Raw genomic sequence first — 144,179 nt, 5'->3', positions numbered from 1 at the left:
ATTGCAGAGTAAGTTGTTCAAGGCTCGGAACAAGCCAACATGGACTCAAATCGAGCTGAGAATCCAAGTACAACAGAGCAAGCCAGTAGCAGTAGCAGAACATGCACAACTGCAACAGAGAAAATTTTACAGCTTTATGGCTACAATGGCTCGATAAAGTCTTCTATATAGATTCAGAAGGCCATAGATACTTGATGAGCAGTAAAAGCAACACAGGACCAAAGATCCTATTGATAAGAATGAAGCCAGATTCAAAGAGCTCCCAGATGTTCACTGACTTTAGTGGAGCCAGGTATTGCAAGCTTAAAGATGAAGTGCAGATAGAAGTTCAAAAAGTCAACCCAAGTGTAAATCCAAAAATCTGCACAAGTCCGCAAAGCATCCATTTAGTGCATATGCAATCAGGGTCATCAATGGTCAGATCTACAATCGCAAGCCAGAATTGCAAGATCCAACAGATCAACCAATAAAAGCCAGTTTAATTGGAGAACCAAGCCAAAGACGGTACAAAGGTCAAGATGGAGCAATCTACGGCTTGATGCTCAGTGTTCTGAAAGAAGATGCCGACAACTTGACAAGCATAGAAGAAGAAACTTCTCTGCAAGAACTTGACATGACAAAACCAATTGAAATACCACCAGTCATGGTGTATTTCTTAGATTGTGGACGAAAAGGTGGACATTTCTCTGAAGATTGTCCAAGAAATCCAGACAACAGGGATACATCAACTGCCAAGCAAGGTACAGAGAAAATTAGAAATGCGAATCTCGATGTAAGTGCATCTAACTTGTCACTTTTGATGCAATCGAATGATTCTGCCTTACCGTTAGAAGCACAATTTAGAACACTACAAATTCAAAATCAGCATAAAGATACACAGGCACCTGAAAAGCTTAAAATTGATTCTTTGAACAATAAATTCTTGCATGAATTTAGTCAAGGTATCGAGATATCACCAAAGGTTGAAAAGATTGTTAAATTTTCAAATGATTTTGCATCCACTGACACAAGTGTGCAATCATTCACAAGTCTAAGGGACATATCAAACAGAATGATGTTAACATTGTATGGTACACATAATTCGTATGCACACTATGTAAACCAAAAAGGACAACTGTACAAAAAGGATCAACCAGTGTTTGAACAGGCCACATACCAGCTCATAGAAGTGCGTCAAGTGATAGATCAGAAACCATGGTTCACTTCCAAGGAAAGAATCTAATGTAGCCCATCCTCTCTAGAGCTGAAGGATGCTACCCAAGTGAACCCAAAAATATTTTCAGAGCCAAACTCTCCTCCATCGGAAATAAAACTTTGACATTGTGATCAAACGAACATATACTTTGACCAATAAAGTCGTAGATATAGATAAGAGCCTAGCATCTATGATGCATTGGGTCCTGAAACCACAGAAGATCATATCATAGGAGACCCGTGGGATAGATAATATCAGGGAAAAGATAAATCTATCTACAGCTTAACTTGGGGAATAATTTGTCATGTTTCAAGGAGATACATAGGAAACTATGCAGAAGGTTTACAGATGCCAAATGCCAACAATGCTACCCAAAGTGTACCTTCACAGTCCCGAAAGGTGAACCTAAATCAGAGCCAAACAATTTTGAGCTCCTACAATGAAGCAGGTTATAGTGATCACCCTAGGAAGGGGGGAGTTGCAAATCCATCAAGCTCAGCTTATGTGCCAGGAAATGCTACACCAGTTAGAAGCCCTAGAGCCTTTAACCAACATACCCCTTCAAGGCAGAAACCACTGAAAGATCATATGGTTGTTGGAAGTTTCCAGTTGACCCAGATTCCCTCAAAATCTGTAGACAAATGCCTCTATGAAGATCATCAAGGATAAAATTTTCAGCTGCTCTCCACAAGTCAAAGCCAAAAGCCAACAAATCCAATAGTGTTCAAACAGTTACATGTGATCAAGCTCACATATGCATATCAAGATGCACATGGTAACGAATACCAGCAAGATCATGACCTAGTACAAACCCCTATGGATGGCCCGACTGAAATCAAAGACTATCTGAAGATGATACAAAGCCTCAAGCTGCCAAAATAGGTGATAAAAAAGTCAGAATCCATGAAAGCTAAAGTCCAGAAAGCTACACAAAGGTCACCACCAAAATCTCCTCCAAAGAGACAGATTCTGCCAGAAAGTACAGTGGATCTTCTAAGATCAAAGTTTACTCAAATGCAGGAGGACAATGCTCAACAATTGCAAAAAGGTGCAATATTATAGCCAATGGAGCCAACATTGATTCAAGCAGGTGGTCAAAGCAAAGAAAATGCAGAAAAAGCTCAACCCAAGGACACTGCCACAACAGGATCAATCAATACAAAAAGAAATCCTGAGAATATCAAGTGCAACATCACCAGTGAAAACGAAGAAAAGCTATCAAGTGAAGTAAAGCTAGATTTTCAATTAGACAAGAACCTCATGTCCTTTCGCACTTGGAAAAGATGTGGTCAACCACAGCTGGAAGATGCTCCTAAATTTGTGAGCATATCTAGAAACAAACAAGCAAAATGTTGGGGAATCATTTCCACCACTATTGAAGTAAGTTCACAGATCAGCATAGCTCAATTTCATGTGATCACAACAAAGGATATGCCAGACGACATCATAATGGAAATGCCAATGGCCCAGAAGATGTTAGAGATACAAAATGCAAACAGGATGCAGTCAGCAAAGACAACAAAGAATGAAGACCAAGACTGGTCACCCGCGGACGACGGCACAAAGTCCTCAAGCATGGTTAAAATGGAGACCAGATGCCAAAGCAAAGCTTATTGAAGGTGAATTATCTCCATCAAACAGAACTTCAGAAGAGCTTAAAGCAAATCGGGCAATAGCAAGTGCAGATCAAATAGAACAAAAAGCAACCACGGAAGCTATTGTGCAGAGAATGCCACCAAAGCCAAAAGTTAAGAAGAACGGGGTTGCAGACAACCAAGAAGCAACAAGAAGTCCAAAGATCAATGATTCATGGCCAGCTAAATCAGCTGATGTAAATCAGATTGGAAAACAAAGTCTCAAGTCACCCTTCATAGAGATACAGTTAGATCAAGATGAGACCATGGAAAAAGCATGATAGAAATCTTCAATAGAGACAACAATGAGAATAGTTGTAATTCTCAGCAGTACAAAAGGAGCAAGTGTCAGATTCAATGCTGTACTAGATAAAGAAGCAAAGTGCAATATGGTTGCAGACAACATCCATAGCATTCTATAGATTACTCCATGCAAGCATGATAGCAAAACAATGCTAGATATGCATACAAGTCAAGAAGAAATGTTTGCTACCCTTAGCATCCAAAATCATGAAGAGCAGGTAAAGTTTCAGGTGAAGCCTTCAAAAGAAATTCTTGCAGATGTCATCCTTGGATATCAACACAAGGCCTACAAAGAAGATACAATGCTAATACTCTCTTTTCCAAGAGGTAGCCAGCAACATTTACAAGTACCGTTAATGCTAGATTCAGAGTTGCAGAAGTCACAAGAATCAAAGAAAAATCTTGCAGACAAAGGTAGAGCTAAAGTGGAACCTCCACCGACTAGCAAAGAAGTTGTGACAGCATATGCCTCTACATCAAAGAACCCTCATGGATCAGCTTCTTCAAGCAAGTCAGGCTTTCAAAACTTCAAGTCAATTGTTGACCAACTAAAACCTCTAAGGAGACACCCCAAAAAGCAAAGGTATATCAGCCAAAGTACTCGAGAAAGAAAAGGAAAGTAAAGCAAGTGTTTGTTCCGAGCAGTTTAGTCAAAGTCAATGATCCAGTTTGGATTAAAGACAAGAAATCAACACAGCAAGACAAACACATGGGATGGATAGCATCACAATGGAGCTTAAAAGAACATGAGTACTATGGAGGTAACACACAAATATGGGTGCCAAAATTGCAGGTTAGAGCATATGAAGTAGCTTCAATTCCCTCCCAAAAAAGAAGGCCCACAAGGTATCACCCTCGACAATATTCTAGAATGCCTAAGAAGCAGGTATACAACAAAGCAACATTGAAAGATGGTAAAGTCAACCACAACTCTCAAGAGGATTCAAAAAAAAGACGGATCTCAAAGAATTTTCCTCTTAGACAAGGATTTTACACAAGTTATACAAAGATTTGGCTACCAGTCAACCACAAACCAACTGCAACTACACCATACCTGCATGAAGATCTCAAGAACTCAACAAAACCTAGAGCTCAATAAAGTCAACAAAGGAAATTCAAAGGTCATCAAGAGATTTGAATTCCTCGGTCTTCCAATTCTCCTAGTCAAAAGCCAAATGCCAATAGCCAACAAAGGCCTATAACAACATCAAAGACTCCTATCAACAGGCCTACTTGGAGAATCAAAAAGATAATGGAGTCTTCACACTCAAAGAAGGACAACCCAATCAACATGAATGCACATTCGAAGATGGTAAAACAGGTATGGCAAAAGAAACCTTCAATTCCAACTTGGTCCTTCAGTAATCCTCTTTTTGAGGATTCAAGATTACTTTTACCTGAAGAAATGTTTGTAGTAAGCACAAGAATGTAGTCGCCAGGGTGCAAAAAACACTCTTTGGCATAGTCAGAGTCGGGTTGTTGAGCCATAAAATGAGCAAAGCATTAGTCCCAAAGCTTCAAGTCATATTAAACTATGTGCTAAGAGTCGTAGTTATTAGGCTTACGCTGAAGCTAGAAGAGTTGAGTATATCTAAATTGTGTCTCTCATGCTAGATGAGATGAGCATAAGAGTTGAAGTCTATTAACTTACAATTGGTGGAGTGTCGTAGAGTCCAATACTCTCTCTCTCTCTCTCTCTCTCTCTCTCTCTCTCTCTCTCTCTCTCTCTCTCTCTCTCTCTCTCTCTCTTTCCTACACACACACACACGATGTAGAGAGAGAGAGAGAGAGGGGTTGGGGGGGCCATAATACCTGCGCAGCAGGTGGAGGCCAAGATTTGAGCCGAGCGCAGGCGAAAATGGCCCCTGCTGCTCACGGATTTTGCTTTTTTCCCCAAAAATTTTTGCGTCGCTATACGCGTGGGAAATAAAGCCTTTCCACGTGTATATCGACGCACATTGTGGCACATATATCGACGCGTATATCGACGCCCGCTAATTTCGTCGATATACGCGTGTCGATATCTCCATGTAGTGTTGTAGTGAGGTCAGCAGGTGCGTCAGATGGCATCTAGTGGCGTCAGGAGGGCGAACGAGGTCAATATTTGCACGCGGATGAGGACCGACACAACGTGGGTGTTTTCTGGTGAGAGTTATGCAGAAAGGTCATCATTAGGACCACCTTTTGGGGCCACTTCACGTGGTGGCGAGATGCATTATTGGAAAAAAGTTGAGTGCCAGGTGTGCGAATGATGCAAAAAGGTGACAACTATGCACTGCGAGGTCAGTTTTTGGCCTGTTCGGGGTCCGTTTGAGGTCATCTAAAAGGCCAAGGGTGCCCAAGTAATAAAGCTAAGTGTGGGAACTGAAAAAACTGAGAGAAGACCAGAAAAAACGTGGAGAAGAGAGGAGGAACAGCCGTAGCTGTGTTTTTGCTCATTTTGGAGCCTGTTTTGGCCGTAAACTGCTCATCCGAGGTCGGATTTGAGCACTTTGACATTGTAGACTGGGGTTTTGGGCCGTTCCGGACGCGATGGCGCTGTCCATTTTGCCAAATTACTCACTCTTTTCCTGCTATTTTTCTGTGTAAGTTTCTCCTATGAGCGAAGTTTCTTCTCCAATTTGTGATTGTATCTGGTATCTTTTACCCATATTGTGTGAGCTATTTGCCCCATTGGTGTTGGCCCAAGCTCATTTGTATCTAAACATCAGAAGTTCTCCTCTTTTGAACTGAGTTTTTGTGTGTGTGTGTGTGTGTGTGTGTGTGTCTCTGTGTGGAGTGGGCAAGTGGATAGTCTCTCTCCTCTCACTCCAGAGGTGTGTTCCCTGTCTCGGCCAGGTGTGTTGTCTAAGCCGAGTGGTGCCCCATAGTGTGTGTGTGTATCTTCCCAAGAGTGTGTGATGGGTCGTTATAGAGGCGCTGTGTGTGTTTTCATCCCTCTCACATTCTTTTGGTGCCCCCACGGAGGATCTTCTTCGAGTACCTTCTGCTTCGAGCTTCGAGCTTCGGGATTACAGGTTGCAGGTTGCAGATTACAGGTTACAGGTTACAGGTTACAGGGTACAGGTACAGGTATAGGTGATTCACACAGGTACAGGTAGCTAGAGTACAGTGTTATACTAGCATTGGTGTCACTTGCAGTTGTTGTGGGTATGCATCACTTGGCACCTATTTGAGTGCATTGTCTGTTGGATTGTACGTTACTTGTGGAAACTGCCATTGTACGCATTTGTGGAGCCATACTTGGTTGTATTTGGCAGTCCCAGCCATTTCTGAGACTTGGTCTGGAAGATAGTCATTTCTGAGACTTGACTATATGCGATTTGCATTAGCCTTCATGTGAGGGTCGATAGCGTGAGGTTTTTATTGAGCTGGGGGATTCTCAAATGTAGAGATCCTTTCGGTGATACAGGTAGCTGGAGCACCCTTTTTGTGACCTCGCCATAGGCTATGTACTAGTGAGTCCTACTTGATGCTCGGGTTCTATTGTTGACAGTTTATGCATACATAGACAGTCTATATTTTGGGTTCACACTGCTCTACTTCTGGGGAAACTCTGCCGAAATTTTCCCAAGTTATGATGGCTCGTTTTTTGGTATTTTGAGCCATTTATGCTGTTATGCTGCTGAAATTTTGGCAAAATCAGAGGTTGAGTCAGGTGTGCCTTCTTGGGAGCTTCATGGTTGGCTTTAATGGATGATCAAAATGGCCCTCAATTCACTCCTTTTCATTTAACTCAAAGAATTCAGATTCATGTTCATGTGTCCAGGAAGATCTTTTTCCAACAGCGCATAGTATTTATGTTTGGGCCAAGAAGATTGAGAGAGATCCTGGAATGTCCTTTGCCTGTTGTAATTCCGATGATCAACTATGAAAACTCATTTGATGTGCATGTGTTTGTCCTTATCTAAAGCTGAGCTCCATTGAAGTTTATGGGGATTGGGTAGTCAAAAGTCTTGGGTTCTAGCACGTGTGTTCAAAGGGGTTCTCAAAGCATTGTAACTTGGGTAGCCATGGCTTTCTCTTATCCCGAGTTTCATGGAAGAAGTGATGAAGATGTGGAAGAATTTTTGGAAAAGATGGAGGTTGCCTGCATTAGCAACCAGATTCATGACCCTGCGCATATGTTACGCCTTCTCCAAATTTGTTTGAAGAGTGATGCACGAGTTTGGTCTAAAGCATTTGAAGAGGAGTTGCGTGTGGCTGATCCCCCTGTAAGGTTGAGTTGGGAAAATCTAAGGCATGGATTGGAAGTGGAGTTTGTAAAGATAGAAGATCCTGACAAAGTGTGGCAAGAAGTACAGGCTTTGGTGCAAAAGGAAGGTGAGCCAGTAGATGCGTATATACGTAAGTTTTCATTGGCATGGGAGCGAATGTGCAAGGCCTTAGCACCACAGGTACCCCCGCCTGACATGATGAAGAAGGACAGGTTCTTGGCTGGTCTTTGGGAGAATATACGTTGGAGAGTGGAGCTAAAGAAGCCTAGGACATATGAGGATGCACTAGAGGTAGCAAGGAACAAAGAGTGGAAGCTGAGGAAAATGAGCCAGTTAGGGGTGGAGTCTTTGCCAATGAGGTCTGAATTTCATCCTATGGACTCTTTACAAGGTCGTATGTCAGGGGTTCATCATGAACCAGTGGTTCCTGTTACTACTCAGGTTATGCCAGCAGTGGTCACTACAGCAGTGCAAGATGATGGCCTAAGGCAAGACATGAGGCAAGTGGTTGATTTGATGAAGAATCTCAGCCTAAACATGCTAGGTCAAGTGGGAAATAATCGAGGTCGAGGGCGGTTTGCAAATCAGCCAGGAGGTGAAGAAAGGCCTAGGGATGGTGTTGGACAAAGCAATGGTAGGTTTTGGAGGTAGACGCCCACATGTTATAATTGTGGAGAGTTGGGCCACATCAGCCCGCAATGTGATAAGCCACCAAGGATGGGGGAGACATGTATCCATTGCCAAAACAGGTGCTAACTAGGTCGCATGATTATGGCATTGAAATTAAGGGAGACGAAGGAACCAGTGGACTGACCCAGGAGGAAAAGGGAAAGACAAAAGTGCTAAGTGTAGTCACCTTGGAGAAGGCATCAAAGCTAGAGGATACCTTAGTGATGCCTATTGGGAAGAGGACCACAGAGGATAAGGAAGGAAGAAGTGCCCCAGGTCCTAGTAAGAAGAAAGGAAAGAGCCATGAAGGCGAGGATGTCAAGGCCAAGAGGAAAAGGAGAGCTCGTCGAAAGTTTCATGTTTCAGATTTTCCACTAGGGGATGGGCAATTAAGCTATGACTTGAAGGAGGATCTGACGAGCAGGAACGCAGATGTTACTTTTGGGCAGCTTATAGAGATGGTGCCTAAGCTAAAGCGACAGTGGAAGAGGATGGTTAACCCAATGGAGAAAGAGCCAGAGAGAGGTTCAGTGAAGGTGTTGGCAATGGACGAGCTACCAGACATTTGTCCAATAGTAGATGTGTGGCATAAAAGGAAAAATTTGGGACAAGGTTATGTGGATGGCGGAGCCCAAATATGCGTCATAACACACTCCTGCGTTGAGAAGATGGGTCTCACAGTGGCTGGGGTGTCAGGTTTTCGGATCAGATTGGCAAACCATCAAAAAGTAAAATGCTTGGGTGTTGTAAAGAGCTTAGAAGTGGAGGCATATGATGCAAAGGCAGTGGTTGATTTTCATGTGATGCCAGCAGGGTTGGGAGCATATCCTATTATACTGGGCAGACCATGGTTACGTGCAGTGGGAGCTGTTCAAGATTGGCGACATGGTACGATTAGCCTCTATGGAAAGACAGGTACCATGAAGCTTTATAATATGGACACAAGGAAACGATTAGAGGAGCTTTATGAAGATGAGGATGAGTCTAGTGATGAAGACTCTTCCACGGTGACAGATGAGGACAGTGATAGCACTACCAGCAGTGACGAGGATGCTGATGTTGCATTTCTTTTGATGGACAAAGAAATCCAGGAGATTGGTTTAGTTGCATTTGCGAATGAGGTTGAAGATGAAAGTGAAGGGCCTTATGAAGTGATTGAAGGGCTGATGCAAACCAAGGTTGAGTTGTCAAAGAAGCAGGAATTAATGACACAAATGATTAGTGGAGACCTCTCAGCTATGGAGAAGGATATATTTTTGCATATGCTGGCTAGTTTTCCTGATTTGTTCATTACTTCATATGAAGAGATCAGAGGGTTCAAGGGTGAAGAGATGCATATAGAGCTGAAAGAAGGTGCTAAGCCAGTGCGGCAAAGGCTAAGAAGGATGGGTCAAGAGCAAATGGAAGCCTTGCGAGAAGAGGTGGACAAGTTATTGAAGGCAGGGTTCATAGTCCTTGTGGAGACCACAGAATGGGTGAGTCCAGTAGTAGTCAGTCCAAAGAAGGATGGGAAGTGGAGGATTTGTGTAGATTTTAAACCCTTAAACGCAGCCACTAAGAAGAACCCATATCCTCTTCCATTCATCGATCAGATCTTGGATTCAGTGGCAAGTTATGAGAGGTACAGTGTGTGTGATGGTTTTTCAGGCTATTTTCAATTGAAGATTGCTCTTAAAGACCGCACAAAGACCACTTTTACTACGCCATGGGGCTGCTATTGCTACACAGTATTGCCATTTGGGTTGTCAAATGGACCTTCCTTCTATCAAGAGAGAGCGAATTGGGTGTTGGAACCATTCATTGGTAGTTGTGTTAAAGCTTTTATGGATGACTTCTGTGTTTATAGCAGTAGGGCTGAACACCATGAGAAGCTGCAGATGGTATTGGCTCGATATGATGAATGTGGAGGACAACTAAATCCAAAGAAATGTCATCTAGCACAGCCAAGGGTGAAGTTATTGGGCCACATGGTGTCAGAAAATGGCATTGAGGCTGATCCAGACAAGGTTAAGTCTATTATTCTTCTTCCATCACCTACGAGTACGAAGCAATTGGAAACCTTTATACACAAAGTGAAGTACATGGCAAGGTTTATTCCATTGTCGTCTCAGATTCTTTATCCATTACAACAAGTGGCAAAGCATGAGCCATTGCAATGGGATGACAAGTGTGAAGAAGTGTTTCAAGAGGTGAAAGAGGTGTTAGGGGGTTTGTCAGCCATGCAGGCTCCTGATTGGGAAAAAGTTTTTTATGTAAATCCCTCAGTAGGGGATGATGCAATTGGAGCCATGCTATTGCAAAAGGGGAAGGGCAGCCATTATATGAGGCCAGTGTATTGTGCAAGCCGAGTGAAGTTGGTAGCGGAGAGAAAGTTATCGGAAGTAGAGCTAGTGATGGCCAGTGTAATATTTGCTTGTCGACGATTTCGTCATTACTTGCTACCACAGCCTTTTGTTTTCTTGACGAGTTATGCCTTTTTGCCACAGTTAATTAATGGTATTAACATGTCAAATGTGGTGAAGAAATGGGTAATTGAGCTGCAAGAGTTTGAGTTCTCTTTTCTAGTGGAAGATAGTACAAGGGCTACCCTAGCTGATTTGTTGACCTACAAGGAGAATCCCCTTATTGTTAAGGAAGAGGTGGTGAGAAAGGTAGTTGAAGAAGTGCCACAGATCAGCAATGCACATGTGTTGTTCTTTGATGGTTCGTACAGAAAGAGCCATGATGCAGCTTCAGGGGGTATAGCACTTTATGATCCAGAGGGGAAGCTAGTATGCAAGAGAGGGTTCAAATTGGATGCTCATAGTAACAATGAGGCTGAATATGCTACATTGGAAGCCGGATTACACATTTGTTTGAAGCATGGGGTTCGAAGGTTGAGCATAAAAGGTGATGCCTTGTTAGTGGTGAAGCAAGTGCTGGGTGTGTGGAAGAGCAAGAACACCTCATTGAAGGAAATGTGCTTCAGAATTAAAGGCCTGTTTAAAAAGTTTGAAGCATGGAGCATCAGACACATTGAACGTGCTCTAAATGGAGAGGCACATGAAGCAGCTCAAGGCATGATTGGGGAGCTATTTGTGTTGAGGACCAATTTACCTCTTTATCATGGCCGGGAAAGTTTGGCTCAAGAAGAGGATTTTTTGCTAACAGGAATCATTCCAAAGGAGATTTAGAAGTCTAAGAAGTATGGCTTTGTGCGTAGAGCATACAGGTACAAATTGATTGGTGATGTCTTATACATGAAAGGGGCTGATCTCATGTTGAGACGTGTACCTTGGCGGGAGGAGCTTTACAGAGTGTTGGAAGAGAATCATGAAGGCGCATGTGGTGGCCATTTTGCTCTAAAGATCACCTTGCATAAGATTTTGCAAGAGGGGTATGTATGGCCTAGTTTGCACAAGGATGTTCACCATTGGTGTAGGTCTTGCAATAGATGTCAAGCATTTGGGAAGAGAGTGTTGAAGCCAGAGCTACGAAAAACCATTATGGCGTTTGATGTGTTTGAAAAGTGGGGGATTGATGCAATAGGCCCGTTACCTATCACAAGCAGGGGCAAAAGCTATATCTTGACGGCAGTGGACTATCTCTCTAGATGGGCAGAGGCTATAGCAGTAAAACAGATCACTGCAAAGGATGTGGCAAAATTTGTGTATGATGAAATATGTTGCAAGTTGTGGGTGCCATTAGAGCTACTTTCAGATAAGGGGCCAGGATTTAGAGCTAAACTGCTAGACTTCTTATGCACAAAGATGAAGATTAGGCACCAGCATACCACTCCTTATTACCCGCAGTGTAATGGCTTAAATGAAAGATTCAATGGTGAGTTGGTACAAATTCTTTCTAAAGTGACAGAGCACCAAGGAAAGAATTGGGATTTGGAATTGCCTAGTGCATTATGGGCTTACCGTACTTCGGTGAAGACAGGTACAGGGTTTACTCCATTTCATTTGGTGTATGGAAAGGAAGCACTATTGCCTGTGGAGGTAGAGTTGCTTGCGGTCAAGATGTTAGAGAAGTTGCTTGGGTCGCCTAGTGATGCATTCAAAGAGAGGCTCTTGCAGTTACAAGAGGTCCAGTTGGATAGGATGAGCGCATTGGAGCATTATGGGCAGATGCAAGATAAGGCTTTGGCAAAGATAAATGAAAAGGTCAAAAGTAAGGGTATCAAGAAGCATGACTTGGTTTTGCGCTACAACAGCAAACTGGACAACACCTTCCAAAACAAGTTTCAAATTAAGTGGGAAGGCCCTTTCAAGGTAGTGGAGTGTTTCCCGAATGGTACATATCAGTTGGCTAACCTGGATGGGATTTTACATACGTCAAGGGTAAATGGATTGCGTCTTAAGTTGTATCATGCCAGGTTGATGATGGTGGAGCAAGATGAGTTTTCTGAAGAGTGAGTGATGTCTGTGAAGGATGAGGAGACCTGTGATGCGGCGAGTCTCATATCTCTCTTTGCTGCTGCTGATCATGAATGATCTAGCAGGCTAGGGGATGGGCAAATTATGTCAGGAGTTTTTTTGAGCAAGGGATTGCGCATATGTACATATACATGCATGGTGCATCAAATGAAGAATTGCCCATTTTCCAGAGCCAGGTGGTTACGTGGGGCCCACATGTGTACAGGTAGGACAGCATGTACATAGTGCATCGATTTTCACCGATACTAGTACCAGTGTGTTTTTTCTACAATAAAGTGAAGTTGGTAGCGCGTAAAACTTCTCGAGGAAGCTATCCGCGAGCCGACGACGTGAGGTCAGCAAGTGCGTCAGATGGCATCTAGTGGCGTCAGGAGGGCGAACGAGGTCAATATTTGCACGCGGATGAGGACCGACACAACGTGGGTGTTTTCTGGTGAGAGTTATGCAGAAAGGTCATCATTAGGACCACTTTTTGGGGCCACTTCACGTGGTGGTGAGATGCATTATTGGAAAAAAGCTGAGTGCCAGGTGTGCGAATGATGCAAAAAGGTGACAACTATGCACTGCGAGGTCAGTTTTTGGCCTGTTCGGGGTCCGTTTGAGGTCATCTAAAAGGCCAAGGGTGCCCAAGTAATAAAGCTAAGTGTGGGAACTGAAAAAACTGAGAGAAGACCAGAAAAAACGTGGAGAAGAGAGGAGGAACAGCCGCAGCTGTGTTTTTGCTCATTTTGGAGCCTGTTTTGGCCGTAAACTGCTCATCCGAGGTCGGATTTGAGCACTTTGACATTGTAGACTGGGGTTTTGGGCCGTTCCGGACGCGATGGCGCTGTCCATTTTGCCAAATTCCTCACTCTTTTCCTGCTGTTTTTCTGTGTAAGTTTCTCCTATGAGCGAAGTTTCTTCTCCAATTTGTGATTGTATCTGGTATCTTTTACCCATATTGTGTGAGCTATTTGCCCCATTGGTGTTGGCCCAAGCTCATTTGTATCTAAACATCAGAAGTTCTCCTCTTTTGAGCTGAGTTTGTGTGTGTGTGTGTGTGTGTGTGTGTGTGTGTGTGTGTGTGTCTCTGTGTGGAGTGGGCAAGTGGATAGTCTCTCTCCTCTCACTCCAGAGGTGTGTTCCCTGTCTCGGCCAGGTGTGTTGTCTAAGCCGAGTGGTGCCCCATAGTGTGTGTGTGTGTATCTTCCCAAGAGTGTGTGACGGGTCGTTATAGAGGCGCTGTGTGTGTTTTCATCCCGCTCACTACGTCAACCAAATGAGGAGCCTCAACCTATTCCCCAAAGATCCACAAGAGTAAGTAGACCTCCAGAAAGGTTTGTTCCTTCCTTCAACCATCTCTTGGTCTCAAATTTTCGAGAGCCGAAATCATACGAAGAAGCTATGCAACACAAATCCAATGAAGAATGGATGAAGAGCATGCAAGTGGACATGGACTTATTACATTACAACCAAACATGGGAGTTGGTTGAGTTGCCTAAAGGTAAGTGGAAACTGTAGAACAAACGGGTGTATAAATTGAAGGAAGAAGAAGATGGCAAGAAAAGTTACAAGTACAGGTTGTGGTAAAAGGTTTTTCATAAAAGAAAGGTATTGACTTCAATAAAATATTTTCTCTTGTTATAAAAATGAACTTAATTAGGCTTTTCTTAAGCCTTGTGGCTTCTCATGATTTAAATCTTGAGCAAATGGGTGTAAATACGGAATTTTCTCACTGTGACTTAGAGAAGGAAATCTACATGCTTCAACCAAATGGATATGAAGTAAAAGGTAAGGAGAAAATGATTTGCATATTAAAGAAGAGCTTGTATGGTTTAAAGCAAGCATCAAGATAGTGGTACTTGAAGTTTGATCGATGGATGTTGGATCACGGATCTAGAAGATACAACTCAGATCACTGCATCTACACAAAGAATTTGAGAGATGAGAAGTTCATCATCCTAATGGTATATGTTGATGACGTGCTACACAGAGGATACTCGGTATGAAGATATAAAGGGATAGGACGAAGAAGACAATAAATCTATCTCAAGAGGATCACATCAAGAAGGTACTAGAAAGGTTTGCAATGCAAGATGCAAAATTGGTTTCTACACCTTTGGCTAGTCACTTTAAACTAACCAAGGATATGTGTCCAAAGACACAAGAGGAGATAGCCTATATGTCTAAAGTTCCATATGTTGTAGCGTTAGGCTCTCTGATGTATGCTATGGTTTGGAGAAGTCTATATATTGCACATGCAGTGGGAGTTGTGAGTAGGTTCATGGATAATCCACGTAAAGAGCATTGGCAAGCTGTGAAGCGGATACTTAGGTATCTAAAGGGGACAACCACAAATGCTTTGTATTTTGGACGCATTGATATTTTCTTGCAAGGATATGCTGATGCAGATATGGCAAGTGACAAAGACACTCGAAGGAGCACTACTGGCTACGTCTTTACAATCAGAGGCACAGCAGTAAGTTGGGCTTCAAAGCTGCAGAAAGTGGACTCACTTTCTACCATGGAAGCAAAATATGCAGCAATGACGGAGGCAAGCAAAGAGATTTTGTGGCTTCACAGATTCTTGGAGGAGCTTGGATACAAGCAAGACAATTGTGTCTTGTACAGTGGCAGTCAAAGAGACATTCATCTTGCAAAAAATTCAGCCATTCACTTAAGGACAAAGCACATTGAAGTGAGATATCACTTCATACGTACTCTTTTGGAAGAGGGACAGCTAAAGCTAGGAAAGATGTACACAAGTGAAAATCCTGCATACATGCTTATAAAAGTAGTCAACAAGGAGAAGTTGAGCTTTAGCTCATCTTCAATTGGCATTCAAGGATAAGAAAGCCAGGATGGATAGCAGTTCACAGGTTTCGTGTGAGATCAGTCTCCAAGTGGGAGATTGTTAAGTATGGAGTCTGATTTACCCCTTGTACTTTTTTGTCCTAAAAACGCACATTTGTAAGCCCCCCATTATGAGCAGACATTAGGAAAATTTTGAACTCATTTTTGGGCCTTTTAAGAGTGCCACATCATCAAAGTTGTACAAAAGAAAGCAACCCGGTAGACCCCTCTAAATATTGCTTAGAACCCCATGATATGACCTATCATTGGAAAGTTCTTGAAAAATGGATTCTAAAGAGCCAAGGTCCGAAAAGTTTGGATGACTTCTATGAAAGTTATGCCATTTTTTTTCAATCAGCCAGGCTTTTTTACCGTTACGGTAATCTAAAATCACCTTTTTCTAGATCTACATGAAGGCAATGTCCGATACATGCATGCTATATATCAATAGATAGCATTTGAAGAGTAGATTCTAAATATCCAACCTCCGACAAGTTTGTATCTTATTTGCAAAAAATTTACCGATCCCCACTTTTTGAAAGCTATGCCACATCAACAATTCTTACAAGGCCCATTTTTTAGTCCAAACTTTTCCTAATGATCCATTGTGCGTGAAGAAAAATCACTCGGCAAAAAACCAAAAATGCACGGCCAGTCTCAAGCTTTGTTGTCGGTGGCCAAATTCAATGGCCAATGGCCAAATTCAAGATGGACTTGTCTTCTCAAGGACGGCCACACATGGGCGCATTGGAGAGTCCAACTTAAACTTGTCTACACAAGGGCAGCTACACACGGTGGCCTCTCATGAGAGAGGGCAATCCTTTTGGCTTATAAAAGGAGGCCTCTTCTACACACAAAATGTATTGTGGTGCATTGTAAAGTTTATGCAACAAGGTGGCTGTGAGGTGGTGAGAGTGAAGCAAGACAGGAGCTCTATTAAGGGTATAATCCCTTTGTAGCCTACTTCTTGTTTGAAGTACTAAAGTCATTGCGTGGCTGCTTTCTCGTGGATGTAGCCCACATTTGGTGAACCACGTATATTGTTCTCTCTCTCTCTCTCTCTCTCTCTCTCTCTCTCTCTCTCTCTCTCTCTCTCTCTCTCTCTCTCTCTCTCTCTCTCTCTCAGCCGTTTTTTGACCTAGTAGACAGCAGTTCACTCTTTTGACCATAACTTGCTCATCCGAACTCCGATTTAGGTGATCTATAGCCTCAATCAAAGAGCACAAAGCCCTCTACATATTGATGTAAAGACAGAATTTTTATGTGTAATGGAAGGCTTTGCTATAATAGCATCTTAGAAGTGAAAAAACTATCAAAACTTTTCGTTTTTGTTGTCGGCTTGAAGGCAATGTCAGACAAAACTCGCAAGGGTGGAAAAGCCGCACTCGCTATGGAGAATGATGCAAAATCTCCAAGGAATTTGGATGCTAATCCAACCACATCGTCTACAACAACGGAAGCAATGATCATGCCTTACTTGATCTCGTTACAAGAAACCGTCAACAAGCAAGGTAAAGAGTTGCGCACACTTGCAATGGAGAATGGCACTTTAAGAGTTCTCGTTGTGGAGAATGATCACCTCAAGAAGGTTCTTGAAATGCAAACAACACGCTTGATGCATCTTGAGAATGAAGTTCAAGAATGTAAACGCTCTCTTGTTGACATGAATGTATTGAAAGAGCGCTTGAGCAAAGTTGAGAGTGATCATGTATTGAAAGAGGAAACGATAGATACAATAAGACATGATGTATGTGAGATGACAAATGCATCCAAATCATGGGCTAATATATGTAAGGATAATGTGGTTTCTCATCTCCTATCACACAAGCCGTTGTCCAAGCAAAGAATGTAGAGAATGTGGACACTCAAGAATTGCAAGACGACAAAAACGCTCAAAGAACATCGTCATTCGTGGAATCAAGGAGGAAAGCATGGAAACACCCCAATCTCTTGCGGTTGCTATTGAAGAGTTTTTTGCTGCACACTTTGGCATGTCAGGAATCATGGCTTATGGTGCACATCGAGTTGGAAAACAAGGAGTCCCTCGCTCAGGAGAAAGACCTATTGTATGTACCATGGCTGATGAGGTAAAGAGAAAGATCATCCTTGACAATGGTTGGATCTACCTCAAAGGAACGGGTTGTAATGTATATGAGGATCGCGCTAGTATGCAACAAAATGTACATCGCAAAGCATATGAGGAAAGAACCAAGAAGGTTAAGGTATCATCTCAAGAAGAAAAGCCACTTGAGGAGGATGCAAGTCCGCCCAACAAATAGGGACACATGATCTATGAGACCAACTCACGCTTGTGAATAAGCTTTTGGAATTGTAACGGGTATCCATGGAATGCGGGAATTGGCATTAATGAGCTTACCAATGAGTCCGATGTGATACTTCTTGTCAAAACATGGGAGCATGATGCGCAACGAATTCTTGGATTTGACAAATACGATGTGCATTCTTTGATGTGGGCCAAAAATGCAAAGCAACGAAGAGGCCAAGGAGGCGTAGCATGTATGACCAAAAAGGGTTTGAAAGATGTTTCCATTGTCAAAGAAGATAAATATAAACGCTACTTATGGCTGAAAATCAGTCCACCAAATGGTCAAGTCATGTTTGTGGCTGGTTGCTACATTCCTCACTATATGACTCCAACTTTTATACTCGCTTGAATATGGATAGAGATCAGCCCTTTGTTGAACTAGAGGAATACATTGCTCATTACAAGGATCAAGGTGAAGTCATTGTTTTTGGAGACATGAATGCTCGCACAAATATGTTACAACATGACACACAACAAGTCGACATGCCGCATGTCTCAAGAAGAATGGATAACTCATACATGTATAATCGAAGTTCTAATGATGCAAAAGAACTGGATCACTATGGAAAGTCACTTCTACATATATGCAATAGTACCGGAATTCTCATTGCAAATGGTGTATCTCTATGGCAAGGCACCAATGACTTTACATGTAGAAAGCACAATGGTGATAGCGTGATTGAGTGTATGTTGTTCTCGGAAGCCGCTCTAGAATGCATACAAAGATTTACACTTGGTGAATGGAATCCGGAATCGGATCATAGGATGTTATGTATTGACCTCAAGTGTGGTAAACGGCCCGAGCATGTAGCCTCCAATCATGATGTGAATCATTTGTACCTATGTCTAGACTTCAAACAAGCACTTATATATGCTTATATGGTGGACCAAATGTTAAGCATGATAGAGCATCAAGAGAGCCCAACATTAGAATGCAAGTGGAAAGTTTTCAAAGAAGTAATTTTCTCTTGTGCGAAGGAATGCTTTTCGGTGAAACACATGTCTTGCAAAAGGTCTAAGAAGGGTAGCACCAAGAAGAAATGGTTTGACATGGAATGTAGTCAAGCCTGAAAACACTTGCTAACATTGGATGCAATCAAAGACAAGGAAGTTTACTTGGAATGTTCACACACATACAAAGCACTTGTTCAAAAGAAGAGGAGAAGGTGGGAAGTCAAAAAATAACTTCTTTTAGTGCAAGAGAAAGCACATGCATGTGGCAAGTTTGTGATTTGACTCTTGAGGATATGTATATGCATTGCAAGAACTTCTATGAGCAACCCAATGTTGATAAGATGGAGTGTTGTAGCTCCCTTCCATTTATGTCTCCCTTCTTTACCATTGAATATGTATGCCACGCGCTTGAGAAACTTGCCACTCGCAAGGCAGGTGACCTTCAAGGTGTCAAGGCTGAAATGACTAAATGGACAAGCAAGAAAACACGATATTGGATATGCGATATGTTTAACCTTGCACTGCAGTATGGCATGCCTCTTGATTGGAGTGCAAATTGGATCAAACCTTTGCACAAAAGAGGAGATGTAAACAATGTGAACAACTATCGTACTATAATGGTTGGTTCTTTGATGGCAAAGGTATTTGGATGTATCATGGAGATGAAGATAAGTAAATGGGCTAAAAAGAATGGCAAATGTATGCTTGGCCAAGCAGGTTTTCGAAAGCATCATAGCACTATTGATCACCTTGTCACTCTTCGAGTTCTTATGGAAGCGTCTCGGCTGAAAGGAAAAAAGTTGTATTGTTGCTTTGTGGATCTCAAGAAAGCTTTTGACATGGTACCACGAGGAAATATTTGGAGACGTATGCAAAGCCTTCAAGTGCCGAGAGAATTTATGCATGCAGTCTTTCACATCTACCAAAAAGTGATATATCGATTACGTATGGGAGATGGAATTTCAGAATTGTTTGCAAGCACCATTGGTGTCAAACAAGGATGCCCACTTTCCCCAACCCTCTTTGGGCTACTCATTGATGAATTGGAATGCATGGTTCTTGATTTTATCCAGCAAGAAGGCATAGAAGAGGTTAAGATCGGAAATGCGGTGATCATGCTTTTGCTTTATGCCGATGATGTAATGCTCTTGGCACATAACTTAGAAGATGCACAAAAGCTATGAGTGTCTTGGAACGCTTTTGCCTACATAGCGGGCTGATCGTGAATGGATCCAAAACCAAGGTTATGCTTGTAAAGACCCTCAATGATGAAAATCCATGCATTGTATACAACAATGAGCAACTTGAAGTGGTAGATCACTTCAAGTACCTTGGCCTTGAGGTTCCATCCAATCATAAATAGAAGGATTGTGCAATGGGTCGCTTGGAAGCCGGAAAGAGGGCTTATAATGCATTTGAGAACATGTGCAATGCTGGAGAGATCAAGTGTTGGGCTCTCAAAAAGTACCTCTTTGACACATTGGTGACACCGGTGCTTCTTTATGGAGTGGAGGTGTGGGGTGGAAGCATCGGGAAGTCTACTTGGAAAGAGTTTGAGAATGTCCAAAATTTTCTCACCAACTTTCTCCAAGTCAAGACACAAACACCCTACATGCTCTTACTTCTTGAGTCCGGATTGCTTCCCATTGAGGTCTTGGGCATGCAAAGGGTTGTGGAGTACATGCGTAAGACACAACGTAGCCCTTTGCATCGACTTCCTAGAATCACATATGAAGCAAGTCAAAAGGTTCAAAAGACATGCAAGAGCAAAATACTAAGTTCGGGGTGGATGCTTGACATCAAGAAATGGTTTGGAAGATGGGATGCATGTCAATTGGTCAAGAATGCGTCGATCGACTCCCAAGTTAATGAGGCCTTCTTACAATGTCAATGTATCGCGGCTTGGGAGAAATCCGGAGGTTCTCACTTCAGCCATTACACCACACACGTTGCTCCAAACTACAAATCTCTCTTCTCCGAATGAACGAGGTAACCGAACCCATCCCTACATCCTTGAGCCCATCCCGTGAGTGCGATCTGCACCATTGCCTCCATTCATCTTAGCTCCCATTCTCTACGCTGCGAGACAGGACGTTGGGGCACTGGCGAGGAGTGTCATCGACTTTGCACCTTATGCCCTCGTCAAGTGCAAGAGAGTGAGTACCACACACTACTTGAGTGCTCAGCTTTTGACCACATTAGGTCCTCTTTTCCCCATATATTCAGCCATGAGCTCTCCCTACATACCTTCCTCTCCCAACCACGATGTGGACTCTCTATTGCGACGCTCATTTCAGCCATTTTTGAGCATCGAGAGTCACTTATGACCTCCACTCACACCATGTGACATGTTCATTTGGTCCCATAGGTCATATTTGACCTCCTAGGACGATAATAGAACTCTCTCTCTCTCTCTCTCTCTCTCTCTCTCTCTCTCTCTCTCTCTCTCTCTCTCTCTCTAATCTCTCATGTGTGAAAATTTGTCTCTCTCCATTAAGTAAGCTACTCTACTATCTATTTAGCTACATCCTATTTCCTAACAAATACAATGCACAAGGGAGAAAAAACCTTCTAGTGATGAAAAAAATGCTCCGATGGTTCTAAGTGTGTTCACACACATCACGACCACATGTATATGGTAACATTCATCAACAGACCCTTCAAGGTCAACCAGCACATCTGCCTTGACAACTTCATCTGCTTGCTCTTCAACTTCATTTCTTGCCAAAGAAGATAGAGAATCATCCTCTATTGCATTTCCCTTGTCTTCCTCCATAGCCAAGATTGCTTTAACTTTCATGGAAAAACTATGTACATGCTGCACCATTGTAGCACATTCCACCACAACTTTCACAAGCACAACCATCAACATCATCTTCACGTGCATGTACACTTATGTAGATCTGGTTCCTCCATTTGGTTTTTATATTCCAGCACATCGTTTTGCACTTCTTCCTGCTCCTCAAATACATCTTTATCCACATGCAAAAGATCAAATTTCTCATACCTCGAGCGAGAAAAATTTATTTTTCAAGTTGTATCTACATCCAAGAGCTGCTATCATCTGCTCCCACCTCTTCTTCTATCTCAAGATTGGGTATTTCTTCTACCTTCTTTGCTTCAACCTCATCTCCAAACCTCACTTTCTGATCTCTAGCACCCACTAGTGGAGCTTGAACAACCAAACTTGAGTTTGCCAACGCATCTTCTATCCTATTCAAAATTGCTTGCACTTCTTCCACAGCTAGAGCTTCCCTAATTGGCATCTTGGGCATAGAAACCACCCCATCTCTTTGCTACCATAGAACTCTCAATTTTTCTTGCATTGGCACATCCCTTTGCACCAATTTGGCTTCACTTCCATCACATGGACCTGCCTAGGCACCACCACATTTGACAAGCCCTGCCTAGCTTGCCGCTTCTTCAAAATCTTCTTGGTGCGGCCTCTTGCAAAATTTACCGCTTCAGTATACATCACTAGCCCATCCACTTTAACTTTATCTCAAACATCCTCATGTAGGGAATACATGAGCTTGATCAAGTTCAAAAAATCAACATTTTGTGCAGCAGTTAACTTCATAAGTTATCTCCAAAGGGCTTCAAATTCCCACTCAAATGCCTGAAAATCCCCATCTAGGCTTTGCTTTAGACCATCTAACTTCCGTGTTACTTCATGGAGCTGCCCATTTGGCACAAATTGGCATCAAAAAGCCGCTTCCAAAGTTATCGAATCCGCCTTTTCTTCATGTTGCAATTTGTCGTACCATCTTTTTGATTTATCACGAACCAAGAGCAAAAAATCTTCAGACGCGCCTTCTTTTCTTGACAATCTGCTCCCTAGCACAAATAGACCATAATCTGTTGTTGGGTTTTGGCATCTTCCACCCCAATGAAAATAGGAAAACTCCACCAAGCCATCTTTTTCAGCACCTGCTCTTCAAAACTCCACTTTAGTAGCTCCAAAACCCCAAATTCACCTTCAAATAGGAGCAATCTACTCCTCAGTGGGCGGACCAAAAGATGGAGAGGGGAAATGGGAACACACTTGGAAACACACATCGATGCCTCTCTTTAGCCCAAGGGACTCACAACACTCCCATCCACTAGAAACCCCCATCAAAACTGCACACTTCTACAATAAAATCATTGTTTGTACGCATCAGCAATGCAAACACGCTTTGCATAATCGGCAGATAGCAATCACCCCAATTTTGCCTGCTTCTAGCACTTCCACAACATGACACCTGTCTCTCTTTCTCTGACACACAAAAAAATGGATGGGGGACACACCGGCACCATACACGCTTGAATAGAGCAAAGAAAAGGGGGAAAAGGGGAATGATTTGCTCCTTCTTCACAAACCCCAGTACAATCATCGTACAACCAGCTACAGCTTGGCTCCGTCAGCACGGCCTTGATGAGCACAAAACCTTTGATAGCCCTCGTTTGTTTCTACCTTGTTGAGCCCTCCTCATTGAGAGCTCGCAAAAAGATCCCCCAAAATAACAAAAAAATTTCCATTATAGGGCGTGGCCATTTTTTAGCCGCTTTTTTTGTTTTTACCAAACAGCCTCTTTTTTTAGCATCACTGCATGAGAACCACCCCTTTTTGGCTAACTTGCATGCCAAGGGATGCGTGTGAGCCCATTCTCTTCCAGAAAAGTGACGGCACCATCGTTGCTCTAAGGGAGGGTTTCTTTTCCCTCAACAAAAGTATTTGGGTCCGAAGGGCACCGTGGGAACCCGGTCCTTTTGGACTACCACATCATCACCTTCTCACAGCCCGTTGTTGTGATGCTCCGCATTTATTGGGAGAAAAACACAAAAAGAGAAGTATTTTTTAGGTTTTCTTACAAAAGAGCTATCACTTTTTGTAGTATTGGTGATTGCAGACAAATAAGTCAAATACGGTTCAAGATTTGAGGACTTAATGCTGATATAGATCTATTTGGTGTATATTGCTTGGGATTCTTTGGTAGATATGTATGCTACTTGGCATTGCCTTGGTCAATATGAAAACCAAATGATGTGCTTGGAAATGCTTTGATTCATATATATGTCATAAAATGTGACCAACATGCTTTCATTTATAGGCGATGGCTAATAACATGGAGGCAGGTAGGATGCTATTGACCGCTGGGTCCACAACACAACATAACTCAAGTTTTGTACCAAAGTCGTATCTTTTGCGAGTTATGAAATGCTGCGGATTATGGCTATAAATGTCATTTGTAATGAGTAGTTATTCTAGTTTCAGAAGCCGGGGTGCAATGGCACTTCCAAATTGTAAATACAAAGCCATTTGACCCTTTCAACCCCATTTTTGGTTAAACCTAAGGTAGCCTTAGTATATAAGGTACCTAGGTCATTTTGTAAAGAAGACTTTTATCATAATCAAACTTGAGCGCTGCCGTCTACTGTGTGTGAGAGAGAAAGAGAGTGAGTGTGAGCTTCATCCTCTCGCTACGCCCCGCTCGCTCAACACATTGGAGATCCGACTGCACCATTGTTGTAGGCTCGAGGAGAGCTACGCGACAACGCCAAGCATTCCATGCGAGACGAAGCGCACACGCCGACGCATCTACGAGCTATTTGTGGCCGTAAGTGTATCAAACGATGTCTGTTTTCTGCATGCTAGTAGTTTATAGAATCGTGGCGACATAAGCTACGCATAGGTACTCATAAATTTCAGTTTCGGGCACTTTCAAAATTCTGCTCTGTCATCCTACGCGTTTTCCGCATACGGGTTTAGAGTGAGGGTTTTGAGTGTAGAATCTTAGGGACAGGTGTATCCTAGTGAGGGGATGGTGTTCCTTAAGTTTCGTATGAATCTAGCATGATTAGGTGAGTTACCTTCGGTATGTGTGTATGTGGCTAGGTGGTGTAGTTGAGAGCAGTGAGGATCTGGATTGTGGTTTAGTTGGCCTTCCAGAGTGTTGTATGTGTAGGATGGTCTCAGCTTGACAAGCTAAAGAGATTTCCTCCGTGTGCCTATCGTGTCATCTGTGTCCTCGATTGACATTATGTTGATCTAGGTAGTGTTTGCATGCACTTCATGGGTGTGTGAGACTTCCCGTCCAACATTGGCGCCGCTGTCGGGGACACAAGGACCTAAGTAGGTTTCCTACTAACACTCGTGTGATGGTTGCTTGATTTAGTTTCGGCTAAAGAAAGCATTTTTCTTAAGTGGATCCGGAAGAGGATATTCTGTAATCAAGTGGATAGCCAGGAAGCGTGTGTCTTGCCGAGGGTCTGCGACTAGATATGTTTAGTTAGGATCTGTGGATTAGAGTAGTTGTTGGTGGTTGAGTGATTTGTGAGGTGATAAAAGCGTTTACTAGTCCGTGTGTGACAGTGAAGTGTTTTTCTACTCATAGATTGAAAACCCCATATGATTTGTAGGAGTAGCTTTAGGTAAGTGATCCGATTCTGATCTAGAGCTATTCATCACTGAATTATTTGCTAAAGTACTTGATTGCATTTGAAATCACGGAAAAGTGTGCTTTTGAGGGTAAAAATGCATTAAACAAGCTTTTGTGGATATTTTTGTATGACTGGCTGATGTTGTGTATATAAAAGAGCATATGCAAGGGTTCTGTGAAGAAAACTTGCAATTCTGTAAACATAGACATCCTACGCGTAGGATGTCTCAAGGGGGTTCTGGAGACCAAATTTGAAAATTTTGACTACACTAGTGTGTTCAGAGGGTAGGTTTTACCCTAGTAACATATTGACTTGAGTGTTTTTCCCTATTTTTGTTGACCAAAAGCCAAAAGGCGGAGTCAGAAAACGTAAAATTTCAGAAAAGGCTTAAATTGAGTGACAGTTGCATGTTTTTGCAATTGTGAAGCATACTTGCACTTGCTGAGAGCATAAGGAAGCATCAAGGACACTTCAGTCTGAAAAAATTAGCAGTAAACATCCTACGCGTAGGATGTCTACAGGGTGATCTGGGCATTTTTTTGAAATTCTGAGTTGACCAGTGTGTTCAGAAGGTAGGTTTTACCCTATTTTCACCTGGAAAGGGGAACTTGATCATATCTTGACAGGATAAGGCCAGATAGACTGAAATTGCCATACATGCTACCCAAATTGTGCCAAGGCATTATTCCAAGACCAAAACCATAGCATGGCTGCAGGAGCATGATCTAAATGTTGTATTGAGTGCATGTGATAAATTTCATCTCATTTGGGTTCGTGAAAGGAAGATTGAACAGACTCTAGCACTTTTGACTGAAAAAGCAAGGATAGCTAGTTTTGGGGTCTTTTGACATCCAAATTCAAATCTGAGCATACCACTGGGTTGCTAACATCAAGGGGAAGCTTTGGGTCAAGTCTGGGGTCAAACAGGCCAAAAAGACATCCTACGCGTAGGATGTCATATGTGTGATTTTGCACTCCAAACTTAATTTTGAGCATACCATAGTGATCAACACCTTAAGGAGAGTCTGTAGTTCAAATTTGGGTTCATTCTGAGCAAAAAGACATCCTACACGTAGGATGTCTCCTGCATGATTTTGAGACCAAAATTCTACTTTGACCATACCATGCTGTCATATAGCCTTAGGCAAGCCTCCTAGTCAATTTTGGTCCAATTTGGAGTTGAGTTGACTTGGGAATTCATCAGAACAGACATCAGGATTTTGGAACAGGTTCTTGATCATTTGACCAACCTATAGGTGTCAGAATCAAAAAGTAAAAATATCTGTGAGTTTAACACATCAAGGGGAAGCTACAGTGCAAGTTTGAGCTGAAACAGAGTAAAAAGACATCCTACGCGTAGGATGTCTCAAGCTTGACTTAGGACTCCAAACCAACCTATGAGCACACCACTGTAATCAGCACATCAAGGAGAAGCTGGGGTGAAAATTTCAAGTCATTCTGAGCAAAAAGACATCCTACGCGTAGGATGTCTCAAGGCCATTTTTAGGTCCAATTGAAATTCTGAGCATATCATTGTGTTGTTGGACTCAAGGGGAGTCTCTGGACCAAATTTTGTTAAATTCTGAGCATATAGACATCCTACGCGTAACTTTCACAAACGGTATCGGATCGGAAAAGTTTTTATATCAAAACGTAGCCTGAGAGCGGCTCTACAGATCTTAGAGCAAAACTTGAACTAAATGCATGCCATAGCAACCATTTAGTTCAACTTTGAAAAAAACATCGTTTAAGGCCTCAAAATTCATCCGCAAGTTAGGGGTGTCTAAAAGCGAGAATTGTGACGAAACGGTTGCGGTTTTGGACATAGTTTCGACTTTTCCCTAACCAAAGCACTTGAACACAGTGGACTAAGTCTACTTGAACCAAGCAAAAGCTCTTAAGCCCAGAAATCATGTCTACCCTAGATTCAAACGCAGCTTACACAAGCTTGGAGATCCCGACGATAGAGGAATATCCTCCCACAATGGATCTTCCAAACTTGCAATTGATAAAGACCCATCTTGTTGAGAGAGTTTGGATGATTGGTCATGAGAGTGAAGGACTATATAGATACATTGACGACAATGAGGTCAATCTTTATAGGTGCTCAGATCCATACCTAGAAGAGATAACGGATTACAAGCTCTTATATGTCTACACATATGGAGTCGACTGTCAGACCATCCCAAGTCCAGAAATGGGTAAACAGAAAATACTCCGAAGATAAAGATCCGAGAGATCACGTAGCGGCTTTTAGAAGAGTGATTAGAGCAGAGGGAGTTTCAGATTTTGCGACACAGTTTGCGGGATTTGGATTGACTCTAGAAGATGATGCAGCTACATGGTTCGATTCGGTGGAAAAATGGGATTTTGAGACCCTAGATGAGCTGTTTGAGGAGTTTATTGAAGAATTCTTGCCAAAAGGCGTTGCTCACAACACGGTCTCACAAATCCATAGATTCAAACAGAAAGAGGATGAACCAATACGCAAAGCATCATTACGGCTCAAGAGATATGTTAAGCTCTGTCCGAGAGCGGAATTACCTACGCAAGCACGATTGATGCTGATCTTTATCCAGGGAATGAGACATGCGGGCCTTCAAAAGGATCTACATATGATAAGGAGGATGACGCTAAACGAGTTGATCAAAGAAGCTCTTTATCTAGTGGATAACTGTGAGGCATACAAAGAAAAGGACTTAAAGAGTCAAGGAGATGACACATCCTCTCAGCACAGTGTTTCACAGATAAGTGAGTCCATTGCCAAGCCAACGGCACCTATTGATCAAGAAAAGCTTATCGACGACTTGGTCGAGATGTTGATTCCTCTTGTAAGGTCTGATTCGGGAGAGCCGAAGTGGTGTGAAATTGAGAGAAAATGGACGAACCATACGGGGGAAGAGTGCTATTATAGCATGGAAAATGCTAGGGAGAGGTATGTACAACCTGTTCCAGAAGCACCTACTCCACCTAGATACATTACGGGGAATGCGCCAAGACCGGTAGGAGTTTTAAGGCCACAGCTTGTCTTAGGACAACAACCTCCGCTTCCAAGTGCTAGAATGACGGTAGACATGAGATACATGCCAATGATGGAAGCATCAAATAAACCAACGCCAGTACCAGCTACAATGTGGTATAGCAACCAAAGTGAGTACTACCCTTCGGAGCAACAAAATGTGAGAGAAACACATGGAGTAGTGAGGCCGGTACAACCTCCACCTCCTGGGTTTCAGTCGAAAGAAAGAAGGTATGAAATGGACGAAAGGACATTGCGATTCATTGCAAATAGCGGCTTATCTAGGTCAAAGCTTGCTTATAGCCAAGAGGAAATGCTGAAAGAATCTCCTCAACCAGAGACAGATTGTCACAAAAGTCGTGACAACCACTTGGTCAAACAATGTCCTCATACGGAGATCACTGAAGTAAATGCCTATTGTCTTGAGTGTGGCATCACTCACTTGATCCCCGATTGCCCAAAAAAACCAAACCAACTCAGGAAAATCACGACAAATGTATCAGGGATTGTTCAGCTACGTAGTAGCTCAGAAAATGAAAATGTCGTACCAGTTCAAGTGGTTACGAGAGCGCAATCTCAAAAGGAAGCCGATGAGAATCCAGAGACAAAGAACATGGAAAGTGACACGAGTCCAAAGACAGATGATGGACCAAAGACAGACGCACCTAGTGAGAAAACCAAGAGCAAACGAAATAGTTGGAAAGCTAGAAAGACTAGGATGAAAGCACGTAGGGAACGAGAGCAAAAATCCCTAGCTGAGAAGCTTACCGAAGCTGAGGAGAAGATAAAACAACATGAGGAAAAGGAGGCACCTTCTCTTACACAGATGGTTAAACCTCTAGAAGAACCATCCATGGATGAGAAACCGAGAAGTGCTAGTTCAGGAGGATCGGTGTTGGTAGAGAAGGTTAATGAGACATTAGATGCCCTCTTGAAAGCCTATGATGGGAGGCTCAAAAACAACCAAACCCAAGAACAGAGGTGGATGACATATCCCTATGCGGAATTAGAAAAGCAAAGGTTGTAAATGTGTAGGAAAATGATTCAAACAGCCCAATCTTTACTAGAACCACCAGTTGCAAAACCTGAGGATGTGATCCGCGTCATGCCTACACAAGTAATCCCACCAAACCAGGAACTAAAAGAGCCAGATTCTAGTCATGAGCACAGAACAAACCTCAAAGACCCAGCAATAGAACCAGGGATAGTATTGAATACCACGGATAACTCTTCCGAGGGATTTCACCAAGCTATACCTGAGGATTGTAAAGAGATAGATGGTTTTGACGAATTGTGGAAACAAGTCAGAGAGGCCAATGAAGCCGATGACATAAGAAGACGAGTAGACAAGACTGGTGATGAACGAGGAGTGTTTCTACCACCAATAGAGGAATTTGAGATTGGATCTCAAATGAATCTAGACGTGCGATCGTATTGGGGAGACAAAGGATCTGTACAATCTATGGATAGTCAACCCCATTCGCTAAGAACACTACCATCCTATATGGGAGAGTACGAGACCAAGTCAGATGTGGTTGCAGTCCCATCAAAGAGACTGTCTCCCAACAAGGCCATCGATTCAAAGGGGCTAGTAGATATTCTATCTACCCCAGTCACCTGTACAATAATGTTAGCCGAGTTGCTCAGAATAAGACCAAATATGTGGGCTAATGTGGGTAAATGTCTAGAGAAATTTGGTGTAAAAACCGCAATGACTCAAATCGAGGAAGGCATCAAAGAGCTTGAAATGCCTCAACTAAATACTAGGCCAGTGCCATTAAACAAGGTAGGCGAGTATTACGAGGGAGAAGATGGAAACACCACCCTTCCTATGGAATTCAATGGTGTAAAAACCATGGAAATCCTTGACAGTGGAGCTGGTGTGGCCATTGCAACCACAGAGGTTTGGAAAAAATGGGGAAAACCTGCCTTGATATCCACACGAATGACCCTGAAACTTGCAAACGGACACAAGGAAAAGCCCATAGGACTGCTAGAAAAAGTACTTGTTACTTCTTGTGGCATTGAATATGAACACACTTTTGCTGTTGTTGACTTTGGCAAGAAGAACAACTATGACATCATTCTGGGAAGACCATTCATGCGACAATTGAAAATGGTCCAAGATTGGGGTTATGACCATATATACCTGAGACATATGGAAACCATAACAAAGATAAATTTGAGGGACCATAGCTATAGGGATGTGACGAGAACACCGGTTGAGGAGTTTGATTCCGCCACAGTAGCAAGATCAGAACTTCCAGCTTGGTTAGGTAAGCCTAAAGAACTGTGGATGTGTGGAGCTTCACAATGTGGTAGCTTGAAACGTGAGGAATGTATCCTAGAGCAGGTTATAGAGGATAAGGACTATATCCCAGAACCATTTCCTGAAGAAGAGTTAGAGCCTTTTGGATGGGAACACATTTTGGCTACTCTGGACGTGCGCGCCGTGGAGGATGCTCCCACAACAAAGTTTTGTGATGAAAATGGCTATGATGTCGTTCCTTATTTTGCAGTGAGTGTAATCCAGGAAAACGAAGAGAACCAGACATCAACAAGCTCTCAAAATAAGGAGCAAACAAAGAAATGTGGAGAATCAAAAGATGAAGAAGACGACGAGTTCTATGACTCTGTAGAACACTTCGAGCTTCAAGAAGATCAACGACCCGGGAATCAATGTCATCGCTACATGAATAAAGTGCATCAAAAGTGGATTCCGAAGTCCTCGGTGAAGACACAGCCACCACAAGAATCCTCATACATGGCTCCTAATAAGGAGGCAAAGACTCAGCTAGGAGGAATACGACCAGAGCAACGAGCTAACAATGCTCTAATCAATGGGCTAGAAAAGTCCTCCAAGAAACTACCACCCACGAGCAAATAGACAGTAACTTTCCACTACGAGCCAAAAAATCAAGGGAAAGTACAAGAAGTCAACCTTGCTGAGGATAGTAGCGATAGTGATGAATCTTACGACATCCCTTATCATCAACTCAGGCCATCACTATCACCAACCCCTTCAGCAACAACCATGACAGGTCAAAAGAACAGGACAACAAGTCAAAGCCAAAAAGCTCGACAAATCTGGATACCAAAATGCCAGATCGGCCAAAAACAGATATGGATCAAGAAGACAAAGATCTCTAATGACAAATCACAAGATCCAACACCAAAACAAAAACAAGGAAAGCGTGCACGAACGGGTAAGAATATCACAAAGTCGCATGCTTTCACAACTCAGGTTTGGGCTCCAAAGAAGTTGATTCAAGCACAAAAAAGTCAGGAATTCATTTGGATTCCAAAACAACCACAGTATCAACGTTCAAAGCCTAAATCTGGTCCCCAACCAAGCGTACAAGGGCTGAAGCAAACACCACTGTCGACTCACACAACAAAAAGGTGGATCCCAAAGAAGTCTCTTCAAACACAAACAAAGCACAGGCAAGTATGGGTTCCCAAACGAGATCCAGCAACAAAACAACCAATAATCGCAAAGAAATGGGTCCCAAAGAAGAACAACAAAACTGCTGTCAGTGCATCACCGCTTGAATTCTTACAATTCTTCCTACAATTACAGTACAGTTAGAAGAGAGCAAGTCGCTTCAATCAAGCAACGATAAAGGAGCTTCAAAGACCATTACATTGCTTAGAATAGGAAGCCTCACCAACAAATGCCAATAAGCAAATTGCTTATACCCACATCTTGCACAGCATAAATCTTTTCCATGCATTGACTGTGTGTGCATAATAGGGCTACATTCCAAGGCCTGCATAGGCACAACTTTTAATTGCCCAAGCACAACACATACCCTTTGCGATACCCTGTCGTAAAGGATGACTCTAAATAGGAAGGGAGGAAGCATTCTAAATGCGGACCTAACATTATGACTATTAGAGGGCAATGTTTTGTGAGATGCATTGAATTTTTGCGTTTTATTGTGATAATTTTTTGACGAAATTTAAAGTATATGCCCTCATAGTAGTGTTACAGAGGAGTATGGGGACAAAATCCATATATGAGCCCCTAGGGACATGTGTATAGTGTACATAGCATTTAGATTTCTATTTGAATGATTTTTCTTTTGTTGAGTTGTTTTAAGATTTTCTTTGTTTATTATTAAGAAAAAAATAAAAAATCCATAATCCACATGAAGAAAAGACTGACAAGAGGCCTGAGCACTACAAAGAGAAGAAGGTACAGGAAAATGATGAAACTTCAAGAAGTATGTCTCAGCAGCCACTACAACAGCCGAAGAACTTGTCACAAAGCAGTGTCAACATGCAGTCAACAAGTCATACAAGTCAGAGTCGAGTAGCTAAACCACAAAATGATTGAGGTGTTAGTCCCAAAGCTTCAAGTAATATTCTCTGTATTCTAAGCGTCTTAGCTATTCTAGGTACTGCTCAAGCTGGAAGAGTTGAGCATATTTACGTTGTGTCACTCATGCTGGTATAGGTGAGCAAAAGAGTCGAAGTCTAAGTACTTAAGTCTGGTGAAGTGAAGGAGAAAGTCCAAAAGACCCTCACGTACTGAGCACAGTGAGATACGAGTGGAGAATCTTCAACATCGACAACCCTTCTTGGAAAGGTGGAAGCTATTGAGACATCTTTTGATGTCACATGTGCTACATTTATTCCTCGAACGCCCATCATCTCCTTCTTTCATATTGCATGATTTTGATGAAAAATTTCTCGTATGCATATAGAGTGTCCCATAATTGGCACTTGCATCAGGCACTCTTTCCGTGTTTCACCCAAGCACTCACCTTTCATGAACATGTACTTCACGTTCAACTGCTCAACTCCAAGAAGAGCGTATACCAAAGGCATTTTTTTCCCACCGGGTTTTTTCCCTTTGGTCATCCAGGTTTTAGCACCAATTTCAGATCATAGCATATTTCTCCTCAATGGCGAGTCGAAGAATGGCCTACAATGACAAAGCTGCAGACAACACTCACGACATGATTGCACAGGAACAAAGAAGTCCCCGATGAAGAAGAGCAGACATAAAAGTAATCAGAGGATCTCAAAAGATAAATGGTTACGATGATAGATGTCCGCTCTAATGGATCATAGTTCTTGCTGTGGTTCGACAAAGTTACAAGCAGTGCAACAGATGAAGCCAAAACAACAGCAAAATGTTGACCGTTGGGTCAACAACACAACATAACTCAAGAACCAAGAAGTCCTCAATGACAAAGAGCAGACATAAGAGTAATCACAAGACAAAATCCTTACAAAGTTGTCATTGGCTCACAAGATCAGAAAGCCAATCACTCAATTCTACAGATTGTAGAAGTTGTTTCTGAGAATCACAAATACTCCGAATTGACAGATTTGTTGGAGCAAATGATGGATGGAGCTTTCTCTATCCATGATGATAAGAGTCAAGTTAAACGACATTGGATTCTTTTTGAATTTAGATATGGTAGTAGACCTATAATGACAGAAACAGATGCTGCAGCTCGGAGCGTGGATGTGAAAGACATAAAGTTCGTCATCAATTATGATTTTCCTAAATCATGTGAAGACTATGTACATCGAATTGGACGAACAAGAAAAGCTACTGCAAAGGCTATAGTCTATACTTTCTTTCCAACAACAAAACGACAGCAAAGACCACATCGCCATCGACAATCAGGTCATGTCGGGGACGACATGAACGCGGAAGGGGGGAATGTTGACCGTTGGGTCAACAACACAACATAACTCAAGTTTCGTACCAAAGTCGTATCTTTTGCGAGTTATGAAATGCTGCGGATTATGGCTATAAATGTCATTTGTAATGAGTAGTTATTCTAGTTTCAGAAGCCGGGGTGCAATGGCACTTCCAGATTGTAAATACAAAGCCATTTGACCCTTTCAACCCCATTTTTGGTTAAACTTAAGGTAGCCTTAGTATATAAGGTACCTAGGTCATTTTGTAAAGAAGACTTTTATCATAATCAAACTTGAGCGCTGCCATCTACAGTGTGTGAGAGAGAAAGAGAGTGAGTGTGAGCTTCATCCTCTCGCTACGCCCCGCTCGCTCAACACATTGGAGATCCGACTGCACCATTGTTGTAGGCTCGAGGAGAGCTACACGACAACGCCAAGCATTCCACGCGAGACGAAGCGCACACGCCGACGCATCTACGAGCTATTTGTGGCCGTAAGTGTATCAAACGATGTCTGTTTTCTGCGTGCTAGTAGTCTATAGAATCGTGGTGACATAAGCTACGCATAGGTACTCATAAATTTCAGTTTCGGACACTTTCAAAATTCTGCTCTGTCATCCTATGCGTTTTCCGCAGACGGGTTTAGAGTGAGGGTTTTGAGTGTAGAATCTTAGGGACAGGTGTATCCTAGTGAGGGGATGGTGTTCCTTAAGTTTCGTATGAATCTGGCATGATTAGGTGAGTTACCTTCCGTATGTGTGTATGTGGCTAGGTGGTGTAGTTGAGAGCAGTGAGGATCTGGATTGTGGTTTAGTTGGCCTTCCAGAGTGTTGTATGTGTAGGATGGTCTCAGCTTGACAAGCTAAAGAGATTTCCTCCGTGTGCCTATCGTGTCATCTGTGTCCTCGATTGACATTATGTTGATCTACGTAGTGTTTGCATGCACTTCATGGGTGTGTGAGACTTCCCGTCCAACAGATGCTATAGAAAATAAGTGCTTTGGTTGGTAAGAATGTTCTCAACATTGCCTTGGTTTTGGTGTATGCCAAATATGGTGAGAAGTTCGAAGGCAAGGCCATGAGAATGTGTGAACGGTCGCCAGGGGCAGTTGTTAAAAATAACTGAAGGATGGATAAAGCTATTTTGTAAGACAATCAATGTTAATAAAGGGAACTTTGGTAGTTGAAGGTCGTTGTTGAACAAGATTCGCAAGGGCGACAAGGAGGAAGGACCCGTGCCAAGCAGCAGGGAGTTGGCGGCAAGTAGAAGGGTTGAAAGCAACGGAAGGGGATCAAGAGGGAAACACAGTTCTGAGAGAGTTTTGCCGACAAGCACAGTACACGCAAGCTGAGGAGAGGTGTGAAGAGGAGAGATTGGCGATCCTCCATAAGATTTACCAATGATCAGAGTAGCGTTGGCTCGCAAAAAAGCATATGTGGCGAGCACTAAAGGAGATCCGAGTTTTTTTTTTGCAGTTGACCAGAGAATTTAATTGCTTTCCTGTATGAGCCGTCATGGGTGCTGAATAAAGGGGGTTAGGCGGGCGTCATCATCTGAGGAGTTCTACAAAAGAAGCATCACAAGTCCTCTACAGAGAGGGAGCTCGACCTAAAAATTTGGAGGCCGCCGAGCAGCACGTGATGATGAGCAAATAGAGCTTGAGTGCCAAGGAGATGTTGGTAGACCTGGCACAGTCGACGACCAGCAGGAGGTGGCCAAGTAGCAACACAAACGAAGAGAAGAGAGAGCAGGAGTGAGAAATCAATGAGTGGATTTGAAAGGTTGACGTTGCCTGTAGGGCATAAAAGGTCTTGCAGGAGAACGACAAGCAAAAGAAGCAGTGGCTGCAGATCTTGCCAAAGCTAATCGACATCCACATAGCAACCTTGACTTTTCTTTTCCTTTTGAATTATTTCAAGCTGCTTATTACATTAAAGATTAAAAGTTCATAGAGCCATTCTCGCGCCAATTCTCTATGGGCAGCAAGTGCAAAAGAGTTGAGGAAAAGGAAGGGCTGGTTGTTGAGAGAATAGCGTCAACAAGATGTTTATGCAGGTTCTAAGGGCGACAGTACTAGCATTGAAGGGATTTCTTCTTGGTTGAGAAAGAGGAATTGGAGGGAAGCACGGGAGCCGGTAAGGTGTAGAAAAGAGCCACAAAGAAAGGAATCTCTCTCTCTCTCTCTCTCTCTCTCTCTCTCTCTTCATTATCAAGAAGCTAAAGAAGCTACCAGTGCCACTGACAGCCCAGTTTTGTAATTAAAGTCTATCTTGGTTACGTATTATCAAGTTTAAGTCCTCCAAGTTTTATTTGTAAAATTTTAAAGTGTATGATAAGCCCATTGTTTTGTGTTATGCGTCTTTGTTTCCCATAGCTAGTAGCCCGGTGTTGATCCGGCTCACTAACTGCACAAAAATATCCCGACACCTTTGGTGAACCCGACGCGAAGCAAGCCGGGGTGGGAAAATTTGGGAGAGAGGATGACGACGACGTATCAAGTAGAAATGATGCAACAGATTTGATGCTTTCTTGCAACAACAACGGCAACAGATCAGGTTGCTTATGAGTAATTTGGTTTGGACCAAGAAGATTTATTGTGAGGATTTGCTCGATTGGATGAAGCCGAGATGAAGCAAGCAGACGTGTAAGAAGCACCGGATAAAGTTTATACTGAAAGAGGTACGTTTGATGGCTATGATGGTGATGGATATCTTGCATGCTACATGTTCAAGATGGAGCTTATGGGTATTCCAACTAAGCATATGATCGAGAAGTTTGACCAGTTAGTAGCTCCAGAATTACGTGATCAAATACAAGAGCTTATTGGTATGTATGTAGATAACTCGATAAAATTTGAAGAAGCAGTTGTACAAGTGGGTGATCGGCATATAGCCTTGGACATAGAGCAGGTGACTCAACCAAAGCAAGTTACTTTCAGTAAAGGTGATGGAGATCAATTGCAGACAATCAGCTATGATAAATTTTGGGAGGAGATTCATGGAAGAAGTAAAGCTAAAAATGATGCAGCTTTGCAAGTATCAGATTTAGCCCCAAAGGATCATGCTTCAGGTAACCTAAATGGGTAAATAATGAATTCAATCTTAAAACCATTGGTGAAAGTTTTTCAAAGCCTACTCGCCTGGAAGGTACTCCCATCATTGATTCTTGCGTGGATTTAGATGAAGATAGAGATAATGTTGATGTGCCTACCTATGTAAATGTTTGTAAAGAAATCCGAGCTAAGCTTGAAGCTATTGTAGACGAGTGTTTGCTTGAAAATGACAAGCTATTGCTGTTTGCAGATGATCAAGGAATTGCAAAGATGGTTTATGTAAAGCTTGGGATTCCATATTCTACAAATCCAATCATGCCATTGGATAAGAATGACGATATACCGGGTCTACAGATACATGAGGATTCAGATGGCTTGGATGTGCTAGAGCAGATATCTATTGAAGTTGCAGATGAACATGGTTTGGCTATGCAAGAGGAGATATTTGATGAAGTTGAAGATTTGCATGGTTTATCTGTACCAAATGAAACTCCACATGTGGAGGAGTATAAATGGAGCAGTCTAGATCTACTGCTAAATGAGCTGGGTGAATCTTCAGAGGGACACATACAAGTGCATAATTGCAATCATATACATGTGCTTATGGATAACGGGCTAGATTCATTATTTGATGCATACATATTTTGTGATCTTGACTTTCAACTGATGGCAAGTGAACTTGACGCACCCAAATATACAGGTTACTCAGTGCTTAGTATCAGTTCAGAGGGGGTGCAAGAACGTGTTGTGTAGTCATACAATGCTCTTGTTAACCCAATCTATTATGATGATGCTCTTACTAGGAAGATTAATGACATTGATAGCCGTTTTTCGGCTCTCCGTAATTGTCATAGTGAGCTACCTCACCCTACAAAATTCACCCAAACACTATGGCTATCCCTACCATTTCACTGTATATAGGCGTGTGTGAGTTAGGGGACTTTTCCCATATTTTCTTTAAAAACCCTCAATTAGCTAGTCACTGGGCTAGTTGAGTCAAAAAAATAAATAAAATCAAAAAAATAAAATATATTATGGCCCATTTGTGTGTAAATATTGAATTATATATATGGCCTAAATATAGGGATTTTTATAATTATTTTGGTATTTTATTTAAATATTTCTACTTAGGTGTTTGTTTTATTAAACCTATGTACACCTTCTTTCATCCTCTTACACCATAAGTATATTTTTTGCCAATGTGTACATACTCTAACCTTATATTTTTCCTTTATACAAATCACTCCCACATTTTCACCCTCACCCTCGTGAAAACAAAAAATTGATTTCTACTCATTGGTCACGTTTATTATATTATTTACTTGCATACCTTTTCCTCTTTCACCTAAAATAATTCAAAGAGGGACCATATCATATGATTCCAATATCTTTCCATATCCATAACTCCTCCATATTTTTATTATTATTTTCACTCATTATTCTAACACCATGTGCTCATTGAGCTAAAGTCCATGAATAGTCCATACACTAGTTCCACCATGTATATATTTTTTTATTCACCAATAATCCTCCTCCATGCATGTGTCAAGGGCAACTTGGATGCTTTGTATTATAATATGACAAAGGAGGGGCTCACTCTTGGATGCATTGTACAAATTCAACAAAGTAGGGGGCCACTGAAGACTTTTTGTGAAGAAACAACAGGTCTTTTGGTGGGATTTTTAATATCCATCTCCACTCCGAATTTGGAGCGGTGGTCAAAAGAGAAAATGTAGCCCACGCTTTGAATAATCACCTCAAATTTTTTCATGATTTTTGAAGTAACCACCGGAGAGCTATGATTTTTTGAGTGGACCCCAGTCTGCCCACTTTTCTCACAAGTAGCCCATAGTCTTCTCTCACCTCTTTCCACACTTCTACACACACACACACACATTCCTCTCAATCTCTCACTCAAACCTGCACCTTCAATGGTTTCTCTCACCTTCTTCACCATTAACCTCCCCTCTTACTTCCATAGCTCTCATATGAGCTCTCCATGTACATACACCATCTCTATGCCTCTCTCTATTATCTCCAAAGTAGAATTCCATCTTACTCCTTATATATATACATACATTCAGCATGTGTACCATGCTTAACCTCTGCAAATCAAGAGATCTCATCAACGGAATTACCATTTTCATCACGATAATCAACCTTGGCGACGGTGGCGTAAAGAAGGGAAGAAGAAGAAGAAGATCGATAGTCATTTTGAGAACCTACACAAGTAAGTCCAAAACTTCTTCAAGCTTCACCATCACAAGGATTTGCTCACTTCATTCAACCATCTTACTTCAACCATCCACCTCATTCTACCCATTGTAAATGTAACATTAACTTTCTAGTGATTACTAACGACTAACATACTAACACAAAATAGCATTGACCTAACCATAAAAGACACCTCACCTCAAGACATGTGTATAGTAACTCTCTCTCTCTCTCTCTCTCTCTCTCTCTCTCTCTCCTTACTTACTTTCACCTTATCTACCATCAATAATGCTCTCTTTTGAGCCCACACCTATGACTCAAGCAGACAAAGAAGGCCCGCAATGTTTTGATATTCAAAAAAATCATAATCCTGATTTGTTAGCTTGTAAATTAGGATTTCCAATAATCTTTATGAGGGGTCTCCAACCTATAAATAGGCCCCTCTCCTTCTTGTAAAACAACCTCCAACATCTCACATAGCACCCCAACACTCTATGCGTGAGGAGAGACTTAGGTGTAGCAACCACTTGTGAGCTTCACTCTTGGTGTGAGAGAAGCCTTCAAGTTACACATTGCAAGCGAGAGAGCGTGAGTTCCACAAATCTCAAAACCACTATTGTATATGCTCCTTCATCATCAATAAATTGAGGTTTGGTGCATCAAAGGCGTGATTCGACGTTCAAATCTTCGTCCTTCCATTTGTGCAATACGGTTTGGTGAATTCAAGGTGACTTGTGTATTTTGAGTTTTTATCGGTTGATCTTGATTTTAGAAAGTGTTTTAGTGTGTTTTTCATTTCCAGTTTTTTGTCCATTGTAAGAGGGTATTGTGGTGAGAGGTCTCCCACACCCTAAGACAGTGTGTGTGTTTTTTGGCAATGTTTAGCAATCACTAAGCATTGAGTGAGTTTTTGTACAAGCTCTACGATAGCAACATAACGAACCATCTCCATTTGCAAGTCACAAATAAGGTATTACGCAAGATCCTTTTCTCTCTCTCTTCCCTTTGCTCTAGCTCTCTCTGGTCCATTTTGTGTGTGTCTTGGTGTGAGGTTGCTTGTGTGTGTTGTGTGGTGCATCTTCTTGGTTGTACCAAAATCTCTCTTGCGTCCTAGTTCGCATACCATAACTAGGTGGTACCCCTATCTTGTTTGGGTTTGGCTGTGGGTTTGCTGTTTTGTTGTGCTTGTGGTTGCCCCAGCCCCAATTGAGCAGCACGGGAGCCTTGAGGGGTGTTTAGAGGTCGCCTCTCTTGTTGCCCATCCCGGACCGCCTCAATTTTGGTGCCCCCACGGAGGACGAGCGGTTGTGTTAGCATACACAAGGTAAGTCTTCAAAAACTAGTTGTGTTTACATTAACAATCCACCACCTCCTAATCCTGCTCATGCAATTCAATTTCATCAGTTTCATTGGGTGCAAGGGATTAGGATAAAAGTTCGCATTGATAGAAAAATCTTTTTTCAACAACGTATTGTATTCCTCTTTGGTGCCGAAGCACTAAGAGATATTCTACAATCTCCAAATCCTATTATACTCCCACTTGTAGACTATAATGTCTCTTTTGATGTACATGTGTTTATCTTGTTTTAGCTAGGGTAATGAATCAAGAGGACTTGTATTGTACATTCATTCCTTTGGCTAGACAAGACGTGCATGTAATAGTTGACACAAAGTTACAATTTCAACGTGTTTTCCGTCGTATGTTTGAACCTAGGCAAGTAGCGGCTATCAATGCCTCAGTCAATCCGTTCATTTTGCCATTGATTCGCTATGATCTAAGCTTTGACGTTTATATTTTTATTCTACTTTGAAATTTGATTTTGCAACCCAAAAAATAAAAAAATAAAAATAAATTTTTGAGTAAAACCAGCAACATGGATACAACTAGGCAAATGAGTGGTTACCCCTTGTTCTTTGGAGAGCCTGGGGAGGATGTAGAATTATTTTTAGCAAATTTCAAAATGTCTTGCCGTATCAAGAGGATATTAACTGATCAAGAATGTGTAGAAATTTTTGAGGTAGTCCTTAGGAAAGATGCTAGCACTTGGTTTGACTCTTTGCCTGAGGAAGTTAAAGGGAATTACACGGAAGTGTTGAATCGTTTCAAGAAATACTTCTTTGATCCCCAAAACACTCAAAAGCTATGGCAAGACATTGTTCCTCATAAGCAAAAAGACTTAGATGACTACTACTTGTACAAGCAAGAGTTTCTACGTCTTTGGGCTGTATGGGTGAGAAATGTTGCTAACCCTGGTGATGGTGCAGATTTCCTAAAGAAGGAGAGGTTCATAGCCGGACTCTTTCCTGACCTTAAGGTAAAAGTTGAGGCGGGTGCACCTGCTACCTTTGATGCAGCTGAAACTAGGACTGCTCAGAAATATAGAAAACTCAAGTGCTTAAGGGGAGAGGTTCCAATAGAAGGTCTGAAACCCAAAGGTAAGTCACAAACATCAACATCTAGGGAGCTTCCTGAGGTAACGGCGGAAGTGATTGAGAAGTTAAATGAATCCTTAAGCAGCCTGTCAATTCACCTTGCACAAGCTGTAGGTCCAAAGGGACAAGCAAAGAAGTCAGAAGAGTGAGATCCACCACGACCTAGGAGAGTCTTGCAATGTTGGAATTGCGGAGAGTCTGGACATGGGATGTATAATTGTCCTTGGCTCCGTGGGGAGCCAGGGAGACCTAACTTGAATTACCCAATGATGAATGCAGGTGAAGGAACTAGTCAGCAACCACGGCTTCTACAAAGGCCAAATGGAGCAAGGCCACTTCCACAAGGAGTGGAAGGAGTTCCACCTTTGCCATACCCAAATGTGCATGTGGTAGAGGTGACAAATTCAAGAGAGGTTGACATGGAAGCAAATGGCATTAAGCGTGGCCGAGAGAAAGGTAAGGAGAAAGAAGGAGTTACATCACAAAGTGACCATGGACGAGAAAAGAAGGCAAAGGAGACCAAGGAAGCTAAGAGGAATCGACGTCGTATCAACCTCCAAGACTTCCCTCTTGGACATGGTATGGCTCCATACAACCTGTTGGAAGACATGAGAGGTAAGGGTCCTGATATCTCATGGCCTCAATTTCTTGCATTATGTCCACAAGTTAGGAGGGATTTAACAAGGGCAGTTAGCACTAGGAGAAAGGTAAAAGAGAGTGTGCCTGTTGTAAAAATTGCACAAGATGAAATGAATGAGGACATTACACCTGTGCTAGATTGTTACATAAATGGGAGATTGGTTAGGAAAGGTCTAGTGGATGGGGGTGCACAAATTTGCATCATGACAGAAGGACTCATGCAACGACTAGGCATGCACATCCATGAGACACCTGAAATCAAAGTCAAGATGGCAAACAATAGCAAGGCTAGGTGTGTAGGCATTTGTAAAAATGTCTTTGTAGAGGCCTTTGGCATTAAGAAGGCGGTGGATTTTTATGTTATGTCGACCAAGGGAAGTGGTTATCCATTTATCCTAGGAAGACCATGGCTAATGAAAATGCGAGCTTTGCAGGATTGGGAGAGTGGAAAGCTAATTTGCAGGAATGACAATCATAAGAAGGTTGTCTTTGACATGAAGGAGCAACGCCAAGAGGAGCTCCATGAAGAATCGTCTCCAAGTGAGATGGAAGAAGATTGGACCGATAGCACTTCAGAAGGAGAAAGTAGCGACAGCATTACTGAAGAGGAGTCTTCCATTGAAGTCATGGGGGTAAGGTTTAATCCAAACAACCAAGAGACCTCTTGCCCAGGTTTGGAAGAGGTAGGTTCCCAAGAGAACCAAAATGTCCAAGATGAAGGAATGTTAGAAGGTATGTTGTCTACAACACTTACAAAGGACAAAAGAGAGGAGTTCAAATGTGTGCTAAGGAAATTTCCTAGGCTTTTTGCTAAAGACTACACCTATGTGCGTGGAGTAGATGCTGTTCAACACAAAATGGAGTTGAAGCCAGAGGCCACACCTAAGGCTCAGAAGCTACGAAGGCTAGGAGTCATCAAGGAGCAGGCTTTACTCAAGGAGGTAAGAAAGCTTCTAGCAGCAGGTTTCATTTATCCAGTGGAAAATTCGGAGTGGGTCTCTCCCGTTGTTGTCACTCCTAAGAAGAACGGCAAGTGGAGGGTGTGTGTGGATTACCGTCCACTCAATGAGGCAACAAAAAGAGATCACTTTCCCCTCCCATTTCAAGATGAGATACTAAATGAGGTAGCTGGTCATGAGAAGTACACTGTGTGTGATGGCTACTCAGGTTACTTTCAAATAGGTATCGCATTGGAAGATCAATTGAAAACAACCTTTATGACTCCTTGGGGTTGTTATGCTTTTAGAGTCATGCCATTTGGTCTGACAAATGCTCCTACAACATTCCAACGTTTCATGAACATGGTGTTTCAAGCATTCTTTGGAAAGTCAATTAGGGTGTTCATTGATGATTTTTGCATTTATAGCTCAAAATCATTGCATCTACAAAGGGTAGAAGAAGGTTTAAAGAAGCTCTATGACATGGGAGGTCAGCTCAACCCCGACAAGTGTCACATAGGTGAGGATGAAGTGATCTTGCTTGGTCACAAGGTTTCCTATAAAGGTATTGAGGTGGATCTAGCAAAGGCAAAAGCTCTCATTGAGCTACCATCACCAAAGAGTCTTAAGGAGGTCATCTCATTCATTCAAAAGGTGAAGTATATGTCACGCTTCATTCACTTAGCCTCGGAGTTACTTCACCCTTTGCAAAAGTTGACACAACAAGTAGAATTTGCATGGTCTAATGAGCTTGAAGAGTACTTTTGTAACATTAAAGTCATTTTTTCAGAGCTACCAACACTCATGCCTCCTTGTTGGGAGTACACATTCTTTGTTAGCTCTAGTGTTGGGAAGGAAACAATTGGTGCAGTTTTATTACAACAAGATCCCCACAGTACCAGGACGCGACCCATGTACTTTGCTAGTAGGGTCATGAATGCCTTGGAGAGAAGCTACACAGAAGCAGAACTCATGATGCTTTCTCTCATGTTTGCGGTGAGAAAGTTTAGATCCTACCTGCTACCAAAACCTTTTGTAATCCTCACTGCAGAAAATTTGTTCCCTTGGGTGTCATCTCAAATGAATCTTAGTACTAGGATCTCAAAGTGGATTATGGAGTTGCAAGAGTTCCAATACTCTTTCAAGGTAGAAGATAGTGTGCGTGCACAATTGGCAGGGATTCTCACTTATATGGTACATGAGAAGGAAATTAAGGTGCCTCAAGTAAAGACCCTACCATTGCCACCACCAAAAAGTATTCCTAATGCTTTTACCTTGTTCTTTGATGGAGCTTTTCGACGAGCCACAGGAAAAGCAGGGGGAGGGCTAGTGTTGCTCAACCCAAGCGGGGAGGTGGTCATGAAAGAGAAGGTCAATATACCAGGTTCAACTAGCAACAATGAAGCAGAATACGACACACTACTTCATGGTTTGAAGATGTGCATTGGCCAATGGATACAATGTCTCATGGTAAAAGGAGATGCACTTCTCATTGTTAAACAGATTTTAGGCATTTGGGCATGCAAGAATGAAAGCTTAAGGACAAAAGTTCATGCCATTCGTAGGATGTTTAATCAGTTTGAAGAAGTGCAACTGTATCATATTCCTAGGAAACAAAATGAAGATGCCGATTTACTTGCACAACAAGCAGTTACATGTGTTGAGAAAGAAGTGCAGGTCATCATGGTGGCAGCAGTTGTCAAGCAACCAAGATACCAAGGGTTGGAGTCATTGGCTCCCATTATTGGCTACATTTTGGAGGGCGAGTTTCCACAAGACTTCACTAAAGCTCAGAAAAGGAGACTCATGAAGAAGGCAAGTTTCTATCTCTTCCTAGAAGGCTCCCTCTATCAAAGAGGGAAGGATCAAGTGTGCAGAAGAGTACCAACTATAGAGAAAATTCCAGCCATTCTAAAAGGTTTGCATGAAGAGGCATGTGGTGGTCATTTTTCCCAAGAATTAACTGTGAAGAAGATTTTGCTTGCGGGGTATGTTTGGCCAAGTTTGCATGTGGATGTTCAACATTGGTGTAAAAGCTGTCACAATTGTCAGATAAATGGAAATAGAAGGTTGGTGCATGGCCCGAGGCAAATAGTGCTTGCAAATGGACCCTTTGAAAAATGGGGTATTGATGCTATGGGTCCTCTGCCTAGGACAAAAAATGGTAAACTCTACATTCTAGTGGCTGTGGACTACATGACTAGGTGGGTAAAGGCTCAAAGTGTGGCAAGGGTAAATGGGAAAACAGTGAGCAAGTTTGTCTACACTAATATTTGTTGTAGATTTGGCACACCTCTAGAGATTGTTTCGGATAATGGTCCAGGGTTTAGGAAGGGCTTGCTCACAGAAGTTTGTGAAGAGCTTCACATTCTACATCGTCATAGCACACCATACTACCCACAGTCAAATGGTTTGGTGGAGAAGGCTAATGGTGTCATTGCAGGAATCATTAGAAAGATGGTGCAAAACAAGACAAAATTATGGGATGACTTCTTGGATGGTGCCTTGTGGGCATATCGAACCACATATAGGGAAGCCACGGAGTTCACACCATTTCACTTGGTCTATGGTCAAGAGGCTTTGCAGCCTATCGAGCTCAACATTCCAACAATGCGGCTTCATGGCAAAGGTGCACAAGATGATCAAGAGGTATGGATGGATCGACTTCTTACGTTAGTGGAGCTTGAGTGGAAAAGAGAAGCAGCTTACGAGTGTTACAAGAGGAAAGCCACACAAGCGAAAGAAAAGCTCGACAAGAAACTAAAGAACAAAGGCATCAAGGAAGGAGAGCTTGTGCTAAGGTATGACAATCGACTTGACAATCGTTTTGATGCCAAGTTTGAAAACTAGATGGCAAGGACCATACATAGTCAAGAAGGCTTTCAATTCAAGTTACTATCAACTTATGGACTTGAATGGTAAAGAGCACTCCAGGAAGGTAAACGGGTATCGCTTGAAGCCCTATTTGAGTCGCCTTCTACCAAAGGATCTACCAAAGATCTGTCAAGAGGCCGCTGTCTCATGTAAGTATTGTTACATGAAGCATGAGTGTAACTCCAGCCAAAATTCTAAGGGCCCAAAAAATGAAGATCTCGTCAAGGACTCTGAAGCACTCTCTTTGGAAAAGATGCTCTATGATGGTACATAAATATACCATCATCCTCGGGGAGGGCTAATGATAGCCGTTTTTCGGCTCTCCGTAATTGTCATAGTGAGCTACCTCACCCTACAAAATTCACCCAAACACTATGGCTATCCCTACCATTTCACTGTATATAGGCGTGTGTGAGTTAGGGGACTTTTCCCATATTTTCTTAAAAAACCCTCAATTAGCTAGTCACTGGGCTAGTTGAGTCAAAAAAATAAATAAAATCAAAAAAATAAAATATATTATGGCCCATTTGTGTGTAAATATTGAATTATATATATGGCCTAAATATAGGGATTTTTATAATTATTTTGGTATTTTATTTAAATATTTCTACTTAGGTGTTTGTTTTATTAAACCTATGTACACCTTCTTTCATCCTCTTACACCATAACTATATTTTTTGCCAATGTGTACATACTCTAACCTTATATTTTTCCTTTATACAAATCACTCCCACATTTTCACCCTCACCCTCGTGAAAACAAAAAATTGATTTCTACTCATTGGTCACGTTTATTATATTATTTACATGCATACCTTTTCCTCTTTCACCCAAAATAATTCAAAGAGGGACCATATCATATGATTCCAATATCTTTCCATATCCATAACTCCTCCATATGTTTATTATTATTTTCACTCATTATTCTAACACCATGTGCTCATTGAGCTAAAGTCCATGAATAGTCCATACACTAGTCCCACCATGTATTTTTTTTTTTATTCACCAATAATCCTCCTCCATGCATGTGTGAAGGGCAACCTGGATGCTTTGTATTATAATATGACAAAGGAGGGGCTCACTCTTGGATGCATTGTACAAATTCAACAAAGGAGGGGGCCACTGAAGACTTTTTGTGAAGAAACAACAGGTCTTTTGGTGGGATTTTTAATATCCATCTCCACTCCGAATTTGGAGCGGTGGTCAAAAGAGAAAATGTAGCCCACGCTTTGAATAATCACCTCAAATTTTTCATGATTTTTAAAGTAACCACCGGTGAGCTATGATTTTTTGAGTGGACCCCAGTCTGCCCACTTTTCTCACAAGTAGCCCATAGTCTTCTCTCACCTCTTTCCACACTTCTACACACACACACACACATTCCTCTCAATCCCTCACTCAAACCTGCACCTTCAATGGTTTCTCTCACCTTCTTCACCATTAACCTCCCCTCTTACTTCCATAGCTCTCATATGAGCTCTCCATGTATATACACCATCTCTATGCCTCTCTCTATTATCTCCAAAGTAGAATTCCATCTTACTCCTTATATATATACATACATTCAGCATGTGTACCATGCTTAACCTCTGCAAATCAAGAGATCTCATCAACGGAATTACCATTTTCATCACGATAATCAACCTTGGCGGCGGTGGCGTAAAGAAGGGAAGACGAAGAAGAAGATCGATAGTCATTTTGAGAACCTACACAAGTAAGTCCAAAACTTCTTCAAACTTCACCATCACAAGGATTTGCTCACTTCATTCAACCATCTTACTTCAACCATCCACCTCATTCTACCCATTGTAAATGTAACATTAACTTTCTAGTGATTACTAACGACTAACATACTAACACAAAATAGCATTGACCTAACCATAAAAGACACCTCACCTCAAGACATGTGTATAGTAACTCTCTCTCTCTCTCTCTCTCTCTCTCTCTCTCTCTCTCTCCTTACTTACTTTCACCTTATCTACCATCAATAATGCTCTCTTTTGAGCCCACACCCATGACTCAAGCAGACAAAGAAGGCCCGCAATGTTTTGATATTCAAAAAAAACATAATCCTGATTTGTTAGCTTGTAAATTAGGATTTCCAATAATCTTTATGAGGGGTCTCCAACCTATAAATAGGCCCCTATCCTTCTTGTAAAACAACCTCCAACATCTCACATAGCACCCCAACACTCTATGCGCGAGGAGAGACTTAGGTGTAGCAACCACTTGTGAGTTTCACTCTTGGTGTGAGAGAAGCCTTCAAGCTACACATTGCAAGTGAGAGAGCGTGAGTTCCACAAATCTCAAAACCACTATTGTATATGCTCCTTCATCATCAATAAATTGAGGTTTGGTGCATCAAAGGCGTGATTCGACGTTCAAATCTTCGTCCTTCCATTTGTGCAATACGGTTTGGTGAATTCAAGGTGACTTGTGTATTTTGAGTTTTTATCGGTTGATCTTGATTTTAGAAAGTGTTTTAGTGTGTTTTTCATTGCCAGTTTTTTGTCCATTGTAAGAGGGTATTGTGGTGAGAGGTCTCCCACACCCTAAGACAGTGTGTGTGTGTGTTTTGGCAATGTTTAGCAATCACTAAGCATTGAGTGAGTTTTTGTACAAGCTCTACGATAGCAACATAACGAACCATCTCCATTTGCAAGTCACAAATAAGGTATTATGCAAGATCCTTTTCTCTCTCTCTTCCCTTTGCTCTAGCTCTCTCTGGTCCATTTTGTGTGTGTCTTGGTGTGAGGTTGCTTGTGTGTGTTGTGTGGTGCATCTTCTTGGTTGTACCAAAATCTCTCTTGCGTCCTAGTTCGCATACCATAACTTGGTGGTGCCCCTATCTTGTTTGGGTTTGGCTGTGGGTTTGCTGTTTTCTTGTGCTTGTGGTTGCCCCAGCCCCAATTGAGCAGCACGGGAGCCTTGAGGGGTGTTTAGAGGTCGCCTCTCTTGTTGCCCGCCCCGGACCGCCTCAACATCTTTGAGATGCATGCGAGATCTTGTGTTGATCCAATTGAACAACATTTTATGGAGAGTAAAAGTGATGCAGAGTGTTTTATCAAACCGACGATCTCTATGCATGCTAGTACTTATTTACATCAAGGTACATGGAGTTTACAGGTTTATGTGGACCAATATACAAGCTTTACAAGATTCTTTGCCGATTGAGAAAGATCTAGAGCTTATTGCTCTTTTGAATGATGCTTTAAGAGAGTTTTCTGTTCCATATGGGAAGGACATTCGAGGTTTGCATTTCATAGGCAGCTCAGAGCAACAAAAAGAAGCAGATGATAGAGAACTCGTGAAGAGATTTCAAGATTACCAGAGATGACATACCTACATCTTTTTAGGTACTAAACAATGATTTGGATAAAATGAATAGAGATGGTTTCTTGTTGCATACTAATACCTCCCATGCCAGAGGGGGTGATGTCGATTTAGTGCCAATTATGCCAGAGATTAAGGTGACTACCTATTTGCTTTAGTTTGATGATCTTCTACCGATCATTGATACATGTGGTTATATGGAATTTTACAAAGATATGATGAGCATGTTTGTAAAGTATCTTATGCCATCTGATCCAAAAGGACATGGTTATGTACTTTCCCTATGACAATTGATCTATATGCCGTATGATCCTGATAGAGTTCGAGATGCTTACACATTACGGCAATCAGTTTACAAGTTTTACAATGATGCAACAAGTCTATGGGCTTTTGGATTACACTTCACTATCAAGAAGTTTTTGAGTTTTCCCTTCGATCCTGGAGGTTTATGTCTACCTGAAGTCAAATTCTTGAGAAATTATTGACAACATGCTTACAGTGGACAGTGGTTTGATTTTATGCTTGCAGATTTTTGAAGATGGTTGGCACATACGGGAGGATGTGCATGTTCAGAGGGGGTGGATGTTGTGATGCTCCGCGTTTATTGGGAGAAAAACACAAAAAGAGAAGGATTTTTTAGGTTTTCTTACAAAAAAGCTATCATTTTTTGCAGTATTGGTGATTGCAGATAAATGTCAAATACGGTTCAAGATTTGAGGACTTAATGCCGAAATACGTCTATTTGGAGTATATTGCTTCGGATTCTTTGGTAGATATGTATGCTACTTGGCATTGCTTTGGTCAATATGAAAACCAAATGATGTGCTTGGAAATGCTTTGATTCATATATATGTCATAAAATGCGACCAACATGCTTTCATTCATAGGCGATGGCTAATAACATAGAGGCAGTGAGGATGCTACAGAAAAAAAGTGATTTGGTTGATAAGAATGTGCTCAGCATTGCCTTGGTTTTGGTGTATGCAAAATATGGTGAAAAGTTCGAAGGCAAGGCCATGAGGATGTGAAAACGGTCGCCAGGGGCAGTTGTTAAAAATAACTGAAGGATGGCTAAAGCTATTTTGGTAAGACAATCAATGTTAATAAATGGAACGTTGGCAGTTGATGAAGGTACAAGCTTGGCGAGGGCGACGAGGAGGACAGACCCGCACCAAGCAGCAGGGAGTTGGCGGCAAGTAGAAGGGTTGAAAGCAACCGAAGGGAATCAGGAGGCAAACACAGTTCTGAGAGAGAGTTGCCGACGAGCACAGTACACGCAAGCTGAGGAGAGGTGCGAAGAGGAGAGATTGGCAATCCAGCATAAGATTTACCACTAATCAGAGTAGCGCTGGCTCGCAGAAAAGCATCTATGGCGAGCATTAAAGGAGATCCGGGTTTTTCTTTTGTAGGTGATCAGAGAATTTTAATTGCTTTCCTGTATGAGCCATCACGGGTGGTGAATAAAGAGGGTCGGGGGGGGCGTCGTTTGAGAAGTTCTACAAAAGAAGCATCACAAGTCCTCAGCTGGAGGCCGTCGAGCAGCACGTGCTGATGATGAGCAGATAGAGCTTGAGCGCAGAGGAGGTGTTGGCAGACCTGGCACACGCAACGACCAGCAGGAGGTGGCCGAGTAGTAGCATAGACGTGGAGCAGAGAGAGCGAGAGTGAGACGTCGACAAGTGGACTCGAAAGCTTGACGTTGCCTCGAGGGCATAAAAGGGATTGCAAGAGAACAAGGAGCAGAAGAAGAGATCTTGCCGAAGCTAATCGACGTCCACATAGCAACCTTGACTTTTTTTTTCTTTTGAACTATTTCAAGCTGCTTATTACTTTAAAGAATAAAAGTTCAGAGAGCCATTTCCGTGCCAATTCTCTGTGGGTAGCAAGTGCAAAAAAGTTGAGGACAAGGAAGGGTTGGCCGTTGAGAGAATATCATCAAGAAGATGTTTATGCAGGTTCTAAGGGTGGCAGTATTAGCATTGAAGGGATTTCTTCTCGGTTGAGCAAGAGAAATTGGAGGGAAGCAGGGGAGTCGGTAAGGGACGGTACAGAGCCACAAAGAAAGGACTCTCTCTCTCTCTTTTTCTCACTCTCTTTCTTCATTATCAAGAAGCTACCAGTGCCACTGACAGCCCAGTTTTGTAATTAAAGTCCATCTTGGTTACGTATTGTCAAGTTTAAGTCCTCCAAGTTTTATGTGTAAGATTTCAAAGTGTATGATAAGCCCATTGTTTTGTGTAATGCGTCTTTCTCTAACACTTTCCCACAGCCAGTAGCCCGTCGGTGTTGACCAGGCTCATTAACCGCACAAAAATATCCTGACACTATTGATGATAGACGGCCGCCCAAATTTGCCCAAGGCTTCTCGTAGCAGTGATGTGCAGTGCCATTGTGCTCAAGTTCCATGGCCAAATCAAATAGGCTCGTTTTTATTGATAGCATCACTGCATGATAACCATCCCTTTTTTGGCTAACTTGCATGCCAAGGGACGCTTGTGAGCCCACTCCCTTCTCTAGGGCAGTGACGGCATCATCGTTGCTCTAAGGGAGGGTTGCAACAAAAGTATTTGGGCCCAACAGCACCATGGAAACCCAGTCTCATTGGACTACCACATCATCACCTTCTTGCCGCCCGTCGGCTGATGGCTGCCCAAATTCTCCCAAGGCTTCCTACAGCAGCGCAGTGCCACCGTGTCCAAGTGCTATGGCCAAGAGCTCCAAAATCTCAATCTCTCTCTCTCTCTCTCTCTCTCTCTCTCTCTCTCTCTCTCTCTCTCTCTCCCCTTTTGCTTAACAAATGGGAGCTCACACTCTAACATAAATACCACGCGTCCCTTTGATAGGGCATCACATGTGGGAATAGCAGATAGCCACGTGGTGGTGCTTCATCACTTGGTCCTCATGGCCTCCCAAAAACCCTTCAAAATTTCACCAAAAAATCATTGTTTTCCCTCTGCTTTCAAACCCTCGCAACTTCTTGTTCCATGCTCCGATTCCCAAGCCATAAAAACATGGTGAAACCTCCAGTCCTCCACTTCAAAACTCCAAAATCCCGCAAAATTCCGGCTTTGTGGAGCCCTCAAACGATGTGCATCAAAATACCAAAAAATCATCTAGCATCACCACTTGCCGATCCAGACTCTAATTGATGCACCATCAACTTGTATGGCCTTCTTATATTGCATAGCTTCCATACAAACCTTGGCAAGGCTGAGAAAACTTCAGATGGCACACCGATTGAAGCGATCAAAATGGCACATAACTAGTCCCCATCAACTACTCATATCTTGTCCATTTTGAGCTCCGATGGCCGATCCAAAAAGATCGAGGTGCACAGTAAAATGAGCATTTCAATCTTATGCACTAACTTTACAATAGATATGGAGATAACGTGGCAAAAGGAAAAATGGTTTCAGAAACTCAAGAACCGCCTCCAAACATAGCTCTAACCTATCATGATTGTTTAATCCAGTACAAACTTTCAAACCACTTTGAACTTCAAACTACCATAACTTTCACTCTGCAACTCCATTTGAGGAGCCGTCTATACCAAGTTGTAGACAATATTGAGGGCCACCTTTGGCACTCCCATTCCTACACTTTACACCTTCCAACCTTTCATTCTTGATAGGCACCATAGCATAGCCTTTTGGCCTTGAAAACCACATGAAGTGTGCATGCATATCCGCTGCTCCTTGTCTGCCCTTTATCTCCATAGTTGCTCAATCACTTTGACATGCCTTTGAGAACACACATATCCCTGCATTGCACTCTTTGTAGCGCACCGACCATCTGTAGTTGCACCAACATGATAAATGATTAGGGTATCCTTATGCATAGCATAATCTCTAGTGTGTGCACTCCCAATAGAATAATTATGGTGAACAATCATTTAGAAGTATAGGATCATAAGAGGAAGCCTTATAATCATGAAATGAGCCCAAAATGATAGAACATGGTGGAAACGAAGTGGAGACATGGAGAATAAGCAACAAAGTCAAATAAGTATAGTAGCATGGGTGTAAAGCACCTTGGGGTGTATTAGCTACCCAAGTTACAATATGTGTGTGAGTGCCTTTATAGAGGCTTCGAATGAGCTATGGATATTTTTTTGGAAGCATCTAAAAAGTTTCTAAGAAATGAAGGTATTAGAAGGTGCTAGAATATTCTCTATGAGATGAATTTGGCATCTACAATATTCTATGGGGATGGAATATTTTGTGGAATCTAGAATATTTCACTAACTAAGGGTATGTTTCCATGTGGCGTGTGTACACTTCTAACAATATTCCCCCTTTGAAGTGTTACATGGAACACATTTACATGATGTTACATAACATCGCTCCTTTGAACTTAAAATGGGAAGCTTCTACCTCAATTTGAGGTAGTGTTTAATCCATAATTTAGAATGCACAAGGAAGGTCTTCCTGATTTATGGTTTAAATAAGAATCAATGATACAAGGACAGGTCCATACATGTGTAACTATGTGCCATGTTGAAGAGATATGGGCCACTCTGCTTTATTAAAGATCTCCACTTGTTAAAGAAGAATCTACCAGTGTTTTTCCCAATGATGAAATCTTGTTCCATGGTGAAGGCTCTCTTGCATGTGATGCATCATCTCATGTGAAGCCCTCATGGTAAGATCAAAGTGGTGTGGATTCTGATGGTCACATTCCATAGAATACACTAGTGCCATGTAAGGATACATAAGCCTATTGGATTAATTTTGAAAAGGGAAAGATATAAGAATCCCAAACCAATTGATAGCAAAAATTGAGAGTAACGTGTCATGAGTATGAAGAAGCTGTATGTGTGTCATAGTTGAGACACCTGGCAATATGATATCCAAGATAGAAGGAGTCGTTTCAAAGAATGTGGATGTTTTTAGGATGATATTGTGACCAAAAGAGAAGTTTCCTTATTAGGACAGAGGCTGGCAAGCCCAATGACATAATGGTCACAATTGGTCCAAGTGCAAAAAAAATGCCGCGAGGTCTTAAAAAGAGCTTTTTAAGTAAAAGCTTTAAGAGAATCCTAATAGAAGGAAAAACCTTGATTGAGCTTTTGGAACCCCAAAGAAGTTGCCATGAAAGATCAATAACAAAGGACTACGATGTCTAGGCCAACTTTGGGACAACAATAGTAGAAGTTGGAAAGGAACATACTAAATCGCCTCCCAATTCCACCTCAGCAAGATTGAAAGAATGTTGGCCAAGATTTAGAACGACTAGACAGATGCTACTTGTTTGTGATTCTAGATTCGAGTGGAAACATGGGAGTGGCCCATGAACGGACATTTCCTTAAACCACAAACCAAGGACGTGTAGCTAATCATGGGATAAAACACCAATGTATAGTGCCATATACACCTCAGCAAAATTGTGTTGCTGAAATAAAAAATAGGTCGCCTACAAAGATGACACAATGTATGGTCAAGAGTCAAGCTTTGCCATGTTTTTTTTTTCTTGAGGCTATCATGTGTGCTACTTATGTACTTAACAGGCATCCTACAAAATCTTTGCATTCTACGACTCCTTATGAACCATGGCATGATAAAAAGTCATCTATAGATCACATGCGCATTTTTGGTTGTTTATCTTATGCTTTGGTGCCACAAACACAATGAAAAAAATTAGATGATAAGGGTGTTAAGGCATTTTTTTGTTGCAGTATTGAAAGCAGAGGTTATGTGTTATACCATCCACAAACTAAATGAATCTTGGCTTCACAAGATGTTGTGTTTGTGGAAGATTCTATTCAGCCTATGTTATCATGTACCAGAGATAGTAATGTAAGCTCACATGACATCATTGACACTTTTTAATGGTGGAGACTTGAATGTAAATTCCAATGAGGCAAATGTACATCCTATAGGGGTTTCTAAAAATGTTACGGATCAGCCCATTACTAATGCAGATGTGCATGATGTATTTAATGTGGAAAGGGCTAAGAATGAGGAGGCTAGAGGTATGCCAAAATGGATGGTGCATACTTTGCTTGGCAGTAAATTTGATGCACCTATGTCTAGTCGTATTCGTTTATCTCGACATGCATCTTATGCATCAGATTGTTATGCATTGGCAATTTTTAATTTATGTGATGAGGAGGAACCTCTTTATTTTTATGAAGCACAAAATTTAGAAAATTGGATGGCTGCCATGCAATCAAATATGATGCACTTATAGGAAATGACACATGGACGTGAGGGAGGAATGCATACTAAGAGGGAGAGGAGTAAGATTAGCAGCAAATGAATGGGTAACAAAAGAATTGTAGATGTAATGAAAGAGGATCGGGGATATGCTTTGAGATTAGGTAAGATGTAAGCTTTGATACCAAATGATGGGATTAGCCAGCTATTTAGGCATGGTAATCACATCATAAGAGATTAAATTTTTATAACGTGTAGCTTAATCCCTAGTGTGTGCGCCATTTATGGCATATTTAGGGTGACAACATAGTGTGGAATTGTAGGATGATAAGAGGAAGCCTAGTCATGAGGTGAGCCCAAAATGATACAAGATGGTGGGCATGAATTAGAGAGATCGAGAGTAAGCACCAAATGAAAATAGGCATAGTAGCATAAGCATAGCATAGTGACTACTACAAAGTGAGTGCTGAGCACCTTGGGATGATGCATTAGCTAAAAATATGTGTATGAGTGCCTTTTTATAGGTATAGAAGGAGCTATAGATATTTGGTTAGAAGTACCTAAAAGTTTCTAAGAGATGTAGTAGAAGGTGCTAAGAGATTCTCTATGAGATAGCTTTGGCATCTCATGATATTCCTTGGAATCTAAAAGATTTCTCTAACTAAGGCTATGTTCCCACATGTTACCTGCCACTTCTACCAACAATAAATATGAAGTCGCAAACACACGCACACTAAGAGACCTACACTTGAGCCAACTTTCATCACCAATCAACATCAATAGGGGTGAAATTGCAAAGGTCAACGCTCATTTTCACAGTCCTTACGAGGAGAGAAAAATCTTCAACTCAAGTGGTAGGGACCTCACACACGCGTGCGCACGCACGCGCGCGCACACAGGGCAACTCTATTCTCAAACACCCGCCCATCATTGCAAGTCTCAATAGCACAACATTCCTCCTCCACATATAAAAACCTCAGCTTACTCACAAAAACAAGGGGTAAAGTTTCAACCTTTCACATGATTTTCGCTCCTCTTTTTTATTTTTTTATTGCGCATCCTCATATGTATAAAAGTAGACAAACTATATACCTGACACAACTGCTTCTCATGTATCAATACACTTGGCATGCACAAGATTTGAAAATTATTGAGCATTTGATAGCTCTATGTCTATGCATATACGAGCATCAAATTGATGCAATGATTATTCCACTTTGATGTAGTTATTTGGACATTTACACGTGCCATTGATGTGTTTTTGGATGTTGTCAATTTGTTGCACTTTTTAATTCAATTTTTTGGGCATCGTACTTGATACAATTTGGGCATTGGGTATCCCCATTCGTGCATACTTTTATGCGGTTTGGTGCATCTATGAACATGTGGATCTCTCTTTGATGTGGTGGTCGAGCTATTCGCCCAGTTTGATGCATGTGTGATTGTTGATATCTAGACACGACGATTCTGAGTCTACAATGATAACTCGTGAGAAACATAGTTTGTGTTCATGTCAACATTTGAGACATCAACATTGTAGTCATGCAAAGCACATTAGATGTCATCACTTTAGGCGTACGAGGCAACAAAAGGAGACATGGGTGATGCAAATTGAATGATGCAGCCAGAGAGGCAATTGCAATGACCAGTGTGCCAATGACAGTGCTAACATTTTCCCTTGGTTTACCTCCATTCTACTTTGTGTCCTTAGGCAACACAATTTCTTCACAATAGTTACTAGGTAGCAACGCTACATCCCACATCACACCATGTCAAGATTGGTTTAGTTTAGTAATTATGCTATTCGGGTGGGAGACTTGATTGTGTGCATCTTGCTGATAGTTAGGCATATTAAAAGACCATGCAACCATGATTTTGCAAAGCAAAAACATGGATACTAGATACTAGATTAACGCAACAATATGGATCATAAAAGTAATTTACAGTTACCCATTAGGGAAAAAGGGTGGTAATAGGCCCCTTATCAATGGAATCTAGCAAGAAGACTCAAACTCGTTGCTTTCTTGCTTTTGGTGCCTTAAGGCTTGACGAAGAACCTATTTGTGTTATCCCTGTCCTTTCAGATTGTAGATGGTACCATTTATTTGGGTGTAATCCCTCTTATATGAAAATGGATCTTTGAATAGAATTGTTTATTTGGTCTTTTTATTGATGATGCATTATGGGTTGAGGACCACTATGATCAGATGTTATGGTAGCAGATCAACAAATCACCACATGTTGGACAAGGTTGGCAAGCTCTCCCTTTACAATATGTAAACAAGTATCATTTATGTAATCTCAATACAAGAGCACTGGTTTATGCCCAACTGGATAACTGTACCTATTTTGAACAAGACTTAATCTATACATTAAATGCATTACCGTAGCCAGGGACAGTAGAACTGGTGATACACACCTGGCCGTACGACAATGATCATCATGCCCATGGGGCCTCGTTATGAACAAATGCCAAAAGCTAAGTTCGGTCATTTCTCCAATTCTATCGGAACGATGTTTAGGCCTCACAACAGACCAAATATCTGGCCTTTGAGGGAGAGACTTCCTACAACTCGACATGACCTAATGAGAGGAAAAGCGAGGAGTGAGCTGCTTTTGCCCATGCATTCCATAGAAGGCATCGAAGTAATAAACAACTAAAACCCCATCAGATTTATCAAATCATCTCTCTAAGATAGATAATACAAAATCTCTAATTAAGATGATACAGGAGGTTGTCTGCCTTGAAAATCTATCACGGAATGCATTACCACCTGAAAAGTTTCTTTTGAACATATTCCCATATTAGAACCCCTTGAGAAGTGCCTTTAATGAGATGGACTGTGACTTGCCAGAAGTCAACTGTCGCTAACGAAAATCAAAGTTACAACGGTTCAAATAGTGACTTCCAAAAACTTCATATGATGCAGCCTTCATTGAGCCCTGTAACAGTGCTTGTCAAAATATGAAATGGCAATGTCCATTAAAGACATTACTATCCTCCTCTCTTGACATGACTACCATAACAAAACACAACATGCACAGCCATGTTCCAGAAATCACTACAAAGGCGTGGAGGAAAATGCATGTGGTTGGGCTCAGTCACTTTAGACATCCCAAAAAAAAAGGTCACATTAACTTATACACAAGGAGATCAAATTCTCCAAATTATTCCAAACACGTGCTTCCCACAGCTTCTGAGTGACATGACCAAAGCAATCGTGGGATGCTATTTCTGAGCAGACAGTGGTTGAAACAAACGGTTAAATCTATGTTTATTGATGGCCATAATGGGAAGGAGGGAATCTGCAATAAATATCTCACTTTCAAACTCTCAGCAACAACTAGCGCAATTGCCAATGAAAACAGGTATATGTTGTATGCATACCTAGACGAATCCATGAAAAGCCTATATATACACCTTTACTGGAAGGTGCAAGGCGCACTCATAGAAGTCATCCACAAGATCATATAACCATCAAGCACAGGATTGACTTCATGAGCACTCAATAGATCAAAGTCGAAATTAAGCCAATTAAGACATGGCCAGCACCATTTCCAAAGAACTGATGGTATCCAAGTCCCTCCCATTAGCCCATACAACCGACGTGCCCATGATAGAAAAGCCAGATACCACAAATTACCTCCTTTCACCCTCAACCCCTGCAGCAAACCAGGAGATGTCAGCTGACGAGCACAACCACTGGAAACAGTGTAAATGAGAGTTTATGAACACCCATCGAGATAATTCCATGTTTAGAATAGCTGCAGTTCAAAGAAAAGCATATTAATGTGCAGAGATCCTTTCAGAATGTGCTAGCACTAACGCACAGTCGTCTAAAATCTCCATGTGGCTTTCTGTCCATATTTACAGTAAGTGCGCCCCCAATGCGCCTCACCAAGAATTAAGACATTACTGAAGTCCGTACAATATCAGAAAAAACGTCAATGACCACAAATCAATCCTTTCTGGTCAGGCAATAAACACGATGAAATAGAAGCATGTTACGCAATAAAGAATGCATGCAAAACAGTGAAGACAAAAAGCACCGATCAGAATAATCAAGGGGTCCAATGATCTATAGCTAACAACTTCAGTTTAACAGACCTCTCCTTTCGTTTCAAGCATTGTAACTACATCCTATCTCAATAACCAACAGCCACCTCAAAACAAGTTAAAAATGCAAAGATAGCTGTAAGGAGAGCCTTTATGAATGCACAAGCTCTTTCGTGTATTCATCTAAATTCCCTTTAGGTTAAAGACCATCAATATATGTCCATATTTACAGCGAGAACGCTACTTACGCGTCCCACCAAGAATTAGGACAAACTACCAAACCACAAGTAAGATACATGAAATTCTTGCATGAAAATAATTGGTTGAAAAAAGCATGGTTTAGCACAAATCCACAGTCACATACCTCAAACTTCCACCTGCAAAAAATTTCAGAAGCTGAAGAGTATCCAGATAAAAACACTATCCAGATAAAAACACTGTCCATGTGTCTTCGGAGTTCCCTCAGAGTGTCACAGAGCCGACCTCTGTCTGGCCATCAACACTGGAGTGCCGCTGTCATAGCTCATGAAACCCTTGGTCTTGGTTTCGGCATATACGATGAATTCCAAGGGCCACCATCGCGCGCATAGTAATCCATGGGATATGGGCTTACTTCTGCCATTGACTTGCAAGAACTTGATCCATCATGGCCCTCGAATTCAGTTGCCTTGTCACATTTGCAGGCCAACAACTCCAAACTCCACCAGGGCTTCACAAAACCAAGAGCTACATTGGCTTCATAAGGGTTGAGAAGAGGCTTACTGAAAGCCTCACCCCAATCAATGGAAAGCCGAGGACATGCAATCTGCACCCACACGTCAACAGCGTCTTCAAAAAGGGAGATCTTTGTGGGGGAGAGCTCTGACATCAAGAAAACGGTATATTCTTTTCCCCGAGCAGCAAGACACTTCTCAATGTGTGCCAATACTTTAGGGTTTCCTTGTCGCCCTAGAGTGCCTAGCACAATACCCCAATGTTTTCCAGAGCCATCTGCTTGCTCAATAGCATTGCGGCGGGCCTCCCTCATGCCGTCATGATCATACTCTTCTAAAGATAATACCTTGGAGTAAGGATCATACCTAAAAGCCTTAACACTGGGGTTTGCAATCATAAAAGCCTCCAAGTGAAATCTACCATCTGCAACAAAGACGATTACATCGACAGATCCTTGAGGCATGGAAGGAGCAGTGCAGCCCAGAACCTCTCCTCCAGAGAGAGGTTTCGCTTGCGGCACAACAACACTGGCAAAGTGGGCACCCAGAGCAGCCTTGGCAGCATGCACAGCAGGCCCAAACTGAATAGTTCCTGCAAGTGCGATCTTCTTTTCTGGTGAAAAGTTTAACTTCACAGTGTCAACAAGATGCAGGGCATCAATTTGAATCTCCACAAAGACATAGAGGCAGGGAATGAGGGAGTTATCAATAGGGACAAGGCAGCTATGGCCATAATGAACAAGAAAATCTGCTCCGAGCGAGGCAGCAGCGAAGTCATCAACACAACAAGCACCGTAGGTGACATCGCCAAGAACAAAGCATTCCTCAACACCAGCGAAACTGTCAAGGATGTCGCAGAGAGGGAGAGCGAACATGAGCAGGCCTTCCGGAAATTGGAGGGCAACACGCTTGGCATTGGCCTGCCGGATACGCCACACAGTCTTTGGGATCTCTAGGTTATAGTGGGCAGGCAAGATCGCCATGGCAGCTCTGAGGGCAGGGTCGTCGATTATGGAATCGGGTACTTGCTGCCGCACGAAGCGCCGGGGATGCCCAACTGTCTTTCGCTTCTCAGTCGCAGTGGCGTTAAGCGCGAGAGGTCCAGCCTCCGCCATCTTCCCAGCAGCATTTCTGCTCATCAGCGCTAGTTTCTAAAACCCTAAAGAGTGACAAATAACAAGGCTAAGTTCAGACGAGGCGGAGGCAGGGTGAAGGCCCCCGGGGCCCCAACGACAGGATTTGACGACCGTCCACCCTGTGCGTAGACATTCTATATTGAATCTTGGACATGCAATTTTTTGCCTTGCCATTCTATTGACATCCGTGAAGTTTCCTTGCCTTTCATCTGACACTTTCGAAGCCCCTTGAGTAAGGTATGAGTGGAAAAACTTCTACATGAGAAACCTTTTTTTGAACCGTGGAAGCTATTGCGACGTCCTTTGATGTCACATGTGCTACATTTGCTCTTTGAAGCACCCATCAACTTCATATTTTATCATAAAATCTAATATCTAACCAACTCAAATGATTTTCTCATATTAAACTAATTATTTAATGTGGGAGAAGAAACTGGAACAAGGGTTAGAATATAGACATGTGCTTATGGATCTGTCTCAACACGGGGCCAAAGTTAAAAGGGGTCCAAATGAGAGATGGTATGTTAAAGAGCAATGCTACCGAATGGAGCTTAAAGACCGTAAGGTTAGCTTCATTAAAGACCTCCAAAAGTTAGTGTTCAAAAGCGTCTGACCTTATGCAAGCTAGGACTGATCTTGAGGTGGGAATCCTACCCAAGGATGAGATGCTTGTTGGCTTGCTAAGTATTAGTGGAAACCTTACCCAAAAGCTTGAGGTGTTTCTCACATGCTTAAATGACTAAAGCTCTTGAAGTATTCAATTCAAAAACAACTCTCAAAAGGCATCAACGTTTCCATGCTTGATTGCCTAAGTCCTTGAAGTATTCAATTGTCTACACCAACACTTCTGGCTATGGAATGCAAATCCAACCAAGAGCCATGATTCAATGCTTAAACTTGTCATCTTCTGCATCTTCATTACTATGCTATTATGCTATGCTAAGCAAGAAGAGAGATGATAAGTGAGGAACTATTTCTTTCTCATATGGATGATTCTTCTTCCTCTTCCCTACCCTCATTCCTCGCTAGCTCTCTCCACCTTCGAAGGTGTTTGAGGCCTTGGGACTAAAGCTTGGGATAGTTAATGCTTTTTGCAAAGTTTATGTTAAGCTCGTGGTGTATGAAGCTTTCCATCATCATAGCATCACCAACGTCATAAGGAACACAAAGATTGTATTGTAACAAGTCTCTCTTGATGGGAGAATCTATAATACAAACGCCTTTTGGAGGGGGCACCGGCTCCAAGTAAATCCGGTCCTCAACTATTGTCATGTTCTCTAATACTCTCTCTCTTGCAAAAGTATTGTGCTTGCCAAGTTACTTAAATACTATGTTCATGATTCTACCATCAATTAAGTTCACCCTCTATGGTCTCAAAGTAATCTCATAAAAATGCTCACTCTAATTCTCTTAATTCCACTATCCTCAAAGTTCATAGGCCATTTTCATTACATTGGTATCAGAGCATTTAGTTTCTCTTTTCTTGCTTAAGAAGAGAGGTTCTTAAGTAGCCTATTAATGGTTGATTTTGTTAATTATATTAGGGTAAGTTGGATTGGAATCTATTATCGGTTTTGTTGAGCCCACTATGTGGGATATGGTGCACACGTCGGAAGCTTTGGTCTTAATATTGGGGTCTTTTTAGAGTTGCCTACGGCTTTACCATTATTGAGCCATAAGAAGTCCGAAAGGAGCTATCCCTCGACAATTCTGCTATGTTAGATCCACCCCACTACTCTCTATAATTAACCAATTCGAGCCGTGGATGTAGATACTTAAGTGCTTATTTGCAAAGGCTAAGAGGAGTAGCAACTAAGGTTTTGAGTTGCCAAAGAATACACTAAGTAAACACATAAGTATAGTTAGCATGGCTTACAATAACCAAGAGAGTAGAATGAACATTGATAACTTTGATTTTTCACATGAAGGTGCTAATGATGATGCCCCCATGTTTATCAATTATCTTGTTACTAGGTTGCATCAAGCTATGGGCAACCCTACTTTGCAAGCCGAAGTTACTCAACAACTTCGTGCTTATGGGATTTCCCTTTCTCTCCAAGAGAAGAGAGAGCTTAGGAGGCCTCTTGATGAGAACCCCGAAAGAAGACTCTCTCCCATACGAGAGGAGGAATCCAAAGAACAAAAAAGTAATGAATCCCTAAGTTCCTCTGAAGATGTGTCTCCACGAAGACGACGGCCTAGACGATCGCCAACTCCTCCCATGAGGAAACGGTCAACACACAGTCCTTCTCCTTGTCACTCCGAAAGGGAAGAGAGGAAACAAAGGAAGAAAAGGTCAAGAAAGAGGTCACCCTCTTCTCCTTCTTCTTCACCTTCCTCCTCCCCCGACAAAAGCTATGGCTATTCTCCTAGAGAATACAAGAGGGGAGGACATCGCAAATCATACCCTGCATGGTGAAGATCACAAAAGCTCAAGAAGTTCAAAGAGGGGGAGTTTACAAAGGTAAAAACAAACTCTCTCATGAAGAGCTTAAGCTTTTCACAAGGACCATAAGTGTTTTAAGTGTGGGGAGCAAGGACATGGCTATCGTTCTTGTCCCAAGAAAACTGCTCGCAATGAGACTCCTAGGGCTTCCACCATCGAAGCTCCAAAAGAGGATGCTCATTGCAAAGGATCATCTCTCTCCTATCTTGGGGAAAAGTAAGGGAGCATAATGCCTTCATCTTGTTTGACCCTGGCTCTACTCACAACTTCATACCAACGGAGTTGGCCACCAAGTTGGGCATTCAAGCTTTCGAGATGGGAGATATTGTAACGACTGACACAACTTTCAAGGGACAACAAGCCTCCGTTACTCCCTTGATTGGGAAGTTGAGGCTTCATGTCCAAAGCTATGTCGATGAAGAAGACTTTTTCATCTCTCCTCTCCAACATGAGGATGCTATCCTAAGGGCGCCATGGTTTGATCGCATGGCTGCCAACATGAAGTTCCCTGAAAGGAGAATCTACTTCACCTACAGGGAAAAGAACATGTATATAGATGCTAATGAGTCTGGTCGTACTACACCACTTGTAAATTCACCAGCTTTTGATAAGTCAATGAAAAGCTTGATTTTTGCGTACATGATTTTTGTTAAAGAATCCACTAATGACGCTAATGGTTTATCAAATGAAAATGGTAGGAATCAAGAAGAGTTAGACTTGTCTACTTTTCTAAATGGATTCCATGATGTTTTCTTTGATGATATCCCTACGGACTTACCTCCAAAACGAGGGGATGATGACCATCGAATTGAGATCCTACCAAGAAGCTCACCGCCTAACAAGCCTCCTTATCAGGTTTCTCACTTCATATCCAAGAGTGTTGGTGTAGGCTCTCAACCTCTACTTGCTTGGAGAAGGAGAGGGAGCTCTTGCACTTTTCATAGCACACAATGAGAGTGTTTGTGAGTGTGTGTGGGTGAGTATACCCCCTAAGCAACCCCGTAGCTTGCTTGGGTCGACCCCCCCTTGTAGCTCATGCTTGAAGCTCATTGGACCCCTCCAGGCCTAGCCAATCACAAGAAGGAGGCATTACAAGTAGCAAGGGTAGCCTTGAGACAAGTGTCCCCCTTTCCCTTTTGAGAGAGAGGGCTAGATAAATGCTAAATCAATTAATTAAATATCCTAAATTATTATTGGACCCCTTGGGTGGCCAGCCAATAGGCTTCAGGCACACCATGAGGGCAACATGAGGAGGAACTTGACAAGTGTCCCTTTTGCTTTCTTTGTACCATGCATGCCTTGTGTGAGTGTATGGGTGTTCTCTCTCATCCCCCCTTATGTAGGGCTCGCCCCCTCCTTGTAGGGATTGAATCTTTGACTTTTTGACACCTCAAGCCCCTCATGCATAGGCCCAGTTCCCACCACAAGCTTGGCTCATAAGCACTTTAAGCTTGGGCTGGGTTCTCACCTCAAGTGCAACCCTAGCATCTCAAGCATGTCAAGCACCTCAAGCGTCTCGATAATTAAGCACCTCAAGCATCTCAAGCACCTCAATCATCAAGCACCTTAGTCATCAAGCATGACAAGCAGGACAAGCACCTCGAGCTGGGTCGGGTTCCCGCTCCTCAAGCTCAGCCCTAGCTTACCTAAGGTCAAAGGCCTTTTACACACATTATTGGAGGTCTTCAATGAAGCTAACCCTAAGGTCTTATGCTCCATTTGTTATCCTTGCTCTTTGATAGACCATCTCTCATTTGGGCCCCTTTACCATTGGCCCCGTGTTGAGATAGATCTATAAGCACATGTCTATATCTTAACACTTGTTCCCGTTTATTCTCCCACAATAAGTGATCAATTTAATATGAGAAAATCATTTGGGTTGGTTAGATATTAGATATTAGATTTTATGACATTACCTCTCTCTTGAAATCATAGTCGTCCTCGACTATGAGGTAAAAGAGATAAAGCCTTAGTCATTAGTCAATTTTACTTAGCGGGTAGAGGATCCCTTTTTACCCTACGACATCTTTCCAAGATGGATGACTAATCCATTTAGTGCTTGGGAGACATAGCTACCGCAAGCATGTCTGCTCTTTAGTCCATTTCATTCTCCCAAAGTAGAGTGACAAATTCTACTTGGTGTTTGAGAGACGTCGTCATCACAAACATGATTCTAAGTATGCATACTAGTTAAATTTGTGCACAATTAAAAAGAGGACTAGTCTTATAAGACAAAAACATGAGTCATTTAAAAGAAATTTGTACATTTGCAAACTCTAATGTAGCATTGTAAGCATTGACAAGGTTCATACTATCCTTAAGTTGTATTCCTTGCATCTATCTAGCATCTTCAAAAGGATAATTTTTGAACTTAATAAGATACCGTATGATAATCTTACCATGTCGTAGTACCTTGACTTCATGCCGAAGGACAGCTTCGGGTTGTAGCACCTCTTCTTGGTCTTCAACTTCAGGAGGGTCTTCAATAATTGGTTCAGTTGGTGGCTCTCCTTTGTAGGGCTTAAGTAGGCTTACATGAAAGTCATTGTGTATGAGCCAATGGTTGGGCAACTTGAGTTGATAAGCCGTCTCATTGATGGGCTTCAAGATGTGGAAAGGACCATAGTATCTTTTTGCTAGTTTAGCATAATACTTTTGATGGCCCGTAGGATTTTTGCTCGTCGTTTGCCTTAATCGAGCCTTAGGAAACTTGAATAAGACCCAATCATTTTCTTTGAACATTAAGGCTCTTCTGTGCTTATCAGCAACAGCTTTTTGCCTTTGTTGAGAGATGGATATAGCCTCCCTAATCTTTTGAAAAGATTCTTGTAGGTCACGGCTATAGTCATCGGCGGCGAAGATCTTCCCATGTACTTTGAGTAGCAAGGGACTTTTAGGTCTTCCCTCAATGATCTCAAAAGGTGCTTTTCCCGTAGAAGTATGTACAATATTATTGTAGGCATACTCTACAAGAGGTAAGTACTTTTCCCATTGTGAGCGTTGATCTACTTCGGTAACATAAGTCTTGAGTAGATCGAGTATCGTAAGATTGGCTATCTCACTTTGGCCATCCATTTGTGGGTGATAGGCCGAAGAGAAATTCAATTTTGTTCCTAGATTTTTAAAGAGCCCTTTCCAGAAATTACTGGTCATTCTAGGATCTCTATCTGACACGATGGATGTGGGTAATCCATGGTGCTTGAAAATCTGAGATATGAAGAGAGTTGCCATTTGATGTGCCTTAATAGTCCTCTTGACAGGAATAAAATGTGCTTGCTTGCTAAACCTGTCAACTATTGTCCATATTCTTGTATTCCCATGGATAGACTTGGGTAATCCAAAGATGAAATCCATGGATATACTCTCCCATGGTGAATTTGGAATAGGCAATGGCTGGAGTAATCCAGGTTGCTTCCCTCTATCATACTTGGTCTTTTGGCATACTACACATTTTGAAACATACTCTTGTATGTCCACTTTCATGGTAGGCCAATAGAAGTACGTCTCTACTCCTCGGGGAGTAGGTTGAATACCTCTATGCCCCGCATATGGAGGAGCATGGGATTCATACATAACTTTCTCACAAAGGGAATGGGTAACACATAGCCTATTGACGCGGAGAAGATAACCATCCTGCAAGGTGAATGGTTCCTCTTTCTTCCTCAAAGCAAGGGCTGACATTATGTCTCTAAAGTCAGGGTCAGTAGCATACTCATGTATCATAGAGGATAGATCATTGTGAGTAGCTATAGACACCGCATTAACTTTGGGTCGTCGTGAAAGTGCATCGGCCACTTGATTGTGCTTAGCAGCTATGTGAGCAATATGGAAATTAAATTGTGAAAGAAAATTTTCCCACCTCATTTGTTTGTCGGAAAGCTTGGTTTGCGTCATGAAATACTTGAGACTTTGGTGGTCGGTTCGTAGGATAAATGGAGTCCCCAATAGGTAGTGCTTCCATGTGTCTAGGGCATGTAGAACAGCTAAAAGCTCTTTCTATAAATGCCCAAGACTCGTTCATCAATATTGAGCCTTCGGCTCTCATATGCTATGGCATGCCCTTCTTGAAGCAAAACTGCTCCAAGGCAATCACCACAAGCATCACATTGGACCTCAAATGGCTTTGAGAGATCCGGAAGCACGAGGACTGGTTGGGAAGTAAGCTTCTCTTTGAGCTTTTCAAAAGCATTTTGCTCCTCAGCAGTCCATACAAACTTAACGTTCTTCTTAGTTAAGTCGTGTAGTGGTCCTGCTACTTGAGAGAATTTTGCTATGAAGCGTCTATAGTATGCGCACATACCAACAAAGCTTCTTGGCTCATGTAGATTTCTTGGGTTAGGCCATGATTTTATTATCTCTAACTTTGATGGATCCATTCGGATACCATCTTTAGAGATAATATGACCTAGGTATTGAATCTCTTGAAGGAAGAATTCACTTTTCTTTTGGTTGAGAAAAAGCTTGTTCTCCCTTAATGCTTGAAAAATCACTTGGAGATGTTGCTTATGTTCCTCCAAATACTTGGAGTAGATGATGATATCATCAAAAAACACTCCAGTGAATTTGCGGTATGGTCTAAAAATTTTCTCCATCAAACGATTGAACGTAGCTGGTGCATTAGTCAAGCCAAAAGGCATGACTAGATATTCATAAAGACCAAATGTTGTGCGAAATGCGGTCTTTAAGATATCTTCATCCACTATCCTTATTTGATGATAGCCACTCTTAAGGTCAATCCTACTGAAGTAGGTAGATCCTTGTAGCTTATCAAATAGATCTTCTACCCGAGGTACGGGAAATCTGTTTTTGATAGTGATATGGTTTAGTGCTGGATAGTCCACACACATACGGTATGTACCATCTTTCTTTTGCACTAAAAGGACTGGAGAACAAAAGGGAGAGGAACTAGGCCTCATCATCCCTTTGTCTACCAGCTCTTGTACTTGCCTCATGATCTCCTCTTGTTGAGCTTGTGAGACTCGATAAGGAGGCTTGTTAGGTGGTGAGCTTCTAGAAAGGAGCTCAATGTGATGGTCATCATCCCCTCGTTTTGGAGGTAAGTCCATAGGGATATCATCGATGAACACATCTTGGAATCCTTTTAGAAAATTAGACAAGTCTAACTCTTCTTGATTCCTACCATTTACATTTGATGAAACATTAGTATCTTTTAGAGACTCTTTGACAAAAATCATGTATGTAGAAACTGAGCTCTTCATTGACTTATCAAAAGAGGATTTACAAGTGGAATAGTGCGACCACGCTCACTAGCATCTATATACATGTTCTTTCCCCTCTAGGTGAAGTAGATTCTCCTTTCAGGGAACTTCATGTTGGCAACCATGCGATCAAACCATGGTGCCCCTAGGATAACATCCTCATGTTGGAGAGGAGAGATGAAGAAGTCTTCCTTGTCGACATAGCTTTGGACATGAAGCCTCAACTTTCCAATCAAGGGAGTAATGGAGGCTTGTTGTCCCTTGAAAGCTGCATCAGCCACTACTATTCTCCCATCTCAAAATCTTGAATGCCCAACTTGGTGGCCAACTCCATTGATATGAAGTTAAGAGTAAAGCTAGGGTCAAACAAGATGAAGGCATCATGCTCTCTTACCTTTCCCCAAGCATAGGAAAGTGATGAGTCTTTGCAATGAGCATCCTCTTTTGGAGCTTCGATGGTGGAAGCCCTAGGAGTCTCATTGCGAGTATTCTTCTTGGGGCAAGAACGATAGCCATGTCCTTGCTCCCCACACTTGAAACACTTATGGTCCTTGCAAAAAGCTTCAAGCTCTTCAGGAGAGAGTTTGTTTTTACCTTTGTAAACTCCCTTCTCCTTGGACCAATTGTTGTTGTTGTTGGAATTGACTTGGGAAGTATTTTGAACATTGGTTTTTCCCTTTGCATCATTTTTGTCTTTGTTTTCCATGGGCTTGACATTACGTATAGCCCCTTGATGGAAATTGATGCGTGAAGCAACCATGGTGTGATGGATTACTTCGCTAATAGTACCAGGCCGTTGAGAGTTGATGTATTCGGCCATCTCTTCAGGTAATCCCACACAGAATTGCTGCCTTTGCTCGGCAAAGTCTATCTTTTGAAAGACAGTAGCCTTGAGATGTAAATCCCAAAACTTGTCTACATATTTGTGGATAGACTCATGGGAGAGGAGCATCAAGCTGCACCATTCGGTAAGCACTTTGTCCTTTGCATCGCTTGCAAGGAATTGCTTCATGATGGAAACTCGTAGAGCTTTCCATGTCTTTGGGGCTTCACCATTGCCACGAAGGCTAGCCCACCATTGACGAGCTGATTTTTGGAAGTGCATAGCTACATGGCGTAGCTTGGAGGACTCTGTGAAGCCCTCGTCTCCAAAGGCCGCATCAAATTGCAAGATGAAGGCCAACACTTTGTCGGTAGCACCAAAGGTGCCATCATAGGTGAGAAAAGAGATACTCTTTCCTCCCTCCTTGAACTTCTTTAGCTTTTGTGACCTTCGCCATGCAGGAAATGATTTGCGATGTCCTCCCCTCTTGTATTCTCTAGGAGAATAGCCATAACTTTCGTCGGAAGAGGAGGAAGGTGAAGAAGAAGGAGAAGAGGGTGACCTCTTCCTAGTCCTTTTCTCCTTTGTTTCCTCTCTTGCCTTTCAGAGTGATGAGGAGAAGGACTATGTGTTGATCTTTTCCTCTTGGGGGGAGTGGGCGATCGTCTAGACCGTTGTCTTCGTGGAGCCACATCTTCAGAGGAACTTAAACTTTCATTGCTTTCTTGCTCTTTGGATTCCTCCTCTCGAATGGGAGAGAGTCTTCTTTTGGGGGTCTCTTCAAGAGGCCTCCTAAGCTCTCTCTCCTCTTGAAGAGGAAGGGAAATTCCATAAGCACGAAGTTGTTGAGTAACTTCGGCTTGCAAAGCAGGGTTGCCCATAGCTTGCTGCAACCTAGTGACGAGATAATTCACAAACAGGGGAGCATCATCATTAGCACCTTCATGTGCAAAATCAAAGCCATCAATGTTCATTCTACTCTCTTGATTATTGTCAGCCATGTTAACAAAATTTATGTATGTACTTAGTGTATGCTTTGGAAATTCAAAACCTTAGTTGCCACTCCTCTTAGCCTTTGAAAATTGGCTCTTAAGTATCTACACCCACGGCTTGAAGTGGTTAATTATAAAGAGTAGAGGAGTAGGTATAACATAGCAGAGTTGCCATAGGCTAGCTCCTTTCGGACTTCTTATGGCTCAATAATGGTAAAGCCGTAGGCAAGAAGACTCCATTATTAAGTCCAAAGCTCCCGAGGTGTGCACCATCCCCCACATAGTGGGCTCAACAAAACCGATAATAGATCCCTGTTCCACTTACCCTAATATAATTAACAACATCAACCATTTATAGGCTACTTAAGGACCTCTCTTCTGAAGCAAGAAAAGAGAAACCAAATGCTCTGATACCAATGTAATGAAATTGGCCTATTTAATTTGAGAGTAGCGGAAATTAATGAGAGTACTTTTGAGAAATGACTTTGTGAGCATAGCGGGTGAACATAATTGAAGATAGCAACATAATCATAGCAATTAGTTAACTTGGCATGAACAATACTTTTGCAAGAGAGAGAATTTAGAGAACATGACAACAGTTGAGGACCGGATTTATGTGGAGCCGGTCCCCCCTCCAATAGGCATTTGTATTATGATTTCTCCCATTAAGAGAGACTTTTTACAATACAATCTTTGTGTTCCTTGTGACCTAGGTGATGCAATGAAGATGGAAAGCTTCATGCATCACAAACATAACATAAACTTGAAGAAAGCTTTAACTATCCCAAGCCTCAGTCCCAAGACCTCAAACACCTTCGAAGGTGGAGAGAGCTAGCAGGGAATGAGGGTAGGGAAGAGGAAGAAGAAACATTTCGTAGGAGAAAGAATTAGTTCCTCACTTATCATAACTCTTGTTGCTAGCATACATAATAGCATAGTAATGAAGAAGGAGGAGATGGCAAGCTTAAGCATTGAAGCATGGCTCTTAGTTGGATTTGCACTTCATATCCAAGAGTGTTGGTGTAGGCTCTCAACCTCTACTTGCTTGGAGAAGGAGAGGGAGCTCTTGCATTTTTCATGGCACACAATGAGAGTGTTTGTGAGTGTGTGTGGGTGAGTATACCCCCTAAGCAACCCCGTAGCTTGCTTGGGTCGACCCCCCCTTGTAGCTCATGCTTGAAGCTCACTGGACCCCTCCAGGCCTAGCCAATCACAAGAAGGAGGCATTACAAGTAGCAAGGGTAGCCTTGAGACAAGTGTCCCCCTTTCCCTTTTGAGAGAGTGGGCTAGATAAATGATAAATCAATTAATTAAATCTCATAAATTATTATTGGACCCCTTGGGTGGCCAACCAATAGGCTTGAGACACACCATGAGGGCAACATGAGGAGAAACTTGACAAGTGTCCGTTTTGCTTTCTTTGTACCATGCATGCCTTGTGTGAGTGTGTGGGTGTTCTCTCTCATCCCCCCTCATGTAGGGCTCACCCCCTCCTTGTAGGGATTGAATTTTTGACTTTTTGACACCTCAAGCCCCTCATGCATAGGCCCAGTTCCCACCACAAGCTTGGCTCATAAGCACTTTAAGCTTGGGCTGGGTTCTCACCTCAAGTGCAACCCTAGCATCTCAAGCATGTCAAGCACCTCAAGCATCTCGATAATTAAGCACCTCAAGCATCTCAAGAACCTCAATCATCAAGCACCTTAGTCATCAAGCATGACAAGCAGGACAAGCACCTCGAGCTGGGTCGAGTTCCCGCACGTCAAGCTCAGCCCTAGCTTACCTAAGGTCAAAGGCCTTTTACACACATTATTGGAGGTCTTCAATGAAGCTAACCCTAAGGTCTTATGCTCCATTTGTTAGCCTTGATCTTTGATAGACCATCTCTCATTTGGGCCCCTTTACCATTGGCCCCGTGTTGAGATAGATCTATAAGCACATGTCTATATCTTAACACTTGTTCTCGTTTATTCTCCCACATTAAGTGATCAATTTAATATGAGAAAATCATTTGGGTTGGCTAGATATTAGATATTAGATTTTATGACAATGAAAGTGGACATACAAGAGTATGTTTCAAAATGTGTGGTATGCCAAAGACTAAGTATGATAGAGGGAAGAAACCTGGATTACTCCAGCCATTGCTAATCTCTAATTCACCATGGAAGAGTATATCCATGGATTTTATCTTTGGATTATCCAAGTCTATCCATGGGAATACGGGAATATGGACAATAGTTGACAGCTTTAGCAAGCAAGCACACTTTATTCCTATCAAGAAGACTATTAAGGCACACCAAATGGAAACCATCTTCATATCTCAGATTTTCAAACACCATGGATTACCATCATCCATCGTGTCAGAAAGAGATCCTAGAATGACCAGTAATTTTTGGAAAGGTCCCTTTGAAAATCTAGGTACAAAATTGAATTTCTCTTCGGCCTACCACCCACAAATGGAAGGCCAAAGTGAGATATCCAATCTTACGATACTTGATCTACTAAAGATTTATGTTACAATGTGAGAAGTACTTACCCCTTGTAGAGTATATGTACAATAATATTGTCCATACTACTACAGGAAAATCACCTTTTGAAATCATAGAGGGAAGACCTAAAAGTCCCTTGCTACTTAAAGTACATGGGAAGATCTTCGTTTGCTGATGAGTATAGCCGTGACCTACAAGAATCTTTTCAAAAGGTTAAGGAGGCTATATCCATCTCTCAACAAAGTCAAAAAGTCGTTGTTGTGACAAGCACATAAGGGCCTTAATGTTGAAATAAAATGATTGGGTCTTACATAAGTTTCCCAAGGCTCAATTGAGGCAAACGATGGGCAAAAATCCTACGGGCCATCAAAAGTATTATGCTAAATTAGCAAAAAGATACTATGGTCCTTTTCAAATCTTGAAACCATTCAATGACATGGCTATTAACTCAAGTTGCCCAACCATTGGCTCATACACAATGCTTTTCATGTGAGCCTACTTAAGCCCTACAAAGGAGAGCCACCAATAGAACCAATTATGGAAGACCCTTCAAAAATCGAAGACCAAGAAGAGGTGCTACAACCCGAAGCTATCCTTCGGCATGAAGATAAGGTACTACGGCATGGTAAGATTATCCGACGGTATCTTATTAAGCTAAAAAATTATCCATTTGAAGATGCTAGATGGATGCAAGAAATACAACTTAAAGATAGTATGAACCTTGTCAATGCTTACAATGCTACACTAGAGTAAGCAAATGTAAATGCTTTCCAAATGAACAATGTTTTTGTCTTATAAGACTAATCCTCTTTTGTGCACAAATTTAAATAGTATGCATGCTTAGAATCATGTTTGGGATGACAACGTCACTCAAACACCAAGTAGAATTTGACACTCTACTTTGGGAGTATGATATGGACTAAAGAGCAGACATGCTTGCGACAGCTATGTCTCCCAAGCACCAAATGGACTAGTCATCCATTCTGGAATGATGTCGCAGGGTGAAAAGGGATCCTCTACCCGCTAAGAAACGTAGACTAATGACTAAGACTTTATCTCTTCTACCTCATAGTAGAGGATGACTATGATTTCAAGAGAGAGGTAATGTCATAAAATCTAATATCTAACCAACCCAAATGATTTTCTCATATTAAACTGATCATTTAATGTTGTTCCCATGACGGACCAGCTGAAAGGAAAAGGCAAATCTTTCTAGTGGGGACTCGCTCAACAACATAGTTTTGAAACGCTCAAGGATGCATTAGCTACAGCTCCAATCCTAGCTATTGTAGATCCCTTGAAACCATTCGTTTTGGAAATGGATGCCAGTGACCGTGCTATTGGAGCAGTCCTGCTCCAAGACGGGCGGCCAATTGCATTTGAAACCAAGAAGCTGATGCAGCACAACAGAACTACTATGCTTATGAACACGAACTCTATGCAATAGTGTCTGCCATGAAAACATGGAGACATTATTTGTATGGTGCTCAATTTGAGATTGTGTTTGACCATTGGTAGGGAATGATTGCATAGCCTAGGACCATCACTGAAACGTAGCTATGAGCACAATAGCTTGATGTTTGAATCCCATGGCGCACATGTGTTGTTGTTAGGAGAGAAGGATGTGCCTTCTTCACCACCATTGATATGTACAGTTGAGCTTATGCAGCTCAGCAGAACTACTCTGCTTATGAACGCGAATTCTATGCAGTAGTGTCTGCCTTGAAAACATGGAGACATCATTTGTATGGTGCTCAGTTTGAGATTGTGTTTGACCATGAAAGCATTAAATGATTTACACAAAAAACCGATTTGAAGGGTTGGAAAGCCAGGTGGACTTAGATTCTTTAGGAATATGACACCAATCTCCGGTATCGTAAAGGACGATACAATGTGGTGGCTGACGCTCTTGGTCGTATGTCAGAGATCAATTCTCCCTTGTTCACGGAACTTCGTAGTGAATTTTTGGATTCTCTAAAGGGCAAATATGAGTAGGATGACACATATTCCAAAGTGTGGAGCCATGTACAAATGAGGGATCCTTCTCACTCTAATGATGATGAGTGGCATAAAATGGTAACCATCTTTTTGCAACATTTGTCAGCCTACTCAACGTCCTCTTCCTTATATGTGTATATATTTTTCTAAGCTATTAAGTTATCTAGAGTAAATTCCCCCTCTTTGTTTAACCTTTGTGGCGACACATACATTATACTCTTCCCAAAAATGTCACCTTAGTCATATATTTATATTACCACCCTTTTCTTTTTTGCTTTGTAAATAGAATAAGCATACAATAACCAACTATATACCCCCAAACTTTCTTACCTCTTGTGAATTAGTAGTAGAAAAATAATATATCCATCTTCCACCCCTTATAGATAAATTCCCATGGAAATCAACTCTTCACTTGTCTTTACCAAAGATTATGGTCCCTCTCTACAAGTCTTCTATGCCCCCTACATAGGTGGCCCAATATCTCTTAAGAATATACATATAGTTTCTCTCATTTCAAAAAGACTCCAATTGTATATTCTTTTCACAAGCAAATAATATTGGGCCCTCCTCTATTTGTTTAAGCATCATAGCCTTTTGAAAAAGCATGATTCCCCTTGGATGCATACAAGCAAAGGGCCCATACAAGAAGACTCTGAAGCAAAAGGTTCCCTAGCCTAGTGTGGACCTTCCAAACCGAATTCCTTGGTGCATGGGCGTGAAGAATAGTCCAAATTCATATCAAACATGTTGATTAGGTCAATTTTGCCTTTTGAAGCATGTCATTCCGAGCTACAGGTAAAAAGTTATGGTCAAAATAGTGTAAATCTGTCAGATTCGCAGCAAAAGGGAACTGTAAATCAAGTAAATCAAGAGAGTGAGATCTTATTTTTCCCCTACTCATCTTCTAGAAGAGCAATGAGTGTTCAAGGTCACTTGCATGTGATGGGACCAACCTAAAGATGCTTTCTAAATGCCAAGACAGACCAGTTGAGATACCCCGCAGGAGCCACCCGTAGGGCCTCATGGTGGGGCCCACCTACATTATGCACCCCTATGGATCCTTCACGGTCTAAAATGATATTTTTGGTGAATAAATAGTCCCTTTTATGTCCAATATTCAATGAGTGGTCAAAGGACACTTAATTAGGTCTAATCACTTACTCTAATTAAGTGTAGCATAATCCCACTCCTACACAACTATAAATAGCCCCCCTTGGAGAGACTCAAGGACACACACACCTATATTTTCAACTTCATGTTGTTTCTTGATCAATAGTAGAGAAAACCCCAACTCTCCCTCTTTCACATCCTCCCTCCTAACCCTCCTCTTTGGAGGAAGTGCAACTCTATTCTCCACTCTCTCCATTCTACAATCTCTTACTCCATCAACCCAATAAATCATTTGTAGCACCTCAATAACTTGTAAATACATCATGATCTCTCTCATGGTTATGTTAATGATCATGAAATCATCTTCAAAAACTTTCAAGTGTCGCAATTCGTGATGGTTAGCCAGCGTCTGTCCTCCCCTTAAAAGGTGTGCGAGAAATCAAGTAAGTGTTCTATTCTCAATTTACCATTGGTTTGTTTCTCCACACTTATTCAATTGGTCTAAAGAAATTTCTCACTCCAACTCTCTTTTGCTTCATTACATATGCATGTGGCTACCTCTCATGGTGATTTTATTTGTGTCACGGCATTGCATAGATGGAGATGAGCTCTCTATGCAAAGTGTGTTAGTTTGATGTAAGTGATTCTCTTGTGTGTTTGAGAGGCAAGTCTTGCGCGCATGATTTTTTTGATGAGTGCTTGAGAGAGGAAGAGTTTGGATGTATTATGGGTATTCTTATGGGGAGAAGGTGAATGCTATTCCACAAATTGCATATTTCATTTTGATGCACGGCATTGGGTTGCATAATCGTTGATGGGTGTTCAAGTGTCCAAAGTGTATATAGAGTAAGGGGGTTTTCAAAGTGTGTTGCTTGGGTGGGTGAGTGCAAGTGTTATTTTTTTTTTGATTGGTTTCCTTCTCCACTCCCAAAAGAAGGTGGTGCCCCAAGTAGTGTGCGTACCTCTTTACGAACATTTTGTGAGGGTAGGCCCATTGGTTTGGGTTTAGAGGCCCCATTTCAAAAAGCTCGCCCTCATAAAGTGGTGCCCCCACGGAGGAACATATTTCCAAGTTACCTTCAAATTCTTTAGTGATGAACAATGGAGTTCCCATCTATCCATTTCATTTTGCACAACACATTAGAGTAAATGTTCACATAGATAGAAAAGTCTTTTTCCAGCAACTCATTGTTTTTATGTTTGGTGCAGAAAGACTTAGAGAAATACTGGCATCACCCAATCCAATTATACTTCCAATCATCAATTATGAAACTTCTTTTGATGTTCACGTTTTCATTTTGTTTTAAAGGCAGGAACAAGGAGTGGTGAAGGGGTGCTCAAGGGCCATATGAAGGAACGAGGTCTTCAAACCAACAACGAGGAGTAGCACATGAATCACGATCAAAACAATGAACCTTTAGGGCCTATTGCTCGGCAATCCATTCATATAATCATTGCAACTAAGTTTAGGTTTCAGTCTATCATAAGGAGGATATTTGGATCCACTCGCCTCAAGGAAATCAATGCTTCAATTAATCCATTTATTCTACCTATGATAAAGTACGAATTAACAATGGATGTGTACATCTTCATTTTAATGTAATCAGATTTATAGTGTCAATAATCTTGTGCGGCCTGTAAGAGAAAAGTTTCTTTAAAAAAAGAGATTTAAAAAAGTCTAAACAAAATGTCAAGTTCTTTTCCCACGTTCTATGCAAGAAGTGGGGAAGATGCGCAAGAGTTTCTTGACAACTTGGAGATGGCACATCTCATATCCGGGAGAGATGAAGAGGAAGTAAAGCTACGAGCCTTCCCGTTGGTTCTAAAAGCAGAAGCTAAAGCATGGTATGAGACCTTGCAACCCCAAATCAAGTCCAATTGGGAGAGACTGCGAGCAAGCTTCCTCTCCAAGTTCGGGCAAGGTGATACTTCTGAAGGACTATGGAAATGTCTTATTGGGCATAAGCAGGTATCACTTGAAGACTATCCCTCTTATGAAGCAACCTTTGTCAATCTATGGGGTAGGTGGGAGGCTACATTAGAAAATCATGGTGGTGCACCTAACTTTCTAAAAAAAGAGAGATTCATGGTTGGCTTGTATCCACTTTTAAAGGCTAAAGTAGAGCTAAAATTCCCATCCACCTTCGAAGAAGCACGTGAGGTAGCCATCATCAAGTTTAGAAAACTACACTTCCAAGCACATAGAGCAAGGGGTTTGAATGAAGTGAGTGAGAGGGAGTCTTCACAAACCATGGAAGCACCAATTAGGGCCCTTCTTGCACAATCTTCACAAATAGGAGATAACTCTCAACAAGAGGTTTTACAAAGGCTAACTCAACAGCTTGAGAACGTCACTCTGAATCTAGTACAAGGCCTACCTCAACAACGACAACCAAGAGAAGGGAATCGCAATCAACGAAGACAAGCTCAAGAGTTGCGATGTTGGAATTGCAATGAAATGGGCCATGGCATGTACAATTTTCCACATCCAAGGCGACTTCCAGGAGACATATATCCCCCTAGACCGCCTCCTCTCACTGTGCAACAAGAACAAGCTCAAGGCCCACAAATCCTTCGACGACCACCACCACCAGCAAATATACCTCCCGTCCCACATGAGGAGGAAGAAAGAGGAGTCAACATCATCAAGCTAGAAGAGGTAATAGATGAGCATACTCTAAACTATGATGTTATGCCGGCAGAAAAACGCACAAGAGCACATGATAAGGATGAAGACATGAGAAGTGAAGGAACAAATTTAGCCAGAAGGGACAAGAAGAAGAAGTCAAAGATGGAAGAAGCTGAAAGTAGCAGGAAGAAAAGATCAAGGCGAAGGGAAATTGGTATCAACGACTTCCCATTGGGAAAGGAGCTAGAGCCCTACAACATCTTGGAGGATTTACAAACCCAAAAGCCAAACATTACATGGCCTCAACTTCTACACCTATCAGCCAAAGTAAGAAGGCAATGGCCAAAGTTGGTAAGTACAAGAATTCCAAAAAAGAAAGCAAATCTTTCCATTAAGGTTGTGGCCTCAAAGCTACAAAAAGATGTGGAACCCATTGTGGATGCTTACATAAGGGGTAAAAAGGTGTCTAATGTATATGTTGATGGTGGAGCTCAAATGTGTGTGATCACGGAAAAATCAATGAACAAGTTAGGGCTTGAAATTACAAAGTCCTCTAATTGTCAAGCTAGGCTAGCCAACAACTCAAGTGTGAAGTGTTTGGGGATCATTGAAAATGTGAAAGTCTCTGTATGTAACATAGATGCACGAGTGGATATGTATGTCATGCCAGCCAAGGGGGAGGGCTATCCCATCATCCTAGGGAGGCCTTGGCTCATTGCTGTGAATGCAGATCAAAAATGGGGAAGTGGTCGTTTGATTCTTAAGAAGGGTCAACCGGTGGTGTATGATTGGCGAGAAGGAAAGCAACTAGATATCAACTATGAAACCACGGCAGATGAAGAGAGCGAGGAGGAGAGTCCCTACTCAAGTGATGAGGAAGCATCAACCAGTGCATCAACCAGTGAAGAGGAGTCTTCTTTGGAGGTAATGGGAATTGTATTCAACGCCAACACTCAAGATGTTCCAGTAGAAGAAAAGCCAACAGACCATCACACACGAGGGGATGAAAGATGCCACCACCTTGAAGAAGGATTTGAGAAGATGCTTGCAAAAGATCTTACTTGTGAGGAGAAGAGGTCCTACATCAATATGTTAAGGAGGTATCCCAATTTGTTTATCACTGACTACTCACAAATAAGAGGTGTAGATGTAATAGAGCATCGAATTGAATTGAAACCAGGGACCAAACCCGTGGCTCAAAAGTTAAGGCGACTAGGATCTGTGCAACAAAAGGCTCTCCTACAGGAAGTGAATCGACTCTTGAAGGCTGTCTTCATCTATCCAGTATCCAACTCCGAATGGGTATCACCTATTGTAGTCACTCCCAAGAAGAATGGTAAGTGGAGGGTGTGCGTGGATTACAAGCCCCTCAACGCTGCGACAAAGAGGGACCACTTCCCTCTCCCTTTCCAAGATGAAATTTTGAATGAAGTAGCAGGTCACGAATGCTACACTGTGTGTGATGGATATTCAGGATATTTTCAAATTAGAATAGCAGAAGAGGACCAACCAAAAACCACCTTCATCACACCTTGGGGATGTTTTGCATTCAGAGTAATGCCTTTTGGGCTCACCAATGCTCCTAGCACCTTCATGAGATTCACAATATTTGTATTTCAGCCATTCTTTGGAAAATCTATAAGAGTCTTTATGGATGATTTCTGTATTTATAGTTGTAGATCACTTCATTGCCAAAAGGTTGAAGAGGGGCTTAAGAGGCTCCATCAATTTGGGGGACAATCAACCCAGAGAAGTGTCATATCGGTGAATCTCAGGTGGTTTTGCTAGGCCATGTGGTTTCTTCACAAGGAATTCAAGTGGATCCCTCTAAAGTAGAGGCCCTTTTGTCATTATCTCCACCAACAACAACAAAGGAGCTAATGACCTTCAACCACAAAGTGAGGTACATGTCTCGCTTCATCCATCTCCTAGCAGAAGCCATCGCCCCTTTGCATAGGTTGGCAAGCCAATCTACATTTGAATGGGGGAGAGAACATGCAAAATGTTTTGAGGAAGTGAAGGGCATTCTTAGCTCTCTCCCAATCCTAATGCCACCAGATCCAAAGGAGACTTACTATGTCACTCCAAGTGTAGGTTTCGAAGCAATTGGTGTTGTTTTGATGCAAAAAGATCCTAAAACATCATACATGAGGCCGATCTATTTTGCAAGCAAGGTGATGACTCCAGCCGAGAAGGGATACACTGAAATGGAGAAAGTGGTCTTTGCAATCTTGTTTGCGGTAAGGAAGTTTCGATCGTATCTTCTCCTTGTGCCATTTGTTTTTCTCACCTTAGAGCACAATCTACCATATGTAGTACAACACATGAGCCTCTCATCTAGAATAGCAAAGTGGGTGCTTGAACTCCAAGAATTTGAATACACTTTCCTTGTAGAAGATAGCACAAGAGCAGGACTTGCAGACATTCTCACCTACAAAGTGAGAGAAAGGGAAGGATCACGACTACAAAGAGAGGAAGGCTCAAAACAGTTCAAAGTGAAGGAGATTGATAATGCCCATACTTTATGCTTTGATGGAGCCTATCAACGCCAACAAGACAAAGCAGCAGGGGGGATCCTTATTTTAAATCCACAAAAGGAGGTAATGGTTAGAAAAGGTATCACTCTACCCAATGTTCACTCTAACAATGAGGCTGAGTATGCTGCTCTAACCCTTGGGTTAGAAGAATGCAAAGAATTAGGCATACAAAGACTCATTATAAAAGTTGATTCTTTGCTAGTGGTCAGGCAAATCCAAGGGACTTGGAGGTGCAAGAATTGTACATTGTTTGAGTGGCTTAGTAGTGTAAGAGCTTTGATGAAGGGTTTTAAAGCAACACAGGTACAACACATTGTGAGAACTCATAACAAGGAAGCAGACTTACTCGCAAATGAAAAGCTTGAAATGGCGGTAGGAGGTGTGAAACTATATGAACCCAAATATCAAGGTCAAGAGGAGCTAAAAGACATTATCTTCTTTGTACAAGCAGGTGAGTGTCCCAAACACTTAGACAAGGTGCAAAGACATAGACTAGTTAAGAAAGCCACACCTTACCAGTTGATCGGGGATGATTTATATCACAAAGGGAAAGATTTGGTCTTGAGGAGAGTACCAGGTGTGCAAGAGATAGAGAAAATTCTTCTTTCATGTCATGATGATGTCTGTGGTGGTCACTTTTCTCAAGATATTACAAGTAGGAAGATTTTACAGCAGGGTTTATTTGGCCGAGCTTACATCGTGATGTCCAATATTGGTGTAAAGCATGTAAGCCATGCCAAATTGCTGGGGATAGACGACTAACATATGAGCCTCGAGTCCTAATAATATCTTATGGCCCTTTTGAAAAGTGGGGTGTGGATGCAATAGGTCCCCTACCTCGTACTTCTACAGGGAAGGTTTTCATCATCATGGGTGTTGACTACATGACACGATGGGCGGAAGCAACAAGCACAACCCGAATCACAGCTAAAGAGGTATCAAAGTTTATTTTTGATCATATTTGTAGTAGGTTTGGAACACCCCTAGAAATCTTATCAGATCGAGGCCCGGGTTTTAGGGCTGACCTTCTGAATGATCTCTTGAGGAGGTTAAAAGTGAAACACCTGCATTCCACACCCTACTATCCTCAATGCAATGGATTGGTGGAAAAAGTGAATGGAATGATATGTAAGATCATTTCTAAACAGGTTGTGGACCGGCCTAATGATTGGGATCGCCATTTGACGGCTGCTCTTTGGGCGTATAGGACATCTTTCAAGGTATCTACCCAATTCACCCCTTTTCATCTAGTTTATGGATAGGAAGCACTTCTCCCCATTGAGGTAGAGCTCTCAAGCTTGCGCGTTCTTGCAAGAGTGGCAAAAAAACCAAAGGAGGTTCTACATGAAAGGATCTTAGATCTCCAACGACTTGAGCTAGATAGAGAAGAGTCCATTGATCACTACATCACCAAAGCGACAAGCCAAAGGGATAAAATCAACAAGAAGCTCAAGGGGAAAGGATTGAAGGAAGGTATGTTGGTTCTTCGCTATGATAACCGACTTGATACTCGACTTGACAAAAAGTTTTTGCAAAGATGGGAGGGACCTTTCATGATAAAAACAAAGTTTGGGAATGGTAGTTACAGATTAGCAGATTTATCAGGAAAACTCCACAAGACCAGAGTCAATGGATGGAGATTAAAGCCCTACTTTCAACGTATCAATCCGTTGATAGGCAGTCATCTGCCTACATCGTCTAAGCTCCAAATTGGCATGGCTCCCTTCGGCTTGGCAAATGCTCCACCTATTTTTAAAGCTTTGATGTGCAAAGAAGAACCAGACTTGGAATCTGAACATACCCAAGGCAACCCTCCCATCTCCGATTTATGGGATTGAGGTAATGAAAAGCAGGTCTAATGGAGTCAAAGAGTGCATGACACTCCTCCTATTGAAAAAAAAAAAGTGGAAAAGGAAAAATGAAAAAAAAAAGAGAAAAAAAGAAGAAAAGAAGCAACACCGTCCTCCTAAAGATATGAATATCTCTAAGCTTGGGGGAGGGCTAATATGAGTGGCATAAAATGGTAACCATCTTTTTGCAACATTTGTTAGCCTACTCAACGTCCTCTTCCTCATATGTGTATATATTTTTCTATGCTATTAAGTTATCTAGAGTAAATTCCCCCTCTTTGTTTAACCTTTGTGGCGACACATACATTATACTCTTCCCAAAAATGTCACCTTAGTCATATATTTATATTACCACCCTTTTCTTTTTTGCTTTGTAAATAGAATAAGCATACAATAACCAACTATATACCCCCAAACTTTCTTACCTCTTGTGAATTAGTAGTGGAAAAATAATATATCCATCTTCCACCCCTTATAGATAAATTCCCATGGAAATCAACTCTCCACTTGTCTTTACCAAAGATTATGGTCCCTCTCTACAAGTCTTCTATGCCCCCTACATAGGTGGCCCAATATCTCTTAAGAATATACATATAGTTTCTCTCATTTCAAAAAGACTCCAATTGTATATTATTTTCACAAGCAAATAATATTGGGCCCTCCTCTATTTGTTTAAGCATCATAGCCTTTTGAAAAAGCATGATTCCCCTTGGATGCATACAAGCAAAGGGCCCATACAAGAAGACTTTGAAGCAAAAGGTTCCCTAGCCTAGTGTGGACCTTCCAAACCGAATTCCTTGGTGCATGGGCGTGAAGAATAGTCCAAATTCATATCAAACATGTTGATTAGGTCAATTTTGCCTTTTGAAGCATGTCATTCCGAGCTACAGGTAAAAAGTTATGGTCAAAGTAGTGTAAATCTGTCAGATTCGCAACAAAAGGGAACTGTAAATCAAGTAAATCAAGAGAGTGAGATCTTATTTTTCCCCTACTCATCTTCTAGAAGAGCAATGAGTGTTCAAGGTCACTTGCATGTGATGGGACCAACCTAAAGATGCTTTCTAAATGCCAAGACAGACCAGTTGAGATACCCCGCAGGAGCCACCCGTAGGGCCTCATGGTGGGGCCCACCTACATTATGCACCCCTATGGAGCCTTCACGGTCTAAAATGATATTTTTGGTGAATAAATAGTCCCTTTTATGTCCAATATTCAATGAGTGGTCAAAGGACACTTAATTAGGTCTAATCACTTACTCTAATTAAGTGTAGCATAATCCCACTCCTACACAACTATAAATAGCCCCCCTTGGAGAGACTCAAGGACACACACACCTATATTTTCAACTTCATGTTGTTTCTTGATCAATAGTAGAGAAAACCCCAACTCTCCCTCTTTCACATCCTCCCTCCTAACCCTCCTCTTTGGAGGAAGTGCAACTCTATTCTCCACTCTCTCCATTCTACAATCTCTTACTCCATCAACCCAATAAATCATTTGTAGCACCTCAATAACTTGTAAATACATCATGATCTCTCTCATGGTTATGTTAATGATCATGAAATCATCTTCAAAAACTTTCAAGTGTCGCAATTCGTGATGGTTAGCCAGCGTCTGTCCTCCCCTTAAAAGGTGTGCGAGAAATCAAGTAAGTGTTCTATTCTCAATTTACCATTGGTTTGTTTCTCCACACTTATTCAATTGGTCTAAAGAAATTTCTCACTCCAACTCTCTTTTGCTTCATTACATATGCATGTGGCTACCTCTCATGGTGATTTTATTTGTGTCACGGCATTGCATAGATGGAGATGAGCTCTCTATGCAAAGTGTGTTAGTTTGATGTAAGTGATTCTCTTGTGTGTTTGAGAGGCAAGTCTTGCGCGCATGATTTTTTTGATGAGTGCTTGAGAGAGGAAGAGTTTGGATGTATTATGGGTATTCTTATGGGGAGAAGGTGAATGCTATTCCACAAATTGCATATTTCATTTTGATGCACGGCATTGGGTTGCATAATCGTTGATGGGTGTTCAAGTGTCCAAAGTGTATATAGAGTAAGGGGGTTTTCAAAGTGTGTTGCTTGGGTGGGTGAGTGCAAGTGTTATTTTTTTTTTGATTGGTTTCCTTCTCCACTCCCAAAAGAAGGTGGTGCCCCAAGTAGTGTGCGTACCTCTTTACGAACATTTTGTGAGGGTAGGCCCATTGGTTTGGGTTTAGAGGCCCCATTTCAAAAAGCTCGCCCTCAATGGTAGTGTAGCGTTAACCTCCACACACAGTTCTCCTCTGTCGAGTGATGAACTACGACGATGGAAGAATTTTACCATCGACAATGGGTACCTACTCCACAAGGGGAGAGTTTGTGTACTGACGGACACTGCCAAATTCTTTATGAATGTCATGATAGTCCAAGTGCAGGGCACCCGGGTATTAGAAAGACTTATGCTCTCGTACGACGATAATTTTATTGGCCAAGTTTACATGGCTTTATTCAAGATTATGTCTTGCATTGCCAAAAATGTCAGCTTAACAAAGCAGAGCGCCTGAAAGTAGGAGGACTCTTACATCGTTTGGAGATTCCCAATGGTAAATGGGAAAGTATCTCTATGGATTTTATTGTGAGTTTACCAACCATTGTACAAGGTCATGACTCAATATGGGTGGTCGTAGACCGGTTGACTAAACTATGTAAGTTTATTCCAACCAAATCAACGATTAAGACTCCAGAACTGGCCAAGTTATTTGTGGACAACCTATACAAGTTGTATGGCTTGCCAAGTAACATTGTCAGTGATCGTGATCCCAAGTTTAACAGTCATTTTTGGAGGGTTGTGTTTAAACGATTGGGTACACAACTAAACCTCAGTACAACCAATCATCCAAAAACAGATGGTCAAACTGAACGAGTTAACCAAGTGCTAGAGGATTAACAAGAAACAAACAGACTGGGAAGAATATCTACCTCTTCTTGAGTTTGCTTACAACAGTGCTAAGCATGTCACGACTGGATTTAGTCCTTTCATGCTCATGTATGGTTTTCAACCTATGTCACCAGTTACGGTGGGGTTGGCAACCGAAAAGCTCCAACAAGTTAAGAATTTTCTCCAAGACCACATGGATATGCTGAAACTCGCTCGTCAGAACGTCCGACAAACGTAGGATCGGTATAAGAAGTACGCTGATGAGAAACGTCGGCAAGTTACCTTTAAGGAAGGGGAGGAAATATTTTTACGTGTGCCATATCACTCAAAAAGTTTGAAAACTGGGCCAACACCTAAATTATCTCCATGATATTGTGGGTCTTTCAAAATACTCAAGCGAGTGGGTGATCGTGCCTACAAACTATCGCTACCTACACATTTTCGTATTCATCCGGTGTTTCATGTAAGCCTTTTATGAAAGCGGTTACATGGGGACGACAATGTCATTGGCCAATAGATTTTGGTCGATTTTGTTGAACCTCCTACCTTACCGCATGAACCTGAACGAATTCTCGACTATCATGATTTACGTACGCGTCATCATGTACGTCGACAAGCTTTAATCAAGTGGAAAGATCGACCTGAGGAAGGTGCCACTTGGGAAAACATTAGTGCTCTTAAAAAGAAGTTTCCCACTTTTGTTTTTGAGGACGAAAACTCTTCCTTAAGGGGGGAGTAATGTCAAGACACGGGCAAGGCCAGGGAGTCATGGACTGGCTAGGCAGTGTGAAAAGGGAATCTGGCTAGGGCAAAGGGCTAGGAGCATTGCCTATATAGTGGGAGGTTGGAAGATGGATTCTAGTCACCCCTAGGCTTTACAGAAAGAGCATCTCTTTCCTTACCTACAATGGCACCTTTGGTGCTACTGACAAAGTCTTGGCCTTTATCCAACAATTCGATGCGGCGTTTGGAGATGAGGGCTCCACGGAGTCTTCTAAGCTATGCCATGTAGCTATGCACTTTCAAAAGTCCGCCCGGCAATGGTGGTCTAGCCTACGGGCCAACGGTGAAGCTCCACGAACATGGAAAGCTTTAAGAGCTTCCATTATGAAGCAGTTTTTGGCCACCGATGCCAAAGACAAAGTACTCACCGAATGGCGAAGCTTGAAGCTCTCTCCCCACAAATCCATACACAAATATGTAGACAAGTTTTGGGATTTTCATCTCAAAGCCACTGTCTTCAAAAAGATGGATTTTGGAGAGTAAAAACAACAATTCTGTGCGGGCCTAACCAAAGAAATGGTGGAGTATGTCAACTCCCAAAGGCTACGCACCATATTTGCGGTTATACACCATACTATGGTGGCTTCTCGAATCAATTTCCAAAGAGGGGCTAAGAGAAATTCTAAGCCCATAGAAAACAAGGGTTCTAATGAGCCTAAGGGGAAGGACAATGTCCAAAAGTCTCCTAAGGGCAATTCCAATAACCACAAAGCTAAGGAGAAGGGAGTTTACAAAGGCAAAAACAAACTCTCTCCTGAAGAGCTTGAGCGTTATCGCAAGGATAACCGTTGTGTCAAGTGCGGCAAGCAAGGGCATGCGTACCACGCTTGTCCCCAAAAAGAACACCCGCCATGAGCCTCCTAGAGCTACCTTGGTTGAAATCCAAGAAGAGGAAGCTCACCACAAAGGATCTCCTCTATGCCATGCTTGGGGAAAGGTAAGAGAACATGATGCTTTTATTCTCTTTGACCCTGGTTCTACTCACAATTTCATATCCATAGAGTTGGTCACCAAGCTAGGCATACAAGCTTACGAGATGGGAGATGTCCTACCCGCCAATGGTGCTTTCAAGGGGCAAGAAGCTTCAGTCACCCCCTTAATTGGAAACTTGAGGCTCCATGTACAAGCTATGTGGACAAAGAGGACTTCTTTATCTCTCCTCTCAAGCATGAGGATGTAATCCTAGGGACATCATGGTTTGATCGCATGGCCGCCAATGTTAAATTACCTGAAAGGAAAATCTACTTTAGGTTCAGGGAAAAAGATATGCACATAGATGCTAAGGAGTTGGGTAACACCATACCCATTGTACATAGGCAAGCTTTCAACAAGCAATAAAGAGCTCTATTTCCGTGTACATGATTTTTGTTAAAGATTCTCAAAATGAACCCAATGCTTTAGCAAAACAAAATATAAACAATCACAAGGAATTGGAGTTATCCAATTTTCTCACGAGGTTTCAAGAAGATGTTTTTATTGACGACATCCCTTGTGAACTACCTCCTAAATGAGGCAATGGTGACCATGCAATTGAACTTCTTCCAGGAAGTTCACCACCTAATAAACCTCCTTATAGAGTTTCTCAAGCTCAACAAGAGGAGATTAGGAGATTATGCTGCAAGTGCATGAGTTAGTTGAGAAGGGCATGGTTAGGCCTAGCTCATCTCATTTTGCTCACCTGTGTTATTAGTGCAAAAGAAAGACGGCGCATATTACATGTGTGTCGACTATAGAGCACTAAATAGAATCACTATCAAAAATAGGTTTCACGTTCCACGTTCCACGCGTAGAAGACCTATTTGATAAGCTACAAGGATCCACCTACTTCAGTAGGATTGACCTAAAAAGTGACGATCATCAAATAAGAATAGTTGATCAAGACATTGTAAAGACCACATTTCGCACTACGTTTGGTCTTTACAAATACATTGTCATGCCTTTTGGCTTGACCAATGCACCAGCCACATTCAACCACTTGATCGAGAGGCCTCACCGAACCTTTACTGGAGTGTTCTTTGATGACATTATCATCTACTGTAATTCATTATATGAACACAAGCAACACCTCTAGGTAATATTTCAAGTCTTAAGAGAGAATAAACTTTATATTAATCGAACGAAAAGTGAATTTTTCTTACAAGAGATTCAGTATTTAGGTCACATTATCTCTCAAGATGGTATCCAAATGGATCCATCAAAGCTAGAGGTAATAAAAGGATGGCCTAAACCAAGGAATCTTCATGAACTAAGAAGCTTTATAGGTGTGCATACTATAAATGCTTCATAGAAAAGTTCTCACTAATAGCGGGACCATTACATGACCTAACAAAGAAAAACGTTAGGTATACATGGTCTGCCAAGGAGAACAATGCTTTTGAAAAGCTTAAAGAAAAGCTACCCTTGGTGGAGTATGCCTACAATAACACTATTCATACTTCCACGAGAAAAGCACCTTTTGAGGTAATTGAGGGAAGATCTAAAAGTCCACTACTGCTTAAGGTACACGGGAAGATATTTGCTGCAGATGAGTATAGACGAGACCTACAAGAATCTTTCCAAAAGATTAAGGATGCTATCTCTATCTCACAACAAAGGCAAAAGGCTGCTTGTGCTGATAAGCACAGAAGAGCCCAAGCCTTTATAGACAATGATTGGGTCTTGCTCAAATTTCCCAAGGCCCGATTAAGGCAAACCATGGGCAAGAATCCTACGGGACACCAAAAGTACTATGCTAAGTTAGCAAAAAGGTACTATGGTCCCTTCTAGATTCTTAGGCCAATCAATGAGATGGCCTATCAACTCAAGTTGCCCAGCCATTGGCTCATACACAATGCTTTTCATGTGAGCCTAGTAAAGCCTTACAAAGGAGAGCCACCTTAAGAACCATGTATTGAAGACCCACCGGAGATCAAGGACCAAGAAGAGGTGTTGCAGCCCAAGTCCATTCTTCGACATGAAGACAAGGTATTAAGAGGCGGTAAGACTATCCAACGATATCTTATTAAGTTTGAGAATTATCCTTTTGAATATGCTAGATGGATGCAAGGCATACAATTAAAGGATAACCTAAACCTTGTCAATGCTTACAATGCTTCCCTAGAGTAAGAAAATGTACAAATGTTTAAAATAAACAAAGTTTTTGTCTTATAAGACTCTCTTTTTCTTTATTGTGCACAAATGTGAAGTAGTATGCATGCTTAGAATCAAGTTTGCGGAGACGGCGTCTTCCAAACACCAAGTAGAGCTTGTCACTCTACTATGGAAGATTGAAAGGACTGATGTGCAGACATGCTTGTGGCAGCTTTGGCTCTGAAGCGCCAAATGGACTAGTCATCCATTCTGGAACGATGTCGTAGGGTAAGATAGGGATCCTCTACCCGCTAGAAAAAGGACTAATGAATAGGTTTTATCTTCTCTACCCCATAGTCGAGAACGACTATGATTTCAAGAGAGAGGTAATGTCATAATAACTAATATCTAATTCTCCTAAATGATTTTCTCATATTAAATTGATCATTTAATATGGGGAAGTGCCAAGGGAGAAAAAGCTAGAATATTGGTAAAGCTGGCAGACTGGCCACAATAGGGATCCAAAGGGGGGTCCATCTGCAAATGATCAATGTACAACAATGGGCTTTAAAGACCTTAAGGTTCAGCCCATTAAGACTTCCAAAATGCTAAAGTTCCAAAATTCAAAGGCTGTGTCCAAAGGTCAAACAATAGGGAAATTGGATGCTTTGTGTGTGTACCAAAGAGTCTTCAAAGCTCCTACAAGGGAGGGGGCGAGCCTTGCAAGTAGGGGATGAGAGAGAAACACACACACACACACACACACACACACTCACAAGCTTCCTTTACACAAAGGGAGAGAGGGACACATGTCAGCTCCCTAGCCCAGGTGCCCACAAGGTGCACCCAAATCCTATTGGATGGCCATGGAAGTGGACCAATGAGAATTAGGCTAGAGTAATTCTAGTTTAATTAATTTAAAAACACTTAATAAAAGAACCAATAAGAATTAAGCTCTCTAGAAGACTATTGGACAGTCTCCCAAGGGTCCAATGAGCATTCAACAGCCCAATGGCTTGCCTGATTCCTGTTGGCCAGGAGACAAAGGGGTCCAATGAGAGTTTAGTTGCATTAATTAATTACCTAAAGCTCTCACAAAAGGGGAAAGGGGGACACATGTCAGAAGTCTATCACTTATGCTTCTCAAATCCTATTGGCTAAGCTTGGAGAGGTCCAATGAGGTGCCAACAAGAGCATTTAGCAAGAGGAGCTCTCACAAAAGGGGAATGGGGGACACATGTCAGAAGGCTATCACTTATGCTTCTCAAATCCTATTGGGTAAGCCTGGAGAGGTCCAATGAGGTGCCAACAAGAGCATTTAGCAAGAGGGGTCGACCAAGAGAGAGAGGGGGCCGAATTTCTCAAGGCATTATTGCATACACACTCACACTAGCTCATGTGTAAAGCAAGAAGACTCTCTCTCTCTCCTTCTCAAGCTTTAATGGAAAGCTTATCACCTACTCTAAGCTTGTGAGAAGGGAGGCCTACACCAACAACTCTTCGCTTTGTGATGCAAATTCAACCAAGAGCCAAGCTTCAATGCATGCTCATCTCCACTACCATGCTAATTACTAAGCTATGCTATGCTAATATGAGTGATTATGTGAGGAGATGTACATCTTTCTCGTAAGACTACTCCTCCTTCCTCTCAATCTACTCTCATACCCCGCTAGCTCTCACCATCTTCGAAGGTGTGTGAGGTCTTGGGTCTGAGACCATGAGGGAATTAATGTTGTGTTTTAAAGTGTTTGCTAGTGCTTGAAGCTTCCATCTTCTTTGCACTAGCTAGTCATTGAAGGGACACGAAGAGTTGTAATGTAAAATGTCTCCCTTGATGGGGGAAACCTATAATACAAAGCCTTTTGGAGGGAGGACCATCGGCTCCTTATAAATCCGGTCCTCAACTGTTGTCAATAGCTTAATTTCTCTCTCTTTTGAAGTACTGTTCATGCCTATCTAACTAGGTGTTATGTTTTTTTGTTGCTCTCTCCATCCAAGCACTCTTGTTATGCTCATTAGGAATCTATTCTAATGAAATGCTTACTATGTCTATGCTATTTTCCGCTACACACAAGTTACTAGGCCATTAAAAGTTACACAAAAATTATGTTCCTAATGCTTCTACTGGCAGCAATTCGTCTAGAAATTTTGGTGATAAGGGCAAAAAGAAGATGCGTTGCCATTATTGTAAAGCTAATGATCAATTGATCAAGCACTGTCCTAAATTGAAGGCCAAAGAGGCCAAGAAGAAAGAGGGTGGTTCCATTGCAAATACTGGTTCCACTACAAATGCAACCATTGTTGAGTCTTCTGTTAAAGGAGACTGTGATGCTAATGTTGATGCAGAATGGGCCCTTAGTGCAGAGTGCACTTACAATCCTGCTGTCCATGATGCATGCATGTTAGTTGTTGCAGATTCACATGTGTGGTATTTCCACAGTGGTGCTACAAAGCACATTACCTCACATCGTGAATTGTTCACCTCTCTCGAGTCTATCCCTCATGGGAATTCAGTCACTTGTGCCAACAATGCCTCTTATCCTATTTAGGGAGTTGAAAAGATTGTGCTTATTGCTGCAAATGGCAGTTCTTTCACACTTGTTGATGCACTTTATGTACCTGGGATCAAGAAGAATCTTTTGTCTGTATTTGCACATGCTAGACTTGGACTTGTAGTCAAATTTGTGGATGACAGATGTATAGTTCATGATCTCAGGTCTGGTGATGATGAAATTGTTGCATTTGGGCTTTTGTGTAATGGGTTGTATAAGATCACTTTCTATGACAACTGTGGACAAAATTTTGCAAATGCAGTTGCAGATTCAAGGGCTATTTCAGATGCAAAACTTTGGCATTCACGTTTTGGTCATCTAAATTTTGCCAGTTTGCTGCGTTTGCAGAAATCTGATATGGTTGCTTCTTTGCCGCCTCTTGAAGCACCTGTCAAACATGTTTGTGAAGGCTGTATTTTGGGTTAGATGCAGCATTCGAAGTTTCCAAAGGATGGTTAGTTAGGGCCACATGTAGGTTGCAGCTTGTGCATAGTGATGTTTGTGGGCCTATGCAAACTCCTTTACTGGGCAATTACCTTTACTTCGTGACTTTCATTGATGATTACTCCAGGCATGCATGGGTATTTCCACTTAAAGCGAAGTCTAAAGTTTTTATATGCTTCAAACAATTTCTAGCTATGGCTGAAAATGTCTCGAAATGTACTATGGACACCCTCCGTTCCGATCGAGGGGGGAGTATATGTCTCATGAATTTAATGCATTTCTAGCTAGTCGTGGGATAAAACACCAATGTACAATGCCTTATATGCCTCAACAAAATGGTGTTGCTGAGAGGAAAAACAGGTCACTTACGGAAATGGCACGTTGTATGGTCAAAAGTCAAGCTTTACCACATTCTTTTTGGCTTGAGACCATCATGTGTGCAACTTATGTACTTAACAGGTGTCCTACAAAAGCTTTGCAGTCTATTACTCCATATGAAGCATGGCATGATAGAAAGCCTTCTATTGAGCACATGCGTGTTTTTGGCTGTTTGGCATATGCTTTGGGGCCACAAACACAGCATAGAAAATTGGATGATAAGGTTGTCAAATGTATTTTTGTTGGTTATAGTGGTGCAAGCAAAGGTTACAGGTTGTATCATCCGCAAGCAAAGCGTATTCTGGTTTCACAAGATGTAGTGTTTGTGGAAGATTCTATTCAGTCCTTGCTGAGCGTATTCTGGTTTCACAAGATGTAGTGTTTGTGGAAGATTCTATTCAGTCCTTGCTGTCATGTACTAGAGACAGTGATGTATGCTCACATGACATTTATGACACTTTGTTGCCTCTTTTCAGTGGTGGAAATGCAAATGTAATTCCAATGAGGAAAATGTATAGCCTATGGGGGTTTCTGAAAATGTTACAGATCAACTTATTACTGATGCAGATGTACTTGATGAGTAAAGGGCTGAAAATGAGCAGGCTAGAGGTATGCCAAAATGGCTGGTGCATACATTGCGTGACAGCAAATTGGATGCACCTTTGTCTAGTTGTACTTGTTTAGGCTCTCGCCATGCATCTTATGCATCAGAGTGTTATGCTTTGGCTGTTTCTAGCTTACATGATGTTGAGGAACCTCTATCTGTTGATGAAGCACAGAATTCAAAAATTGGATGGCTGCCATGCAATCAGAATATGATGCACTTATAGAAAATGACACATGGACTTTTTGTGATTTGCCTCCTGGCAAAAATGCCATTGGTACGAAGTGGGTTTACAAGTTGAAACGCAAGCCAAATGGTGAGATTGATTGCCATAAGGCTCAACTTGTTGCAAAGGGTTATGCACAACAAAAAGGCATAGATTATGAAGAAACTTTTTCTCCCACGTGTCATCTTACTACTGTGCGTTTTCTATGTGCATTGGCAACTCATTTTGGTTGGGATGTACATCAATCAGACATTGTTACTACTTTCTTGAATGGTGACATATTTGAGGAAGTTTATGTAATGCAGCCTTGCAGTTTTGTCAATAAAGGACAAGAGGTCAAAGTGTGCAGATGTAAGAAGGCTTTGTATGGGTTGAAGCAATCTCCTCATGCTTGGTATGAGAAAGCTGACACTCATTTAGTCAAACAAGGCTTTTGTAACAGTCCAACATAAAGCACATTGTATGTAAAGCGGGAGGGTGATGTACTTCTCATTGTGGTTCTTTATGTCGATGATTTGCTGATCATTGGACCAAATGAGAGATATATTGCTGAATTTAAGGCTGATTTGAATGCTACTTTCAAGATGAAAGATTTGGGGTTGTTGCATCATTACTTGGGTATACAGTTTAAGCAGTGTGATGGTGGTATTGCCTTGTGCCAGAAAAGTTACATAGAGACATTGATATGTAACTTTGATATGTAAGTTTGGACTTGAGGATTGCAAACCTATTGCCATTCCCATGGAAACAAGTTTGAAATTGAGTCTACATGATGCTGGCGATCCTGCTGATGTCACTCTTTACCAAACTACTCTGCTGGATAACTCAGTTATGTATGCAACACAAGGCCGGATATTTAGTTTGCAGTCTCACAGGTCAGCAGATTTATGCATAGCCCAGGGTCTAAGCATTGGCAGCCTGTTAAAAGGATTTTCCGCTACCTTACTGGCACTTTATATCTTGGCTTGTTTTATCCCAAGGGGGGATCAATACCGCCAAACTTACATGCTTTGTTGGACTTAGATTGGGCTGGTTGTTTTGACACGCGAGTGTCTACAAGTGGTTTTTGTGTCATGCTTGGCAGTTCATGTATATCATGGTTGAGCAAGAAGCAACCTACTATGGCCACTTTGAGTTGTGAGGTTGAGTACAGGGCATTCTTCACAGCTACAGTTGAGTGTGTATGGCTCAGACGCCTTATGGCTGATTTCGCTATTGGACAGGACACTGCCAACACTATCTACACTGACAGTCAGAGCGCATTGTCAATTGCGAGGAACCCTGTTTTTCATGCTTGCACAAAGCACATTGAGGTGCATTACCACTAGGGAGGCTCTCAGTAGGAGAGATCAGCTTGGCTTATGTGCCAACACAGGACAACCTTCCAGATCTTTTCACAAAGGCATTGTCTCATGAGAAGCTCAAAGCTTTCCGCAAAGCTTTGGGCTTACTCCCCTTTGTGGACTGATCATGTCCTCAGGGCATGGCACTTCCTGTTGGGGTATAGGCGCCTGTGCCTTGCCCGGCCGCCCAGAGTCTGGGTGCCCACTGACTTGTATACCTTATACATAGCATAAGTGTATAGGGGGCTGCTCACTCTTTGAGTCTCCCCACCCACATCGTGTGTGTCTCCTTCTCTCTCTCTCACTCTCCGTATGTGGTGCTCCCCGATCCCCTTTAATTGGTATCAGAGTGTAGGTGCGGAGGGAGCGCGTATGTGCACAATCATGATGACAACGGAGAGCTAGTTTCATTCCCGAAATCGCGTCCGTGCGCGCGCACTTTCAAGAGTGCAAACAGTGTTTCGACTTCGGCATCGGCAAATTCAGCTTTCCGAGAGCGTTTCCACCAGGTGTCCTATTTTTTACCCCCCTTTCGAAGCCATTCGAGCCATCAAAAACTTCATTCGAGCTACGGTTGAGGAGCTGCATTTTCAGCCCTCTTTTGGCAGTTTATGCTGCGTTTTTGGGTCGAAACGGAGGTTTTTGGCATAGTTTTCACACCCGGACTCGGATACATGTGATCCAGGAGTCTACCTTGGGGTTTTGGCACGCTTCGGACGCGCTCATCATATCGGAATTTTAAAATTCTGAACGCTGAATTTTCTGTAGCAGCAATTGTTTATTGTGTGTCGAGGATTCCACACATGGTTTGCTCTCAGATGTGAGAGTGATATTTGCTGCAAGTTTCCTCACAGGTGGGAGGATACGATGTATGCCTTATGTGGTTTGATGCTCAGGGAGACTAATGTGATTGCATTTTGAGCTCGGCAATGTATGCCTCGAGCATGTTTTTGGCAGTCATAGGTAGAGAAGATATTTGTGTACTAGATTTGCAGGTGTTTGCAATGATGTATGCAAAGTGTGGAGATTGGTGCATGCATTTGGAGTGCGGTTTGATGTGCTTTGGTTGCTCATGGTTTTGAGCGTGCAGTCAGTTTGGTTATTGGTTTTGTGGCCGTTTTATTGACGAAACTCTGGCGAAATTTTCCTAGGATTTTTATGCACATCATTTATGCGATCTAGGTAGAGATTGCGGGTTGCACTCAGCATTTGCGTGCGGTGTTCTCTGCAGGTGGGAGATTTGTGCGTGTATATGCATCGATACCGCACAGTGTGGGCTTGGTGATTAGCTCACAGATTGCAGTGTGATACTAGAGCAAATGAGGCTTGTATTGACATTGCGGGAGCTCTATTTTGGAGTGTGTCTCACAGGTTTTACATTGTGTTTCTGGCCATATTGGTAGACAGTTTTCAGGTGTTGTTGGTGAGGTGGTTTTTCTTTCTAGTTTGCTACATTGTGCTCATGGCAGAGACAGGTGATCGATCAGATTGTGACCTCTCATAGATGCGCATGTTTGATGGGTCAGACTTTGCGGCATGGAGAGAGTGTATGCTTGACGCATTGACACAGCGAGGGTTGCATCGACCATTGAGTGGTGATGCAGGTAGACCTTCAAACATGTCTGACGATCAATGGCAGGAGCTAGAGGAGATGGCACTATCTACGCTCTCTTTGCACCTTGTGGAATCTGTATATGCTCTTGTTATGTATGAGACTACTTCGAGAGCACTTTGGCATAGATTACATGATATGTATGATAGATCTGAGTCATCACGGACTCGTGTGAGACATGTACATTCACGAGCACGCCGACAGGTGACATGTTGGTATTGTGGTCATTCTGGACATGTTAGACGGCGTTGTTTTTGTCGTATGCGACATCGTAGGAGACATGGCAGTCTCAGAGATGTATGTAGTGATGCCATGGACTCAGTTGCTTTGACAGTTGAGGCAGATGTAGTGTCGGAGTATACTAGTGACGGGGATGTCACTTTTACCTCGAGCTATGCACGAGATGCTATACATGTGGATAGTGCGCTCCCTTCGCAGTGGTTGCTAGACGCAAATGCTATGTTTCATGTCACGCCGCATCGTGCATGGTTTTGTAGCTATTCTAGCGGGATGCTTGGTAGTGTACGTTTGACCGATGGATCGGTGCATGCGATAGCAGGTGCAGGAGATGTGAGACTGTCATTACCGAGTGGTGCATCTTACTTGTTACGACATGTGCGCTATGTACCAGATTTGACAGTGAGTTTGATCTCGATTGGTCAGCTTAGAGATTGTGGATGTCAGATTTCGCTACGAGAGTGAGATTTTGTGATGTATTTGGGTTCGCTAGTGATTGCGAGAGGTGCCAGGAGTGGTACAGGTTACCCATTGCATGTGGATCACAGAGAGACGGTGTTGTCTCTGTGATCATGCAGCCAGGTAGAGAGCGAGAGAGCAGGCGAGTCTCTTTTGCTTGTGGGTTGCAGGATGCTTTGCATGGAGTGCAAAGTAGTGAGCTCGTTGTTCACACAGTTGGGGCACGACTTGAGCAGTCACACAGAGAGGTGACAGAGTCAGACATGCATGCTTTGCTAGTGATTGAGCAAAGCAGAGAGTCAGTTGTGCGAGATACTTCTATGCAGGATAGACAGGTAGAGCGGTCTTGCTCTAGTGAGTCACGACAGGAGGACGTTGTGCAAGAGTCTATGCATACGGAGTTAGAGCATGAGAGCTCTAGTGAGTCACAGCAGATTGAGTGGTCATGTTTGCAGTGGATGATTGCAGAGGAAGCTGAGATGTGAGCGATTATGCAGTCATTCCTTTCTATGCTCGACAGTGAGCATGGGGATGTAGTTGTGCAGGATATGTCTTCCAGCAGACACCTAGAGCAGCTGGTTTGCTCTGAGGTTGCATGACAGGTTGATGCGTCTTTTGCGGACAGTCAGGAGATGCATGTGGCTGACACGCCTTGTCAGTCAGAGATGCCTATTGCCAGGGATATATATGTTGATGCATGCTCCATAGAGCTAGCAGGACCCGCTAGCATTGCATCAGCATTCGGTGGTCTCATGTATGAGATGTTGATCTTGAGACCGGATATCGCAGCTACAGTGGGAGCATTTGCAGTTGGGGTTGTCAGTCGTTTGTTGACTGATGATGACATAGTGCACGAGGGAGATATGCAGGTATTGCGTACATACTTGCAGTACGTGTGTGGTACGTCTGGTGGTGTATGGACTTACACGGGTGCAGGATAGCCGGATGCACACGATCGCGGCCAACCAGTGGGCATCGGTTGAGAGTGGTTTTCTCTCACCTTTTGTAGTATTTAGACTAGGTTCCCTTGCTTAAAGGCACAATCGCCTTTAAGTGGGAGGTTGTTGGGGTATAGGCGCCTGTGCCTTGCCTGACCGCCCAGAGTCTGGGCGCCCACTAACTTGTATACCTTATACATAGCATAAGTGTATAGGGGGCTGCTCACTCTTTGAGTCTCCCCACCCACATCGTGTGTGTCTCATTCTCTCTCTCTCACTCTCCGTCTGTGGTGCTCCCCGATCCCCTTCACTTCCCTTTACTCATGTGCTAGCTCTCATTCACCGCATCACTTCAGGGGGATTTGTTACCATATACATGTGGTGATGATGTGTATGAACACAGTAGGACCGCCGGGGCATTTTTTCCCTCTTTAGGAGTTTTTTCCCCCCGTGCATTGTATATACACCCATCACTCTAAGGCTATCTATCTTTCCATTGCACACTAAGTAATACAGTCTCGTTGTGTGCCTTGAGCTTCCTTCGTCTTCTCCAAGTTGTGTGTTTTTCCTGCAACCCTAATTCCAACAATTGCCACAACTATTCACATAGTCAAATCTCAATTTTATTGGCACTCCCTCTAAAAAGATGTTGTTACATATGTTGCACAATGTATTGGCTTTCAACAAATCAAGCATTATCATGGTAAGCAATATGGTTTGTTTATACCTTTACCTATTCTTGACTCTCCTCGGCAACACATTTCTATGGATTTTATTACTAGATTTTTTAGTCAAGGGCTATTAAAAAAAGATGTCGTGCTTGGAAATTGTCAACGAGTTGACCCACCCCACTTGGGCCCATGATTTGAATCCAAGATCTCACAAATGGCAACCCAATGGTCTAACAACATGCTTGCATGGGGTTTCTTGTCCCCAAAGCCGTTCCACTTCCTCATAAAGTGAACTCGGACAAGGGGAAAAGTAAACACAGATGAAAAAATAAAGCACGAACAAATCGAAAGGCATCTGGGTTTTGTGAGAAACGTGTTTCACTTTAGCATCGTCGATCCCACCACTTGCACTTCATTTAATACCCCATGTCAAATAGTGTTGAGGGTGAAGGAGTACGAGCGGAAGTGCGATGCGAGAGAGTGTGTGAGAAGAAGAGCACAACGATATGGTGAACTCGCTCTACTGTAATGTGTAGAGCATAGTGAGTTCTTATTAGGTTTTTACAAAAGAATATGTGTACATACCTGGCGGCTTGCCCACTTACCTGGGCGACCACATTGGGCTTTATACCCCAACAACCTCCCACTTAAAGTCCAATGTGGTACTTTAAGTGTGAGAGAAGCTACTATACAAGCTAATATACAAGAGATGTAGAGAAGTGATGTACTACCCTACACCTAACTGCTTGCGAAAATGCGCAAAGCTCTTTGAGGGAAGTCCTTTTGTAAGTAGATCAGCAGGATTTTCTGTGGTGTGAACTTTGACAAGCTGAAGTTGCTTATCCTCGAGCATTTCCTTGATGAAATGATACTTCACATCCACATGCTTTGTCTTTGAGTGATAAACTGGATTGCGAGCCAATTGTATAGCACTTTGACTATCACAATATAACACAGGCATCTCTTCTTTGATTCCCAAATCTGTTACTAGTCGATTAAGCCAAATTGATTCTTTGCATGCCTCTGATGCTGCAACATATTCAGCCTCTGTAGTAGACTGAGTAACACAATCTTGTAATCTAGAACGCCATGATACTGCTCCACCAGCCAATGTAAAGACATACCCTGACGTAGACCTTCGGTTGTCTAAGTCACCTGCATAATCTGAGTCTGTAAAACCCTTTACACTTAGCTCCTGACTCCCATAGCATATACGCATACTCTTTGTAGCTTTCAGGTATCTCAATATTCCTTTCACTGCCTCCCAATGTTTCTTGCCTGGGTTTGACATGTATTGACTTACTACTCCCACTGCAAATGCAATGTCTGGGTGAGTAGAAATCATTGCATACATCAAACTACCCACTGCAGACGCATATGGAATCTTATCCATTTCAGCCTGTTCTTCTTCAGACACAGGACAATCTTGTTTGCTAAGTTTCACATATGGTGGCAATGGAACACTCAGTGCCTTTGCCTTCTCCATATTGAAACGTTGCAAAACCTTGTCAATATACTCTGTTTGAGATAACCAAATCAACTTCTTTGATCTGTCTCTCTCAATGCGCATACCAAGTATATGACTTGCCTCACCCATGTCTTTCATGTCAAATGATTTTGCCATCTTTGACTTCAAAGCTGAAATTTCTTCCAAGTGCTTGCCAGCAATCAACATGTCATCCACGTACAAAATAAGGATCAGCCAACTGCCATCCTTAGCCTTCTTTGTATATAGACAGTGATCGAACTCACTACGTTTGTAGCCTTGAGAAAGCATAAACTTGTGGAATTTATGGTACCATGCCCTCGGTGATTGTTTTAAGTCATAAAGACTCTTTGACAACTGGCATACCCAATCTTCCTTGCCTTTCTCAACAAACCCTTCTGGCTGCTGCATGTAAATTTCCACATCTAAATCACCATGCAAGAACACTGTCTTGACATCCATTTGGTGCAACACCAAATCTAATATGGCAACCAATGCAAGAAAGCATCTCAATGTAGTCATCTTGACCACCGGAGAGAAGACTTCCTCAAAGTCAATGCCTTGTTCTTGCTTAAAGCCCTTGGCAACAAGCCTTGCTTTGTACTTTGGCTGACTATCATGAGCGGTGATCTTATACCTGTAAACCCATTTACAAGGTAGAGCCTTTTTTCCATGTGGTAATTTAACTAGCTTCCATGTCTTGTTTTTATGCAGAGCTGTCATCTTTGACTGCATGGCCAATTGCCAATTCCCGGAGTCCTTCATTTGCACTGCTTCCTTGTAACATGAAGGCTCGTTGCAATCAGTCAACATGACATAGTTCATAGATGGAACAAACCTATCAAGAGGTCGTGTGACACGTCCAGATCTACGCACAATAGGTGGCTCAGGCTCAGCCACAACCTGTGGTTCCACTCTATCCTGTCCTTGCTCCTCTTGAGCCCTGACATTTTGTCTTGCACGTGCAGGTCCATCTTCTTGGAAGACAACTCTTCTAATCTCCTCAACCCTCTTTGGTTTAGAATGATATTTGGATTCATTAAAGTGAACATCATTGCTGCGGACAACCTTTTTGGATTCGGGATCCCAAAGTCTGTACCCCATCTCACCAGAATTACCATAGCCTAGAAAGATGCACTTTCTACTCTTTGGCTGAAGTTTGTTCCTTAATTCCTTTGGAACGTGAGTATATGCCTCACAGCCAAAGACTCTGAGATGCTTGTATGAGGGCATTTTGCCTGACCATACCATCTCTGGCACTGAATCCTTCTGCAAAACCTTGCTAGGAGATCTATTTACAAGATGAACAACTGTTGATACAGCTTCAGCCCAAAACCCATTTGGCAGCTGTGCATTAGACAACATACTTCTGACCTTCTCTTGTATGGTCCTATTCATCCTCTCAGCAACACCATTTTGAGGAGGATTGTAAGGAGCACTAAGTTCACGTTTTATACCTTTTGACTCACAAAAGTCCTGAAAGGCCTTTGAAACATACTCTCCACCATTGTCAGTGCGTAAGCATTTAAGCTTCTTGCCACTCTGATTCTCCACAAGTGTCACAAACGTTTTGAAAACACTAAACGCTTCATCCTTGTGCTTTTGGGGGGATACAACACCGACTCTCCACCATACTGCTGTATGGCACTTCTGTGTGACACACACTATTTGATCTATAACGTTTCTCTTTTTCTTATTGTACGATGCATAAGTTTAACTACTCATGTTGTTTTGTTGTAGCTCAACAGCAATGGAATCCTTTGTGTCTCAAAGCCAAACGATACCACTGCTCATTATCGAGATTAGTAGTATATTTCAATAGTTATAGTTTTCCATTGCTTGTTGTTCACATCTAACATTGTTGCAAAAACCTCTCCCAAGGCCAACCAAGCAAAACAAGTTGTCGATTCAAAATAACTTTTTTTTGGAACACCTCTGTGTGCATGGCTTTCACCGGAAGAGAAAGCGACGAAGGGATTCACCTAGAGGAAATTCATGGGATGCGAGGATGCCCTCGGTGTGTGCGTGGAGTGGGGCAGAGGAAGAGAAGAGAGAGCCAAAGGGCGGTAGAGGGCAGAGGCAAAGGTAGGGCAGGGCCCGATGAACCATGAATGTGTGTGTGCTGCAACCTGCAGCATCCCAGATAGACATTCACTGCATCCACCCGCCCTCAACGCCTACTGTATATTGTGTATCGAGACATTTGGATGCAATTATTCAAGTGCAAGCCACATGCTGTACTTTTAGTGCCATGCGAGAAATTTTCTGTTCTGGGCTGGGACGAGGAATCCTTTGCTTTTGATAGTCCTTCTGATCGTCATGCTGCGTCGCCACAAATGGATGAAGCTACCCATTTGTTGGATGCTCAAAAGGCATCCTTTGCATCCTCGCTGCGCAGCTGTAGCAACATTCAAGGACTCTTTTATGGCAGATGCATCCATCATTGCATTTTGCAAAATGAGCTTTCGCAGGATGTGTTCTTGACTAACCTCCTGGTTCAAATGTATGGCATGTGTGGTGCCCTTTCCGATTGTCTCTCCTTGTTCTCTCATATGTGTAAAAGGGATTATTTTGCTTGGAACTTTCTCATCAGGGCATTGGACCTAAACAAGGAAAGTGAGCAGGCCATCTTTCTTTATGACTTTATGCTACGAGAAGGTTGCTTACCAGACAAGCACATTTATGCTAGTGTCCTTTCTGCTTGTGCCAGCAATAATGACCTAGCTCATGGCGTCCAGATGCATGCCCGTGTTGTACTTTGTGGCTTAGTTTCTGATACGGTTGTGGGTGGTAACCTTGTGAGCATGTACGGCAAATGTGGCCAGATTAAGGATGCTGCAAATGTCTTTTACTGCTTGCATGAGCACAGTCCAATGTGTTGGACTTCACTCATCGCTGCCTATGTGGAGCATGGAAAAAATGAGGATGTTATTGAACTATTTCTGAAAATGCAACAAGAGGGCACTCCATTGGATAGAATAACCTTTATTAGCATTCTTTCTGCATGTGCACATAAAGGAGCCTTATCTGAAGGTAAGTGTATCCATGAGTTCGTTTTAGAAAACGGTTTCGGTGCTGACCTTGCGGTAGCAAATTCTCTTGTTAACATGTATGGTAAGTGTGGGAGTGTGAAGAATGCATTGGATGTTTTTGGTCAGCTTCAGGAACGAGACTTGGTCTCGTGGAGTTCCATGATTGCTACTTTTGCTGAGTGTGAGCAGAGTGGAGATGCATGGGATACGTTCAGACGAATGCTTCAAGAAAGCTTTGCTCCAAATAGGGTCACATTTATCAATATACTTTCTGCTTTGGCCGATGAGTCCTTGTTGTTGGTCGGCAAGCAGTTACATGCTGCTCTAGCATGTCAAGATTTTAAACTTGACGCCTTAGTGAGCACGGCTTTGTTGAATATGTATAGAAATTGTGGAGATCTGGGTAATGCACTATTTGTATATAGGAATCTGCCCGTGAGGGACGAGGCGGCAAACGTCAGCATTTTATCCGTCTGTGCAAACTATGGTGCATTGAAAGACGGCAAAGAAGCCAACACGTTTATGACATTGACTGGAGTGGATTTGGAAAGCAATGTTTGTATTGCCCTGGTTAACATGTATGGGAAGTGTGGGAGTTTGGAAGAAGCGCAAAGAACCTTTGAAATGGCATCTAAGCACGATGTTATTTTATGGAATGCGATGGCTGCAGCTTACTCACAAAATGGGCAAGGTTTGGCGGTGCTTGGGCTTTTTGAGCGAATGCAAGGGGAGAATGTGCAAGTGAACAAGGCCACGTATAGCACGCTTTTGACTGCGTGCAGTCATGCTGGCCTTGTGGATGCTGCCTGTCATTGCTTCGTCGCAATGAATGAATACAATGAAATGAAGCCAGTGGCTGATCAATTCAATTGCATGTCTGATTTACTTGCAAGAACAGGACGTCTGGATGAAGCCGCTGATCTTGTAAACAGCATGCCGCTTAAACCAACTGCATCCTCGTGGTTTACCTTACTCAGCCTATGCCGAACACACATTGATGTGAAACTGGGTGAATCCTCAGCAAAACATGGGATGGAACTGGACCAAGAAGGAACAGGATCTTATGTTGTTTTGGCTAATATTTTTTCTCATGAACATGGTGAAAGGTGGAACAAAGTAAGCTCTTAATTAGGCTGGGTTCACATCGCCCGGCGGAAGAGCAGCCAATTCTCTGCGAGCCAATCAAAATCGCCCTCGCTTGCCGCCTTGTTCACATAAGGCGGTGGAAGATGCTGACTGGGCTGCCACGTCGAGGAAGAATTACCCTTTGAGCATGAGCTAAGTCATTGGGCATGATCATGTACCTACGCTTGGAGCTACATAAGATGCTGAATCTATTGCTCTTTGTGGATTTTTGCAAGGCTTTTGATAGGGTACCTAGAGTGAGAATGATGCATAGATTGTATGACTTTGGTGTTCTGAGTGAGACTAGGGATATCTTGGCAGGGATGGTGAGAGGTAGAGTGTGTGCATCAGAGGGGCTATTAGAGATAGTTCACTCCACCATTGGAGTGAAGTAGGGGCGTCCACTCTCCCCTATACTTTTTGGTATGTATATTCATGAGGTATTGGACTCTATTGACAGAGAGGGTGATAAAGGTGCACAATTATTAGGCACTTGGATACCCTTGTTGCTTTATGCGGACTATATTTTTCTCATTGTTGACTCGTCGAGGAGCTACAGTGATCGCACTTGGATGCACAAGAAGTTTTGGACAAATTCTCACAATAATTCCCACATTATGACTTACCTCAACATCATGAGCTTCTGTGAGGGAGGCACGGCATACCTAGCTAGGTATGCGGTGCCTTCCGAGCAGAAGCTCATGATGTTATGCATTGTATGAAAAACACTGGAAAAGGCTCCCTTTTCCTACATGAGAAAATTTCTAAATCTTCTTGTGATGTATCACAAAACTCTGCACTAAATAGAGATTTGTTGGTCAACCTTGGCCATGGCCAAGGTGATGATATTTAACACCAAAGCAGAGTGGGTGAGGGCATCCGCACCAATATTTACTTTTGGTCAGGAAGTGGAGTATGTAGAGTCATACACATATCTGAGAGTCATTTTTACAAGACCCTCTTTCTCTAGTAGAGAGATTTGAGACTAATGATGGGATTTGCAGTCCTTGCATGGTTGGAGCTGACGTGCTTGCACCCACTCTAATTCACAAGAAGTTTTGAACAAATTCTCACAGTATTTCCCACATTGTGACTTACCTCAACATCATGAGCTTCTGTGAGGGAGGCGTTGCATACCTAGCTAGGTATGCGGTGCCTCGCGAGCAGAAGCTCATGATGTTATGCATTGTATGAAAAACATTGAGAAAGACTCTGTTTTTCTACATGAGAAAATTTCTAAATCTTCTTGTATAAGCTATGGTTGTTTCATACATTATCGTATGGGGCACAGATTTGGGGACCTAATCTTGGCTTTCATAGTCGGTCTAGTTGTATGTATGAGGACGACAATTAGATAATGGAAAATTGAATTGATTGGCTAGTATCCCTTCAAGCTCTCATACCACTTGCTAGTTATGGTGGATAGAGCGAAGAGGAATTCATTTCGATAAGTACACTATTAGACAAGAAATAAACATAAAAGATGAACTAAACAACTAGAAAAGTGAGTGTACAAATTATAAGGAGAAATAGGGTGTCAAAGAGGTAGTACAAAGCATGCGAATCCAATGCATCTCCTAAATCACCTCTTAGGAAAGTGGGTCAACCCCTCTTTATAGGGGACTCCTTTGGCTCCATCTCCACCTTATCTATCCTCATACACCTAGGCATAAAGCACATATATCTCACATTATGATATGCCACATTAGCTCCAAAGAGAGTAGTTGGGATATAAATCATAGGACAAAGCCCACAAATTCCATTAAAGGTTGCCTCTTTAAAATCCTGAATGAAAAGGCTAAGTTGGTGTTAGACTTATGTGTAGGTGTTGCTAGTGAAACTAAAAATGAGGTGGTTGCTTGGGCGCCTTCACTATTCGGGGTTCTTCTACCCCTCATTGCCCAAATAAGACCCCAAAGCCCCTCAAAATACTAATCCATAGATGATCACCACCTCTGTTTTAATTACAAATCTGTAAAAGGTTCAAAACCTTCAAAAATGTGAGCCAAGTTATCATCAAATTGACCTCCAAGAAAGTATCTACAAAAATACATGGGGTCTATGCATGCCTTATATCGGGTCTAGCAAACAGACCATTCGGTCAACCGGCTATGCCTTGTATAAATCATCTTTGCAAAAAGGGTTATGCAAGAGTTCTAACTAAATGAATGGAATTGTCTGGAAATACAAGTCTTACCCATGAATAGCTTGTCCATGTGCACATTGAGCTCGTGTACATGTGACGCTCACTTGTGATATTCAGCCTAAGTAATATATTCCAATCTATACTCTTTATATAGCTAGGTTAATCGGGGTGTTGCTATTAGTATTGTTGTAGTAGATAACATTATACATATATCAGACTCACACAACAGAGCACACCCATTTCAATGCATGATAGGCCTTTTTGACCTATCAGGCCTAAGTTTTTGCTTGGCTTTTTTAAAGCTTTCAAGATAAGGCAATGATCACTTTAACTAGTGATCTTTTAAATTATTGCTGGTTTCTTTAATGCCAAACTTCGAACTTGAGAAAACAAAGCTAATTATTACACCTTCACTCATTTCTTCAATACCCCTCTCTCTCTCTCTCTCTCTCACACACACACACACACACACACACAAAGTATTAAAGGCATGCCATCTTAGATCATTTAACATTTCTTATGCTTGTTGCGCATAGAGATCTTGGGAGAGTATTCAAAAGACCGAAGATATGGCTTCAGACTATATCAAGTAAGGAGGTGTGGGGGCTAGATTAACCTGAGGTGTTCGTATCAGTATTGCTCCATGTAAATAACATTATACTTATGTCAAACTCACACAAGGGATTGCATAGCCATTTGAACGCATTATAGGCCTTTTTGGCCTCCTTGCGGCAGCAAAGGCTTCAGTGTTTGATTGTGTTTTCTTAGCTTTGGAGAGGAGGTAACGATGGCTTGAAGTGTTTAACTTTTAAGTCATTGTTGGTTTCTTAATGCCAAACCTTGAACTTGAGAAAACCAAAGCTAAGCATTAAACCTTCATTCATTTCTTTAACACTTCTCTAGGCTCTCTCTCTCTCTCATGCACGCACGCGCGCGCACACACACGTTAAATATTTTCTTTTGTTTCTTTTGCTCGTTCACTAAAGGCAAGCCATCTCAAATGATTTGCCATTTCTTATGCTTGTTGCACATAGAGGTCTTGAGGGGAGCCTTCAAAAGTCTGAAGATGTGGTTTTCAATGCCTCAGGTCCTTTGGGGGACGAGATATGCATTTCAGTTTCATATATAGCCCCTGGCAAAGTTTAATGAGAGTAAATTCACGAGTCTATTGAGCCTGCTCATGGTTTTGCAAGGTGGCAATAGATGTTAGGATAAAACTCACTAACCTTGATGCCTACCAGAGTTTAGTTGGGTCCAATTACATTGGTTACATGGCTTTCACTCCCACATATTTGGTAATGCATGTAAATCTGTGATACCCTTTGCCAATGACATGGCAAAGAGTGTTGAGTAAATCCACAAGGCTATCGGGCCTGCTCATGGCTTCACAAGTTGGCAGAGGATGTTTGGGAAACTCCCTGCTCTTGATGCCTAGCAAAGTGGAGATGGTCCAACCACATTGATCTATATCACAATAACATGGGAGGCTCATTTTTGGGCTTCCCGTCCACACTGTACTCCGGTTCCGCTTGTCCCAGCACCATCCCCTTGTTTCGACCCTCTCTTGTGAAAACAAGATTCCCCTCTTAAGCCCCGTCCAACATTCCCAGACCAAGCTCTTAGGAACGCATCCCATGTTTCTATGATCTATATAGTACACGATTTTCACTGTTGACATACATGGTAATATGTGTAGGTCTGTATGTTTGTGTCTATTGGTATGTACGCAATGCAGAAGTCCATATGAACCCACACCCATGCTGGCTTTGGGTACAGCTCGACTGTGTTGCACTGGATGTTTCAAGTTTCACCAGAACATATTGCAGGGACTGGTCGTACGCTTAAATGCTAAGGTTGTGTAATCGCTTCCATTTTTCAATATGCTACTGTGCAAAACTCAATTGTAGGAGTTTTTCGTCCCTGATTCCTTGTCCATCATCATAACCTTGACAGTCACACATCTGATTGCATGCTAGCACCTGCATAAATATTAGCCATATGCACGTAACCTGCTGCATCACATTCGTCTATGCCCAATGAATGTTCAAAGGCCCATTGGCCAACAGTTACATTTTCCCAATTTTGACACGCACCCAACAAAGCCCACCAAACTGCAAAATGATAAGATGATGGCATCTCTTGAATTACTCGCACTGCCTTGTCAAGATGCCCCGCGCGCCCAAAAAGATCAACCATGCATGCAAAGTGCCCTGCTTGAGGCTGAATTCCACATCTTGTCGTCATATTTACAAAATGCATGTGGCCATCTTCTAACAACCCTAAATGGTTGCAAGCGGTAAGCACACATAAGAATGTCACAGCATTTGGAGATAGGCCTTCACTCTGCATCTGTTGAAGGCAATGCAATGCTTGCTCACCTTGTCCATGTTGGGCATAGCCCGTGATGAGACAATTCCATGAAACAACATCGCGTGCAGAGAGATTTTCAATCACTTCTCGTGCTTTTGAGACAACACCACACTTGGCATACATGTCCACTAATGCATTGCCAAGCTCAATCCTGTTACTCAATAAACCATCCCTTGCAACCTGGTCATGAATTTTCCGCCCCCATCCAGCAGCACCTATACTACCACATGCTTTTAATAAGCCAATGAAAGTTACTGAATCCGGAGAGAGACCATCAAGCTTCATCTTTTCATAACATTCAAAGGCTTGCTCACCTTGACCTTGTTCAGCATAACCTGCAATCAAAGTACTCCAAGATACGACATTTCGAGCTGGAAGTCCTTCAAGCACTTGCTGTGCCTTTCTAAAAGAACCACATTTTACATACATATCGACCAAAGCACTCCCAAGCTGTATATCATTTTGTAGTAGACCCTCTCTAGCAAGCTGCTCATGCAGCTGTTCCCCCTTGTCCACAGCCCTTAGATTGCCATATACTTTCAAGATAGAAGTATAGGTCATCTCATTTGGAAAAAGGCCCTCCCTCTGCATGTGCTCGTAGCATTTCAATGCTTGAGTCGCACCTTGGCCCATTTGAGCATATCCTGCAATAAGTGCATTCCAAGCAATGACATCTCGAAATGGAAGCTCATTAAGCACTAATTCTGCTTGTGAAAGAGCTCCACATTTGGCATACATGTCGACCAAAGCAGTGCCAAGCACCACATTATTTCCCAAAAACCCTTGTCTGGCAATAATTTCATGAATCAATCTTCCCTTGTCGAATGCTCCTACAGAACCACAGGCTTTCAAAATGCAGGAAAAAGTCACCGCATCTGGGAAAAGGCCCTCCCGCTGCATTTCATCATAACACCTTAAAGCTTCATGACCTAAGCCCTGCTGAGCAAATCCTTGTATTAAAGCACTCCACGAAATCACATCCCGAGAAGGGAGCTCCTTTAGAAGTTGCTCTGCTCTTGCTAGAGAGCCACATTTGGCATACATGTCCACCAGAGCAGTGCCAAGCATAACACTATTTTCCAACAAGCCTTCTCTAAGGATCTCTTTATGTATTTGCTCACCCTTGTTGAATGCTTTTATGTTGCCACAAGCTTTCAAGGTGGCAAGAAAGGTGATGGTGTCTGGAGAGAACCCCTTTGTCTGCATCATTTCAAAACAAAGCAACGCATGCTGTCCTTCATTTTTCCGGGTATATGACGCCATCAATTCAGTCCAAGAGTAGACATTTCCAGTGTTCTGCATTAGCAGCTCTTCGGCCTTCGCAAGAGCGCCACATTTCACATACATAGAGACTAAGGCGGTGAAGCATGTTGCAAGAAAACCTCTTTGCAGAATCTCCTCGTGTATTTCAATGCCTCGGGCCAAATCTCTGGACTTGGCACAAGCCTTGAGTGAGGTCACATAACTGGTGACGCCAGCATGCAGAGCTCCTTCATGGACGATCTTCACATTTTCTCTGTCTGATTCTGCTGATTGGAGTTGTGCAGAAACGACTAATCTCATACACCTGAGCACATCAGAAGTGCAAACTGGATAGCTGTGATTGTTCTGCGAGCGGTATTTCACCAGACTATAAGCAAAACAGCTGTGACTCCCCCATTGCCAGTTATCCCCTTCCGGGTTCATCGTTAATTCATGATGAATCGTTGCTACCATCTTCACATCCCTCTGGCGCGCGCGAGAGAGAGAGAGAGAGAGAGAGAGAGAGAGAGAGAGAGAGAGATTTTTCTACGCAGGTTGCAGACAGGCCCGGTATGCTCTTGCTAGGCGTTCAAGCTGGGTTTTCACGTGATCTACACCAACAGACAAAGAAGTGACCCTCTTGGAATTTGAACCCACAACGCGATCAACGGTTGGCGAGGCAGGATCTCGAGACGAACTAAATTCGGACGATGCGAAAATCAAGGCAGACTCCAACAACCTCCTTGCAATCTGAACCCACAACCTCATGCACCAATTCGCTGCCAATGGGCTAGCAACCTCACCCCACACTTTTATGAGCTTATATTGTAAACTAACATGTGTTGCCACGTTGTTTTAAATTTAATTTGTATCCGGGTTTAGTCTTTGACAAGAGAGGTGTGGCTACAATTGGCCCGATTATCATGCGTGGACTTCCAAGTTGTTGATCCCTTCACCCCCTTTCAATTAATGCTTAGTGTTACTTAATCTTCAGGGAGGGGTAGAGCTTTTTGTGTTCATACGATGCATTTTGAAAAATACAAACTAAACGAATCTAGGAAGATTTGGCTTCACTTCAATTTGTATAACCACTACGCTTGCCATGCTGGCGAAGCTACGAGCATGTGTCGTAAATTTTTGCCCACACACACATAGTTCTTGTGAATTCTCACGAAGGGAAGGTAAGGCGAATGGAAGGGGAGAGAATCCACCTATAGAAGGTGAGACAATCCACGTGCAAATTGCTACACTCAAGAGATTGTTGGAGGAATTGTCGCACATGCCAAGAGTTTATCTCTCTCTCTCTCTCTCTCTCTCTCTCTCTCTCTCTCTCTCTCTCTCTCTCTATTGTTGGCATGCCAGCTTTGGCTATCCAAAGGTCTTGTTTGGCGATACTGTGGATAAGAAGTGACTGTTAGGGGAGTTTTGGACCACCTTGGATCACTGCACAAGGGGGATGGAGGCCGTGATGAAAGAGTGTAGGTTGAAGCAACAAGCACTGCATTGAGCGGTTGGCAGCACCGCTGGGCGACCGTGTGGTGGATTGTGTTGGAGATGGTGACAACGGGGATGGTGCGGCGCTCATGCGCAGTGATGATGTGGCACTATAGGGTTTGTTCCCGTGACCCCTATGGACGCCCAATATTTTTGTCATCAAAACTAATATCTAACCAACCCAAATGATTTTCTCATATTAAACTGATCACTTAATGTGGGAGAATAAACGGGAACAAGGGTTAAGATATAGACATGTGCTTTTAGATCTATCTCAACACGGGCCATTGGTAAAGGGGCCCAAATGAGAGACGGTCTATCAAAGAGCAAGGCTAACCAATGGAGCATAAGACCTTAGGGTTAGCTTCATTGAAGACCTCCAATAATATGTGTAAAAGTCCTTTGACCTTAGGTAAGCTAGGGCTGAGCTTGAGGCGCGGGAACCCGACCTAGCTCGAGGTGCTTGACATGCTTGAGATGTTAGGGTTGCACTTGAGGTGAGAACCCAGCCCAAGCTTAAAGTGCTTAAGGGCCAAGCTTGTGGTGGGAACTGGGCCTATGCATGAGGGGTTGAGGTGTCAAAAAGTCAAAGATTCAATCCCTACAAGGAGGGGGCGAGCCCTACATGAGGGGGGATGAGAGAGAACACCCACACACTCACACAAGGCATGCATGGTACAAAGAAAGCAAAAGGGACACTTGTCAAGTTCCTCCTCATGTTGCCCTCATTGTGTGCCTGAAGCCTATTGGTTGGCCACCCAAGGGGTCCAATGATAATTAAGGAGATTTAATTAAATTGATTTTGCATTTATCTAGCCCTCTCTCTCAAAGGGGAAAGGGGGGACACTTGTCTCAAGGCTACCCTTGCTGCTTGTAATGCCTCCTGCTTATGATTGGCTAGGCCTAGAGGGGTCCAATGAGCTTCAAGCATGAGTTACAAGGGGGGGTCGACCCAAGCAAGCTAGGGGGTTGCTTAGGGGGTATACTCACCCACACACACTCACAAACACTCTCATTGTGTGCTAGGCAAGGTGCAAGAGCTCCCTCTCCTTCTCCAAGCAAGTAGAGGTTGAGAGCTTACACCAACACTCTTGGATATGGAGTGCAAATCCAACCAAGAGCCATGCTTCAATGCTTAAGCTTTCCATCTTCTTCTTCTTCTTCATTACTATGCTATTATGTATGCTAGCAACAAGAGTTATGATAAGTGAGGAACTAATTCTTTCTCCTACAAAACGTTTCTTCTTCCTCTTCCCTACCCTCATTCCGTGCTAGCTCTCTCCACCTTCGAAGGTGTTTGAGGTCTTGGGATAGTTAATGCTTTCTACAAAGTGCATGTTATGCTTATTGCAAGAAGGCTAATGGTTTATTGCAAGTAGATTAGTTACTTAATGCAAGTAGATTAATTGTATTGCAAGGTAGATTAATTGTTGCTTTAGGGACAAGTTGATGCATAAAAGTATACATCTTCATGCACTCAAATGATTTAGGGAACACAAAGACTAAGATGTTCACAAGTTCTTGATTGTTTTCAAGCTAAGATTGATTGTTGATATTATGCAAAAGCTTGGTGTATGAAGCTTCCATCTCCATACTGCCAAAGAGGTCTCAAGGAACACAAAGATTGTATTGTACCAAGTCTCTCTTAATGAGAGAATCTATAATACAAATGCCTTTTGGAGGGGGGACCGGCTCCACATAAATCCGGTCCTCAACTGTTGTCATATTCTCTAAAATCTCTCTCTCTCTCTCTCTCTCTCTCTCTCTTGCAAAGGTATTGCTTATGCTTAGTTAATTAAGTGTCATGATTAAGTTGCTACAATCAATTAAGTCCACCATCTATGCTCTCAAAGTTGCTCACTCTAATTCTCTTAATTTCGCTATTCTCTAAGTTCATAGGCAATATTAACTCACAAAGGACTAATGCCATATCGGCGGTCATACACCATACTATGGTCGCCTCTCAAATCAATTTCCAACAAGGGGTTAAGAGAAACTCTAAGCCCATGGAAGTGAAGGATCAAAATGAGCCAAGAGGAAGGAATAATGCTCAAACTTCCTCCAAAGGCAACTCTAGCAGCACCGATAACAACGCTAAGGAGAAAGGAGTCTACAAAGGTAAAAATAGACTCTCTCCAACAGAGCTAGAGTGTGATCGTAAGGATAACAAATGCTACAAGTGTGGACAACAAGGGCATGTCTATCTTGCTTGTCCCCAAATAAATGCACGCAACAATCCGCCTTGAGTTTCTATGCTGGAAACTCCAAAAGAGGATGCTCATAGAAAAGGATTTTGTTTTTCCTAAGCTAGGAGATATGTACATACATGTTTATGAGTCGGGTAGCATCCTATACCATGTAAATATGCATGCTTTTCACAAGTTAATGAGAATCTATATATTCATATACATGATTTTTGTTAGAAAGTCTGTAAATGAATTCAATGTTTCAACCAATAACAATAAAAAAAAAAGACAGGAATCAAGAGGAATTAGAATTTTCTACATTCCTAAATGAATTCCAAAATGTTTTTATTGATGATACCCCCGTGAGCTATCTCCACAATGAGGGGACAATGACCATGCAATGGAGCTTTTACCATGAAGCTCACTGCCTAATAAGCCTCCTTATTGAGCTTTATAAGCTCCACAAGAGGAGTTCAAAAGGCAATAGCATGAACTGGTAAGTTTTGAGAGGGATTAGGATTTCCTCTAACCAAAAGAAAAGTGGATTTTTTTAAAGAGATTCAATAATTAGGTCACATTATCTCTAAAGGTGGTATTTGTATGGATCCACAAAAGGTAGAGGTAATAAAAAGATGGCCTAATCCAAGGAGTCTACATGAGTTGCAAAGCTCTAAAGGTATGAGTGCATACTAGAGATGCTTCATAGGAAAAATTCATGCTTATAGCAGGTCCAATACATGACTTAACAAAAAAGAACGTTAAGTGTACATGGACTACAAAGAGAGAAAAATACTTTTGAAAAGTTAAAAGAGAAACTTATCTCTCAACTTATGCTTACAGTACGGGATCTCTCAAAGATATTTGAGGTCCAATGTAATGCCTGGATGCATGCCTTCAAGCAAAAATTTGCTTCAAGAAGGGAATACCATAGAATACAAGATTCAGAGACTCAAATCCAATGAGCGAATGCTGGACATATACAAAAGGAACTACGAGCTGTTTTACATGCCGTTGATACATGGAAGTACTTCTTGCGGACTCCATCCATGATACAAACCAAGCTCTTCGACAATCAAATGAGGTGGGCAAATTTCTTTTTGCAATTTAAATTTTACATTGCTCACATTGCTGGCAAGCACAAACATGTAGCCAATGCACTTTCCCGATGGCCAAGGGTAGATAGGATATCAATAGCAACTTACAATGAACTATGTTTTATGATAGTTAAATATGCTTCTAACCGAGGCTTTAGGGATATAATAATAGCCTTTACAAATGGAAGAAAAAGAACCACTCAGGTTAGAGGATGGTTATCTTCCATACCTCAATAGGCTATATCTTCCTCACTTCCCATGCTCCTCCCATATGCGGGGCAAAGAGAAATTCGAATTTATTCTTTTAGGAATAAAAGCATACTTGTATTGGCTTACCAAGAAACAAGAACATACAAGAGTATGTTTCAAAATGTATGGTATACCAAAAGATGAAGTATGATAGAAGGACCATGGCTTGCCAACTTCTAATTGTGTCGGATAGAAATCCTACAATGACCACTAATTTCTGATAGAGTCTCTATCAGAACTAGAGTAACCCTCTTATGTTGGCCTACTCTTCCAACGGATGGCCAAAAGGAAAATCACAAAACTAATGATCCTTGATCTACTAAAAGCTTGTGATTCGAGGTAGGTCAATGCTCAAAATGGGAGAAGTACTTACCCTAACAACAGTATGTCTCTAATAACATGAACATACTTCTAAGGGGAAAGTACCTTTTGAGGCTAAAGACGGAAGATCCAAACATCCCTTGTAGCTTAAGGTACCTAGGAAGATCTTCATTGAAAAGGAGTATAGCCGAGATCAAAACGAATCTTTTTAGAAGATTAAACAGGCTATATCCATCTATTAGCTAGGCAAAAGAGGCTCCTGCCATTAGGCATAAAAGAGCCTTATCCTTTAAACAAAAAGAAATCTTTCTTTGGGTCTTACTAAACAATTAAATTTGCCCAACTATTGGCTTATATATATCATTTTTCATGAGAGCCTATTCAAGCCTTATTAAGGAGAGCCACCAATAGAGGCTATAAATGTAGACCCATTAGAGATAGAGGATGAAGCCAACGAGCTCCAACCCAAGTTCATCCTTCGATAGGAACACAAGGTATTAAGAAATGGTAAGATTACTGATAGTATCTTATTTAAGTTAAAAATTATCCTTTCAAAGATGCTAAATGCATGCAAAGAACATATCTTAAGGATAATATGAACCTTGTTAATGATGCTTACAATGACACAAAAGAGTAAGCAAATGTAAAAGAAATGCATTTTAAATGATCCATGTTTTTGTCTTACAAGACTTTCTTTTTATGTTTCGTGCATAAATTTTAAGAAGTATGCATACTTAGGATCATGTTTGTGGTGACTACGTCTCCCAAACACCAAGTAGAACTTGTCACTCTACTTTGGAAGTATGATATGGACTAAAAAGAGCAAACATGCTTGCGGCAGACAATGTCTCTCAAGCACCGAGTGGATTAGTCAGCCACTCTGGAATGATGTCGTAGGGTAAAAATGGATCCTCTACCCGCTAAGACCAATGGACTAATGGGTGAGACTTTACCATATCTACCTCATAGTCGAGGACGACTATGATGTCAAGAGAGAGGTAATGTCATAAAAACTAATATCTAACCAACCCAAATTATTTTTTTATATTAAACTGATCACTTAATGTGAGAGAATAAACGGGAACAAGGGTTAAGATATAGACATGTGCTTTTAGATCTATCTCAACACAGGGCCATTGGTAAAGGGGCCCAAATGAGAGATGGTCTATCAAAGAGCAAGGCTAACCAATGGAGCATAAGACCTTAGGGTTAGCTTTTCATTGAAGACCTCCAATAATATGTTTAAAAGTCCTTTGACCTTAGGTAAGCTAGGGCTGAGCTTGAGGCGCGGGAACCCGACCCAGCTCGAGGTGCTTGTCCTGCTTGTCATGCTTGATGACTAAGGTGCTTGAGGTGCTTGATGATTGAGCTACTTGAGATGATTGAGGTGCTTAATGATTGAGATGCTTGAGGTGCTTGACATGCTTGAGATGTTAGGGTTGCACTTGAGGTGAGAACCCAGCCCAAGCTTAAAGTGCTTAAGGGCCAAGCTTGTGGTGGGAACTGGGCCTATGCATGAGGGGTTGAGGTGTCAAAAAGTCAAAGATTCAATCCCTACAAGGAGGGGGCGAGCCCTACATGAGGGGGGATGAGAGAGAACACCCACACACTCACACAAGGCATGCATGGTACAAAGAAATCAAAAGGGACACTTGTCGAGTTCCTCCTCATGTTGCCCTCATTGTGTGCCTGAAGCCTATGAGTTGGCCACCCAAGGGGTCCAATGATAATTAAGGAGATTTAATTAAATTGATTTTGCATTTATCTAGCCCTCTCTTTCAAAGGGGAAAGGGGGGACACTTGTCTCAAGGCTACCCTTGCTGCTTGTAATGCCTCCTGCTTATGATTGGCTAGGCCTAGAGGGGTCCAATGAGCTTCAAGCATGAGTTACAAGGGGGGGTCGACCCAAGCAAGCTAGGGGGTTTCTTAGGGGTTATACTCACCCACACACACTCACAAACACTCTCATTGTGTGCTAGGCAAGGTGCAAGAGCTCCCTCTCCTTCTCCAAGCAAGTAGAGGTTGAGAGCCTACACCAACACTCTTGGATATGGAGTGCAAATCCAACCAAGAGCCATGCTTCAATGCTTAAGCTTTCCATCTTCTTCTTCTTCATTACTATGCTATTATGTATGCTAGCAACAAGAGTTATGATAAGTGAGGAACTAATTCTTTCTCCTACAAAACGTTTCTTCTTCCTCTTCCCTACCCTCATTCCCTGCTAGCTCTCTCCACCTTCGAAGGTGTTTGAGGTCTTGGGATAGTTAATGCTTTCTACAAAGTGCATGTTATGCTTATTGCAAGAAGGCTAATGGTTTATTGCAAGTAGATTAGTTACTTAATGCAAGTAGATTAATTGTATTGCAAGGTAGATTAATTGTTGCTTTAGGGACAAGTTGATGCATAAAAGTATACATCTTCATGCACTCAAATGATTTAGGGAACACAAAGACTAAGATGTTCACAAGTTCTTGATTGTTTTCAAGCTAAGATTGATTGTTGATATTATGCAAAAGCTTGGTGTATGAAGCTTCCATCTCCATACTGCCAAAGAGGTCTCAAGGAACACAAAGATTGTATTGTACCAAGTCTCTCTTAATGAGAGAATCTATAATACAAATGCCTTTTGGAGGGGGGACCGGCTCCACATAAATCCGGTCCTCAACTGTTGTCATATTCTCTAAAATCTCTCTCTCTCTCTCTCTCTCTCTCTCTCTCTGTCTTTCGAAGGTATTGCTCATGCCTAGTTAATTAAGTGTTATGATTAAGTTGCTACTCTCAATTAAGTCCACCATCTATGCTCTTAAAGTTTCTCACTCTAATTCTCTTAATTCCGCTATTCTCTAAGTTCATAGGCCATTTCCATTACAATTTTTGTGAGGGGAGGGCTCCCATGAGCCATTGTAACGGCGCCGTGACAACCAAGGGTGGCCTCCCACGAACCTTGAAGATCAAGTCGACCCGAAAATAGCAACGGGGAGTGCTTCCCATGAGGTTGGTAGCTTGGTCGAGGTGTTATATCATGCAGGGCCTACCAAAAAAAGGCTAGCCACTTGTATGGAATGTGGTGAAATGTTAAAAGTAGCTCAAGACGAGCTGCATAGTAAGATAGACATTTTTTTTTTTGGGGGATTGTGACCTCCTATAAAAGGAGCTTTTGAAAATTGTAAAGGGCTTTTAGCCATTTTGTTCCTACGCGATGCCAGCGAGGGCTCGCCAAGATCTTTATACGCCGTGTGTTGGCTTAGATGGAGGTGTTTTGATGAATGGAATTGCCCCCTTGCAGTGCACTAGATTTTGCCGTGTCGTCCCCTTTCCCTCTTGCTTTTGTGTGCGTTGGCAGGTGTGCCAAGAACCCCCCCCCCCCCCCCCCCCCCCACCCACGAGTTTGTGTCGTTCTCTCTTTGCTGTTGCTCTTGCATTCTGCAAGAAGGGAAGGTAAAAAAAAGATAACCTTTATGCAGGTGCAAGGTTTAGCTTAAGGAAAGCTATGGCATAGGCGCCTTCTCGTCCTGCTGTTTCTACCCTCCTTAAAGGGCGGGATGCTCGCCCCAGGCTCTTGAGGCTTGCTCTCATTTCTCCCCCCTAATGACATAGTCTTAAATGTGTGGGACATCAACAATCCGCTCCCCCATAGGACATCACTCCTCATGCAGAATGACCCTCCCTCTCTAGAACACCATGCAGGACTTGATCTTCATGCACACAATGCAGGATTCGATCTGCTCTTTGCCAAGATTCTTTCGCCAGACTACACAGAGAAGCTACAAAAAGCGATTTTCGAGAGAAATGCCATCCCATTCCAACGAGTAGCAGCGGATGGCCAGTTTGTCTGCCATGGCGCACCTTTGCATCCCGTTTACCCATCGAGCCAAAACCCGCTGCCTGCTCATGGACCTCCCGAAGGAAGCCCGCTACAGAGCCCCCCTGCGCTTCAACAACAACGAAGCACTAGAGACACGGAGACTAACACATGCGAAGCTGTGGGAGGTAAGCCCTCAGTCATCTTGCCCTCTGCTCAAGTACGCAAGCTAGAAAGGGAGTTGGAGAACATGGATCTTGTCGGTCTCTTAGCAGGACCTAGGCCCCTAATTGACATGCTAGAACAGTGGATTATATAGCAATGGATGCCCCGTCCGGTAGAGGTAGAGTCCATTCAATGCCTGCCAAAGAATCATTTCCTCTTCGTCTTCAAAACTCCTGAAATGGCGTTTAATGTGTTGAGTGCTAGTCAATGGCTAATAAGGAACTCCCCTCTTTTCCTGTTCAAGTGGAATAAGAGCTTCAATCCGGATGTTTCTGCAACAAGGAACTACCCTATTTGGGTAGAGTTTCCCAATCTCCCTCTTCACTTGCATCAACACCTCGGGCTAATAGTGTCTAAACTGGGAAAGGTGCAAGGTGGTAGACCGAGGAATGACTTTTATAGCCCAGCATGGCACCCCCAAGTGCTGGTGGTAATGGACATTTCCAAACCAGCTAACATGCCCTCGACTATGGACATTCACATTGATGATGGTGGTGAATCAATCGAGCAGAGCATAGAATATATGTATCTTCCTCGGGCCTGCTTTCGCTGTGGCAGGAATGGGCATTTTGTTAAGGATTGTCCTACTAAGGTTCTCCAGAAAGGGGTTCATACTCCCCCTCCTCTTGCCCATGCTAGGGAGTCTGCCCCATCCCCTGCTCCCATCCCAAAGGAGGTTCCACAGGCTAAATCAAACAATAGGTCCAACTCCCTGGCTAACAAACCTTTCTCTGGCAAGAAACCAGACTCCAAAGGCAAGCAGAATCCCAACAATTGGTTCTCCATTTTGGCACGACTTCAGGAATTTGTGGACTCAGACTCAGAGGAATCAAGGGAATTCATTCCCCCTACTCAGGTCCCTGATACCCAACTATCCTCTCGATTGGAAGAAGAGGTGAACACCATGGATACCTAGCCTATACCTAATCTCAACAAAGAGAACAGTCTTTCAGCTTCCACGGTTCCTCCTCAACTCGTCCAAGAACCCTCTCCCATGGAAGTCTTAAAAGATAACAAAAGGAATCACTCTAATGTTTCTCAGACTCCCCCAAGACCTTTCGAGGGGAAGAAAGACAAAAGAGTTGCCAAATGAGACTTATCATGGAATGTCAAGGGTCTTTTCAGGCCCTCTCAAAGCAAAGAGAATTTCTAGCTAGCTACGGGATAACCCCCATGATATTATCTCACTTAAGGAGGTTAAGACCTCCAGCCTCGACCTCCAGAAGGCCCTGAACGTCATCTCTAAGAATCATCTATGGATAACTGGCTCTCATCGGCATGGTTCGGGTGGGAGTGTCATTGGCATCCCTTCAGTAAACAGAGAATTATTAACTTCTGTCCAAGTAGGCCACAATTGGTGCTCAGTTACTCTCCCCTCTCCGGCCAAGGCAAGGTTGGTCGCTATCTATGCTAGTGGGTCTGTAGCTTATCGTACTCGAATGTGGTAGGAACTCCATGACCTCCAAGGTCCTATCATTCTGGCTGGAGATAAAGCCAAAATGAGTCTCTGGGATATGAGCACATAGGGTGACTTCACATGGCAAAATTACTCTAAAGGATATAAGGCGAGCAAGGCCAGGCTAGATAGGTGCTATATGGATCTCTCCATGGTTAACTCCTTTTCTCGAGTGAAAGCCAAACCAAGGTATACCTCTTGCCTATCAGACCACTATCCCCTCTCCATTACCTTTGATGAAAAAGGCTCAAAGGTAAGGAACCATTGGTTTCACACTGACCCCGCCTTGTTTAAGATTCCTGTGGTACAAGAATCCATGACAAATATATGGACTCAATCCTTCCAAGAGAACAAATCTCCTTCAAGGGCTTGGATCTAGGATGTTAAGGAAACTCAGATATTTCTAGTGAAAACTAGAAAGGAGGTCACTCAAATAAGAAGGAGACGCAAGGACAAGCTTTATGATGACCTTGTCAAGTTAGAAACTAGCCCCCAAACCCCTCCTAACCAGGCTGAGATATCCATTCTTAGGACCAGGATCAAAGAGGAAGAGGTTACCTTGCTCAAACACTCCTCTCTGTTTTCTAGCAATGGTGGGTTGGTAAGGTTGACAAACCTACTAAAAAAATGTTCAAGTCAATCAAGAGGAAGAATGCGAAAGAGAAAACTCCCCTCTTCAAAGCAGATGTTTCGATTACCTCTGAGAGCCAGAACCTTGAGTTTGCAAGGAATCACTTCAGCAAGATGTTTACCCCAATCGAGCACTTATTTTTAGAAGCGGCAAAGGCTCGTCTTGAAGTGCTTTCCCATTGTTTGAGAGTGATTTCTCCTCAGGAGGCTGCCCTGGCTAACGTCCCTTTGGCCATTCCAGACATTTATTTGGCCATAGACAACCTGAAACCGAAAAAGACGCCTGGATTAGATGGTCTACTAGCCGAATTCTTCTCCACTTTCAAAGAGTTGGCAGCACCCTATCTGTTAGTTGTTTGGGAAGAGTCCTTGTCTCACCAAGCTCTACCCTGCTCAATTAACACTGGATTCATTAAACTTTGACACAAGAGGGGAGCTAAGGAGACCAATCACAATGCTGAATACTGCCTATAAAATCTATGCCAAAGCTATTGCTAACAGGATTACAGTTTTGCTGATGAAATGGATTTCTAGCGAACAGAAGGGTTTCATAAAGGGAAGGAAGTTGGTGGAAGCTGTGATTGCCCTCTGGGAGGGCTTCAAATATGCTGTTCAGTCAGGTCAAGACTTTGTCTTCATTAAAATAGATTTCGACAAGGCCTATGATCGTTTGGAAGGATCCTTTATCTTACAGATCTTGGAGGCTATGGGATTTGGTCCTTGTCTTATACTCTATGTGAAAACTTTTTTTGGAAATGCTAGAGCCAGAGTGGCTCTCAATGGTCAGTTGTCTGAGACTTTTGACCTTTCTCCTTCTGTTTGTCAAGGCTGCCCTATTGCTCTCCTCTTGTTCGCAGTTCCTGCTGATAGTCTTAGCTGCCTGGTCAAGGATAGAATGAGAAGAGGGCTTATCAAAGGGATTGCCCTCCCCAACTCTGAGACTTCTCAATGTCTCTCCCAATTCGCTGATGATACAAATGCTATTCTAGCTAATCATGAGCCTTCTATTTGAGAATTTTGGGTGGTCATGGATCTTTTCTGTCTAGCCTTTGAGCTAAAGTGAACCACACCAAAACAGGAGTATTTTTGCATTCACCCCTTTCAGAGTGGCTTGTCAATACTCGCTGTAAAATTATTTGGGAAGGCCAGATTTTCAGGTTGCTGGGTATTCCTATGGGATTTGGGGTCTCCCTTAAAGACAGATGGGATTGGGTTTGTGACCTTTTTCGTACCAAACTCAACAGGTGGATGGGGTTTGAACACTCCTTGGCAGGTTGTGTGCTGGTGATCAACTTCTTCTTGAATGCGTATGTGCTCTTCTTCTTTGGGTGCTGGAGATCAATTGATACATACCTAGATAGGATAGCAAAAATCCGCAAGAATTTTCTCTGGGCTGGCAACCCCTTTATTGCTAGAACAACAAAGGTGTCATGGGAAATATGTACCCTACCTCAAGGCAAGGGAGATCTAGGTATTCATAATCTAAAGACTGCAGTGGACAAGATGGCAGTCAAGCTCATTCTAAACGCTCTACATTCATCTAAAGAGGAGTGGGCAACGTTGTTGTTCAAAAATCTAAAAAAGTTCAAGCTCTGTGAGAACAAGGGATGGTCCAACCTCCCCCTTCAATGCATATTTTTTGGCAAACAATCAATTTTGGCATCATGCTCGGATCTCTTAAGATCTGTTTGGCAAGCTTGGAATCGACATAGAGAAGCTCTCACACCCAATGTCCTCTCTAAACACTACTTATCCATCCCCCCTGGGGACTCCATCTGGTGGCCCTCCCTTCAGCTACCCGCTCTCCCCACCCAACATCTTAGGAGAGCTCTCGCCTTACACAAGAAAGGTTTATCGTGTTGGCACCAGTTGTGGGATCATGGCTGACTAATCTTTTCCTTATGGTATCCAACGAGCCCTTGGGAGTTAACTCTCCTAAAGTCTTGGATGGATATCTTCCCCAAGGACGTGAAATGGACTCTCCACTCTACTCAGCCTATGAATCTCAAGGTCCATGTGTGGGAGGGTGGATTCAAGTTAATCAACCCCTTGTGCAAAGCTCCCGATCTGAACCCCCTCTCTACCTCACTGTTAACAAGAGATGGAAGATCTTCCTCTCCAGGAAACAATGGGAATTCAAGTTTACACTGTGCTTTTATGGTTAATTTTGCACAATTCGGTGTGGATAGGAAAGAGGATGCTCCAAGCCAATCTAGGTGATGGCAGATGTGGGAAGTGTCACCATCAAATGGAGGATATTTTTCACCTCTCTTTAAATTGTCTAGCCAACTTCCAGGTGCTTGCCCTGCTAGTCAAAGTGTTGGGATTCAATCCTTCTTGGAAGCAACTCTTGTAAGGAGACTACACTGGCTTTCTTTATATCTTTTGGAACAAAGCTAGGGCTGAATTTCTTTGGATCTCGTGGAGGCAGAGGAATTTTTTGATTTTTGAGGGAGCTTACCAGACACCTAGTCAGAGAATAATTTTTGCTGATGTCAATCTACAGACCTTGAAGGTTGCTACAGACCAGATCACACGTTATATAGAACTAAAAAAGCTATCTTAAAGAACGGGGGATTCCATTACCGAAGAACGAGTGAAGGCCAGGATAAGATCCTCACTAGAGAAAGGTGGGAGAAGTGTCAGGACATGGAGATTAGCCACCTGGAGTCGCAAGTCCAGGAAGGGAATATGTTCATTGCCCAATTGCAAAATGTGATTGATGCCCTGCCCCAATTTCCTTAATGTAACTCTTGTAGAATTACCTGGTTTTGTAATTTATAGGCTAGCTTGGCAGCCTATAATTGTAACTTTTGCTCCTTTCTAACACAATTCTCTGCGCTAAGAGTTAAAAAAAAAAAAAAGACTCCAACAACCCCCTTGGATTCTGAACCCACAACCTCATGCACTAATTCGTGGCGAATCGGCTAGCCACCTCATCCCCGCAATGTGTACCCTTGCACACTTTTATGAGCTTATATTGTAAACTAACATGCGTTGCACGGGTTTTTGAGATTTAATTTGTGTCCGGGTTTAGTTTTTGACAAGACATGTGTGGCTACGATTGGCCTGATTATCATGCGCGGACTTCCAAGTCGTGGATCCCTTCACCCCCTTTCAATTAATGCTCAGTGTTACTTAATCTTCAGGGAGGGGTAGAGCTTTTTGTGTTCATACGATGCATTTTGAAAAATACAAACTAAGAGAATCTAGGAAGGCTTGGCTTTACTTCAATTTGTATAACCACTACACTTGCCATGCTGACGAAGCTACGACCATGTGTCATAAATTTTTGCCCACACACACATAGTTCTTGTGAATTCTCGCGAAAGGAAGGTAAGGCGAATGGAAGGGGAGAGAATTCACCTATAGAAGGTGAGACAATCCATGTGCAAATTGCTACAGTCAAGAGATTGTTGGAGGAATTGTCGCACATGCCAAGAGTTTATGTGTGGAGGGATGGAATGAAACGAAGATCTCTCTTTCTCTCTCTCTCTCTCTCTCTCTCTCTCTCTCTCTCTCTCTCTCTCTCTCTCTCTCTCTCTCTCTCTCTCTCTCTCTCTCTCTCTCTCTCTCTCTCAATTGTTGGCATGCCAACTTCGGCTGTCTAAAGGTCTTGTTTGGCAAAACTGTGGATAAGAAGTGATTGTGAGGGGTGTTTTGGACCACCTTGGATCACTGCACAAGGGGGATGGAGGCTGTGATGAAAGAGTGTAGGTTGAAGCAACAAGCACTGCACTAAGTGGTTGGCGGCATCGTTGGGCAACCGTGTGGTGGACTGTGTTGGAGATGGTGACAATGGAGATGGTACGGAGCTCATGCGCAGTGATGATGTGGCACTATAGGGTTTGTTCCTGCGGCCCCTATGGACGCCCAATAATTTTGTGAGGGGAGGGCTCCCATGAGCCATTGTAACCACACCGCGACAACCAAGGGTGGCCTCCTACAAACCTTGAAGAGCAAGTCAACATGGAAATAGCAACGGGGAGTGATTCCCATGCGGTTGGTAACTTGGTCGAGGTGTCACATCATGCAAGGCCTACCAAAAAAAGGCTAGCCACTTGTATGGAATGTAGTGAAATGTTAAAAGGAGCTCAAGAAGAGCTGTATAGTAAGATAGACATTTTTTTGTTTTTTTGGGGGATTGCGACCTCCTATAAAAGGAGCTTTTGAAAATTGTAAAGGGCTTTTAGCCATTTTGTTCCTACATGATGCCAGCGAGGGATCGCCAAGATGTTTATACGCCGTGGGTTGGCTTTGATGGAGGTGTTTTGATGAATAGAATTGTCCCCTTGCAATGCACTGGATTTTGCCGTGTCGTCCCCTTTCCCTCTTTGTTTTCTACTTTTGCGTGCATTGGCAAGTGTGCCCAGCCCCCCCCCCCCCCCCCCCCCCCCCCCCGAGTTTGTGTCGTGCACACACACACAGAGAGAGAGAGAGAGAGAGAGAGAGAGAGAGAGAGAGAGAGAGAGAGAGAGAGAGAGAGAGAGAGAGAGAGAGAGAGAGAGAGAGAGAGAGAGAGGTGTGATTGTGTGTGTACGGGTGAACAACAGATTCTGGTTTTTGGGCGAGTATGTGCATCGGGATGTGTGCAACAATGGTTTGCTTGTAGAGTTGTGGTGTTTTGAGAGAGTTTCTAGTGGATAGGGGTGATGTGGAAGCCATGGGCTATAGAGAGGCATTTTTCGTGTGTTTTGGGTGTGTTCCTCTTTCCAACGGTTCTAGAAGAACTAGAAGGTTGTGAAAGGTAAAACTTAGAAGGTTGTTAACCTCCTAAGGCTTGAGTATAAATAGAGGTCTTATGCTACAAGCCCCTCAGTCTTGCCAACACCAGTTGTGAGGCTCCTACAAGAAATGTCCTCTTCTAGTTCTTGTCTTGTGTTCGATTCTTGTTCTTGTAATCAAATCTTGCCTTGTACTCTAGTATTGTATTAAGTTTTCTTAATTAAGTATTAAGCATTTTAATCAAGATTAATTATCGTGATCAAGTTTCAATCTCTTGTTAATTTTGAGTGCCTTCTTTTGGTTTTCTCTAGCTCCAAGCGCACTCATAACATTCTCAATATAATCATCCATATTTTGATCTAGAGGGACTAATTGACCATCCACATGATGTCAATCAGTGTTAAAAAATGACAAGATGAAGTATTGGGTGCGGATCATGTATATACAGGTAATGGAGTCAGATTGCACTTTGCAAATGACTCCATTCATTATATTGTAAGCCCAACCTTCATCCGCAAATTATAATGCATCTTTTGTATCTTAGCACTTAACTGACACCATTGTTCTAAACACTTTCAAATCTACCTTTGCAAAAAAGTCCAAAAATACAATGATGGACATAAAAGTTGATACTTTGCTCTATTTTCTTGCAATGTTAGCCTTTAAAAACTTTTAGATTTTAAAAATATTTTGTACATGTAGATCTCACTTGTTGTCAAGCTTGATAATGACCACTCTCCACTCCTAAAATCAGGCAGTGCAAACTTGGAGACACTACCCCAATCCTTCATGGATCTTGGTGGAACATAGAAATGATCATAAAAGAATACCCTCTTCTCTACAATAGACCCATGAGTTCTCCCAATGGAGCCATGCCAGGTCAATGCCACACTCCATTGGCTTTCATTTCTTTATGCTTGAGGGATACAAGTATGCAAGGAGCATAGTAGCACAAAACAAGCACAAAACATATAACAATTAGAGGAGCATAGTAGCACAAACAAGCAAATTCAAAGTGGAAAGAACAATCAATAATCTAGTGTAAACATATGAATCACTTACAATTAGCTCTATGTCAAGGAAGATTGGAGCTCCTAGGACGGAGATGAAACTCCTTATACATATAAACATGCTGCACTAAAACTTTTTGGCTCCAGAAAGCCTAAAATATTTCACTCTTCCTTTTAAACATGACAAGAATTGGTGGTCCAAAGATGGAGGGGTGCGACTCGTGATGGGTAGCTCAAGACAAAGCTAGGAAGTCCATGGGGAGGTGTAGTAGGGGCACCACTACATGGAAAATCTAGAGGTATGACGGAATAGAGTTGTAGCCAAGGGCTATGGAGGATTGAAAACAATGTGTTTTATGCACCAGCATAAGTAGGAGACTTGGAAGGGAAGGTGTCAACAACCCGACCATAGATAGGAGAGGTGTAGCATAAGTAAAGGATCTTTGCAACTTACGAAGCTTAGAAGCAACAATGAGGGCTCTACAAAAGGTCCATAGTGAGACTCAAGGAGTGACAAACTAATTACTGGTCCAAGAAGAGAGAGAGAGAGAGAGAGAGAGAGAGAGAGAGAGAGAGAGAGAGAGAGAGAGAGAGAGAGAGAGAGAGAGAGAGAGAGAGAGAGAGAGAGAGAGAGAGAGAGAGAGAGAGAGAGAGGGAGGTTCCCACCAATGTTGCTAGTTGTTTGATAGCTTATCAACGTAAGTTGGACCCCTTGCAATCTTGGCCATCCAAGTGGATGGCAAGAAAAAGTACTCTTTTCATACTTCTATAAGACCTATGTTTTTAGCATGCAATCTTGGCCAATGTTGCTAGTTGTTTGATAGCTTATCAAGGTAAGTTGGACCCCTTGCAATCTTGGCCATCCAAGTGGATGGCAAGAAAAAGTACTCTTTTTATACTTCTATAAGACTTGTGTTTTTAGCATGCCAATTATAAATGGAATCGTCAACACATTTCACTGCCTCCCAAAGCGCTATAGTTGCATCTACTACTCATCCTATACTCTCTTGAATTTTTTTAAAAATCATGTCCTGCTAAGATTTCCCCCTCCTACCGGTCTTTCTAGCCCTCCCTTCGATTTTAATGAAGTGCTCTTCACAGTGTCGTTGCCTTCGACAGTCTGCCATAACGTAATATCCCTCCATCCCCTCCTTCTATGCCCCACCTCACAACTCCTCCTCCATCCATTCTCCTCATTCTATTCCTTATCCCCATCTAGCCTGAATGGTGGCCACTTCTCCTCGTCTTATACTTCCTCCTCATCCTCTATTGTAGCACACTCGCCCATCTCCCACCTCCCCCTAACAACATACATGAGCCTCTATCAAGCCACGTCGTCATTAATTCTCACCCTTGCACCAATAAACTATAATGCCTTATAAATTTTCCCAGCTTGCCCCTCCTTGCCGCACCTAACCCACCATAGTGAGAGCTCTCTCTCACTTACTTGATACACCAAATGGATGCGCCATTGAGGCTATATACCCCACGTTGTGACCCGCGAGCTCTGCATATGGTTTTTTTCCAGGTGCCATGTGGCACTCCCTCGTCACTCCAGGATAATAAGCCCCCAAGGCCTCCAAAAAATCTCACATCATTTAAAAAAAAAACATTTTTGTGGCCCCGTTTGATCATGGACACTTGTATGGAGGAGTTTTTTTAATATTTATGATATATACACTTGATACAAAATCAAGCTAGTACTAGGGCTAGCCATGGTATCTAGACACTTGCATATGGCTATCATGATAGGAAAAAGGAAAAATAATCAAAAATAAAAATATGAAATTAGGGGAATAAAAGGTGAGGGACCCTTATTTATTTTCTTCTTAGGGTAGAAGAGAGAAAACTGTTACCATATACATGTGGTAGTGATGTGTGTGAACACACTAGGACCGCCGAGACATTTTTTTCCTCTTTAGGAGGTTTTTTCCCCCGTGCATTGTATATACGCCCATCACTCTAGGGCTATCTATCTTTTCATTGCACACTAAGTAATATACTCTCTGTTGTGTGCCTTGAGCTTCCTTCGTCTTCTCCAAGCTGTGTGTGTTTTCAGGCAACCCTAATTCCAACAATTGGTATCAGAGCAGGTTGCATCCTCTCGGGCTTAGTCGCCTGCAGCTCTAGTACATGCCTGCTCATTTTCTCCGATATCAGTGAGCTTTGGCGAGCGTCTGCTCAGATTTCTAATTCGGTCTCATTTCGGCCTCCGTTTTTCACTATAGCTAGGTCTGCACATGCAATTTCGTGATTTTGTGTAGAATTTTTGTCAGTGCCAAATACTGCATAACAGGTCCCATACAGTCTACTGCGGGTTGTGCTATATAGCACGTGTTGATCTCATTGAGTTGCTCCTCATTCCGGGCAATTTTCACATGAGGTGCATGCATTTTCCATGGCTAACAACACAGATGTGTTCAAGATGTTTGCCTGCACACCAGCTGAGGTGTCAGGACACCGGCAAGGCCGGACTAGACAAGGGCAAGGCTAGGCAAGCACTCCATTAATAAGCATTTACTGCTCTACTTGGAGTTTACTTACTATCAGTTAACGCATGTTTGCGGATAGGTTTAGTCTCTTCATGTATAAATCAAGTTCTCAACCTTGAACACTAGTTATGGTGGGGTTGTTTAGCGCTGAACTTGGAAAACAAGTCAAGGACTTAAACTTGGTTCATGAGTCATGTTAGCAAGTTACTTTCATGGAAAGTGAAAAGAGATACTCTTTAGGGTACATCTTTGTGTGATAACTCGTTTTGCATACTCATGTGTGTACTAAATGGAGTCTACACACTATGATAGGATAGGAATGGGTAACACAAGCTGGTTGCAAATGGACAACAATGTGGAAAATAGAGATGTTACTCTTGGTTTCATTGAACCTCCTGCGGAACCGTGTTTCGGTCAACCAAACAGTTGGATCCATGAAGGATGCCACTTGGAAAAACATTAGTGTTCTTAAGAAGAAGTTTCCCACTTTTGTTTTCGAGGACGAAAACTCTTCTTAAGGGGGGAGTAATGTCAGGACACCGGCAAGGCCGGACTAGACAAGGGCAAGGCTGGGCTAGGCAGTGTGGAAAGGGAGTCCCACTAGGGCAAAGGGCCAGGGGCCATGCTATATAGTGGGTGGTTGGGTGGTGGACTCCTAGGTTCTAGTTCCCCTTGTCTTACATGAGGACAAATTGCGGATGGGGACAATTACCCTATGTGGGCTTACATGATGCAACATGTTCTTGTGTCAAAGGGCATCTAGAATATTGTGCAGGTCATTGATGTACGCCATGGTTCTGAGGATGTAGGTGATGTTGAGGATGTGGTAGGTCTTGCTGCAAGGATTGCTGCTATTAGAGTTGTTTTGCCTACGACAGAACAAGCTTGTGGGATGTAAAGGATGAGCAGGCTCATGCATTGATTGTGTTGTCTGTGAAGTGCACCATTACTCCTCACATTCGTTCATCAAAATATGCTAAACAGGCTTGGGATATTTTGGTTGGTCTTTATGCAAGCTGCAATGAGGCAAAAATTGCATTGCTGCTGAGGCGGTCCGGGGCGGGCAACAAGAAGAGTGGCCTCTAGACACCCTTCAAGGCTCCCGTGCTGCTCAATGGGGCTGGGGCACAACACAACACAAACCAAAACAACAAACCCACAGCCAAATCCCAACTACACAAGGGGCACCACCTAGTTTAAGAGCGAACTAGGACGCAAAAGAGGAGAATCGTTAGAGCAACCCACAAACAAGCCAGGAATTTACACTAACCCTAACACCAATGGAATACTCTCACACCCTAAAACACGAGAGAGAGAGAGAGAGAGATAGTGCTCGGGCTGCTTTGAAACGTATCGGCAATGATCAAGCAAACACAACTATATATTTAAGAAAGAGAGAGAAAGGGGGAGGGGGTGCTTATTGCATTAATACCTTCTTACAAATCTGTCATGACAAATCAAAGTGAGATTAGTACTTGTTCAACATAGCTTGCGTAAATTTCACCACAACACATCACAAGAAAAGCCACCCCAATCACTGTCTTAAGGCCAGGGGAGTCCTCTCCACCCTGTCGCCCTCTTACAGTATGTGGGATTTATGGCTAGATTGATGACAACACCAGAGACAAGCTATCAAGAACTTAACAAAAAAACACCAAGACACTTACGCATCATTGTTGTCCATTACTTCCCGTTGGAAGGGAGACAAAGTATCCAAGCTTAGTCCAAATCCACCCTCCTTGATTCAACAAATGTTGGGCTTACACTAGTAGGAGAAATAATAGATTTCCTACTCTCAATTGAATGATCACTCTCTCTCTTACAATGGCATAGAGTTCCCTTGCTAATCCCCTATTACAACACATACACATGCATAAGACAATGAGCTTCCACTCAAGAGCTCCTTCTAGAGAGGTTGAGCTTGGCTTCTCAAGCTATAGCATAGTGCTCTTGCTTATGGCTCCCCCTTTGTGCTAGCTACACCCTCCTTTTATAGAAATTTTGAAGGCTAGGGTTACTCCTGTAACCATGGTTGGGTTAGATTTTCAGCAATTTATCTAATTTTTTTTTCTTGGAATTATCAAGAAGTTGGTGAGGAAAGAGAGAGGAGAGAAATGGAGGTGATAGGACTTTTCATAGTGGGTTAGTGTTAGTAGAGTTAGTATTAATTTACAAATGGAATTGGATATTTACAATGGGAGTATCCATGTAGGATACAAATAAGGAAGAAAAAAACTCTTAAGAGGTAAGAAAAGGTGGCTTTCTTACAAGGTTGATGCTCCAAGTGTCTTGAGTAGGGCCGATTTTGACGCCTGTTGACGGTCCACTAGCTTTGACGGTACATTTTTTCTCCACTCTTGACCTTCCTTGAGAGACAAGATAATTGAAGCTGAGTAATCAACCACCATGATGCTGTCTTTTAAGAGAAGAGGCTGAATTTTGTGGTTTTTTTGATAGATATGGGTAAATTGGAGGAGGAAAAATGAGACTAGGTGGTCAATTTTGGAATGGAATTGTGTGTGGGAGGTATGAGTTCACCATGGTTTCTCTTATTCTTCAAGGTTGAGGAGAAGGTGAGTAGTGTGCAGAGAGGAGTGGTGAGAGAGATGGGGATGATGAGTGGAGAAGTGTGTGTGAAAGAGGAAAATGATAAAGTGGAAGAGAGAGTGTGGCTGCATAGCATGGGAAAACTGGGGTCCACTAAAAAAATCATAGCTCACAACTCGTAGCTCAAAAAAATATGAAAAAATTTGAGGCAAAAGTTCAGCCCACGAGCTACAACTTTTGTTTGTATCACCTTTTCAAATTCGGAGAGCAAGTGAACTTTAAAAATTCAGCAAAACCGACCGTTTTTTTCCACTGCAAAGTCCTTGTGGGGTCCTTCTTTGGATGATTCTTTTGAATACCTCCAAGAGTGAGTCCTCCATAGTGCATGTATGCATGCCACCTACCCTTGACCTTATTTGGTACGTCTATAATTGAAGATATTGTTGAGATTAGGATATAAGTGAATAGTACAACTAAGAAAATCAAATATTGAGGGGTCTAAAAAATATGTACATGTCAAATATAAATAATATAAGTGGAAAAAATATAAAGGGGTCAAAAGAAATCTCTCTCATTATGAGGCTACCATAAAAAGATAAATATTTTTGGTGTTCTAATTTTTTAGAAAAAAACAAAATAGATGTAGGAAGGGAAAAATCAAAATAGTGAAAAATTATACACATAAATAAAACTAGTTTTTTTGGATTTTCGTTGGGGTGGAGTTACACCAAATATAAGAGAAGCTTACATGAAAATATTTCTATATGGAACAAAGAGTATGAAAAATGGTAAGAAAAAATTGTGGTAATGGTGAGGCAATGTACAGAGCATAAATAACACACACCTAGGTAGAAATATTTAAATAAATACCAAAATAATTATGAAAAAAATCTTTTATTTAGGCCCTATATATAAAGAAATATTTACATACGCATAGGCCATAATATACTTATATATATATATATATATTATATATATTTATATATATATTTTTGGCTCAACTAGCCCAATGACTAGCTAATTGAGGGTTTTTTAAGAAGATATGGGAAAAGTCCCGTGACTCACGCACGCCTATGTACAGTGAAATGGTAGGGATAGCCACACTGTTTGGGTGATTTTGGTAGGGTGAGGTAACTCACTGTGGTAATTACAAAGAGCCGAAAAAACGGCTATCATTAGCCCTCCCCCTGGATGATGGTATATTCATGTACCATCATAGAGCATCTTTTCCAAAGAGAGTGCTTCAGAGTCCTTGACAAGATCTTCATTGTTTGGCCCCTGAGAATTTTGGCTGGAGTTACACTCATGCTTTATGTAACAATACTTACATGAGACAGCGGCCTTTGGACAGATCTTTGGTAGATCCTTTGGTAGAAGGCGACTCAAATAGGGCTTCAAGCGATACCCGTTTACCTTCCTGGAGTGCTCTTTACCATTCAAGTCCATAAGCTGATAGTAACTAGAATTGAAAGCCTTCTTGACTATGTATGGCCCTTGCCATCTAGTTTCAAACTTGGCATCAAAACGATTGTCAAGTCGATTGTCATACCTTAGCACAAGCTCTCCTTCCTTGATGCCTTTGTCCTTCAGTTTCTTGTCGTGCGTTTCTTTCGCTTGTGTGGATTTCCTCTTGTAGCACTCATATGCTGCTTCTCTTTTCCACTCAAGCTCAGCTAAGGTAAGAAGTCGATCCATCCATGCTTCTTGATCATCTTGTGCTGATTTGCCATGAAGTCGCATTGTTGGAATGTTTAGTTCAATTGGCTGTAAAGCCTCTTGACCATAGACCAAGTGAAATGGTGTGAACTCTGTGGCTTCCCTATATGTGGTTCGATACGCCCACAAGGCACCATCCAAGAAGTCATCCCACAACTTTGTCTTGTTTTTCACCATCTTTCTAATGATGCCTGCAATGACACCATTAGCTTTTTCTACCAAACCATTTGATTGGGGATAGTAGGGTGTACTGTGACGATGTAGAATGTGAAGTTCTTCACAGACTTCTGTGAGCAATCCCTTTCTAAACCCTGGACCATTATCAAAAACAATCTCCAAAGGTGTGCCAAATCTACAACAAATGTGAGTGTAGACGAATTTGCTCACTGTCCTCTCATTTACCTTTGCCACACTTTGTGCTTCCACCCACCTAGTCATATAGTCTACAGCCGCTAGAATGTAGAGTTTACCATTTTTTGTCCTAGGCAGAGGACCCATAGCATCAATGCCCCACTTTTCAAACGGTCCATTTGCAAGCACGATTTGCCTTGGACCATAAACCAATCTTCTATTCCCATTTACCTGACAATTGTGACAACTTTTACACCAATGTTGGACATCCACATGCAGACTTGGCCAAACATACCCCGCAAGAAAAATCTTCTTCACAGTTAATTCTTGGGCAAAATGACCACCACATGCTTCTTCATGCAAACCTTTTAGAATGGCTGGAATTTCCTCGATAGTTGGTACTCTTCTGCACACTTGATCCTTCCCTCTTTGATAGAGGGAGCCTTCTAGGAAGAGATATGCGCTTGCCTTCTTCATGAGTCTCCTCTTCTGAGCTTTTGTGAAGTCTGGTGGAAACTCACCCTCCAAAATGTAGCCAATGATGGGAGCCAATGACTCCAATCCCTGGTACCTCGGTTGCTTCACAGCAGCCGCCACCATGATGACCTGCACTTCTTTCTTTACACATGCAACTGCTTGTTGTGCAAGTAAATCGGCATCTTCATTTTGTTTCCTCGGAATATGATATAGTTGCACTTCTTCAAACTGATTAAACATCTTACGAATGGCATGAACTTTTGTCCTTAAGCTTTCATTCTTGCATGCCCAAATGCCTAAAATCTGTTTAACAATGAGAAGTGCATCTCCCTTTACCATGAGACGTTTTATCCCTTGGCCAATGCACATCTTCAAACCATGAATTAGTGTGTCGTATTCTGCTTCATTGTTGCTAGCTGAACTTGGTAGATTGAACTTCTCTTTCATGACCACCTCTCCACTTGGGTTGAGCAACACTAGCCCTCCCCCTACTTTCCCTGTGGATCGACGAAAGGCTCCATCAAAGAACAAGGTAAAAGCATTAGGAATACTTTTTGGTGGTGGCAATGGTAGGGTCTTTACTTGAGGCACCTTAATTTCCTTCTCATGTACCCTATAAGTGAGAATCCCTGCCAATTGTGCACGCACACTATCTTCTACCTTGAAAGAGTATTGGAACTCTTGCAACTCCATAATCCACTTTGAGATCCTAGTACTAAGATTCATTTGAGATGACACCCAAGGAAACAAATTTTCTGCAGTGAGAATTACAAAAGGTTTTGGTAGCAGGTAGGATCTAAACTTTCTCACCGCAAACATGAGAGAAAGCATCATGAGTTCTGCTTCTGTGTAGTCTCTCTCCAAAGCATTCATGACCCTACTAGCAAAGTAGATGGGTCGCATCCTTGTATTGTGGGGATCTTGTTGTAGCAACACAGCACCAATTGTTTCCCTTCCAACACTAGAGCTACCAAAGAATGTGTACTCCCAACAAGGAGGCATGAGTGTTGGTAGCTCTGACAAAATGACTTTAATGTTACAAAAATACTCTTCAAGCTCATCAGACCATGCAAATTCTACTTGTTGTGTCAACTTTTGCAAAGGGTGAAGTAACTCCGAGGCTAAGTGAATGAAGCGTGACATATACTTCACCTTTTGAATGAATGAGATGACCTCCTTAAGACTCTTGGGTGATGGTAGCTCAATAAGAGCCTTTGCCTTCGAAGGATCCACTTCAATGCCTTTGTAAGAAACTTTATGACCAAGCAAGATTACTTCATCCTCACCTATATGGCACTTGTCGGGGTTGAGTTGACCTCCCATGTCGTAGAGCTTCTTTAAACCTTCTTCTACCCTTTGTAGATGCAATGATTTTGAGCTATAAATACAGAAATCATCAATGAACACCCTAATTGACTTTCCAAAGAATGCTTGAAACACCATATTCATGAAACGTTGGAATGTTGCAGGAGCATTTGTCAGACCAAATGGCATGACTCTAAAAGCATAACAACCCCAAGGAGTGATAAAGGTTTTTTTCAATTGATCCTCCAGTGCAATCCCTATTTGAAAGTAACCTGAGTAACCATCGCACACAGTGTACTTCTCATGACCAGCTACCTCATTTAGTATCTCATCCTGGAATGGGAGGGGAAAGTGATCTCTCTTTGTTGCCTCATTGAGTGGACGGTAATCCACACACACCCTCCACTTTCCGTTTTTCTTAGGAGTGACAACAACGGGAGAGACCCACTCTGAATTCTCCACTGGATAAATGAAACCTGCTGCTAGAAGCTTTCTTACCTCTTTGAGTAGAGCCTGTTCTTTTATAACTCCTAGCCTTCGTAGCTTCTGAGCTTTAGGTGTGGCCTCTGGCTTCAACTCAATCTTGTGTTGAACAACATCTACTCCACGCACGTCGGTGTAGTCTTTAGCAAAAAGCCTAGGAAACTTCCTTAGCACACATTTGAACTCCTCTCTTTCATCCTTTGTAAGTGTTGTTGATAGCATACCTTCCAGCATCCCTTCATCTTGAACACCTTCGTTCTCTTGAGGACCTACCTCTTCCAAACCTCGACAAGAGGTCTCTTGGTTGTTTGGCTTAAACCTTACCCCCATGACTTCGATGGAAGACTCCTCTTCAGTAATGCTGCCGCTACTTTCTTCTTCTGAAGTGCTATCGGTCCAACCTTCTTCCGTCTCACTTTGAGATGATTCTTCATGGAGCTCCTCTTGGCGTTGCTCCTTCATGTCAAAGACAACCTTCTTATGATTGTCATTCCTGCAAATTAATTTCCCACTCTCCCAATCCTGCAAAGCTCGCATTTTCATTAGCCATGGTCTTCCTAGGATAAATGGATAACCACTTCCTTTGGTCGACATAACATAAAAATCCACCGCTTTCTTAATGCCAAAGGCCTCCACAAAAACATTTTTACAAATGCCTACGCACCTAGCCTTGCTATTGTTTGCCATTTTCACTTTGATTTCAGGTGTCTCATGGATGTGCATGCCTAGTCTTTGCATGAGCCCTTCTGTCATGATGCAAATTTGTGCACCCCCATCCACTAGACCTTTCCTAACCAATCTTCATTTTATGTAACAATCTAGCACAGGTGTAATATCCTCGTTCATTTCAGCATGTGCAATTGTTACAACAGAAAAACTCTCTTTTACCTTCCTCCTAGTGCTAACTGCCTTTGTTAAATCCCTCCTAACTTGTGGACATGATGCAAGAAATTGAGGCCATGAAATATCAGGACCCTTACCTCTCATGTATTCCAACAAGTTGTACGGAGCCATACCATGTCCAAGAGGGAAGTCTTGGAGGTTGATACGACGTCGAGTCCTCTTGGTTTCCTTCGTTTCCTTTGCCTTCTTGCCTTGTCCATGGTCACTCTGTGATGTGACTCCTTCTTTCTCTTTACCTTTTCCTCGGCCACGCTTAATTCCATTGGCTTCCATGTCAACCTCATTTGAATTTGTCACCTCTACCACATGCACATTTGGATCTGGCAAAGGTGGAACTCCTTCTACCCCTTGTGGAGGTGGTCTTGGTCCATTTGGCCTTTGTAGAAGCCTTGGTTGTTGACCAGTTCCTTCACCTGCATTCATCACTGGGTAATTCAAGTTAGGTCTCCCTGGCTCCCCACGGGGCCAAGGACAATTATACATCCCATGTCCAGACTCTCCGCAATTACAACATTGCAAGACTCTCCTAGGTCGTGGATCTCGCTCTTCAGACTTCTTTGCTTGTCCCTTTGGACCTACAGCTTGTGCAAGGTGAATTGACAGGCTGCTTAAAGATTCGTTTAACTTCTCAATTACTTCCGCCGTTACCTCAGGAAGCTCCCTCGATGTTGATGCTTGTGACTTACCTTTGGGTCTAAGACCTTCTATTGGAACCTCTCCCCTTAAGCACTTGAGTTTCCTATATTTCTCAGCAGCCCTAGTTTCAGCTGCATCAAAAGTAGTAGGTGCACCCGCCTCAACTTTTACCTTAAGGTCAGGAAAGAGTCCGGCTATGAACCTCTCCTTCTTTAAAAATTCTGCACCATCACCAGGGTTAGCAACATTTCGTATCCATAGAGCCCAGAGACGTAGAAACTCTTGCTTGTACAAGTAGTAGTCATCTAAGTCTTTTTGCTTATGAGAAACAATGTCTTGCCATAGTTTTTGAGTGTTTTGGGGATCAAAGAAGTATCTCTTAAAACGATTCAAAACTTCTGTGTAATTCCCCTTAACTTCCTCAGGCAAAGAGTCAAACCAAGTACTAGCATCTTTCCTAAGGACCACCTCAAACATTTCTACACGTTCTTGATCGGTTACTATCCTCTTGATACGGCAAGACATCTTGAAATTTGCTAAAAATAATTCTGCATCCTCTCCAGGCTCTCCAAAGAAAAGAGGATATCCAGACATTTGGCGTTGGCTCTCCATTATTATGAAAGATTACAACACGAGTTACAATAAGGGATACAATAGAGATTTAGAACCACTCGCCTGCAAATGAAGAAGTGAGGAAATACCACTCTAGGTTTTCTTCTTCAGCTATCCAAGCTTCAATAAGGTCTCGATTTGTTTGATCAAAACAAAAGGGTAGACTATTGATGAGCTCTAAGAAGGGTTGAAATTCTTCAAAGCTAAGGCGATAAACAGAAATCTCTAGAACTTCATTTTCTGGATCCAAAAGAGCAACCACGTCCCAAGTGATAAATTGTACTTGCTCTACAATTCCCAATGCACAAGCGGTTTGTATAAAAACTAGATCTTCATGCTCGTCGAAAGCCGTGAGAAAGTAGCAATTGACTAGGAGCTCCTTTCCTTCGAGTTCCACATAGTCGGAGTGAGGCAACCTTCTCACAATTTCATAAAGAACATCCTCATCAAGTCCAATCAAGTTTGCAAGATTTAAAGACTCCACTTGTGCTACAAAATTCCTGGACAAAAACTCCTTAGGATTATGGTTAAATCATTCAAAAGCATAAAGAGATTTACAATGTCTCTATGAACAAAGTGTCATAGAAAGTAGAGAAGGATGAGAATTTATACAAATTTGCAATCTTCTCTATGCTCTCTTTATTAAGACAAGCTCTGAATAGCTCCCTATCTCCTTTGTTGAAAACGAAAGGAAGACTATTAATAAGACGCAAATGAGGGAAAAATTCACCAAATGTGAGTCTATGAAGCATGAACTCTGGCCGCAAGTTTCCTGAAGAGTCTTCCTCAATGGTGAAATGCACTCGCCAAACGCAAAATTTCACTCTATTTACCAATCTTATGGCACACACTAGTTGGATGAATGCACGGTCTTCCTTAGTGCCCAACAACAAGAGGAAAATGGAATCCACGCGTAGGACCTTCCGTCTTAACTTCACCACCCTCTTGTTATGAGGGAGACGCCTTACTACTTGCTCCTGCAACTCAATTGGTAATAGAGCTAGATCTCTAAGGATTGAACTTTCACTGCACACACATTCCCAGTTAGAACAAATGATCGTTTTTTTTGTTTCTTGTAACAACTTGGACAAAGAAAAAACAAACATACACACTATTCTGCCGGGCTGCACTTCGTTTTAAAATAAAATGAACACATGTACATCAAAAGAAGTGTGGTAGTTGATGAGAGGTAGAATGACAGGGTTTGGTGATGCAAGAATTTCTCCTGCTCTTTGGGCACCAAACATGAACACCATTCGTTGTTGAAAATGGATCTTTCTACTAATTGCAACGTTTATTCTAATGTGTGGAGTAAAATGAAAGGGAAAAACCTCTATTCCTGGGCCATTATCCATGGCCTATGCATGTCCTAATGCTTAAAACAAAACAAAAATATAGACGTCCAAACTAAGGTCGTACCTAATGAGAGGCAAAATAAAAGGATTTACTGAAGCGTTTATCTCGGCCAACCTAAGAGGACCTAAAATTCAACGAATGACACGTTGAAATTGCAACTTAGTACTAACAATTATGTGTACCTTTTGCCTTGCAATGGGAATGAAGGGATCATACAAATCTTCGTGATTCATGCAAACTACTTGACTATGCTAAAGGTTGATTCTACACAAAAATACACAAGCCGATCCTCAGTGGGGGCACCAATTTGAGGCGGTCCGGGGCGGGCAACAAGAAGAGTGGCCTCTAGACACCCTTCAAGGCTCCTGTGCTGCTCAATGGGGCTGGGGCACAACACAACACAAACCAAAACAACAAACCCACAGCCAAATCCCAACTACACAAGGGGCACCACCTAGTTTAAGAGCGAACTAGGACGCAAAAGAGGAGAATCGTTAGAGCAACCCACAAACAAGCCAAGAATTTACACTAACCCTAACACCAATGGAATACTCTCACACCCTAAAACACGAGAGAGAGAGAGAGAGAGATAGTGCTCGGGCTGCTTTGAAACGTATCGGCAATGATCAAGCAAACACAACTATATATTTAAGAAAGAGAGAGAAAGGGGGAGGGGGTGCTTGTTGCATTAATACCTTCTTACAAATCTGTCATGACAAATCAAAGTGAGATTAGTACTTGTTCAACATAGCTTGCGTAAATTTCACCACAACACATCACAAGAAAAGCCACCCCAATCACTGTCTTAAGGCCAGGGGAGTCCTCTCCACCCTGTCGCCCTCTTACAGTATGTGGGATTTATGGCTAGATTGATGACAACACCAGAGACAAGCTATTAAGAACTTAACAAAAAAACACCAAGACACTTACGCATCATTGTTGTCCATTACTTCCCGTTGGAAGGGAGACAAAGTATCCAAGCTTAGTCCAAATCCACCCTCCTTGATTCAACAAATGTTGGGCTTACACTAGTAGGAGAAATAATAGATTTCCTACTCTCAATTGAATGATCACTCTCTCTCTTACAATGGCATAGAGTTCCCTTGCTAATCCCCTATTACAACACATGCACATGCATAAGACAATGAGCTTCCACTCAAGAGCTCCTTCTAGAGAGGTTGAGCTTGGCTTCTCAAGCTATAGCATAGTGCTCTTGCTTATGGCTCCCCCTTTGTGCTAGCTACACCCTCCTTTTATAGCAATTTTGAAGGCTAGGGTTACTCCTCTAACCATGGTTGGGTTAGATTTTCAGCAATTTATCTAATTTCTTTTGCTTGGAATTATCAAGAAGTTGGTGAGGAAAGAGAGAGGAGAGAAATGGAGGTGATAGGACTTTTCATAGTGGGTTAGTGTTAGTAGAGTTAGTATTAATTTACAAATGGAATTGGATATTTACAATGGGAGTATCCATGTAGGATACAAATAAGGAAGAAAAAAACTCTTAAGAGGTAAGAAAAGGTGGCTTTCTTACAAGGTTGATGCTCCAAGTGTCTTGAGTAGGGCCGATTTTGACGCCCGTTAACGGTCCACTAGCTTTGACGGTACATTTTTTCTCCACTCTTGACCTTCCTTGAGAGACAAGATAATTGAAGCTGAGTAATCAACCACCATGATGCTGTCTTTTAAGAGAAGAGGCTGAATTTTGTGGTTTTTTTGATAGATATGGGTAAATTGGAGGAGGAAAAATGAGACTAGGTGGTCAATTTTGGAATGGAATTGTGTGTGGGAGGTATGAGTTCACCATGGTTTCTCTTATTCTTCAAGTTTGAGGAGAAGGTGAGTAGTGTGCAGAGAGGAGTGGTGAGAGAGATGGGGATGATGAGTGGAGAAGTGTGTGTGAAAGAGGAAAATGATAAAGTGGAAGAGAGAGTGTGGCTGCATAGCATGGGAAAACTGGGGTCCACTAAAAAAATCATAGCTCACAACTCGTAGCTCAAAAAAATATGAAAAAATTTGAGGCAAAAGTTCAGCCCACGAGATACAAATTTTGTTTGTATCACCTTTTCAAATTCGGAGAACAAGTGAACTTTAAAAATCAGCAAAACCGACCGTTTTTTTCCACTGCAAGGTCCTTGTGGGGTCCTTCTTTGGATGATTCTTTTGAATACCTCCAAGATTGAGCCCTCCATAGTGCATGTATGCATGCCACCTACCCTTGACCTTATTTGGTAGGTCTATAATTGAAGATATTGTTGAGATTAGGATATAAGTGAATAGTACAACTAAGAAAATCAAATATTGAGGGGTCTAACAAATATGTACATGTCAAATATAAATAATATAAGTGGAAAAAATATAAAGGGGTCAAAAGAAATCTCTCTCATTATGAGGCTACCATAAAAAGATAAATATTTTTGGTGTTCTAATTTTTTAGAAAAAAACAAAATAGATGTAGGAAGGGAAAAATCAAAATAGTGAAAAATTATACACATAAATAAAACTAGTTTTTTTGGATTTTTGTTGGGGTGGAGTTACAACAAATATAAAAGAAGCTTACATGAAAATATTTCTATATGGAATAAAGAGTATGAAAAATGGTAAGAAAAAATTGTGGTAATGGTGAGGCAATGTACAGAGCATAAATAACACACACCTAGGTAGAAATATTTACATAAATACCAAAATAATTATGAAAAAAATATTTTATTTAGGCCCTATATATAAAGAAATATTTACATACGCATGGGCCATAATATACTTATATTTTTTTAATTTTTTTAATTTTTTTTTTGGCTCAACTAGCCCAATGACTAGCTAATTGAGGGTTTTTTAAGAAGATATGGGAAAAGTCCCGTGACTCACGCACGCCTATGTACAGTGAAATGGTAGGGATAGCCACAGTGTTTGGGTGATTTTGGTAGGGTGAGGTAACTCACTGTGGTAATTACAAAGAGCCGAAAAAACGGCTATCACTGCGTAAAGAGCTGGAGTCGAAGATTATGCATGAGGAAGATGATATGGACACTTTCCTTGCTGGTGTTAAGGATATCAATGACCAACTTATTTTTGCAGGTAAGTCATCTCAGACAGCTCCCTTGTGCAGACTGTTCTTGATGCCTTACCAAAATCTTACCAGACTTTTGCTAGTACTTGGAGACTTATGACCCAAGGAAATCCTGAAGTTGTCA

The 144,179-nt window shown here is 42.2% G+C and overlaps 4 protein-coding genes across 4 annotated transcripts; 2 read left to right on the top strand and 2 right to left on the bottom strand.

The window, feature by feature from the left end:
• Positions 1 to 34,884: 34,884 nt before the first annotated feature.
• On the top strand, positions 34,885 to 37,723 carry LOC147426203 (uncharacterized). The gene is made up of 2 exons (XM_086498717.1): positions 34,885 to 36,722; positions 36,956 to 37,723. The coding sequence occupies exons 1-2, from the start codon at positions 36,377 to 36,379 to the stop codon at positions 37,456 to 37,458; spliced, it is 849 nt and encodes a 282-aa protein (XP_086354843.1). The 5' UTR covers positions 34,885 to 36,376; the 3' UTR covers positions 37,459 to 37,723.
• A 20,681-nt stretch (positions 37,724 to 58,404) lies between these two features.
• LOC147426202 (uncharacterized) lies at positions 58,405 to 61,295 on the bottom strand. The gene is made up of 6 exons (XM_086497862.1): positions 59,961 to 61,295; positions 59,831 to 59,886; positions 59,712 to 59,724; positions 58,844 to 58,953; positions 58,679 to 58,716; positions 58,405 to 58,596 (listed from the first exon to the last, which is right to left on the bottom strand). Exons 1-6 carry the CDS (start codon positions 61,197 to 61,199, stop codon positions 58,520 to 58,522), a joined length of 1,533 nt encoding a protein of 510 aa, XP_086353988.1. The 5' UTR covers positions 61,200 to 61,295; the 3' UTR covers positions 58,405 to 58,519.
• Positions 61,296 to 102,909: 41,614 nt separating this feature from the next.
• Positions 102,910 to 105,697, top strand: LOC147426201 (pentatricopeptide repeat-containing protein At4g13650-like). The gene has a single exon (XM_086498997.1). The coding sequence runs from the start codon at positions 103,214 to 103,216 to the stop codon at positions 105,164 to 105,166; it is 1,953 nt and encodes a 650-aa protein (XP_086355123.1). The 5' UTR covers positions 102,910 to 103,213; the 3' UTR covers positions 105,167 to 105,697.
• Positions 105,698 to 109,262: 3,565 nt separating this feature from the next.
• Positions 109,263 to 111,365, bottom strand: LOC147426200 (pentatricopeptide repeat-containing protein At3g53360, mitochondrial-like). The gene has a single exon (XM_086498187.1). It carries the CDS (start codon positions 111,363 to 111,365, stop codon positions 109,263 to 109,265), a length of 2,103 nt encoding a protein of 700 aa, XP_086354313.1.
• Positions 111,366 to 144,179: the final 32,814 nt, after the last annotated feature.

The sequence above is a fragment of the Adiantum capillus-veneris genome, chromosome 24 (assembly GCF_014529385.1).
Source record: "Adiantum capillus-veneris isolate H3 chromosome 24, ASM1452938v2, whole genome shotgun sequence".
Classification (NCBI taxonomy): Eukaryota; Viridiplantae; Streptophyta; class Polypodiopsida; order Polypodiales; family Pteridaceae; genus Adiantum; species Adiantum capillus-veneris.
This window is presented reverse-complemented; position numbering and strand designations above follow the sequence as displayed.

Coding starts and splice junctions, on each gene's coding strand:
- LOC147426201 (XM_086498997.1), top strand. CDS start 103,214: ATGCAATTATTCAAGTGCAAGCCACATGCTGTACTTTTAGTGCCATGC.
- LOC147426203 (XM_086498717.1), top strand. CDS start 36,377: ATGTTCAAGATGGAGCTTATGGGTATTCCAACTAAGCATATGATCGAG. Junction 36,723..36,955: donor CCCAAAGGATCATGCTTCAG/GTAACCTAAATG, acceptor TGCTGTTTGCAG/ATGATCAAGGAATTGCAAAG.
- LOC147426200 (XM_086498187.1), bottom strand. CDS start 111,365: ATGAACCCGGAAGGGGATAACTGGCAATGGGGGAGTCACAGCTGTTTT.
- LOC147426202 (XM_086497862.1), bottom strand. CDS start 61,199: ATGAGCAGAAATGCTGCTGGGAAGATGGCGGAGGCTGGACCTCTCGCG. Junction 58,717..58,843: donor CCATCAGTTCTTTGGAAATG/GTGCTGGCCATG, acceptor TGCACCTTCCAG/TAAAGGTGTATATATAGGCT. Junction 58,597..58,678: donor CTTTTCATGGATTCGTCTAG/GTATGCATACAA, acceptor TATTTATTGCAG/ATTCCCTCCTTCCCATTATG.